This window comes from Diabrotica virgifera, chromosome 3 (assembly GCF_917563875.1).
Source record: "Diabrotica virgifera virgifera chromosome 3, PGI_DIABVI_V3a".
Classification (NCBI taxonomy): Eukaryota; Metazoa; Arthropoda; class Insecta; order Coleoptera; family Chrysomelidae; genus Diabrotica; species Diabrotica virgifera.
In genome coordinates, this window is record NC_065445.1 from 163,206,540 (window position 1) to 163,350,718 (window position 144,179).

General features: G+C 33.1%; 5 protein-coding genes and 5 long non-coding RNA genes across 14 annotated transcripts in view; 2 read left to right on the forward strand and 8 right to left on the reverse strand.

The window, feature by feature from the left end:
- Nucleotides 1-6,382: 6,382 nt before the first annotated feature.
- LOC126882209 (uncharacterized) lies at nucleotides 6,383-10,515 on the reverse strand. Its single transcript, XR_007697224.1, has 2 exons — nucleotides 7,720-10,515; nucleotides 6,383-7,659 (listed from the first exon to the last, which is right to left on the reverse strand). It is a non-coding gene; the product is annotated as an uncharacterized LOC126882209 (long non-coding RNA).
- A 915-nt stretch (nucleotides 10,516-11,430) lies between these two features.
- LOC126882196 (uncharacterized) lies at nucleotides 11,431-33,799 on the reverse strand. 2 transcript variants are annotated; one of them, XM_050647013.1, is made up of 5 exons: nucleotides 28,146-33,799; nucleotides 26,508-26,698; nucleotides 14,928-23,842; nucleotides 14,434-14,738; nucleotides 11,431-14,021 (listed from the first exon to the last, which is right to left on the reverse strand). In XM_050647013.1, the coding sequence occupies exon 3, from the start codon at nucleotides 23,330-23,332 to the stop codon at nucleotides 21,257-21,259; it is 2,076 nt and encodes a 691-aa protein (XP_050502970.1). In that variant the 5' UTR covers nucleotides 23,333-23,842; nucleotides 26,508-26,698; nucleotides 28,146-33,799; the 3' UTR covers nucleotides 11,431-14,021; nucleotides 14,434-14,738; nucleotides 14,928-21,256. The 2 variants fall into 2 exon arrangements, with proteins under 2 accessions (XP_050502970.1, XP_050502969.1); XM_050647012.1 differs by having other exon boundaries at nucleotides 14,928-26,698; nucleotides 28,146-33,788.
- A 384-nt stretch (nucleotides 33,800-34,183) lies between these two features.
- LOC126882198 (uncharacterized) lies at nucleotides 34,184-66,139 on the reverse strand. 2 transcript variants are annotated; one of them, XM_050647016.1, is made up of 3 exons: nucleotides 66,088-66,139; nucleotides 61,691-61,739; nucleotides 34,184-35,497 (listed from the first exon to the last, which is right to left on the reverse strand). In XM_050647016.1, exon 3 carries the CDS (start codon nucleotides 34,760-34,762, stop codon nucleotides 34,274-34,276), a length of 489 nt encoding a protein of 162 aa, XP_050502973.1. In that variant the 5' UTR covers nucleotides 34,763-35,497; nucleotides 61,691-61,739; nucleotides 66,088-66,139; the 3' UTR covers nucleotides 34,184-34,273. The 2 variants fall into 2 exon arrangements, with proteins under 2 accessions (XP_050502973.1, XP_050502974.1); XM_050647017.1 differs by having other exon boundaries at nucleotides 34,185-34,893.
- Nucleotides 47,490-50,735, reverse strand: LOC126882195 (uncharacterized). 2 transcript variants are annotated; one of them, XM_050647009.1, is made up of 6 exons: nucleotides 50,417-50,735; nucleotides 49,447-50,357; nucleotides 49,290-49,356; nucleotides 48,568-49,234; nucleotides 47,778-48,059; nucleotides 47,490-47,721 (listed from the first exon to the last, which is right to left on the reverse strand). In XM_050647009.1, exons 2-6 carry the CDS (start codon nucleotides 50,340-50,342, stop codon nucleotides 47,552-47,554), a joined length of 2,082 nt encoding a protein of 693 aa, XP_050502966.1. In that variant the 5' UTR covers nucleotides 50,343-50,357; nucleotides 50,417-50,735; the 3' UTR covers nucleotides 47,490-47,551. The 2 variants fall into 2 exon arrangements, with proteins under 2 accessions (XP_050502966.1, XP_050502968.1); XM_050647011.1 differs by having other exon boundaries at nucleotides 47,778-48,056; nucleotides 49,447-50,735.
- LOC126882199 (zinc finger protein 510-like) lies at nucleotides 51,430-52,821 on the reverse strand. Its single transcript, XM_050647018.1, has 3 exons — nucleotides 52,681-52,821; nucleotides 52,462-52,590; nucleotides 51,430-51,592 (listed from the first exon to the last, which is right to left on the reverse strand). Exons 1-3 carry the CDS (start codon nucleotides 52,757-52,759, stop codon nucleotides 51,474-51,476), a joined length of 327 nt encoding a protein of 108 aa, XP_050502975.1. The 5' UTR covers nucleotides 52,760-52,821; the 3' UTR covers nucleotides 51,430-51,473.
- Nucleotides 52,883-55,775, forward strand: LOC126882200 (uncharacterized). Its single transcript, XR_007697211.1, has 2 exons — nucleotides 52,883-53,262; nucleotides 53,416-55,775. It is a non-coding gene; the product is annotated as an uncharacterized LOC126882200 (long non-coding RNA).
- An 18,571-nt stretch (nucleotides 66,140-84,710) lies between the features above and the next one.
- LOC126882203 (uncharacterized) lies at nucleotides 84,711-86,905 on the reverse strand. Its single transcript, XR_007697218.1, has 3 exons — nucleotides 86,625-86,905; nucleotides 85,831-85,989; nucleotides 84,711-84,895 (listed from the first exon to the last, which is right to left on the reverse strand). It is a non-coding gene; the product is annotated as an uncharacterized LOC126882203 (long non-coding RNA).
- Nucleotides 86,906-89,932: 3,027 nt separating this feature from the next.
- Nucleotides 89,933-93,149, reverse strand: LOC126882205 (uncharacterized). Its single transcript, XR_007697220.1, has 3 exons — nucleotides 92,330-93,149; nucleotides 91,465-91,622; nucleotides 89,933-90,472 (listed from the first exon to the last, which is right to left on the reverse strand). It is a non-coding gene; the product is annotated as an uncharacterized LOC126882205 (long non-coding RNA).
- Nucleotides 93,150-94,303: 1,154 nt separating this feature from the next.
- The window catches only part of LOC126882197 (replication factor C subunit 2), a 238,026-nt gene continuing 188,150 nt past the window's right edge, over nucleotides 94,304-144,179 (reverse strand). For both annotated transcript variants that reach the window (XM_050647015.1, XM_050647014.1), the window contains 3 exons: nucleotides 102,404-102,599; nucleotides 94,643-94,966; nucleotides 94,304-94,477 (listed from right to left, as the gene is read on the reverse strand). In XM_050647015.1, coding sequence (XP_050502972.1) covers nucleotides 94,367-94,477; nucleotides 94,643-94,966; nucleotides 102,404-102,599 — 631 coding nt within the window. In that variant the 3' untranslated portion in view covers nucleotides 94,304-94,366. The remainder of the gene's footprint in view (nucleotides 94,478-94,642; nucleotides 94,967-102,403; nucleotides 102,600-144,179) is intronic.
- LOC126882208 (uncharacterized) lies at nucleotides 109,394-110,259 on the forward strand. The gene is made up of 2 exons (XR_007697223.1): nucleotides 109,394-109,761; nucleotides 109,818-110,259. It is a non-coding gene; the product is annotated as an uncharacterized LOC126882208 (long non-coding RNA).

A 144,179-nucleotide genomic window follows, 5' to 3' on the forward strand; every position in this document is an offset into this window, starting at 1 on the left:
ATAAACACAGAAAAAACTAAACTTCTAAAAAATAATAACCATCCAAATAATAAAATAATGATAAACGGTAAAGAAGTAGAAGAGGTAGACAAGCTCACATATCTGGGATCTGTCATGGAAAGGAGCGGGGGGTGTAAAAAGGATATACAGACGAGAATAACAAAGGCGCAACACGCATTCAACGCTTTAAATAAAATTTGGCAAACAAACGAAATATCGGAAACAACAAAAATTAAAATCTTTAACAGTTGCATTAAAAGTATACTGCTCTATGGAGCAGAAACATGGAAACAGGACGAAAATACAACTAAAAAACTACAAACATTTGTAAACAAATCTCTAAGAAAAATCCTAAAAATATACTGGCCAAATAAAATAACTAATACAGAACTATGGGAAAGGACAAAGCAAACTAACGTATCTACTACAGTCAAGGAAAAAAAATGGAAATGGATCGGCCACACTTTAAGGAAAGACCAAAGCAGCATAGCAAGACAAGCACTTGAATACCAACCAGAGGGAAAAAGAAAGAGGGGCAGACCAGACAACAGCTGGAAAAGAACAACAACGAGAGAACACGAAAAAATTGGACTAAGATGGGGCGAAGTCAAAAAGAGAGCAAAAGATAGAAGAGAATGGAGGGAATTAGTTCACAATTTATCCAGAGAATAAAAACAAAAGAAGATGCGCTGTCCCGGCCAGACAGCAATCTTACACTTTTGGCCAAGAAACGCATAAGCGCCCAATACTCCACAAGGAGGGATGGAACGAGAGAGAGAGAGAACATAGGAAGCCACAAGGAAATAAATCTGCACGTAGCTATAGCCCAAAGTAACTCCTGTTATTTATCCAAATCTTTACTAGTCAAACACATTTGTTTTGAAATTCCAGCAGTTTCTTCTTTTTATACCTTTTAAATATCTGGTGGTTGTTCCTAAAACAAAGATATAAATAAAAATTCTACATTGTGTACCATAAAAAAATCATAAAAATGTGGAAAGTATCACAAGAATAAAGAAAAGTCCCAGATATAAAATTCACTATTAAAATAAAAATAGTAAATAATTATTTATATCTGACACTTTTCTTATTGGAACTTCTTTCTGGTAACATCCTTAATCTCTGACTTACAATTTATAAGACAAGAGATGATGAATAAAGAAAGGGAAAAGGACTCTGCAGTATACAGTTACATTCTGCTTTCATTAATCTAGAAAAAAGATCAGAAAGATAATTCAAAGTCCGAAATTGTAAAAGTCAAAAAGAGATTAAGGATGTACCAGAAAGGGGTTCCAATAAGAAAAGTTTCAGATTTAAATAATTATTTACTATTTTAATAGTGAATTTTGTATCTGGGACTTTTCTGTTTTCTTTACGAGATATCGCTGAAGCATCCTAATAGTAGATAACTATTTTTGAAATTCCACTTAAATAGACATTTTGATTTCGTTTTGATTCAGAGGTGTGCAGGCAGCTCCACTGGGGACGCCGTAAGGCAGAAACAACTGTCTGGAGATTGTGTATCGCCTCTGGATCGAAAGGAAACATAAACTGTCTCTTCACTATCACAAGAGTATTTTAATATTTTTATTGAATAAAAGTAGTCAAAAAAAAAGGACTAGTTGGTGGAGCGAAGAGATAAAAATAGCTGTGAAAGAAAAGAAAGTACCATGGAGAGCTTATCTAGAAAATAACAGTTAATAAGCAAGGAAGCTTGTGAAAGAAAAAGTTAAAAAAGCTAAATTGGAACAGTGGGAGAGATTTGGAGAAAAGATGGAGCAAGACAGTAGTAGGACAAACCAAAAATTGTTCTATTAAGGTCTGAAAAAATGAGAGGTAAATCAGGTAGTACTGTCGTGCAAATAAAAAAAAAAAATAAAATGGAGAAACACTTACCCAACCACAAGATATAGTTAATAGATGGAGTAAATATTCCAAAGAGTTGAGTAATGAAATAACAATGGAAGAATTAACGGAAGCCATTGCAAAAATGAAAAATGGTAAAGTGGCAGGAATAGATAATATCAAAACACGATTGTTGAAATATATGGGGGAATCTGCATTACACTACTTACACAAATTACTGATAACAATTTGGAAACAGAAACGCATCCCAGAAGATTGGGCAACAGCAGTAATGGCTCTTCTGGTAAAGAAGGGAGGTAAAAAAGTAATGTTCAAATTATCGAGGTATTTTCATGCTAAGTGTACTGGCTAAGATTTATGAATGAACACTGGAGATGAGACTGAGAAAGAAAGTGGAACATCAACTAGACGATGCACAAAAAGGTTTCTGACCGGGCACAGTGTCCAAGATCATATCTTTACTATAAGACAATGGAAAAAGCCTTTGACAAGGTACCCGGACATCACATTTGGAAAGGGCTTGAACTGTTCGATGTTGGAGGAGAACTAATTGATGCAAGTAAAATTTATGTACTGGAAAATTGTGCGAGCATTAAACTGTGAATCAAACAAATTTGCTAATACACAAGGAGTAAGGCAAGGTGGAGTTTTAAGCTCACTGCTATTCATTATATTATATATATATGAATGAACCAATAAAAAAAATGCAGTAGAGTCCCGAAAATTAGATTTAGGTTACCATTGATTAAAAAGTATAACTCTGAGTAAATGTGTATCTGCAGATGACATTGCATTGATACCAAGTTCAGAGAAATCTTTACAAAGCAACCTAAATTTATAGACGAGAGAACTTGCAGACAAAGGAATGAAAATAAAATTAGCAAAGACTAAAACTTTACTTATTTCCAAGACACCGAGAGAAATCCATATAAACCTAGACGGAAATTTAGTAGAACATATGAATGATTTTGAATATTTATAAACTATAATAGACAAAAAATGCAAAAAAAATGAACAACAGAATTGCTAAAACATCATGATTATATCACTCCCTCACTACAGGTTTCATTAGCAAAAGAGAAATTAGTGAGAAGACAAAAGGGACAGTATATTATATACCTCCCTTCTCTGCTTCATAGAAGTGAAACATGGCTGGCTTTCCTAATAATTAAGCTTGAATTATCACATTTTTATTATTATTGTAGACATTTAAAATCCTTATTAATTGAATTACATTAAACTTACCACTTATAAAATGTTTACTTTTCATATTTTAATTTTAGTTCCCTTATATCTGTTCTTCTTGTGGCTTTTATCCATTGTCCCCGGCTTTGTTTGGATAATTCATTTAAATGTATTTCATGGGCAGCCTTGGGAACAGTACAAAATAAGACTTTTCCCTGTCTGCCCTACTCCCACAATTTACAACAATACAAGTTACATGTATAAGCTTCCCAAGAAAGAAAAACTGATAACTGCTATGGACTAATTCAGTTCTGTAGGCGATAAACTACTTTATATTTGATTTGCTATCACAAATCACAATTTCGCTGCACAATCGACAATAAAAACAAACAGAAACAGGATATAGGCCATTTCAAGACTTTGACGTTTATGACACTAATTGAAAGCTGGAAGGCAAACATTGAAATTATTTATATTTGTACCGCATTGAGTTTCTTAAGTTTTTTACGTTTAATAGTTTTTTTATAAAATAGTTATTGTTGTTATAAAATAGTGGTTTATATAATTGTTTTTATATAATAGTTTAATCGTTGTATAATAGTTTTTTATAGTTGTATTTTCCGAACATTTTGCTGTTGACTTCTGTAGCTTCTAGCTGTAGAAGTACTTTAACGACTGTATTTAGTTGTAAGCAGTGAATAAATAAACATAAGTAAATATTTTCAAAAGCTTTTGGTATATAGATCCATTTTCCCTCAAAGGGTATGAGTTAACCTACAGTAGAAAAAGTTTTTCAAGGGTGACAACATGGACAAATATAGTTACTTACATGGACATAGTTTTTTTTGTATTTGGAGCTTAGTAATAGTTTTTACACAGGTCAACAAATGAAGGCATTCAAGAGTTTAAATTCTTACAAATATTTTGAGGTAGGATTTGTATATAATTGTGGAGCTATAAAAATAAATAATTTCATCATAGTGGTTCACCCCAGATATCTTAAAAAATTGACCTTTTAAAGAATTTGTACAGTCGGAAAAATGAAAGAATACCCATGAACGGTCACGTCAAACAGGTACAATCACATATTTTGTATTTGCTGTTCTTTTTCTATAAATAACAAACGATAGAGATAGATTAATTATGTTAATAATATGTGATCGTTCATGGGTACTCTTTCATTTCTCCGACTGTACCTGCAGTGAAAAAATTTCAAGAGAAGAAACTGAGAATCTGCCGGAAGAGGTGAAATGTTTTTTGATTTTAGACAACGCTCCTGCTCATCCCTCTGAAAATATTCTATGATCAAAACATGGCAACTTTAGTTGTATGTTTTTGCCAAAAAATACATAGCTTATTCAACCCATGGATCAGGAAATAATTTTAGCAACAAAATGAATATATCGCAGAAAGTTTTTAGATGAAGTAATTGTATGATGAAGATAACACAGAAGATACAAGAGGGCAGCATACTTTGCAAAACTTAACTGTTACAATTTGAAATCAACAATTTGTTAAGTTTGCTACAGCATGGAAAGGCAGTTATTAAGGGGTTACATAGGTCTTGCGGGTAAAAAAAGTGACTTTTTAAAAAAATTATATCTTGGAAACTAAAAATTATTTTTATTTATAATTGGAACATGTAAAAGTATAGTACACTCAAAAAAATTTCAGCCATATATATTCATTTTTGTAGAGTTGACTGCAATTTTTCGACAACAGCCCTTTTTTGTGGTGAGCAGCATAACAAGTCCAGTCTCATCTGAAATTTCTTGTAGTTTATACCTCTGGTTAGTGAATGAACAAAGATTTTTTTATTAGATGAGGTCATTTTTGTTTTATCAAAAAAAAACTACTTTAAAAATGAGAAAAATTGGGGTCAAAAATGTGTTTAAACTTATGTAAAATCTTCAAATTTCATTTTTTTTAATTCCTTCGTTCATTTACTAGCCAGAGGTATAAACTACAAGAAACTTTTTGATTTCAAATGAGACTGGACTTAGTTTTGCTGTCCACCGCAAAAAAACTTAAACTCTACAAAAATGAATATTTTTGGCTGAAACTTTTTTTGAGACTACCTTAAGTACTATACTTTTACATGTTCCAATTATAAATAAAAATAAATTTTAGTTTTCGAGATATAATTTTTTTAAAGTCACTTTTTTTACCCCTAAGACCTATGTAACCCCTTAAAAAAATGTTTGATGGCCAAGATGCATACATATATTTAGAAGGAAAGTTCCTAATTTCTGTAGTATAATACATAATACCGAAGAGGAAGTAGCTCTAAGCGCCGGACTCCACTTGCAATTTGTAGTCGTGAAGATTGAACACATTCTTTCAAATAGAAGTAAATCCATGATTATTTAGTTACAAATGGATTGACTTGTATTTGAAACAATGTGTTCAATCTTCCTGATTACAAATCGCAAGTGGAGTGCGGTGCTAATAACACCAAAATATTCCATATGAAGGTACACAGACATTGAAAAATTCCTGGAATATCCCCGAAAACACGTTTCCTGAACATCCCAGGAAAATCCTGTGTCAGCATTTTAAACATTACTTGAATGTCTTATTGGAACATTCCATGAATGTCCACGAATGTTCTTTGGACATTCAAAATATATTTTGTAGACATTCCCTGGATATACCAGAAATACAGTGATGAGCGCTCTAATAACCTGCAAAATAGCACAAAAGATGGAAAACGTATTAAGTAGTGAGATAAAAAGAAATGAAACTAGTCGAGCTGGGAAATTTAGCGATATTAACTTATACATTTAGATTGTATTGATTGTGTACCACCTTCAGACGTATCAGACGAGTTTGGAAACTACCACTGTCACAGTGACAGTTTTAGTTGACATACTCCTCTGATATGTGTAAAGGTGGGAAACAATCAATATAAAATAAAATTTAAAGGTTAATTTCGCTAAATTTCCCAGCTCGACTAGTTTCATTTCTTTTTATCTCACAACTAAATATGTTGCCCGTCTTTTGTGCTATTTTGCCGGTTATTAGGGCACTCATCACTGTACATCCTTGCTGATGTGACAATACCTCCTATCTGTTTTTTCATGAGTTTTGTAGGAGAGATGGAAAAACATGTTTTAAGGTCACCTCCTGTGTTCATATGTAAGTTTTGACTTGTTTTGTAGTTCATAGATAGTTTAATTTACTACAAAACAAGTCAAAAAATATCATATGAAAACAGGAGGTGACCCTAAGACAAGTTTTTAGTCTCTCTTACGAAACTCATGAAAAAACAGATAGGATGTATTATTACATCACTGACGATATGTGGCCATACCAATTAATACATCCTTGATAAATATAAACATTTTTATTGAACAAAATCTTTTCATACATTTTTTTAATGCAATTTACTGATATTCCTACATATTTCAAAAAAATGTGTCACATTTGCTTTGTAAACCTTTCTTTTGCCTTTCGTAGCCACATATTCCGTTTCCTTCCTGGGTTTTTGTAGACCACTTCTCTCAGCTGATTCTAAAAAAAATAAAATAAATGGTAATTTTTCAATCCTTTACAATTAACAATCAGAAGAAATATTTACAGGTAATAATATGCATAAATAATAATATTTTGTATTTTGACAATGACGTCTGATTTGGAAGTCGAAAGATTAATAAAATTATTTTTTAAGTTAAATTGTGGCTTATTTCCCAATTAGAATAGTTAATTACAAAAATGCCTCAAATAACTAGCTTCAGAACAATAAATAATTCGTTTCATACAAACATTCGTCCAAAGTCAATTATACCTGTAGTATTTCCATGAAAAGATTCTTTAAGTGAATTTTGCATAGTTTTCTTTAAAATATCTCTATCAGGCCAGAACACAAATTTTTTAACCTAAGACACATTATATACAAAGTATTTTTGAAATAAGTTGATACCGGGTAGGGTGAAATACTAAACCTATATCCCAAATCTTTATAATCTAAGTTTAAGCTTAGTTTAGCTAAAGTAAGCAATACTTGATCACTTGGTGACAAAACAGTATTTTGATGGTATTTGATAAATGGTGTAATATACTTTAAAGCTATTTTAAAAACATTGTAATTTGCTAAACCAGTATAATTTTTAGTTTTGGCATCATCATTTTCTATACTTTCACAAGATAAAGCTAATTTCTTAAGCTGATATTTAAAATCCTGTGTTAATATTAATGACATAAAATGTATTTGTTAATTTTTCCATTGTAATATATGTTTGACTATTTGGCAAAATCTTGTCTTCTACTAAACTAGCTTTTATACCAAATAACTACTATCTACCACTAACTATCCACTGTTTCTAAATCTACTAAAGTAACAGTAATGTATCATTAATGAAAAATGTGTAAAATCATAGACCTACCTAGTATTTGTAGAATATAAGACAGTCCAGTGTCTTATAAATCATTTCAAGAGGAATAAAAAAGCAATTTTTTCTTGTAGGTACCCTTTTCTTTTAATTCTCCTTTGGTACCTTAATTCCCATTTTAGATTTTGGGGAACTCATTTCATTGTGTTTATATACCCCATATTTATTGAAGGAACCCAATCTGGATTGTTATTATCAGTTAAGTCGGCTGGTTTTCCTACAAGATTAGACTGTTAACATCTTCAAAAATCATTAATGTTCAAATGTTGTAACTTACCAGATATAAGATGATTACAGGGGAATTTCCATTTTGCTAGTAAAATCTTTATATTTTATTGCATTTTACCATTGTTGTTGTCTCTCAGATGATAACTATAACTTATTTAGTTAAATTGGTTCAGTTTTGTGCTTAGAATGTAGCACTGATGGTAAGTGGTAAAAGCTAACTTTATCACGATTACTTTGCATTTCACACTTCAAAACACAACACCAATGAGGCATATTATCTTTCTAAATTAATACTTCCAGAGAAAATGTTAAATTAATCTTTGTACAACAACGAAAATGATCTAAAACCATAAGAACCTGATAGAATAATATTCAATGTTTGCCTTCCAGTAGCCATATTGATTTAATTTTGACAGCATCTTGGAACGGCCTATTCTTTACAAATGTAAATATTAGGATTAGGTTATGTTATGTTATACTACATTCGCTCTCGCGAGATTTTTTTTGAGACATTCGGAATAGGAAACGTACAACACAAAAATTCCTACCTCACACTATTAACTGCTAAAATCAACTCAAAACAACTTAATCTTTCATTAAAAAAAGAAGAATTATTAGAAATAGTGGGAGTGTCTACTAATCTCATAAAATTTTGTGAAGTTTATTTCTAAAAAATATTTTTATTTTGTACAATAAATAATTTTCTCATTTGCTATCAATACATTATAATGGTTTAAATAAATAAATATTGATTGGCGTAAGGTTTATGTTATTTTTATGTCTGTTTACTATTAATAATATTGGATATGAGCAGGTGCGTTGGTTTTGTAGTAATTTCCAGTCACTTCTGACAACTGAATTTTTCAAAAAAGAAATTACTAACGTCAGTGTCAAAAAAAATCTCGCGAGAGCGAATGTAGATATGTGCCCCCAGTTAGGCCCTTAGACAATTGTCTAAGGTTAGGCCATATTCGGAAGTTCCTTGTCCCTTTGCTTGATTGGCACACCGATAATTTTCGTTTAATACTGTCCGCTGTCATGAGCCGCTGTCACATCCGCTGTCATTTTACACTCAAATGTCCATAGAATTTCGTACTTACACTCAAAAGTGTAACACTAAAAAACAAAGGAACAGACCTAATATGTGTGGATAACCACGAATTAGGCTAATAAACAACTCATATTTATCTGAAATATTGAAATGACTCTATGATATATTTTTATTAAATTAATAACTTAACATCCATTGTATTAACAAATTAACAAAATTCGAATATGTTGACAATCAACTTTTTACACAACACAAGGAATGAGGGGGCGGGGCGGGTCCACTTTGAGTGACAGAACAAAATTCTGCCTTATGATTGGCCAGACGGAAGAAACGCACTGTAAAAGATGAAAGTTGGTCATCTCTTATGTTAAGGCTGTATGACACTATGCATTTTCTTGTATCATTTCTAATATCGTTTCTGATATCGTTTCTTGTATACATTTTCTTGTATCATTTCTTGTACGTACATTTGTGCCCTGTATGACACTATGCAAGTTCTTGTATCGAAAATTGTATGAAATTCGGCACGGGATTGGTCGAAATTTGGGAGAGATTAAATGTCCAGCAAACGACGGCACTGTTGCCAGATTTACCTTTTTCCTTTTAGCGGGAATTTTAAAAATAGTCTAATGGGTGCGTTCAGCGGTGAGTGATCAATTTACGCTACTGATACATCGAATGAACTGCTCTTTATATTCCGCTACATTTTTGCTCCAGTTTGTTTGTCAAATATTTTATTTAGCTGTCAAGAACTTAACCAAACTTTATTTTGTAATTTTGTCTACTCTAAACTCTAAAGAAAAAATAATTAATTATCATTCTGAAAACGTTCTGAATGAACATATTTTATTCAATCAATTGGGATTTTTTAAGATTTTAGTAAATTATACATATTACATAGAGGTGGTTTTACTTCATGTTAGAATTTGTTGGGTATACAGCCAACCCAGGGAAATACCCCTTTTTAGTTTAATTAATTATCAGATATCATCTAGCTACTGTTTTATTTTCTACCAGGTAACATTATATTATACAATAGATACCTTTATAAATCTGGTTCACTCAAAATAGGAACCAAAACTGTGCCAAAAGTACCTGTTTATTGCTTTTACGCATGCGTCATTTTATGCTACACTCAAAATATTACACTCAAAATGTGCTCCAAAAGATGACGACCGCTCCGCTACATTTTCGAATCGAATGAATCGAATTTCGATGTAGCGCAGGGTTACCATGTCTAGGGATTTTCCCCGAATCTAGGGATTTTTTGAAGCTTTTGGAGCTCTGGAGGGATTTTTTTTGAAATCTAGGGATTTATTCAACTGTGCTAGCGCCATTTTTTGTTGTTATTAAATATCCTTTTGTTCAAATATTGTTATTATTGTCATTATTTATTGTTCCCTGACATAAATATTCCTAAGTAAACATTAAAACATTACCTAATCAATGATTAAAGTGGATTAAACATAGTGTTTAATAGGTTATAAATTAAATTGACAGCTGTCTTCTGTCAATTTCTTCTTTTTTAGGTCAAATTAATACGATTTAGGGATTTCTAGGGGAAATTGAAGCTCCCGTCTAGGGATATTCTGAAATTTCATCTGGCAACTCTGATGTAGCGCACAACGCAAAGGTCGTTCAGCGTGAAGGAGCGAGATGTGATCCTACCAGATCACTTTATGCTCATTCGCCGCTGAACGCCACCAATGTCACTTTACTTTTAAAAGAGAGTTCTGTTAAATTTATAACCTTACTTTTACAAGTAATTAGGATTATTTTGTTTACATGTAAATATTGAAACAAGTATTGTACTGTGTCATAATTTAAAACTCATGTTGCAGTATTTTGAAAAAAAATGAAGCTCAAAAGAAATATACTTATACAGTACAAATTATTTTTTAATGGGAATGGAAATTTACGATTTCAAAGGTGAAAATGTGTTGGGATAGTATAGATGGACACTTTTTTATTTTAGTATTAAGTGGTTACATAATTATTCAGAATATTAATAAAATTACTAGTAATTTGAATTAGTTTTAATATGTATTATAATAGTATTAATTCTCATCATGTATCTGGCTAAATAGCTAAGCGCTAAAGCCGCAAAATCAAAAAAATTGAAAAAAACATTCTTAGCGAGGGCAAGTTAATAAATTCTATTTTCTTATTGCAGTCATTTTGTGACGGCTTAAAAGTTACATAAATGATGTCTTTAGGCTGTGCAATTTTAACTGTAGAAAGACATCTTTATGACTTGTATTTACATGATATAGGGCTTTTCACTCATTTGTTTCGAGCTTCTGTCATGTGTTGTCTAATATTAATATATCTATGTCATATGTTATTGATATTGCCAATGATACAAACCAAAGAAGTATGACGTAGATATTTTAATATTATGTGACACTTGACCGAAGCTCGAATCAAATGACAATCGATGAAAAGCCCTATTCAATAGGGCATTTCATTCACAGTCATTTGTTTTGAGCTTCTGTCACATAATATTAATATATCTATGTCATACGTTATTGGTATATACCAATGATACAAACCAAAGATGTATGACGTAGATACATTAATATTATGTGACTCATGACAGAAGCTCGAAACAAATAACAATCGATGAAAAGCCCTATTGGCGTCTGCATATCAGGATCCGGGTAATACTATATTATTTATCTATGATCAGGATATTGCTGGGTGTACACAAGTAAACAACACTTTTTTGATTAAAAGGTTTATTTCATTAAATGAAAACTTACATGGATACAATTTAAATAAGATATTTTTTCTATTTAAGGCAATATAATATAAGATATATATTTTAGTATAACTCTCCTACATTAACAAGCTTTAACACATTCAGTGGCCATGACGTATGGGTAGCATCACGACTGTTTTACGGAAGATACTGACGACACATAAGTTATGTGAGTAGTACTGTGTAACTAAATAAATGATTTAAGTATGTGGTACCAGCCAAGTGGAGCTTGTTCGAGATGGGCACCAAACATGTTAATCTGGTCATGCACAGAGACTTATACTATAATATGTTATATCTCATATTGCTCACTATTGTAATGAGTGAGCCTGCATACACGAACTATAATATATTATTATGGTTCTGTGTATGCAGGATCACTCATTACTACTGTAGTGGACAATATGAGATGTAATAGTATGAGATATACCTATTATATATTATGGTATAGCTCTCCATGAGTGCCAAGTTTTAAACTTAACTTATAACAACTAATGGATACCCTTTTATCCAAAATTTTATGAAAATTTTGAATGGTCATATTGGTATTAATTCCACAACCCCTTCCTATAACAATAGGCCCATTGTTGGATGTTATTGCAGTAGTTCTACTGGAAATACTTACTAAAATTGTATGTATCTGCATCACTTGAAGTCTACCCAAAAAGCTATTAATACTCTCTAAACCATCATTAATACATCTTGTATACATAATAGGATTTTTTTCAGAATCAGATATTTTATTAAGATTTACTTACCATGCCCTATCTATGTGCCAGGCACTTAACAGTCTATTAGGAGTAATACCCATTACATTTGACGAGGCATTGTAAAAGGTGTCGCTTATGCCTGATATGAAAACATTTGACTATTGGCTCCGTGCGTCTCCCCTCTACGTACAGTCACGTGATACGCTGTCAGATTTTGTAAGGACGTTTTAACATTGAGTCTTATGGGATTATTTTGTTAAACTTGAATATTTTATTTTGTAGTGATAATAACCGAATACAATTGTTAGAATTCATTAGTTATTAATTTACACTGTAATTTATAGTGCAACAAAATATTTTCTTTTTCGTTAATAAATATTTATTGACATAAACTGCGATAGTGAGGTTATGCATACAAAATCAAACTGATAATCAATATTGGAAAGTGAAGAATTTATAGTGCGTTTTTATTTGCTGTTTATATTAATACATAATATCACTAGCGTGACACAACATTTTTTTAAATGTCTCATTTAAACATACACAAAGCGTCCTTATAAAATTTCAAAAAACCGCCACCATGAGCAGGTCGGTCGATTTTGCTTTGACACTTTGTTAACGCTCGGAGCGAATACAGTAATCCCTCTTCAACCGCGGGGGTTACGTTCCGAAGAGAAATGTGTGGTTGGTGAAACCGTGGTTGGCGAGGGATCCACGATCCAAAGCAGAATATTACATATAATCCCAATTTGGATACGTATATTAGTACATAGAAAGAAATATGATAAAATTGCATATCTGTGAAATGTATTATCATATCAACACTGATACGCATCGTCTACATTCGCCGGTATTTTATACGCCGTCTACACTCTCGCCGAAGTCGATCGAGGTTCAACAAGTACGAGAGTGTAGACGGCCACCTTGTGTAACTTTGCCTCACTTCGTTCTACTTCCATTCTCTGTCGGTCTGGCGCGTCCGAGTCAAAGGGATCTTTGTCGGTATCGCACCGCTCTTTGTCTGTATCGCACTTCCTCGCGAAGTAAAACGAATGTGTAGAGAGGTACTTCGGACTTCGGTCAACTTTGGCGAAGTAACTTCGCCAAGATTGTGATGCGCGCATTTAAACCTTCCGAACTACATGTAAACTAATTGCCATAGTATTACTACTAAGAACAAGCGCCAGTGGCATATCATGAGCAATTTAACGCGACTGGTCAAATTATAAAAAATATATAAAAATAATAAAATATTCTCATTAAAGATTCAACAGATATCGCAACCGCGGATAAGTGAAACCGCGGTTGATGAGTCCGCGGATAACGAGGGATTACTGTACATATAATACCAACACAGACGTGTATTTAAAAAAAAGTGGTGAATTAAAGTAGGTATCTTTTCTATTTGAAAATAAGAAAGCAGTACAAAATCCATTCCCAAATTCATCTTTTACTAATACTGTCATAAGTTCAAAATCATAGGAATTGAGCCCATGAGTTCCATCGATTGCGATAAAGGATTTACCAAACTTAATTAACATTTCCTTTTGGCACAGTATTAAGGAAAATAAGACAAAAATCATAAATGTTAAATTCAGAATGAATATCCATTAGTATGCCCTGTTGTTTGTAAAATAATATTGGACATGAGTCTGTAAGCATTCAACCCAAAAATAAACACTGGTTGCATCATCATTGTACATATACCCATCTTTCAAATCAATGCCATAATAGAGTTTAATGTTTGTGATATCTTTTCTTGTAAGTAAATCAATTCTTTTTATTTCGCCTCCTATGCTATTATGCTATCCTGAACAGTCTGAAGTTTACTAAAAAAAGTAAAATATAGGTATAGGAAAATCAAACACACTATTTGAAATTGTAAACTGTAGTAAATATTCATAAGTAATATTTAAAAATTGGTTTAGTGGTAACATTCTTGTTTTAAATTATATTGTGTATATCGACGGCGGAAAGGCAGGACCTCATAACTGAAAAATTTGTATAAAATGAGTTACGTCGGTTTTCGCTTTAGAATAAGTGTATCAGCACCTATTAAACAGCTTTTAGAGCTGGGAAAGCCTTCTGGAAGCCTTCCGGAAACTTTCCCAGCTGTAATCGCTGTTTAATAGCTGCCGATACACTTATTCTAAAGCGAAAACTGAAGTAACTCATGTTATAAAAATTTTTCCGTTACAAAGTCCTGCCTTTCCGCCGTCGATATGCAAATATTTTACTTACATTGTTGAAGAAAGTCTCAAAATAAACTTTGAAGAGATATTTATCTGATTTTGGTATTTATGTAAGTGCTCTATATCATCCTCATGCCCATAATGTGTTTTAAAATAGTTTGAATATTTTTAGATATTATTATTCAACTAGTACACCAAATAACCATTTTGCAGGATCCTTGGGATTTTAAAGCTCTTTCTCTATCTTGTTTTGTAAAATAATTTTTTGAGGATCACATACATATACATTCATAATAAGATGTTTCATGTTCTTGTACTCTTGTTCTCTTCCTGTGCCATCTTTACAGTGCAAATCTAAAAAAACATAACAGGTGATTACATGGGCAGTTATACTACTTACAGCTTACTTTGTATCTAATATATTATCTAGTATTACTCTATTAGTATCTACCTACATAAAACTATCTTTGAAATCTAAATTTTTGATATCAACATCAACCTTAATACTTAAAAAATAAATAATAATGTGGAAGTTACGGGTACCTGCCTAAAAGTTTTTGAATTGCAATTTTATCAACTGGAAAATACTGCAACATAATGAGTTTGAAATTATGACACAGCACAATATTTATTGTTTCAATTTACATGTAAATAAAATAATAATCCTAATCACTTGTAAAAGTAAGGTTAAGATTTTTGACTTGAGAAAACAGGACTGTCAAATTTAAAACCAAACTGCTATAAAATTTTAAAATTCCCGCTAAAAGGAATCTGGCAACATTGCCGTCGTTTGCTGGACATTTAATCTCTCCCTCGAAATTTTGTTTGTCTGTCACAATGGCTGCATTCAGCAGAAAACTGCGATGACTAATCGATTACTTAGCGATGTGTAATCGCTAACGATTCTTCTGAATGGTATACTTTCATGTACATACGAAAAAGGTTATGACAACTGTCACATTTTTCAAAATGATTTGCAAATACGTGAAAGACACCCCAAGAACAGAAATGAGAATTATTATGAAATGGTAATTTATAAATAACCCCATTGAATTCATACATAGTTTCAAATTCTTGAATTTCTTGCGACATAGGTAAACCTAATAGGTACATCCCAGGCAACCAAACGACGTTTTTATAACGTAGATAACACGTCATAAAAATGACCAATTGACGTGTTTCTATGACGTAGTACTGACGTTGAAAATCACGTGTATTTGTCTCATCGATTTGACGTCATAATTGTGACGATTTTAAAACGTAGTCGTATCTACGTTTTTTTCACGTCGGTAAAATCACGTCTTTAATACTTTCAAAAAGTGACCTCTTTCAGATGTTTCAAAATAGTATAAAAAATAGGTACATAACATGAAACATATAGGCCTACGTCCCATGTGTCGAAGATATAAGTACTACCACTTGTTTAAGATCGCTTGTGCGCTAGGCTAGAAGCATCATTGATTCTGCATGATTGTACCAGCCCTCACACTTTAGAATTTTCAATAGTTATATATACCTATTTACTGTGTCAAAACTGAAACAACATATATATGAAACTAATAAATAATTTATTAACAAGTTATCCAGCATACTAATATCTTAATTTAACGCTGTCTTAATATCTTCATTTAACGCTTAATTAAAAACAAATAAACATAACCTCAAATAGTTGTCAAGAAGAATTACTGCATTAAACTAACTCACTGAGCAAAAACACATAAAAATCGCTTAATTTACACGTTTCTTCAACTAAATATCTAAATGAAAATTCTTATTTTATCACACAAGGCACAAACCACGTAAACAATAAATGAGAAATTTCTTATGAACATTTAGCGTTATCTATACCTAAACGAAATTGTTTGGAGTCAATACAAACAAGCAAGCTCCTCCCAATTTTGTGACGTCAGACTTAGGCTGTCTGAAATTCAAACGTTTTTTAAACGTAATTTTAACGTCATTAATCTTACGTTTTTAAAATCACCTACAAAAGGCGTCTTTATGACGTAATGTACAAACACGTGTTATATTCAACCAAAAACTGACGTTTCCTCAACGTTATATGACGTCACTTGGTTGCCTGGGATACGAATAATCCAACAAAGCAGTTCAGATATTTATCAGTGTGATTTATATGCCTTTCAGCCTTCCTTGCCTTCAATTCATGTTTTTTTAAGATACATAACTTAAAATATACGTGTTAGACACACGTCATACGTCAATCTTATTTTGATTTGCTAAGTAATCATATTTCAAAACCGATGTTTAAAATGGCGACCGATAAGTCATCGAATGATAACTAATCGACAATTTATGTGGCATTCAGCAGAAAATCACTAAGCGATTAGTCATCGATTGAGTCTGCTGAATGCACCCGTGTCACGTTATGGTAGTACTGCATGCATATTCGCCGATCCCACTACGTATAGAATAGGCAAGTAAATACGGCTCTGCGATTGGTGATAAATATATCGTGGGAATATTATGATTTGGCGCTAAATACAATTTGGCTATGTCACATAACTTATTTTTGGATTTAAATGCATTCATTGTTTTTAATCCTGAGAAAACTAATAAGAATTTTTGAAAAATTTAAACGCAGAATGAAAGATTACATTAGTACCGAGGGCCGAAAGTCCCTTAAAACTTCTATAATATTTATTTTAATAAGTTACAGGGGTGAAAAAAAAGAGAAAATTTAGTGATTTTTAATTTCAAATATTTCATTAAAAAAACTTTTTGTTTATTCTAAGGGACTTTAGACCCTCGGTAATAATTTAATCTTTTATTCTGCGTTTAAATGTTTCAAGAATATTCATTAGTTTTCTCAGGATTCGAAAAAAAAAGACTGCATTTAAATAGCATTGGACCGAGATTTTGCGCCTATCCCTTTAAAAATATTTAGCTATACAGTTTTAAGTAGAATTCAGTGGTATGGGGTGGATTTTTTCCAAATATGTATTTTGATAAACGGAGCAATTTGAAGGGAATACCATGTTCATTTTTTAACAAACTGTCTGATACTAACTGAAGACGAAGACTAATCATGTGTAATGCTAGTTTTTTTAGTTTAGCCATTCTGTTATACTGAAAAATATCAAATTTGGAAAAATATAGGTATCTTAATTACTGGATTTTACGGGGAAACTATATAATTTGTTTTTGAGTGTTAGAAAATCAGTTAAACCTTTTGAGTGAAACGTGAAACTCTTGGTTACAAGAACAAAAAACATCAATTTCGCCTGAAGAGGACTATAATAGGAATTTTTTAGATCTTGGCATCTTATAGTTTACTAGTATTAAAGAAAAGGAGTATAGTCTCTTATGCCTACAGTAACTAACAGCGCTACACTACAAATACAAGGAACGTATCAGTGGCGAATCTATACATTTGCCTTAGGGGGAACTTCCAATCAGTGGCGTAACAAACTCCGTCGGGGCCCCCCCCGCAGAATTTGAAATGGGGCCCCTTTTAACCCGGGAGCAGTCGCGCCGTTAGAAAAAATCCAACTTTTTATCATTTTCCGTGATAACTTAATGAAAAATTTTGCAACATAACTTTCCACTTGTAAGTGCCTCGAAGAAGATTGTAGTAATGCGTAGGATTTTTTTTGAATTTTTTAATTTCATTTTTTTTTTTTTTTGTGGAATTTATGGCTTTGGTAGGAACCAATTAGTTTTAAAATTGTTAGAAATAGATATTTTTAACATAACAAGCAAACAAAAATATTATAAAATTGAACTTTGTTTTAAATTCGTATTGTTAGATTTTGTTCTACGCGCGACTGCTCCCGCGTTAAACAATTACTAAATACGACTTATTTAACAATAGTACATTGTTTACCGGGTAGGAAAAGCTTAACATTCCTGGACGACTGTGAAGATTGCTAAGTCGAGGCGCAAGCCGAGACTTAGCAACACAGAGTCCAGGAATGTGGCTTTTCCTACGAGGTAAACATACTATTTTTCCGCAAATCGTTTAAAATTCGACAGATATTGATTGATTTAAAAAAAACGCGATAATTTTATTCCCAAATAAATGGTGCTTTGAAATTCCTAATAAAATTACTTGGGTTACTATGGAAACGTATTGAGGTTGAATTGTCAAACTTGACGCTTATAAATTTAACACTAACAACTGTACGGAAATATCATTTCCTTACAGTAAGGAAATGACATTTCTTTACAGTAAGGAAGTCCTGACTTTTTCTTCAAGAAATTTTGACAGGAATGTCAAAATTTCCTGGCGATTTGCGGAAAAAACTTTTTTGTGTTAGCGTTATCATTCACTGTTCATAACAACTTACATTTCTCATCTTTATTGGTATACAGACCCATTCCAAATAAACAACTTCTTTTGTTGTTTTCTGTACAACTTACCTACAATACATTTAATAACCAGCTTTAAAAATAGTAAATGTTAAAACAATTCTTTCTTGATTTCTTATACAGTGTGTTTGCGTAGCGTGGAACCTATGGGAAACTTTTTTATTACATATCTATATTACGAAAAAAAAGTTATTCTTCATAAAATGCTCTGCATGGTATAAAACTTAAGTTGCAATAATCAGATATTAAATTTTATTGATTTTATACAAGGTGTATCAAAAAATATTAATTTCGCTCAATAGTACCTGTACCACCTTTATATTTTACAATATTGAAAAATTTTATTATAAAAAGTTGTTCGCAATTAAAAACTATGTTTAAATATGTTTAAATAACTATAAAGGTACTTAACTCTTAGAGAGAAATTCATATTTTTCGACATACCTCGTACAAAGTTGGTAAAATGTGATATATTACGATTGAATCTTCGTTTTGAGATAATGCAGAGCTTTTTACGATCTGATTTTTAGAATCTAATAAGAATTTAATAAAGAATTTTTTCGTAAAATTAAAAAATTAATAATAAAGTAGTTATTATAATTGTAATAAAATGATGTTGGTTATCGGTAATTTGAGAAATATTTGGAAAAATTAATTTCTTATTTACAAGGATGTAATTGCATATTAAAATTAAAATCGTATATTGTTAAATATAACAGTATTTTATCCTTGAGTTAAATTCCTATTGTTTGACTTACCTCGTATAAAATTGATAAGCTTTGATATCTGATGGTTTATCAGGCTTATTTTGTATCTCAGATTTAAGACCATTCAGAGCATTTCATGAAGAATAACTTTTTTCGTAAAATTGATAATAAAAATGTTTCCCATATGGTTCGAAGCCACGCATACATACTGTATAAGTGCTCAAAAAAATTTATTTTGAATTTTCAAATTGTAATGTTTGACAGGGCCGTAACTACCATTGGGGCAACCGGGGCAGTGCCTCGGGGCCCGCGGCGAAGGGGGCCCGCGATTGTAATCGCGTTATACTGCCTATAGGCAATATCACGCGATTAAAAACGTACATTATAGCCGAAGAATGTAAGTAACATTATATGTAGTATATTTTTTATGAAAACAGAAAAGATGTTATATTGATGGTAAATATTTAGCTTAAAATAATGTGATTTCAAATTTTTTTTTGTGTTGGTCAACTAAAATAGCAATATGTAGTAGGTACAGGAAACTTCAGTCATGGAGTACATTAAAATGCGTTTTCAAGTGGTTAAATATCATTTTTCCTGGACTCCTTATGCTGGGTGATTAACCCCAGACCTCCCGGTAGGGGGGGGGGGCAACTTCGTACTTATGGCCCTAATTTAATGACATATTCGAATTCAGCATAATCAAAAAGCAAATAGAAACATTTTTGAACAAAGTAAAATGATGAATTCACCGATATCTTTTAAAATTATTTAATATAAAACAGTTTTATTGTTTAAATAATTAATAAACAATTAGAGGCATCTGTGAGTAGAACTTTTCACTTTAAGATAAGATATATAAACTAACAAAAATGTTTTAGAAAAATATAAGCTTGTTTGATTTTTTCCGAAACCGAAACAATGCAAGTTTTTCTACATTGACTTCCCTAAAGCGTAAGTGTTATAATTTCCTTATCTTACCGTTTATCTGTTGAGAGATTGTCCAATGATTACACAAGAAAAGTCGTCAATAATTGTTAAATAAATGCGTACCAAACTGATGCAACTATAACCGTAAAACAACATAAACATCAATAACATTCAATGCAAACAGCTAATATGAAATTACTGGCGATATTGCATCGAAAACTAAAAGTAGGTAAAGAACAGAGAGAAAGAAAACCCATTTTTAGATTTAAAAATATTGTTCTTAAATTCGGCAAATTGCAATTCTAATATCTTTCAATAGTCACGTACAAAGCATTATATAGTTTATTGTCGCTGCCATAAAATTTCGGTAGGCCGGAAGGGATTAAGTTTCTAGATATTTATTGATGAGATGATTCAGTTGGCAAATACGTCTAAATAGTTAAACATTTTTACGTTTTTAAATTTAAACAGACAACGTAAAAATAATATAACAATAACAGATTTTTACATAATATCAGATGACAAGATGGGGCCCTTAAGCGATTGGGGCCCCCCGCAAGCTTCATGCTGCGGGGCCCTCTGTTACGCCCCTGCTTCCAATGAAACACCAACCAAAAGACATAAAAAAGATTAACCAAAACTACATAAAAGACATAAATAATAACTTATGCATTAAATTCTCTTAATTTTCCTTACTAGCGTGTTTATTGGGTTGAATCTGTTTGTCTGTGGTGTAAGTTTCATGTCAGTTACTATATATATATTTGTTTCAACATTTTTTCATTTAATTTTAATCTTGGACCTTGTTAGGGGGGTATAAAAAGGATAAATAATTTTTGTTGCTACTATCTATATAGCGAAAAAATAAAATTCAATTTAAGGGTATAGTCAAAATTTATATTTATATTACATTTTGGCTTGTTTTGTCATACCCAATGATTTATTGTCATATACACAACTTTCCAAATTATGAGGAGCCTTTCTTTTCCTAGAAGGTAAATGGCCAAAAGCGGTATAGTTGTGTGGCTGTAAAGCTTCTATGGTAAGTCGAGATCCTGCTGGCCGACCAGCACTTACTTTTCGTTTTCCTGGCAAACAATACTTTCGACGTCCAATAGCAGTTGGTTGTACTCCAATTTTTATTCGATGAGACCTGCGAGATTTTGTAGATTTCAAAGTTCTCTTATTTTTTTGTTCTACTCCACTGTAACTTCCAAAAGTGTAGAGAGCAGAAACCAAACCTGTCTCTGTGTTTGCAAAACTGGTGGCATTGAATAACATTTTCTGGATCGCAGGTACGAATATAGTGGGATTAGATTTAGCTCCATTTTTTATTCGGTCAAAAAGAGTTTCTAATTGGGCTAATTCTTGGTCAGAAAGTGTTTGAGATTCTCCAGAATCAGCATCATTTCCATGGTCTTCTGCAAGTAATTCAGTATATTTTTGTGTCCCAGATGTTTCTGGAAGTGTTTGAATACTGCTGTCTAAACTCTTTTGCAATGGGGAAAACCATTCTGGTGGTGGCCGAATACCATTAGCTATATATAGCATATCCCTCTTGGTACTTGTACACACCAAATTGTATGCAGTTTTTATGTCATTCTCAAGTGAGAATATTACTGCAGATGAATGTTTACACATTTTTCCTGAAGTGCCTAGGCTACAGGTACATATTCCTCTAATGATGTCTACTGTTTGCTCTTCCTGTAAACATTTAACTTTATAGATGTCTGGTGTATCAAATTGCTTCTCTACAGAAAAGTCATTGCTACTTTTGAATGGCAGCATTTTTTTAAGGAGAGAACTAGAGTATCTTCCATTGCCAAAATCAGTTAGTCTCTGTTTCAAGTACAGTTCATAACGAGTTAGGATAAAGTCCACTAATTGTGTAAGATTAAAAGCCATTGTTCTATTTAGTATACAGTCTTTTAAAATCCTAAATACTATTTCAATATAATTTGTGGTATTGTTCCCACGAAGCGGCAATGCATTTCTATAATATGAGATCCATGTCTCTTTTTTTCTCCATAAATTGTTTAAATATTGATTCAATTTTCGATAACCTTTACTGATGGTAAAGAAAATAAGTTTGCTAAAGGCTTCATTCACACAATTCAAACTTGCTGAATACAATAAATTTTTGAACATAAAATAGATTTCTTGCCTATCTTCCTTCATTACATCATGCTTTTGATTACATAACCAGGACCATACTGATTTTAACATGTGAAATTGGCAAAGAAGAGTTTTTGATTCAGGAAAGACTTTTTTTATAGCATTAATTTCCTTTAAATCATTATCAGTAATAAATACTTTTGGATGTCTTTTAAAATTAAAAGCACAAGTTCCAACTAAATTTCTCAAGTATGTAAGAGCTTCCAGAAAAACACTTTCCTTTTCAGAATCTGATATAATGACTCCTAAAGGCAATCCTCCTGCAGCTGTTGGAGTAACAAGAAAATATATTCTATGCCTTTGTTTGTCTACTCCACCAGAAGCATCAACCATAACTACTTCACTCGTCTGAACAACTGTTTTATGGATTCTTAACATTATTGGAGTACACAAAACAACAAAATAATGTTCCTTGTCTGTGGTGTAACTAAATCCAGCTCTTGCACTATGTACCTTTACATATTCATTAAGTAAATTTTCTAAATGATCAAAATTTTCTTTATCAGTTAGGTTGCCATATTTACTATTAAATTCTTTTTCAAACAGTTTAGTTACTATTGAGATGCTGGGCAAGAATTTTCCATCTGCAGCTATTCGATAATAATCATTATCCTCATATTCCATCATTAAATCTAATTTATGGGAATTTAGAGCTGATGATGGGTTGTGTCCTTGTCGGAATAAATCAATGAGTTTTTCTTTCACTTCATTGGAGACATCTCTGTACTTCAAAACTGCAGCAGTATTCAATTCATGGTTGTGTTTGTTTTTTATAGTTATAAGTGTCGGAAATTCCTTAATAATCATAGGATCTTCTTTTTTGGATTTCGAATTTTTGATGAACCTAAAATAGAAAAATACTCTTGTCGCGACCAGCTACCACAGCTAGTTGAAATACTATTCAAAAATAATATTTCAATCAACTATGTTAGTTATGATATGATAGCTCAGATTCTCAAGGTGTGTGTTTGTCTTGTTCTAATCAAAAATATGAACAATGCAGATCTGGATTGGAAACAAACAAAATAATATTCTAACTACTCATGTTTATTTAACAACAAAGATATAATAAAATATAACTTCAAAAATTCAATAACATATATATTCAAAATCTTGCCGAAAGCTAACAATTCTGAGTTATACTTATGTATGGCTTGTGGTATTTGACGGTAAGCAGATCTTCTTGATGGCGGATGGTACAGCTGTTGACTTGTTGTAGATGTTGAGATGCATCCATCATCTCCTTCCTGCCTTGTCATCACCGATGATGAAGGCTTAGGCTCCCGAAGAGGGAAAGGTTCGATTTATTTCCAAAAACTAGAACTCAAACTGTGTATTAGATTGACATCAAGAAGAAAAAGTACCTTGCCAAAAAAGTATTCAAAAAACTAGCAGATGGCAAGGGGTAAAATAAGTGGGTCGCCCATGTTTCCTCAACTGTCATCAATACGACTAACTTCACGTGTAACTTCAATACGAGATTTATAAAAAAAATATGCATTGAAATCCAGATCCCGTAATTTTTTAAGCGTTATAAAGTGAGTACAAAGACATACATATTTCTTTTTTGTAATTACAGGTTCAATTTACTGTACACTTCTCGAAGAGTCTGCTGATAAGGTAGATTCGTGTTGAGGAAACCTGGCGTGCCCAAATTAAATGAAATTATTATTAATTGAATCGGTCATTGCGAAAACAATATATGTTACAATGTGTAAATTTTTCAGGAAACGTAAAAATCTTTCCATTAATAGTTGGATATTCCGAGGTAATACTATATTTTCTATAAGTATTCTGGGTTATAAATGCATCTTTCTGAATGACAAAAAAAGTTTAAATGTTGCATATTTTTTTTGATATTTAGATTTTAAGTTTGTGGGTTCATGTTGTTTTCGAAATAATCCATAATTTTTAATGGTTTTTCTTTATTTTCAGCAAGAAACAGTCAAAATACATAGAAATTTAGATATATTATGTATGTATATACAAGAAAAAGTCTAAATGTGACTTAATTTGTTTAATATTAAGTTTTTAATTTTTTGGACTTATGTTGTTTTCGAAATGAACCATGATGTTTAATGTTGGTACTAAAACCTTTTTTTTATTGTCAGCAAGAGACAGTCATAATACGCAAGTAAAGGACATGTGTTGTTTTCGAACTGACCGAAAAACATACCGACCTACCATACAATATTTAAACATACAATATAAACAGTAACTGGCATTGTTTTTATGCGGAATGGTTGATTCAAATTTTAAAAACATCATGGCGTCGAAATGTCATTTTTACCAAAAATATGGACTTAGATTGTTTTCGCAATGACCGATTCAATTATTATTATTAGTTGAATTATTCGACTTCTACATGCATATTAATAAAGAGAATACAAAATACCCAACAAATACGTGTGAACAGTTGAGGTTAGATACAGAAAAAAAAGGTTATAAAAACTGTGAATGTAGGCTAACTATGAATACAATAAGATATAATGAATTTCTTACCCCAGGATATGATTCCGTTGAAATAAATGAAGGTATTATTAGCTCATCTCTTTAAATAAATTAATTTTACCACCTCCATTGTGAGAAATATGGAGGTAGCTGTCACTGTCGTCAAAATGACAGCTTAAAGTATAGAAAGATGGATAAGCGTGTTATGTATTATGACTGAATGGTTAGATGAAAAGAGAGATAGGAAACAGAGGACGCCAAACAAGTTTTTAATGGGAAAACAGGTAAAACAAATAGAGAAGATTATTATTAATGAAATATTAAAGAAAATACAATAATAAAAATTATAATATTTATAAAACAAATACCTAATAAATAAAATAATTTATTTAATAATTATTTGAAAATAAAATTATAAAGATGTCATGTTTATAACATTACACTCTTATCCAAGGGTAAACAACATAATAGATAATATAATATTATAGCAAATATTTATTTTTTTTAACCAACTTGAGGACTTGGAATTTGCAGATATATGCCTTTTAACAGAAAAAATACAACACATGCAACGCAAAACTGAAAAAGTAGCAGAGGCAGGGAAGAAGGTCAGACTTAACATAAACGTCAGAAAAACTAAGATAATGAAAATAAATACACCAAGAAAAGTGGAAATATCACTGGGAGGCACGGAATTAGAAACAATAGAGAAATTTAACTACTTGGGCAGTATTTTGAACAACAAAGGAGGGATAAAGGAGAACGTAGAACAGAGAATAGAATAGCTCAAAACGCATTCAATGTGCTAAGGAAAATGTGGTCGTCACATCAGATGACAAGAAAAAGCAAGATAGATTATTCAACAACAATGTGAAGACTGTGTTACTATATGGAGCAGAAACTTGGAAAGTATCAAGAACATGTATCAGACAGATGTAGGTGTTCATAAATAAAAGGAAGATTCTTAACATTTTACTGGCCAAACTGCATATCGACCTAAGAGCTATGGACAAGAACTAACGAGGAACCTATATATTACACAATATGCAAAAGGAAATGGAGTTGGATGGGGCACACACTAAGGAGACCTGACACAAATATAGAGAGGCAAGCCCTAGAATACACACCACATGGAAACACAAGACCAGGTAGACCCGTAGAAACATGGAAAAGAAGTGTTGCGGCAGACAGTTGACGCCCTATGCTCCGCATGTAGAGTAAAAAGGAATAAGTAAGTTATGGTAGCTCATTTCACTGAGCTAATGTGCATTATTTATTTATTAATTATTTCTGGAAAAAAATAGTTCTGCGAGATAATACTTGAAGTCAAAAGTTTACAGTGTTAATAATAGGGTAATTCCAACACACATGAAAACTGTATATTATTGTATGGTTATTAAACCACTCTGTAGATGAAAGGCCAGAACATTTTATTTATCAAGTGGTTTCTTGATAGTACAATGAAGGGTCTCTGTGTGTGTTGGAAAGAACCTAATAGAGCACTTGTTCACTAATGCAGTAATTTTATTACCTTCTTACAACAATTGATAATGTAACTGGACAGTTTGTATTTTTGGTAGATCTTATACCTTGAGTTCTTTTGTCAGTGTTATGCTGACACCTCAAGTCCACCTTGTAAACATTAATTTTGCCAGAGTTAGGATATGTTCGCATAACTCTCCAGGTCATCAGAGTTGCTTCAGACCACTTTTGTATCCACTCCTACAAACAAAAAAAAGACAATTTAAATTTATATTCAAATTATTTTTTCATTTGAAATTAAACCCTTGATTTATAATATATCTATATGCTTCAGTTGAGGAGATAGATAAAAAAGTTGAAAACTGAACTTTCAAAGTCGAATTGTCAGAATTTCATACAGTAAAACCTCCGTTAACTGAAACCTTTTTAACTGAAACATCGTTTAACCGAAACGGCTGACAGTTTCAATGATTTCTTCAATAAAAAGTAAATTTTTAAATTCGATGTTAATTTGTCAACATCGTCAACATTACCTTCATACAACTATGAAAGAACGCAATTAAATAGATATACAACACATATTTTTTATTACTGTACCTAGTTATTTAATTATTATGTTTGTACTAAAACATCATTGTCAAAGAAAAACACAATAGAAAATAGCTTTATTTAAATAACAATTTAAACATGTTCATTCTCCTTCATTTTGTTGCTTTATTCAGCATTTACATATTAAAGAAAACATTACAAAATCACCTCATAGTATTTTTTAATACCAACTTTGACCAAGAATACTGCGTAAATTGGTACAAGAAGAATACAACCAACAATGTCATGTTTAACCGAAATTCTTGTTATCCGAAACGGCCTCCCCCCAATTATATCGGTTAATGGAGGTTTTACTGTATCAGCAAAAATAAAAAAGCATCAGGTTTTTTCGAATAAAGTTGCATTTTTTGAAATGGAACACCCTGTATATTATTCCATAAATAGGAAGACCATTTTTGCTGATTTCTCTAATTATTTATACAAAACTTTTGAATATGCCCACTATCAAAGTACGACCTTTGACAAAAATTACCTACTACAGCTATGAGGACTAGAGCCTGAAAACAAGATCTGTTAAATTAAATATCATGCCTGCTTGCCCAAAGATTTTAAGTCTAAATATTTGGAAATGGCTGAAGATAATTATATATAACTATAAATTTTTGAAACTTATAAGTCAAATTATATATTTTTGAAATCAGCATGAAATAATCTTCCTATTTATGAAATAATTTACAGGATGTTCTATTTAAAAAACTAACTTCTGAAGCTTTTTTTTGGTGTTATGAAATTCTAATGATGCATGTGAAACTATGAAACTTCTTTATTCTATCTCCTCAAATAAGGGAGGTAGAGTAGAGGGGTTGCGAATTATAAGGAAAGGTCCTGTACATATAGTCTTTATGCAAAAAAAGAAACCTAAACCCAAGACTATTCCAACAAAAAAAATTTTAAATCTATATTGATTTAACTGCAGGTGTATGAAGTTGATATAATAATATGATATACTCAAAACTCAATCCCTACCCCATCATATTTTTGCAGTCCTTTTGTTTAACAATTGGAGGAAAACCAAGAGAAAAAACATATATTTTAAAATTTCATTGTAAAACAACAAAATCAACATAATGCAACTTACCTTAGCAGTTATCTCATCACTAATCTCCTTTACTTTTACTGTTATTATTTCATCACTGGTAGTATCACTCCATGCATATGTATAGTCTTTTGGAAAATTTGGGGAGGATGCCATAACGCCAAACTCTGATTTTATTTTTTATGTAAAATAACAAAAGTACACCCACAAGTAGAAACCTTGTAAAAACAATCCACTACAAAAAGCTTCAACGCAAAGAAAATTAAACCAAACGGTCAGTCAAAGGAAAATAAACAAAAGTTAAACCAACTGAAACACATAAAAATTTGAGGTTACGTTGACTCTGACTCGTAAATGACGTTTATATTAGGACCAATCCGAGGTTCGTATTTATTTTCCTATGCCGTACGTTGTGGGATCGGCGAATATGCGTACTGCATCTACAGACACAGCTGATTTTAAATATTTTATAAAATTTATAAACTTTTATATAATTAACATTTTAATGTTAACCAGAATTTTACGTTGACTGAGGTTGATTATTTGTGTTTTTATTTTGTTTTGATATTTGTGCTAAAATATTTGCATTAGAATTATCTTTAGTTTGATCCAAATTAGGAACTATTGTATTTTCGTCTATTAAAAAATTATGCACCGAAACCTAAATTTATAGTTTGAACTTTACTAGGAGCTAAATATATGGTTATTAGTAGAACAGTAGTCCATACCAAACGGTATATTAAGTATCAATAAAAGATTTATAAATAATACCTACAAAAACACAAATAAATTCATCAATACATTATCCCATTTTCATTTCAGCCGCCATTATGAGTAAGTAATTTTGACATTTTAGATGTTTTACCAGCAGGTTTTACGTTTTTGCTCTTTGCGCAGAAATTGGCGCAGTTCTTGTACAATAATCTGTGCCTGATACAAATTCTTGTATCGTTTCTGATATCGTTTCTTGTATCTGTGTATGACACTATGCATTTTTTTGACATATCAGAAACGATATTAGAAATGATACAAGAAAATGTATTGGCTCCGTGCGTCTCCCCTCTATTCACAGTCACGTGACACGCTGTCAGATTTTGTAAGGACGTTTTAACATTGAGTCTTATGGGATTATTTTGTTAAACTTGAATATTTTATTTTATAGTGATAATAACTGAATACCATTGTTAGAATTCATTAGTTATTAATTTATTCTGTAATTTATAGTGCAACAAAAATATTTTCTTTTTCGTTAATAAAGATTTATTGACATAAACTGCGATAGTGAGGTTATGTATACAAAATCAAACTGATGATCAATATTGGAAAGTGAAGAATTTATATCAGATTAAGTGCGTTTTTATTTGCTGTTTATATTAATACATAATATCACTAGCGTGATACGGCATTTTTTTTAAATGTTTCATTTAAACATACACAAAGCGTCCTTATAAAATTTCAAAAAACCGCCACCATGAGCAGGTCGGTTGATTTTGCTTTGACACTTTGTTAACGCTCGGAGCGAATAGTGTCATACAGCCTTCACGTTACGTTTCTCTTACGTTCCGTCAGGCGCTTGCGTTCATCTATAAACACGAGTACACAAAATTCGGTGTTGATCTTTTCCAGTGCGTCTCCGTTGCGTCTACGTCTACGCTACGTCAAACTATAAATCCAACTTTATATCTGTTACACGTATTTATTACTTGGCAACTTAAAATATAGGAACATTGGTAGTATGTTCACAGAATGTCTTATGGTAACATTCCAGGAATAATTTAATCAGATGTTCACCGAATGTTCCCTAAATGTCCAGGACATTCAAATATTGATAGAACTTTGGTAGTACATTCCTGGAATGTTGTGTGTTGTTAGGGAACCCCATTTAATTCATACATAGTTTCAAATTCTTGAATTTCTTGCGACATAGGTAAACCTAATAGGTACATAGGAATAATCCAACACAGAAACTCAGATATTTATCAGCGTGATTTATATGCCTTCCACTTCCAGCCTTCAATTCATGTTTTTTTAAGATACATAACTTAATTAAAATATACGTGGTAGACACACGTCATACGTCAATCTTATTTCAATTTGCTAAGTAAAATTTGTTTTTTTATTTGAAATGGACCTAGTCTTACTTCATCAAGTTTTTTTCTATTTAGTTTGGATTTATTTTCTACATATGCCCAATCTCCTTCTTTAAATTCATGGAATTTTCTATTTTTGTCATACAGCTTTTTATTATATTCATGATGTCGTACTGAATTTTTATAAGCTATTTGCTTATCTTTTGATACATTTCTTGTTTCACAAAGTTCCTCGGGAACAAACGGATCCGCTTTTCCAAAAAGCAAATATTCTGGGCTGTATCCGGTTACGGAATGATCTGTTCTATTATATTCATCTATACATTCTTCAGCTATTTTTGTCCATGCTCTACTTCTAGTTTCATTTAGTTTACATCTTATCCTATTAACTAATGTTTGATTAAGTCTTTCATTTAAACCATTCGAAAATGGGCAGTCTACTGCTGTAAAAACCAGTTGAATATTTAACTGTTTCATATTATTTCTAAATGTCTTGGAATTAATTCCCGGATACTGATCTGTTAATAATGTTTTTATGGGGTGTTTATCTTGAATTTTAGAGATTAGTTTAATAAAATCACCTGTCATCTGATTTTTGGAAGTAACTGCAAATGCATATCTGGTAAAATGATCTACAAGTAAGTGGAGGTATTTTTTTTGTTGAACGATTGCCAGCAAATCCTCCTATTGTATCTAGGGACATTATCTCGAAGGGTTCTTTTGCCGGACCTAATTGTGACAAGAGACCATATTTTGGACCTACTCTTGTTTTATTTTTACAGCAGATCTCGCATTTCTGGCAGATATCTTTTGCCAGTAAATCCAAATTATTAATGTAGTAAAAATTCCTAATTTTGTTAATTACTTTACCAGCACAAATATGACCATAAAATTTGTGAATTTTTGTTATTAACTTCACTCCAAAATCTTTGGATAAAATTATTTTTTTCTGGTTCTTCCTTAATTTATAGAATACATCTTGGTTAAAAATTGTTCCTATCATTTTATCTATAGCTTGTCGATTATTATTCTGGTCTTGTTTTATCCCAGTTAATGTCACTAGGTTCACTGTTTTTATAAATGTTTCTGCATTTTCTATATTTTCCAAAACTGGGTTTCTAGAAAGGCAGTCTGCTTCTACATTTTCTTTTCCAGGTTCATATTTAATGTCGAAATCAAATTGTGAAAGAAAATGAGTCATATCTCCTAATTCTTCATCTGGCCTTGTACGAAGTTCTCTTCCCTCAAGGGGCTTATGATCAGTAATAACGACAAATTTCTTTCCCATTAGCCAGTATTGCCAAAATTTTAATGCTTCTTTAATTGCCAGGCATTCTAAAAAAATTGCTTTTTTGTTTTTCTGATATTTGTTCAATTTTTTTGAAAAGTAAGCCACAGGTTTCATTTCTCCATTTTCTTGTTTTTGTTTGAGAACTGCACCAACTCCTAAAATACTAGCATCGGTATATATAATTGTAGGAGCATTTGGGTCAAAAATAGCGAGAATAGGTTCAGAGCACAGGATACTCTTTACCATATCAAAGGCTGTTTGGCAGCTTAAAGACCAGTGAAATTTAATATCTTTTCTAAGTAAATTATGTAATGGCTCTAATAACCTAGCCGAGTCTTTTATATATTTGTGGTAAAAATTTACTTTTCCCAAAAACTGTCGTATTTTTTTTCTGGTATCTGGTGCTGGAAAATTTCTGATCGATATTAAATTATCATGTAAAGGATGAACTGAATTGTTTCCCACAATGTGCCCCAAATATTTTACCTCTTCTCTTGCAAAATTACATTTTAGAAGTTTGAGCCTAAATCCCTCTTCAAGAATGGCTTCCATGAGTCTTTCGATGTGCTCTAAGTGTTCTTCAAATGATACTGAAAATATTAAAATATCATCTATGTAATTTATACAAAATGGATTTAAATTATGTTTTCTGATAATATTACTTAAAATCCTTTGAAATATTGCTGGTGATGTTTTAAGCCCAAAAGGTAAGCATTTCCATTGCCAATGACCATCTTGTGTAACAAAAGCTGTCTTATATTTATCTTTATTCCGAACTGGAATACACCAAAAAGCAGAATTTATATCTAAAGTAGTAAAGAATTTAGCATTCCTTGTTTTGGTCAAAATCTCGTCAATTAATGGAAAAGGTTGTGGTTCGGGAACAATTAATTTGTTTAATTCACGAAAATCAATGCATAATCTTGTTTTAGATCCTTCATCTTTTTTAAGAGCCAATGTAACAGGTGCTGCAAAGGGCGAAGATGATTCTTCTATTAAATTTGCTTTTAACAATTGTCCAATTTATTTAGTAATATTTCTATTTTACTTTTCTGCTCTGGCTGTAAATGTTCTAATTTTGCTTCAAAAAGCTCTGTGGGAATTCCTTCATTAAAGTTTATTGAATATTCTGTCAAATTAACATTGTGATTAAACTTTTCAATCTTCTCTTCAATATCTAGATCTAATCTTTGATAAATTTCTAAATCAAAATCTTGTTTCATTTGAAAATTCAAAATAGAATCCAATCCAAGTAGAATATCATACTCGAAATATTCATCATTAATTACAAAAAGATTAACATTTTTCTCAATTTTATTAATTTTCATTTTTGCAATTAGTTTTCCTGTAAAATTTGTTCTGCCATTTATCGTTTTAAACATATTCCTATCTTCATGAATAACTAATCCCAACTTACCTGCTACCTTCGAATTCAGAAGAGTAACATTTGAACCTGGGTCATAGATTCCACATAATTCTCTATTATTTAGGAATACTTTTAATTTGATCAATGGCAGCAAATTCAGTTTTTTTGGTCGGTTACCGTTTCATTTAATGTCTCCTGTATAGCAATATTATTAACATATTGAATATCATTTGATTTGTTTTCTTGTATTGTCCTTCTATGTTTTTGCTTTAAACGACACATTGCCTCTGGATGAAACCTCCCAGGGAATCCTTTTTTATCACAATATTGACAACTATTTTTTTCTTTTGGTATTATTGTATTTAATTTGGTAGGTATTTGTACAAAATTTGGGTTTGTCTCCGATTTTTTTTTGCTTATAACTGAACTCTCCAACTTTCGTAACTCACCTATCAATTTTTCCATTGTTGTAACCTCAGCTCTATTAATATTATTTTGTATATGAATTGGCAAATTTGTCACAATTAAATCGATTAATATATCAATAGGAAAATCATTTTTGATATTTAGCAATAAATTTTCTTTGCGAAATGCATAATCAACAAGACTACCACCTACATACTTAAAAGAATAAGCTTTTCTATGATTATCCCAACCTGTTTGACAAAAACTATCTAAAAAATTAACTTTCCATACCTCAAAACTGTTATCTAAGCCTAATGTTATTATTTTTGATTCAAACCATTCCTTTGCTATTCCATCAAGAAACAGACGTAGAATCAAAATCTTGTCTTTATCAGCATCCACCTCACATCGCGAACATTCTGATTCGAAGGTCTTGAGCCATGATAGGTCTGGATCCCGCGTATGAAAAAAAAGTTGATTAATAGCAAGCTGAAAATTTGTTAATAGCTTAAGGGTGTCTAGTCGAATAAACTTTGATATGTGTGAACACTGGAACAGGGGTAGTTTTAATTGTGGAACAGGTTAAAAATTTGGAACGGTCACAGCACGAAAACGGCACATTTATTTTGTCCGACAGAACAGACTTAAACTCTCCGAATAGAGATTAAACTCTCATGAAAAAATCAGACTGCTATTTATTACCTGTCATAATTCCTGTCATTTCACATATTCTACATGTTCCACTCGTTAAAACGCCCATTTGGTGATAAATAGCAGTCTGATTTTTGCATGAGAGATTAATCTCTGTTCGAAGAGTTTAAGTCTGTTCTGTTGGACAAAATAAATGTACCGTTTTCGTGCTGTGACCGTTCCAAATTTTTAACCTGTTCCACAATTAAAACTACCCCTGTTCCAGTGTTCACACATATCAAAGTTTATTCGACTAGACACCCTTAAGCTATTAACAAATTTTCAGCTTGCTATTAATCAACTTTTTTTTCATACGCCGGATCCAGACCTATGAATTCATTGGAACATTTTTACCATCAAAATTTCGAAGTACGAAATCATCTTTTATTTTTTTGTAATTTTTCTTTTCAACTTTAGGTATACTAGTATCACCAAGTTTCTGGAGCAACTCGACTAATGGTGGAGATTGTTCAATCGCTTCTTTCTTCTCATACACTGGTAATAAGGTCTGTTGTAGGTACTCATTTTGATAAACCACATCACCATCTGAATCAAAATAAATCACTTTCAAATTATCATCTAATGAAATGGTACATGTTCTAAAGCATCCTCTTGATTTCATGGATGCTAAAACATTTTTTACTTTTTTCAGACGAAATAGTTCAGAATGATAATCTTGAAGTTGCTTTTCAGCAGGCATTTCATAATAGAAAGGTGACTGTGTTGGCTGCAACCACTTAAATTTACATACATTCTTCTTACTATCAGTACTGCTTGCTTCTATAGCAATACAAATTTTCATTGATGTAATATTCATCCTTAATTTGTACAAATAACGGTTTGAAAATCTATTTTTATCACTATTTTGGCTTGGTCAGCTTAAGTTCTTGATTTATAAGTGTAGTTTCATACTTCTTATTCGTGTAAGAGATAGCCGTATGAATTCATCTAAAAAAGAGTTTATTTACAATATGTACAATAAAGATGATAAACATTAATACAACAATACTAAAATAACTTAAAAATACAAACCTAAAAAAGAGAATCAAGAACATGCTATTTCTTACTCTGAGTTTTTTGACAACTGTCAAATAATTATTTACAAATGTCATTCAAACTAAAATTACACAGTCATGCCACCTAAAACTATAAATAACTTAAAATAACTAAATGTGGTTTTATTGAAAATAAACATAGTTTTATTTTTACAACTGTATATAAGGAATGGTTTTTAAGGGTGGTTTCATATAAAAATATCGAACTATTAGTTACATTGTAAAAAACAACAAAAATTTAACGTGTTTAAACATATTGATGTCTATAACTGCTTAGTCTATATAACTAGTCTATAAATTTTTTAATTTTCAATTTTTTCCTAAGTTTCATTCTTAGGGGTGGTTTTTGGTGGTTGCATTATTAAAAAAATTAAGTGTCAGATTTCTTGTACTTGAAGGATTTTCCTATTACGATCCAAAATAAAAAAATGTCATGTTTCTTGACCATATTTTTGAAAAAATCTTTGTATGAGGGGTTGTTTTTAAGGGTTGGTGCGCTGTAAAATATCAAAATATTAAAGTCATGATTCATAACAATCAACATTTAACATAATTGAACATAATTATAGCCCATTACCGCTTTAATCCATTAGTTTTCAACTTCTTGGAGTAAGGGGTAGTTTTCACCCCTTAAAAATAAAAAGCATACTTTGCGAGCAAGTCAGGTTTGAAGAGGAGAGTAAAATGAACTTACTTTCAAATTTTCAAGAAGATCGATTTTGGATCCATTTTAAGCTTGAACAATTGTACTATATCATATAAAAAGAGGAATAATCGGGTAAGATAAAAAACAAAAGTCGAGGAAATCACAACAAAAATTGCCAAACTCAAATGGAGCTTCGCAGGCCACACAGCAGACAAAAAGACCAACGTTGGAATGCCACAATACAATATTAGAGACCTTACGAAGGTAGACGACAAAGAGGAAGACCACATATGAGATGGATAGATGACATAAAAACATAGCCGGAACAAATTGTAAGTATGTTGCTCAGGATAGAAATCGATGGAAGGAGTTGGGAGACGCTTATAAATGGGCGATAGAAGGCTAAGAGGAGAAGAAAACCTTTAAACACCAATCCATTCATATTTTAAATTGACCTCAACAAACAAAATATATTCATTATTTCCATTGCTTTTGAAAAAAAGAAATGAATTCTGGGAGTGCGGGAGGGTACCTTTTAATTTATTTATCCCGTCCATAAGTGGAAAGTTTGATGCGTCACTGTCGACGCATGTGCCACTAAAAAGTGACGGCACAGAGTTCATAAGTTTTCTTTTAGGTTCTACTATTTAAGGGGTCTACCCCAAAATCCCGACAGACAAAATCCAGACAGCCACAATCCCGACGGCCAAAATCCCGACACGCCAGAATCCCGACAGGTTTGATAAGTTTCTTTTTAACATATTTTACATTTATTTCTTGTTTTTTGTTTATGGCCATCCGTTTTTATTTTTTGTTACTAAACAAAAGTATTTACCATTTAATCAGAGCCGGATTTAAGGCAGTGGGGGCCCCTGGGCAGAATTGGTGTGGGGCCCTACCTCCTACCATTAAACAAATTTTTGTTATGACTATGGTATGGTTAAAGTCCGGGTACTTTTCGAGATTTTTTAACTGAAAATTCCTTGATTATGTCGGACATGTCTAGTTGCTTTAAGGCATTGTGTTCAATGCTCATTATAAAGAGATGGTTCAAACGCTCTTGGCCTATCATAGACCGAAGTCGATTTTTATTTAACTTAAATTTTTAGAATAATCTCTCTCCACTGCAGTTAGTTACCATCAGAACTAAATATAAACGAAGTGTCACTACAACGTTTGGAACCGCATCATTCACATTTTTCTCTTTTAACCGTCGGTACATTTGAAGTTCTTTATTTACAGTTGAGTCCGCGAGTCTTTACCCGTGCGTCATCATTTAAAGCATACGAAATAAGTCGGAAATCTATTTCACGCAACAACAACTGACAGAAAGTGGCTACTCTTCCGATTACGGGTTTTATTATAAAATTTGACGTTATCAAATATATAGAATGTCAAATGTAAGTTTTGCTTCAAAATTTTTGTGCAGACTTACAGTTACATTTGAAGTAGCTTAATAAATTTTTTATTATTATTGATTAATAAATAAATAAACAATTTATAAAAAAATTCAATAACATATTTTATTTTTGTTATTTTATTCACTTTGACGGAGATCTAAACACAATCATTTCTTTACTGTGTAAATGACGTTAGCTTTGTATGTTTTAAATATTAATTGCCAAAATATAATTATTTACCTTAAAATTTCAAAGCCCAATATAAAATTAGTTGTGAAAACAACTGTTTGTGTAATATAAAGAAACTTCAAAACGCAAAAATTCGACAAAAACCTCAAAAAATTCAACTGACTGACAGCCACAAAAGTAAATAAAGCAGAAACGTCAAACAAATTTTGCTTAAAATATGAAAACATACCGAATCGTCTTTTTTTGTACCTATCTCTTTTCAATGCACTGAGTCTAGATGGTTCATAAAAATAACATGTTTTTAATTAATAACAAACGGCAGCTGGTTTGTCATGAGTTTCATGCGTGGAAGAGAATGATGCTAGATTATAAGTAGATATGTGTTTTATCTCGCCAGGTATTAATGACGCACGGGTAAAGACTCGCGGACTCAACTGTATATTTGATGAGCCGATTTCCTCTTTAAATGAATTGAAAAATTCTACAAATTGTACTAGTTCGACACCTAGTTTTTTATCTAATTCATTGCTATAATTATTGTCGGTAAGCTTCAGTGAGTGAGCTTCAATTTCATTGGGAGTTTAATTTTCCAAATAATGTAAAAATCCCAAATTGGAATGAATGGATTCATATGCCGAAAGCCTATGAGTTGAAGAGGAAATGAAGTGATTTATAATAGCTATAAAATTTTGAGTCCTATGTTGTCCATTTCTCTGATGTTGTCATTTCAGTCTCTGACATATTCCTTAAAAGAATATAAATTTTTTAATTGATTTAAGTGCCGCCACTCCTGAATTAAGGTCAATATTTGGATCTTGAAGAATACGACTTGTGCTGTTTATCCTCTCTAAGCCCGGCCGCACATCAAAGAAACATGAAACGTAAATTACGTTTCATAGAAATAAACCACTGCTAAACAAATATATATCCGGCCATTTATGAGACTCTCCGAAAATAAAAATGTGTCATGAGCATGAATCACACTCGTTTCATTAGTAGGCGGACTTTGAGATTTTTTTAGCAGTGTTTTCTTTTCATGAAACATGTTTTTCGTTTCATGTTTCATGTTTTTCGTTTTATGTTTCTTTGGTGTGCGGCTTGGCTTAGATTTCATTCCAAAATATTGCAAATATCCCTGTTTTCAGTAAACACACTCGATTATACAAACCATTTGTATCGCTACGAGTTTCAAATTGTTGCCCATCGTCTTTTGAAATTTTGGATAATACTCCTTTCATCATCATCATCATCATCAACCCGTACGTGTCCACTGCTGGACATAGGTCTCCCTCAGCTCTTTCCATCTTTCTCTGTTTTGTGCGGCTTGCATCCAGTTGCCGACAATACGTTTCAGATCGTCAGCCCATCTGGTTGGTGGTCGTCCTCTGCTCCGTAGTGCTTCTTCTCGTGGCCTCCACTCGACAATACGTTTTGTCCATCGGTTGTCTGACAATCTGGCGACGTGTCCTGCCCAATTCCACTTGAGCGACGCGATTCTTTCGACGGCGTCCGCTGTTTTTGTTCTACGACGTATTTCTTCGTTTGGGATTCGATCCCTAAAGGGTCGTTTAAACACAGCGATAAATCAAACAACTTATCAAGGTCTATCGAGTTGTTGCAACTTATCATTGTGTGTAAACGGTGCATCGCACAACTTATCAAAGTTGGAGTTGGGTTGAAGGTGGTATCGCATTGAATCGCAGCGTCTAAACAGCGTTTCAACTTGTCATCACAACTAGTTGCTGTGACTTATCGTTGTGTTTAAACGATGCTTTAGGGAGACACCCAACATCTGGCGCTCCATAGCCTTTAATCCTTCTATATTCCTTTAATCTGATTATAACCTTTAACTAGTTCTTTTGCGGCATCATTTCTAGACGACCATCTAGTAGTATTTACTCTTTTTTAGGAACAATAATATTTCTGCCATGGTCAGCGTGTCTCTCGCTTAAAGACGTTTTTAAACATTCGATTAACAAGTTGTATCTATATGTAGAGGAAGTGAAAAATACATAGGGTCATTGATTATTAACCTACCCAGTTAGTTGTAGTAGTTATTAATCAATGATAGGGTTCATACATACCTGTGTAGTTATTAATCAATGATAGGGTTCATACAGTCCTTAAAAAAATCGAAGAATTCTATGGCAGCAGAACAACACTTAGCTGCAGCTTTAGCAACTAAATTTAGAGAGTGGGCGACACATGGAATCTACAACGCCAAGATATTGTGTTATCTAAATTTTAGCTGAACACCATTGTATTTTCCACTAATAACTGACGCATTGTCGTAGGACTATCCCCTGCAGCTTTTCAAATCGATATCATCTTCTTGCAAGAATGTCTTAAATATATCTTCTGCTTTATGACCGTAATTTGCCAAAAATACATTTATCTACTCTGTCATATTATGTATCAGTTTTTAGTTTGTGAAAACTGTCACTATAGATGGCAGTGCGTGAAGTAACAATGTATTTTAAATGGGATTTACTTTTTCGCACACTTTCAATGGGTTTTTTGGCACACTTTCATATAATCAAATATCCTTAACTTTCGCGTTGTCATGGTGATGACAATATGAGCAATGACTTACAACAAAATTTTTGACAGTTTTGTGGTATGAAAGTAGTTATAGGATTTTTAAATGTCAAAGTTCTAAAAATTGTAGAATAGAAATGAATTCCAGTGACGAAGAGTTATAGTTTTTTAATTTGTTTATCGAAGAATAGATAAAATATTGTATGAAACTGTGCGTGAAGTACTTTTTGCGAACTTACGCGATGTATAGCACTCGCTCCGTTGTCGCTCGTGCTCTAAATACCGCGTGCGTTCGCAAAAAGCATACTTCACGAACTGTTTCATAAATAACTATTTTAATAGGAGAGAAACCTTCCATATAACGAAATATTACAGTTAATTGATTGACAAAATTTATTCTATGTGAATATTGTGCTGATTTTTTTAAGTTTGGGGCTTTGTGGGGGCCCCCAAAAAGTGGGGGCCCCGGGCAGCTGCCCAGCCTACCCCCTTAAATCCGGCCCTGCATTTAATATGAACTAATTTTCTAAATAAAATTTCTAACACGGGTATATGAATTAAATTATTTTTTTTTGCCAATATATAGTCCAATAATATATGTATAATCAAATCCTGAATTCAAGTTTACTTTCATATAATAGATATTATCATGTCACTTACAAGCAGAGGTTGGGGCATCTTGGCCTGGGAAAATTTCGTATCTCAATAGCACCGTAAGCTCCGCCTACCACAAAGCCACGCCCACCGACCAATGGGGACAAAGCCACGCCCACCGTCAAATGGGAACATAGCCACGCCCACCGACCAATGAGAACTTAGTCCCGCCCACCGACAAATGAGAACTTAGTCCCGCCCGCAGCATCGCCCAAGGACCAATGAGATCAAAGTCCAGCCTACCGACCAATGAGAACGAAGCTACGTCACAAAGGTCCGCTCACCAAGATGGCCGACTCTTCATCTAGCCTGTCTCTTCTTATAATACACAGGATGTAGTCAGAAAGTCAAACAAAGTGTCCTCTCATTCTCATCAACCTATCCAAGCCATCTAGCACCTATCTGATATCTTCGTTGTTATTGGTCCGATTACTACATGTAAGACATTAAACGAAAGGGGGATATGATAGCATAAAAAAACAAACGCAAAGACGTTTCCACAAAGGCGTTACAGTATATCTCGTTGTTATTGGTTCGATTACTACACCTATCTGTCATCGTAGAAAGACACTCTCTCTCTCTCTCTCTCGTTCTCTCTCTCACACACACGAAACAATTTATGAAAGATACAGGCGAGGTGTCGCTGAAAACGATATACGGTACAGCAGTGTATTACTAGAAATAGAATATGATTAATCAAAGAACGTATACCGTTCTTACAGTATGACCAAACCAACAAACATCCTCGATATAATCGTCTCTGATTGAGTACTACTTTACATGGATCTCCCTCCAATCATACACCTGTTGATCATGACAATGAACATATACTTACCATTCTTATGGTGTGGCTAAACCAGCAAACATTCCATATACAAGTCTTTTCTGATAGATTACTACTATACATAGGCCTCCACTGAACGTACATTATTATAAACCGGTATTATTCTGTATATACGTATCATTTTTACGAAAATGACTGATGTATTGTGAGGTGTATACAATATCATTTCTACGGCAAGTCGGGTAATATTATGTTTTGTAGGTTGGTATTTTACTTATCTATAAGTACCATCTTCTTAATGGTGTCAAAATGAACTAATTTAGATGCCTCATAATTTAGACAAATACCTTTAAGCTTACAACAAATTTTTTCTTCGCCGTTAGGCAAAGTGTATTTATATGCGTAATTTTTAGGCCCTCCAGAAACAAACTCTGAAATATACCCCCCACCCAACTTATCAGTTAAGTCACCTATACACTCACCTGTTGCGAGATCAGGTAAACCAGCCTTGGAAAGGTAAATACACGAATCTGTGTCGTAATATTTTGCCCGAGACCCAATAATCTCCAGATAAGAGTACAATGTGAGACGAGCCAGAGCCGTAACGTATGATGCCAGAACAACATTAACCCTAATAGCACACGACGTCCTTTGGACGTCCAAAATAGGTCCATTTTTGGTCCTTACGTCCATGGACTATAAACGGACGTCCCATTTTGGACGTCCTTCGGAAGGAATAAATATGGACGTCCTTTGGACGTCCGACGTTGGACGTCCTTCGGACGGAATAAATATGGACGTCCTTTGGACGTCCGACGTTGAACGTCCTTTGGACGTCCATACTGGACGAAATACGGACGTTTTATGAACGCGTATATATTATATTGGACACATTATACCAATTACGGGATCAAATAGCAAAATAATTCAATAAAATATTAACTTACGCGTTAACTTTACGTTAATGAAATACAGTCAAACCTGTCAGTAACGGCCACTAAAATGAAAGAACTATTGGCCGATATAGAAAGGTGGCCGTTATTGCCAGTTTTTGTAGTCTAGATATACAGTAAAACTTGTGTTACTGGCCACCTGATAAAATCGGCCACCTGTACTAACGGCCAGTTTAAATATTCCCCAAACCAATTATATCTAGACTACAAAAACTGGCAATACCGGTCACCTTTCTATATCGGCCAATAGCTTTTTCATTTTTAGTGGCCGTTACTGACAGGTTTTACTGTAATTGGTTTGGGGAATTTTTAAACTGACCGTTAGTACAGGTGGCCGGTGTTTGCAGGGGGCCGGTAACACAGGTTTTACTGTAGTTTAAATCGAAAAGATTAAATCTTAATTCAAAATTGTATATACAATTATTACAATTATAAACAAACTATATAGTTTAATATCCAAAAAATGTTTTTGATTTTATGTAATGTAATGAAAATCTTATTTGTAAATTATTGGTTACAATGTTTAACAATAGGAAATATTCAAGAATAAATAAAATAAAAGTTTAATCCTAACAACACAAAACATTCCAGGAATGTAGGTACTACCGTTCTATTCCGTGAACATCTATCTGATTAAATTATGGGTGGAAAGTTACCACAAGATATTCTATGAACATAGTACAATGTCTTCCTGGAGGGGTAAAATTTTCCATTACAAGATTTTAAGAGAGGCCATTTATTGTACTGTTCAATTTGCGTTCATTTTCAAATTTGCCGCGCGAGTATCTATGTAGCGTCTCGTGGTCATTGGTCATCAATCACATTTCATTTTCATAACATAACCGATAACTTGGATCTAGGGATCCCAGGTAGAGCTAAAGTTCTTATGGAAATCCAACGTTGCCAGTTGATCTTGAGAAAACTGTCATCTGTCATTAGTGTCATTTATGAAAAGTGATTTATTTTTTATTTTTTGCTTGCCTTGTTTTCTGTTTTGTTGCCCTTGCCAGTGTATTTTATTTTAGTCGCTTTTGAGTTTTTTTATTAAGGGTTTAGGCGCAAATTTTCGGCTCCAATGCTTTTTAAATGCGTTAATTTTTTGCGAATACTGAGAAAGCTAATAAATATTTTTGAAAAATTTAAACACAGAATGAAAGATTACATTATTACCGAGGGCTGAAAGTCCCTTAGAATAAACAAATTTTTTTAATGAGGTACGTATTTAAAATTTAAAATCACACATTTTCTGTTTTTTTTTTTCACAACTGTAACTTATTAAAATAAACATTATGGAAGTTTTCAGGGACTTTCGGCCCTCGGTAATAACGTAATCTTTCATTCTGCCCTTAAATTTTTCAAAAATACTTATTAGTTTTCTCAGAATTAAAAACAATGAATTCATTTAAAAAGCATTAGAGCCGAAATTTTGCGCCTACGCCCTTAATGGCATAGACATTAGTCATTCAGTCAGTTGTAATAACAAATATACAATCCTATCCTTAATACAATACAATAATAATAATCCCATACAATACTGGTACAATAAAGGACAATAAAATGGATATCGGATAAGATGTACATTTAGGATAAAAAAAGGATTCAAATCTAAACTGAAATCATAAAAAATTTCATGCTCGCATACAAATCTTATGGAAATGTGCATGTGTCTGACAAGAAATCTATAATTTATATTTTTGTTGTGAGCCCGTAGCCAGCAGACTGGATATTGAATGGTGCATGTATATTAAGTTTGATTAAATTTTTATAGAGGCAGTTTAAATGCTGTTAAAACTTAGTGCCTACATTCAAAAAAGATATGATCAAGATCACCCTGTTTCCTGCAATGTTTGCAATTATCGTCTTCAATTACATTTATTTTAAATAAATGAGTTACCTATATTGCTTTTTGAGTTATATTTCAGTTATTAAGAGTAACTAGTTTTTTATATAAAAAAATTTAGATGAAGTCTAAGACGAAGACGAAGTTTAGGATGAAGTCTCTGACAATATTAGAATAGCTCGCTTTGGAAAGATAAAAATGGGCACCATCCATTTAAAGTGTTCTTATCTTCAACTGAAAATGTTCAGACAGCAGACATGCAGTTCTTAAACAGAAACACATTGACCATGCTAAAACCATCTTTATCAGCATTGATCAGACCCCTAATAAAGGGAAGGTACTTGAATCTGTATATAAAATTTGAGCTTTTGTCTCTTCAGGAAGCAGGGGACAGAACCTGTCGATATGGTATTATAATATCCCAAAGGTAATTCAAAAAACCTCTAAGCCACAATGACTTGGGCAAGCTCTCCATTTTTATTGAAAATGGTAGAGGACTTCGGACTAAATTGACAACTCTGACTCTAAATGTTTCTAACAGCTACTTTAATGTGATCATATTTACTGAAACATGGTTAACACCTGATACAAGTGATGCTGAAATTGGTTTATTTAATTACGATATCTACACACAAGACCTGACACAAGAATCCATTAATTTCGACAGTGGAGGTGGTGTGTTAATAGCTGTTAAACAAGTTTTATCCCATCAGATGTTTCTGCTGGACAGGTGTTTGTTCAAATGAACAACAAAAATCATATTGACACCAAATGAGGATGCTATAATGGTAGATAGACTTTTTTATAAAAAATTAATGCATTGAGAAGAAAATTGAATTAATAAGACTTGCTTCAGCAAGTGTAAATGTAAACATTGAAAGAACTATACAATGGCTAAAATCTTTAAAAATCAAAGTACAAGTTACTTTATTCCTATTAAATAGTTTCCTTATATGAACTGATATAAATATTATTTGAGGTATTGTTAACCTTTTTACAACATACTTAGTAATGATAAAAATTAATTTATGTGTACAGTAGAACCCTGATTGTCCGTGCTCCTCGGGGTCAGACATGGCATGGATAATTAAAATTTATTTCTTATATAATATAATACATATATACGTATATACATACATATGTACCTACCATAAAAAGATAATAGAAAAAATGAATCTTTCATTACGAGTCCTCTTCTTGGCTTACAGAGTTTCCGTCGAGTGAATTAAGGTGATGCTATTTTAATAAAACCTCAAAAATGCAACTTCAGTATTAGAAAACCATAGCACGGATAATCAGGGTTCTACTGTATATATTATCTGCATTCACAGATAATATGAGTGTAGTCAAGTGTGAATATTCTTTTCAAGTAAAAGTACCTATAAGAAATAAAACAATCTTTTAAAACAAGTTTTTTACTTATATAATTGGAATAAAACTGATAATACATACATACATACTTAGACTTATTTTTTCATACATATTTAAAGCAACTGATTCATCATTTTTTCCCACGGAAGGGTACAGTATTTTATTTAAAATTGGAATTATACAATTGGTTGACTTTAAGTGGCCAACTTGGGCTTTTATTTTTATGATAAGTAAATAAATGGCAATAAATTGTCCCAGTTACTTGCAGTCACGTCAGCTTTTTCCATGCTTCTCCAGTTTGGTTTAGCATAGCTAAAGATATTTCAACAGAGTTACTGTAGCTTACTTCAACATTATTTGAGTAAAATAGAGCTAAATCATAATTTAGTACAATATCAGTAGCCCATTTATCAGCAGACTGGTAGGACTTTATTGTTGACTATGTTGTATTATTGTTTTTTAAATTATCCCCACTGTTGTTTGATGTCTGTGGTGCTTAATTTTTTCAAATTTTCCATGGTATGCCTGTAAGCAATAAAAAAGAATTATAAACAAAGTTGCAGTGAAATGGTTCTTTTATCAAACCATTATGTAATCACTTATCGAAAAATATATACCTAGTAATGTGCCAATTATATGTTTGCATTTACCTGAATTTCCAGCTTTACATGTACAATTACATAGGTACAAACATTTGTAATATCAATCATTTCAATTTACAATTATAATGGTTTTTGGTGGGGTTGTCCTTTCAAATTGCCCGTTTGAAGGCACAATCACTGCGGTTTTCCCACTAGATGATAATATTTCACAAGTAATAATACGGTTGGAATCTAAAATTGCTTTCCTTTCTACTAACTACTAAGGTTCTTTTTCTTTTAGAATGTGTTTAAAATATCCTTATCCTATCAAAAGTTGTCAACAACATAACCAAACATAACAAAGATCATCAGACAATGACAATTGACAGTAATTGATAGACGTCTCTTCTCATATTTGAAGATGTGGCAACAATGGATTTCCATAAGAACTTTAATAGCTCTTCCTGGGATCCCACCTTAAATTTTTTACCTTTACCATGCGAGATGCGCTATGTATTACGCAGATGATTTTATTTGACATTTTGTTTCTCCTAACCTAACCTGTATCTTTTACAGATTAAAAAAGAAGATCAATATATAACCATTAAAAATAACCACAAAATAACTTATCGTTTTCTTAGGTTGTTCAAAATTTCAAAATATTTTGAGAACGATTTCAAAACGTCAAACTTTGGTTAGTTAAAAAATGTGATTTTCATTACAACCAATAAATTGTGGCTTAATCCCATATAAACATAATATTTAAATTAAAAAAGAAGTTTAAAAAAGTTTCATTGTAAAAGATTTTGCTATTTAGTTGCAGTAGTGGGAATAAAATGTAAAGAAACACACAAAAAACCAGTAGAAGTACTCAATGTTTGTCAAAGAAAACAAGAAATAAACTTTTTGGAAGAGGAAATGAGGAATAGACTTTTTGGAAATTAAAATAATATGAAGGATATTTCCTTTTAAATTAAGAATTAGTTGTAAGTTTTTTATTTATGAGAATTGCTAGTCACCATTTTAATCACTTATTTTAATGATAATTTCGATAAGACTACATAAATGAAAGATTATAATTGGTTAATTAAATATCTAGCTTAAATCTAATAGTTGTCAATTTATTATTTCTTGAAATCAGCAAACAATTATCCATTTAATTTAATAATTTTAATATATTTTTTTGGAGTTCTCCTAACCTGCGTTTTAATACAATCCTTCCTCAAATTTATGTTAATCAGGGCCTCGATTTTTGACCCTTCGCTTCGTTATCAAATGTATTTGCTTCGCATCTTTTAGTATACGAAGCGAATACATTCATTAACGAAGCAAAGGGTCAAAAATTGAGGCCCATTTTTATTATTCTTAGTTGTAATTGCATTAGTAAAACTTGGTTATTGTTGTGAATAATCATCAATAATGATTTACACCTTGTTTTTATTGTTGTTTCAATCAATAGTATATATATGCACATTAACTAATCTACTTATCAGAGTTCAAAATTATCGCAGTTTTAAATAAAAATAAAACCAATCTGATTATAACGTTTATTATAAATTTAAAAAAAACCAAAACCAGTTGTTGCTGAAAGGATTTTATTCTAACTTGCTCTTTAGCAATAATTGAGCTGCTAACAAATCTGCTTCTTGAGCTGAGGGTTTGTTCAGTGTTAATTTCTTCCCTTTTGGTTGTTTTTTTGTCCTATATAATCTCCTCTGAGGCTCTATTTTTTTGTTAGGTGGTATGTTTTTGATAGAAGCTGATACTAAAATAATACAAATTAGAACATACAATAATTTTCAAATATAGCCCTAATTATACCTTCTGGTAAACCAACATGTGATTTGCCGTGGTCTCTTACAGCAGCAAGGCATGGCCAAATTGGTGCCATATTTCTTTCAAATACCTCAATTTCTTCAATAGAATTGACCAATTTAATTTCGTTTTGTAGCCGAGCCATTTCATCCATAATTTTTTGTTTCCTTTCACAAACTTGATCATAATAATTTTTTTGTTGCATTAGCTTATTAGAGGTAATTGTTTCAATTAAGCTTGAGATTTCTTGATCTTTTTTGTTAACATCCATGATAAGATTATTTTCTGCTAAAAAGAAATATTTTTTAATAGAATTGTTTGTGCTTAATTACGTTTTTAAAAATATGATATTTAAGCATATTCATAACACCGTGACCCCTACAGTTATAACAGAAACTACCAAAACTTTAAGAAGCTATTATAAAACTTTGCATTAGTTCTTTCAAACTTTTGCCAATTTTGTTATGATTTTTTTATCCTATATATCAAGATGAAAAATACGAAACAAAAAGTTAATTTCTTTGATCTTCTGATCAATCAATTACAAAATAATTCTCACAATTTTGACTTCTGTTAAATGTCCATATGTAATTAAAACCGTAACTCATTCCAACCACAACAACTGCAATCAAGCCCACAAATGTACTCACTGTAGGAATACATAAAGTATTTTGACAAACTCATCTTATTTATTTATATATTTCCAGAGCTTCTGTGGAAATTAACAAATAATTAATTTGATACACTGATTTTTACACCAAATATTTGAACACGAAATTAATATGCAAGAACTTACCAAGAAATGATTCTTCTTCAATGATCTCAACAGCCTTTGGTAACTGGTTTATATATCTGCAAACCAAATGGATATGTTTGCACATGTTCCATTTAATGGAGTTATCGAGACACGAGCAGCTAAAATGATGTATGCAAGTGTTACATTCATCACAAATTAACTTGCATGTGCAATCCAACTTAACTTCCTCAACTGTATACATCTCATTAGTTGAAGATGATGCCACAGTATAAGTTAAATTATTATAAATAACTTTTTTAATGTCCATTGTTTCGCTTAATTTATGTCGGTGTCTTAAATCACTTAACTTGGTGGAAACTTTACCTTTGTACAATATTATTACTCTTTCGAACAGCTTGTCTCTAACAAATTTCATTATTCCATCAATAGCTTTGTCAAGTCTTTTCACAAATTTACCATGTAGGTAAATGTGCTTGATAGTGCGATGCATACGCTCAATATGCATGTTGGTGTTTATACCACTATTGAGTCGAAAACAATATGCCCAAAACTCCGGTTTTGACATATAGTTATCCTTATAATATTGAGCAAACTCTAATGTCTCCACACTCTCGTTTAAAAATAATAAAAATTTCTCCTGTATGTTGAAAAAAGTATTTATCTCTCTTTCTTGCATTAGTAATCTTAAAATTTTGTAAACCTGTACCTACAAAATATAATATCTGTAAACGTAAAAATAAAACAAAAATATGACTAGTAACCTTTTTTTCTGTCAATTTGTTTAAGTTTTTTCTCCATGCACGGTCTACATGCCAAGCACAAAATAATCTGTAACAAACAACAATAATTATAATACTAATAATAAGAGAAAATGTTTGATAAAATATATTATTGAAAAATAGTAACTTATATATTTACCTAAAGTTAGGAGGGTACATTACTTCCAACCAAGCCTTATAATAAGCCTCAGCCATATCTGACATAAACACTTTTGCTAGGATTTTATATCCTAATTTTTCTTCAATACATTTAAAAAAAATTTTGAATACAGCAACATCTGACCGATTGGAAATGAGAAATGCACATGGATATCCTTCACGTATATCATCCAATACAAGAAGGGTATGTAACTCGAAACCATATCCATTCAACCCATGGGTGCCATCTATGCATATACAGTCATTTCCAAACTTTGCAAGTAATTCTTTTTGACCATCTGTCATTATAATTAAAGCGAAGTCTTCTTTTTTCAGTTCTGGATATTCCTCAGAAAGACTATCTTGCCGTTTATAAAACGAAACACAGTTATTTAAGCGTAACTCGTTAACCCATGCTTCCACACTAATGGCATCATTTTCATGCCTTACCGAAGACGCATTAAGATTATATGACCTTTCAATGTTAAAAAGATCTTTTTTCGTTAGAAGGTGCATTCTTTGGAGTTGGCATTGGGAGACTGAATCTCTAACGTCATTTAAAATAACTTGCATTGGCACTTTTGAAGCTATTTTTGCTGCAATTTGATGTCGTTCTTCTTTTGTTAGAAAAAGGTGCCCTAAGTCCTCTACTTGTTTATGTCCCACATGCGTTCCACAGTAATTAACAGAATATTTTCCATTTTTTATGGTAACTTTAAGGTTAGCTGGACAATATCCATTAATCTTATTTGTCCCTTGTCTCTTTAAATGACGAATGTTTTCTCCTCTAGCTTTATAATACCCTGATCGGTGACAATAGTACTCAAGTTTTGTAGTAGTTTCATTTATGTTTTTATTTCTTTTATTTATAAACATTGAAAAAGTTTTTTTTTCCATCTCCAATTTCCATGTCTAAAAATAAAATATACATTCCTGCAGTTCATTTTAAAAGCACAATGATTGATACTAACCTGAAAAGTCTCCAATGATTCAAATTTGTAAGTTTCATGTTCAATATTAATACCATGGGTATTATTGTAGTGTGCAATTAAAATATCCCTACCACTTCCCAAATAATTACAAATATTGCACTTGATTTGTATTATTTTTTTATCCCTGTGGCATTCTGCATGCTTTTTTAAAAGTGCTAACAAAGGAAACTGACTGCCACATTTATCACACAAATATTGTCCATTGTTTTGCCTTGCCAGTAATTCTTCAGATTTATCTGAAAATTGGACACCATTTTATTTTGTTCACAAGAAACTATTTATTCTTTATAAAATATACAAAGTCTTAATCTCAGGAATAACTTTTAAGAAAACACAGTAGTTAGTAAGTACACAGTAACTTAGTACATAACACTAATCACGAACAAATGAACAACAAACTTAGTACATAACACTAATCACGAACAAATCAACAACCTTTTATTAAGAACTAGTGTACTCCCAGTAACTGCACAAGTACGTACATAAGACAAAAGTACGTACTGATGGGACATGAAGTATGTACAATGTACATACTTTGCTGTACGAAGTACGTACTTAATACGTACATTTTCCAAATTATGGTACATACCTAGTACGTCTGAAGGTACGTACGGAAGGTACATACCTAGTACGTACTGAAGGTACGTACCTAGTACATATTGAAGGTATGTACCTAGTATATACTATATGACATATGAGGCTATGAGAGCCAGAGTGGCCTAACTGATTTTAACATTACATAATCAAAGAAAATGATCAGAAGCTAATAATGTCGGATTGTTTTAGTAGTTTTATGTTGACCAAGAATCATTATTGATCAAAATACAATTACTAAAACAATCGGACATTGATTGCTTCTGATCATTTTCTTTGATTATATAAAGTAATGTTAAAATCAGTTAGGCCACTCTGGCTCTCATAGCCTCATATATACATAATATTATGTACATACTATACACACTTATGATAATTTATGTAAATAAAAGTAAATATAGGCGAATATATCTTTATTATTTAAAAAAAATAAATTCAATTTTTATTCTGATTCCTTTTCCTTGAAAGTTTTTAAGCATTCCCCGGCTCTCCTCAACCATCGTCCAATTTCTTGCTCCGCCACCTTCTTATCACTACATTTTTGACTTTTTATTGCAGCTTCTATAAAGAAAGAATATCAAATTATAAAACTGGATACTTTTAATAAAGAATATTTTATCACAACCATTATCAACTGAAGCATTAGGTAATTAACCCATGGAAATACACCCATATAAATAAATAATACATACTGCTAAATGTATGTCTGCCTTGTGTTTTTCCGAAAATCAATTCATTTTTTGAAGTGCTTAACTGCTCTAAATATTTAGAGATTTAGAAGTGGGTTGTTTTTTATAATTTAAAAAAATCTGTTTTAAGACTGATGTCCCTCTAGTACCCTTAAATGGTTTATTTTAAGCCCAATAATTTATAGTTAAATGTATAGTAGGTACATAATATCTTCGTTACATAATGCATTTAATTACAGTCTTAAAAATCAAAATATCTTACCCACTATAACTGCAGCAATGCTGAATTTGCAAATGCCTGTTTATTTCGTCTTCCAAGCCTAGTGCCTAGTCTTCAGTATGACTATATAAGTTAAAAAACACTCGGCTGAATAAGATAACAGAAAACCACACTATATAAGCACCAACACCAAAAGTAAGTAAAAAAAATCTAAATGAAACTGTCTTGCAATGAATTATCACATCAAAACTGTACTCGAGGTGGAAAATTCCTAGCCAAATAAATTAGGTTTAACCTAACATAATAAATATGCTTTAGCTCTTCTTTCTCATGGTACATACTTAAGACGTAATAGTACATACTCTTCTGTACATACTAGTATGTACCCCAGTGTACGTACTTAAAACGTACAATTTACATCATGTACGTACAGTACCAAAATTGTACGTTCTCAAAACGTACTGTGCTGTTAACTTGTGCTTGTACTTAGTTAACATTAAACATAATAAAAACAAACTCACCTGAATGTTTATGTTTAATGTGGGATCTCAAATTATCAAGTCGGGTAAAATTTATGCCACACTCTTTGCATTCATTAACACCTGACCCAGAGGGTTTTCTTTTTCTTGGACATAGAATGTCTAATTTATCTAAAAACAAATATAGGTCCATAGATAAGAGGGTGGTAAATATAGGTCTATCAAAATTATCAATACATAAATATCTAATCAATCATTCACCTGCATGTTTTCTTTTTACATGAACTCTCAAATTATAATCATTGGAAAAGTTTTTCTTGCACTCACTGCACTGAGCCATTTAAATAATTTAGCAGCAGATCTTAATCCACAACAAATAAATCAACAATATCAACAAACCAAATCAAATAGATCAACAATAAATATATTTTATATTTAATGTATTATATGTATATTGAAGTATGTTATTATGTATATTAATATATGTATATTAATGTATTATATGTATATTGAAGTATGTATATTGAAGTTGTCAAGTTGACATAAGATATAGGTTAGGTTAGGAGGAGCCGGAAGGCGGGAACAAAAATGCCAAAATTTTAAAATCATAATATGCGTAATGGAGCATCGCGCAGCTCGCATGGTAAAGGTAAAAATTTAAGGTGGGATCCCTAGATCCAAGTTAACCGATAACCTAAAAATTTAGTAAAAAAGTAAAAATTTTGATTGGAAAAAAATGCATCGATAAGGGGGTGTGGGAAATGGAAATTAGTGGCTTTTTTGCTGTACTGTCTGCTAGTTTTTGCTCTGGGCACTGGCTAGATCTCTTGTTTAAACAATTTTGTAAGTATTATAAAATCCGTTTTCAATTTTCTTTATTCTTTATGAAACGAATCATTTATACATGCATATTATTACCTGTAAATAGGTACCTATTTCTTTTGATTTTTAATTGTAAAGAATAGAAAAATTACCGTTCATTTTAATTTTTTTTAGAATCAGCTGAAAGTGGCCTACAAAAAAAAACCAAGAAGGAAATGTATAGCCTTGTGGCTATGAAAGACAAAAGAGAGATATAAAAAGTGTATTGGCTAGTTGGAAGAAAGTCCACATTGTCCATGCATAATAAGTTATTACATTATCAACAAATATCAAGAAGATAGCAGGGTCACGAGCATCAACTTCATGAGTTCAAGAATATCGAGGAAATCCAGCTCCTCGATACTACTGGGCAAACTAGAAGATTGAAGAGGACAAATCCTTTTGAACTAGTTTGAGTGATAGGTGATAGTGAAAAACAGAGCATAGTGCTTGTGTGCTGTGCCTGTGTATGTTAGAATAGTGCACGATCTTGTTAGATTAGATAAGAGACGCTATGGGGTAAGCTCTTCATTTTAAGAAACAGTAGTAATTTAGGTTAAATTAAAATTGCTCATTGGTCAGTTATGACCAGATTGTTTTTTTATGTTTGGCAAAAAGGACTTAAGTCAGAATTGCACATTGATAATGTTTTGATGATTTCTGGACCAGAAAAAAACTGTTGTAGATGTAAACTGTATGTACAGTAGAATCTACTACAGTACTGTAGAAATCATCAAAATATTATCGATGTGCAATTCTGACTTAAGCCCTTTTTCCCAAACATCAGAGAATTGTAATGTACAATAATTCTCCTATCTGCTTTTTCATGAATTTTGTAGGAGACGAAAAACCATTTTTAGGATCATCTGCTTTCACATGTTTTGTAGTAAATAGATAGTTGAATTTACTACAAAACATGTCAAAAAATATATGAAAACAGGAGGTGACTATAAAAAAAGTTTTTAGTCTCTCTTACAAAACTCATGAAAAAACAAATCGGAGGTATGTCACATCAGTGACTAAGAATGTCTAAAAAATATACTTTGATGTCCCAAGAACCAAATATAACCTACAGTCCATCTAATTTACTTACTGTTGCACGTCATTATCTACGCCAGAGATCTAGTTGACATAGTTGCCAAAGTATAAAAAGATCCTGAATCCATTTTAAATCAAATATGTCACATAATTATTGTAAACGTGGATTATACAACAAAACAAATTAATATTCAATGTAAATAAGTAAAAACTTAAGAAATAGAGAACAAGAATTAAGTTATAATCTTTTAAGATTTGCAGTGCAAGAGTTTTTGCACTGCATTGTTAATAATTAAAAAACGGCTCCGAACTCTTGGCAAAAAGCCGGTAGGTTTCTTTGTATAAGTATGTCTACAATAACAACTAAAAAAGTTGTCAGATACCTCGATTATTCCAAGTCGTTATAAAATTAGGTGAAATTTATATTTTTATAGTAGAGGATCTTTTTATAGTAAAGTAAATAATAAAAACAGTAAATATAATAAATAAAACAGATACTTATAGTAAAGAATATAAACAAATATGAAGTGTCATCACCGTAACTGTCAAATAAATGTTACCAATTTATTCTAAAATGTCACCTTCGTTCGATTACAGTTACAGTGTGATCCGAACAAATCTGCTTCATAAAAACGCTTTATAATCCATTTATACAAATTAAATGAAACATATTATTGTGTATTTCTGTAGGTTAACATTAATAGAAATCTTCAAATATTATTTCTACGCATATATAATAAAATATGTCTAGTGGCTGTAATTCCAGTGTACTCGGCAAAGTGATTCTAAAAAAGAACACACCTACCGCCTAAATATTTCGTGTTGGTATCATGCAACCTCACAGGCTACGACGCGGATGACGCGCAACAGTTAGTAAATTAGACGAAGTATGTAGATATATACAGGGTGTAACAAAAATACAGGTCATAAATTTAATCACATATTCTGGGACCAAAAATAGTTTGATTGGACCTAACTTACCTTAGTACAAATGTGCACACAAGAAAAGTTACAGCCCTTTGAAGTTATATATATATATATAATAGCACCAAGGGTCTTAGAGGCCCATGGCTTGAAAAGTTTGTTTTTTTTCTTCATTTTCACGTTTCTTTATGTACTGAGATCTTCTCTGGCTTGATATGTGATTTTTCTCCATTCCTTCCTGTTATTCATTTTTCTTTTCTGACCCTGTAGCACCATTCTTTCCAAATCTTTTTCGACCTCTTGCTTCCATCTATTTTTCGGCCTTCCTCTTCTCTTTCTTGAAGCTGTAGTGTAGTTTAGTACCATTTTTGGAGTCCTCGTGTTTGGCATCCTTTCAATGTGACCTCGCCATCTAAGTCTCTGTGCCTTTATCATTCATTTGAAGTTACAAGATGAAGTGATTTTTTCCAATATATCGAAAACTATTAGAGATTTTTTATTGAAAATGGACATGTGGCATTATTATGGCAGCAGTATCTTACGAAAAAACTATAGTAAAATTTGGACACCCCATAAAAATTTTATGGGGGTTTTGTTCCTTTAAACCCCCCCAAACTTTTGTGCACGTTTCAATTTAATTATTATTGTAGTACCATTTAAACACAACGTTTTAAAAACTTTTTTGCCTCTTATTGCTTTTTCGAAAAGTCAATTTTTATCGAAATATTTTGAATATTTGTCAAATCCACCACATATTTGTATATGGTTAAGTACGATTATGAAGACTTGGTAATAATATGCAGACTTATTTATGCTTTACATTTTTAGGGATATTTTGAACCATATTAAAAAAGAAGCCAGATCTCGATAAAATGTGCCTTATCGAAAAAATACAAAGAGGCAAAAAAGTTTTAAAAACATTCTGTTTAACTAATGGTACCTCAGTAATAGTTTAATTGGAACGTACACAAACATTTGGGGGGTTTAAAGGAACAAAACCCCCATAAAATTTTTATGTAGACATGTTAAAAAAGAAGTCGCAACTCGATAAAAACTGCCTTATCTGAAAAATACTAAGAAACAAAAATATTGAATTTAACTAATGGTACCACAATAATAAAATTGAATTGGAACATACACAAAAGTTTGGGAGGATCTAAGGGATCAAAACCCCCATCAAATTTTTATGGGGTGCACAAATTTCACCATAATTTTTCTTTAAGATATTCCTGCCATAATACTGCCACATGTCCATTTTCAATAAAAAATCGCTAATAGTTTTCGATATAATCGAAAAAATCGATTTTCATTTTGTAATTTCAAAGGGCTGTAACTTTTTTTATGTGCATATTTGTACTAAGGTAAGTTAGGTTCATTCAAACTATTTTTGGTCCCAGAATATGTGATTTAATTTATGACGTGTATTTTTGTTACACCCTGTATATACAGCCGATTACGCACCACCTTAAAAATTGGGCATTTTTGATGTCTCGAATTTCCTAAACCTGTTGTTGCATCTAAGTGATTTTTTTATAATATTCTAGCCTAGGCCCTAGGCTATAGGTTAAGTACCTCCTTATGCTTGTCATGCACGGGGAGCTATACTGTAATATATATTATATCACATCGCACTCTATAGTAATGAGTGAGCCTGCACATATGGAACCATTTGTTTTCTGTCTGCAGGCTCACTCATTACTATAGAGAGCGATATGATATAATGTACATATATTACAGCATAGCTCCCTGTGCATGACAAGCTTAAGGAGGTAACCTATAGCCTAGGCTATAATATTATAAAAAAATCACTTAGATGAAACAACAGGTTTAGGAAATACGAGACATAAAAAATACCCCATATTTAAGGTGGTGCGTTAATTTCTTGGAGAAGTGTATTGTAATTTAATGTAAATAGTGTAATATCCAATAATTGTAATTTAATATAAGATGTAATATAAGTTCCTTAAAAAATATATTTTTTATTTCCCACGACATTAGATGGATGTTCGGCAGCAAGACATTGGACCAAACTGGGACGTCCTATGAAGGCCCAATTGACGTCCACCGAACGTCCCTTCGGATGTTAAGTGGACCTCCATTGGGCGTTTGGTAACGTGGCATTTGGACCAAAATTGGACGTCCTGTTAAGGTCCAATTCACGTCCCCTAGAACGTCCGGTTAAGGTCCAATTTACTTCCGATTAAGGTCCAATTTACGTCCGATTAAGGTCCCATTTACGTCCGATTAAGGTCCAATTTACGTCCTATTAAGGTCCAATTTACGTCCGATTAAGGTCCAATTTACGTCCGATTAAGGTCCAATTTACGTCCGATTAAGGTCCAATTTACGTCCGATTAAGGTCCCATTTACGTCCGATTAAGGTCCAATTTACGTCCTATTAAAGTCCAATTTACGTCCGGTTAAGGTCCAATTTACGCCCGATTAAGGTCCCATTTACGTCCCATTAAGGTCCAATTTACGTCCTATTAAGGTCCAATTTACGTCCGATTAAGGTCCAATTTACGTCCGATTAAGGTCCAATTTATGTCCGATTAAGGTCCAATTTACGTCCGATTAAGGTCCAATTTATGTCCGATTAAGGTCCAATTTACGTCCGATTAAGGTCCAATTTACGTCCCCTAGGACGTCCGATCAAGGTCCAAATTACGTCCGATTAAGGTCCAATATACGTCCCCTCGGACCTTAGATGGACGTCCAATGGACGTTCGGTAGCGCGACATTTGGACCAAAATAGGACGTATAAAGGACGTTCCTCGGACGAAAACGGACGTCCAATGGACGTCCCTAAAGTCCGTGAAGGACGTCCATTGGACGTCCTTGTGCTATTAGGGAACTGTTGACGACATTGATCCACATACTCCCACGTAACAACCACTGTGTCCTCATTTACAGGAATCACCGTATTAACATGAATGGAAGGATTAATCAACATAGCAAAAAATTCTCCAGGCTTGTTAACAATGGACGTTCTAGGAAGATTCTCTCGCTGAGCAAACTTACCCCAGAACGAGTTAAGCATTAGCTTAGCCAACAACCTCAGGCCAGGGTTCTCCGTTATTTCGGAAAACTCCAGCCTGACATCCTCTCTCTGGAGAAACTCCTCGATGTATCGGTTCTTTTCCTCATCCGATACACATCCTCGCGGCCACCCTGAAGCCTGTTGTTTGACCTTGATAAACTTATTCATCATATCGGAAAACAGGCCTTTTTGAAATGTTGACAAAAGGATTGTATCATAATTCCATACCTCGTACATTTCCAGCATCTTATATCCTTTCGATAACGCTTTTATCACCTCTTCCGCAACCCATGTTCCTGTGAGAGCCCTCTCTTCAGCGGAGTGCTCACATTCTCCTTGAATAAAATCTTCGCCACACTTTCGGCAGAGGACAAACATACATTTACTATTCATTTTGGCAGGAAGAACAGGATGATAGAGGTTGTTAGGTGGTAATATCTTACACCTGATTAAACCTGACACAGAGGAAATATCAACATCGTTACATTCTTCTCCGACATACACTTTAGGGTGGCCTACCGGAAATTTCCCGTACTTACATACCCACGGATAAAGCGAACAAACATCCACGTATTTAATTTTCTCACCCTCTTTACACTTGTAATACTCTACAGTATTGCCTGTATGACCACCGTATAAAGCATCTCTAGGATTCAAAGGTAAACTAGCCATAAGAGGATGTCCCTCGGTATACGACTTTATCTCGGCCGTCAGCATTTTACGGAATTGACATTCCCACATTTCAACCACCTCATATCCCAAAGATTTGATGTGTTGAATCTTGGCAACAGTTTTATCATGACGATTCTCCATACAATCGGAAGGATCATCATAAAGATGAGCGGTTCTATTTTCGGGGTAACAATGAGGACAACCGTGATAATAACAGCCCTGAAACTCGTAAACTGTCCTCTCACAAAGTCCATCCACTTTGCAATTACCAACAAGACCTTCATGGCCTCTTGCAGCGTGCTGAATTTCAATACCGCGCTGTTTTTCTTCCCACAATAACCACTGCAAAGCTATTTTCGACTGATTATCTTTGAATCGATAACCACCTCTGGGAATAAGGCCTATTGTGTTTGGTTGTAAGAAATTACGCCTAAATACTTTGTTACACGTCGATGCAACAGTTGTTGCCTCGAAAAACGGACAGACACTTGAAGTATCCATCAACTGTTTTCTGAAAGTGAGACAAGCCTGAGTCAAAATCTCTACATCGGTAACACAATATTCAACAATTTCCTTTTGAAAATCAAAGACATACTCCTCAGCAACTCTATCAGCGTGCCACGCCATTAACTTGTCACGTGCATCATCCTTTAAATTATCGGGGTCGTAAAATTTAAGATCAGGCATAGGTCCAACATAAGATTGATTTTCCTCCCTGTTAAACAGATGTGGAAGATATCCCTTTTTCAACTCTGTCAACCCAAAAGCTTTAGGTAGAGCAGACAACGCCATTGGAAAGTAATTAAGACTATCGAGAAAACGAACGTTACCACAAACCATAGACACCAGTTTCGTACCACGCATAATGAGATCGGGGGTTAAATCGGTTTTGGTAAGAATATGATTCAACACAAATTGATGATCGAAACCTCCTCCATTGTGAGCTAACACGACAACATTCTTGAATTTTTTTCTAATTTGCAGAATATGATTCATAAAAAGACTTATTACGTCAAGGCCTATCAAAATCTTTTGGCGAAATCCGCAAGTCTGACAGAAAGCTAATTAGACGGCGTTATGCATAACTCGACCAAGCGCCATTTCTTTAATATCGAGATAACAGCGGATTCTGGTGACACATAGCTAAATCTATCTTAAAAAAAATCCCTGTTATTGTCACGTTAACGGTTACTAAGAAAAACAAAATTAAACCAAGCGACATTAATCCACTTACCATTAAGCGACCATTAAGCAACCAAGAAACGAAAAACTTTGAAGCCATTTATCTCAAAACTATGTTTTGGCGCTTGGTGGAGTTATGCATAACGCCGTCCAATTTGAACTCAGGGAGACATTTGTAACAGCGTTGATTAAACACACAGAGATTCGGCTCCTGAAGAAGCGAGCCATCGGGAAAAACTTTCTCTTGACGAGTTTCCAGATCATAGAAAATAAAAAGAAAATCCTTAGATAGAGGAGTACCGGAATTGGGCTGCATATAGCAGAGATGATTGTTGGGGCATTTCTTTTTACAAGTTTTACAGAAGACCTCACCACAGATATGGTTTTTTGTGTAGATCTTGTAACACTCCGTACATCTTTTAATTATATCGCATACAGACCCTACGTGAGCATTGAAACACGTCTTATCGTAAAAGTTTCGACCACATTTCTCACACGGAATTTTAACAACATCCTTGGAACAAGCTGGTGAACGACGACAAGCACAGGTACCACCACAACTGTGTTCGTTTTTATTGTTAAACGGTTGATGGCACTCCTCACAATAATAATCACAACAAAAAGCAGCTGTCAAAGAGGTGATTACGTTGAAGTGTCCCTCTTGATAAAGTAAATTCAACGAAGGTCCAACATCATTACCTTCAAACATGGTATCATGACCTTTGCTACCATAACTATAGACCACGATTTTGTTATCTTTGAGATATTCCTGAAATTTCTCCTGATAGTTACACATGCACTTTCCAATAATTTTAACGTCCTTTCTCGTTGTATTTTTCCAATATCCCGCCGTATTTTTTTCCATTCTACATCCTTGTTTACGTGGGCTTTAGCTATAACCAGAGCTCGAGGAAGGCAAAGGTTATCATTGTTTTTGATTACAACAATACCTTTCCTACGGGCACACTCTTCGGTGAAAGAGTTATAATTGTAACCACGACCTTTACCTGTAGGCAAACGCACCGTCGTAATACCATGACAAAATGTTTCAGTATTGAGGCCTGCAGAATTTGACTGATAAATGGAACTAATCTTATTCCATATATCATCAACGGTCACTTCAGAGGCAGGTTTAAACCTCATCCAACCCTGACCTCTGGCAAAGTCTTTCGAGCAAAATGTAAACCCTACCTGGTCATGAGGCTGAGTATTTTCTGTGCCCTTATACACAATATCCTCAATCGACCCCTTTACCCATCCAATAGGTTCTACACCGTGAGGTATATCCCTTATCTTGAACTCCAGAGTTCGTCCCTGGACGCCAAACTTCCTGATTTTCTTAACATTAACTTTAAGTATCAGAAACTTTTCCATTATGGCCTTATAAAAAATATAGACCAAATCTGACAATGGTAAGTAGGTAAGAAAATAGATTAATTTTCAAAAACTCAAAATTTAGAACCCAAACTCAAAATATTTATAAATTTTTCAAAAACAATTTCGAAAATCAAAAAATTTTCGAAAAGTCAAAAATTATCAAAATTTAACACTCACCAGACCATAGATTTAAACTCACCAGAGCACATCTGAACGCTAGGAATATCTGAAACAGAATGAAGAAAATGTGATAATGTAGGGGTATTAAATATACTTTTAGTCGGGCGGAAGACTGAATGGTAGCTCAAAAGGCCCCTGAAATGTGTAGATTTGTTCTTGTCCTTCCATAAGGATCAATGTAAAAGTGCTGCATTTAAGACATTTATTGAACTTGGATACATTTTTCCCTACTCATGCTACGAGAGATACATGAGAGAATCAGTACTATTAACATATTACAGATACAAGTACTATAAACACTGTATACCAACTTATATTAAATTTTATATGGAAACACCTAAAATTCTTGATTACCCCCCACCACTTTCATCACTAACACACTCGATAACACAACAAGTTTTCATTCTTTGAATAACAGTCAAAGCAAACACTTCAGTTGCTCCAGTATGAAACAGCACATTCAGTTAAACTTGATTAAGACATGTATCGAGCAAGAATTTATTCGAGCCAGCTACGCAGGCGTGTGTTTACCGGCTAGTTTAATATTTCATGAAGTTGCCAGGCAGCATGGGATAACGACAAACGTGGTAGTAGGTGCAAAGTTCTACTCAAATGGAATTGTAATTATGCCCCATTTCTGGAATGAACATAATGAAATAGTATACGACCCAACAGATGCAATTACAAAACATCATCTACCTCATCAAATAGAATTTACGATGAAAAAAGGAATGTTTATGTGTAAAAGTGGTGAAGACATAAAAATGTGGAATATTTATCATGATTTTAAGAAAAGCAAATCGACGACTGCATATTAAAGAAGCTCCGGCAGGTCTGCTGGAAAAACGAAAAAATATTTTTATTACTGTAGCAAAGATACTTAAAAAATAAATCAATTTTTGAAATAATTGTTTTTTTTATATACAACTCAGTTATTGACAATGATCTACTTATCTATAAAAAATTAGGTTATATTGTTAATCTCCGAGATCTCAAACAAGATATCGCTAGTCGACGCTGTATCATCCATGCCTTTAGAAAAGAAGGTTGTGAAGCGTGTGTGATAACGGAGAAAGAGAGAGATTACTAAATAGAAGAATAACGCAGACATACAATAAATGTCACATCCAGAATCCTCAAGATTTTACGACAAAGGACAGCCTCAACTATAAAAAAATATTAGAAGTCACTGGTGTTCATAGAGATTCCTGAGGATATTTGAGACATCAAGTATTCCCGGATAAATTTAATAATAAAATCATCAAACCATTGTTTAATCAAGCTAGTAACAACATCTGAAGCCGATAGGGAAAACAATAAGTGAGTTTTTATTTTTTCCAATTATTATGAGTGGCATAGGGGCCATCATCCCTCACCACTTTCTTTACTAACTACCGTACCTGAGACGTACATACATCATCAGAGATCTGCTAACAGAATTCACAGACGACCACTGAGGGGTACCTGAAAGGTAAAGACGTCATCAGAGACACGCTGACAGAAGGCACAGGCGACCACAAAGGAGTACCTGAGACATAAAGACGTCTACAGAGACATGTTAACAGAAGGCACAGACGACCACAAAAGAGTACCTGAGACGTAGAGACGTCTACAGAGATATGTTAACAGAAGACAGACGATCACACAAGGGTACCAGAGACGTTGAGACGTCATCAGAGACACATATGACCATACAGGGGTACCTGAGACGTATAGACGTCATCAGAGACACGCTAACAGAAGGGTACAGAGGTATAAATACAAGCATTTAAAGTTGAGACTTCAGTTACCATCATGTCTTCAAGTAGTGCAGTTCAAGTAAAAAAACTCGCAGCAATTGTGAGAGAAAAGTACAAAGCTCGTAGAAGAATGCAAGCAGATGAAAAAGAACTTCTACAGACAACGTTTAAGCCAATAACTACACCTCTTAAAGAAATAGCCAGTTATGTGAATGACAATGTTCCTAAGCCTGGTGTCAGCGAAGATGACTCACAACTTAAACAATCATCACAGACAAGTGGGGTCGACCCTCTACATACGCTAACATCGTACAACCCTTATTTAGAAACATATACGCAAGATTTAGGGAATATTGACCCGATATTTGGTCCCAAATATAAGTGGAAGATGGGAGAATGGACGATTGGTAATAAAAGAATTGAGTTCGGTAAAGATAACATTCAAATGGATTTCTCACATTTTTAAAGCTACACCTGGCCTGTACGAACTGATCTTCGCGAAAGAACCTACACAATATACTCTAGACGATCAAAAAATTTACAAAACTCTTCTGGACGAATCGGGAGTACATAAGGATGGACGAGGGCGTCTACGTCACCAATCTCACACAGCAAAATACGAAAAAATTATTAAGCCAATGTATCTAGGAAAACGAAGAAGAAGAACACATGGTACTGCAAGACATGTCGATCCAGACGCAGAAGATACATCTGACATACAAAAACAGTGTAACAGGAAACATATATCACAGAAGAACCAGGAAACAAAATACATGCAGATGCAAGGTTCAAAGAAAAACCGTGGTGATGTTCCCACAAGATCTGTTGAAACAAGGGATCTTGATATAGCAAAAAAGCAGATACTTGATGAACTGGATGAATGGTGACCCGAACATTCTTGTGAAAGGCCTTATAATTCTTGCAGAAGCAGAAGCTTTAACCGGAAAAGAAGCAGCGACAATTATAGAAGAACTAAGGTACTTAGATATTATTGACTAATAACAAACACGTACTTTAAAAACAAGAAATTTTAGAACAACCGAGAAATTTCAGAATTTAAGTTCATTTTTTCAAATAGCAGATAAGCCGTATGATAAGCGGACAGATATAGAATACCAGACACCATCGTTTAACCGCTATGCCGTTAGATCCATGGATGAAAATTTTAAAATAAATTGGCTAGGGCATATAGTTTTGTTAATTACTAACTTTACCAGTGTACTAGTATGAAATAATTGAAATAAAAATAATAAAAATAACGCGTAGTGTTTTCATTTACTGGCCCAATGCAGCACTATGATTGCCAATTCATTTTTATAAAATAAAAAAATACGCTAGGATGTATATAAAATGCAACACGATTACTGTCATACTGTATAAAAATAAGTATCAGCTATGTTTAGTCGTATATTGTTGAAAAGCAGAAATACGGTAGAATGTGGCATAAAAAGCTAATATTTTTTAAATAAAACATAAAATTATTCAGAAATATACGGACAGGTGTTGCATCATACATGCTAGAAAAAAACATGAAATAAAAACATATTTATAAATCAAATTAGAAAATAAGAACTAAACGGTAAAATAAAATACTATTATCCTAATGCAGATAACAAGAAAAATGATAAAAGAAGACGGAGTACTGTGCTAAATGTATCATAAAAAGCTACTATTCTTGAAAACGAAAGTGTCCGGCAGTCGGCATACCACCGATTCTGGGCCACGTGCCGATTATAGACCACGAAAGTATTAGAAAATAAGAACTAAATGGTAAAATAAAATACTATTATCCTAATGCAGATAGCAAAAAACCTTTCTCAGTTCTCTCGCATAACAAGAAAATGATAAAAGAAGACGGAGTACTGTGCTAAATGTATCATAAAAAGCTACTATTTTTGAAAATAAAACATTCATCATCATCAATGGTGCTACAGCCCTATGAAAGAGCCTCGACCTTCCCAAGTCTATTACGCCAGTCAGTCCTATCCATTGCCAACCGTTGCCAGTTTGCTGCGCCTATTTTTCTTCCATCCTCATCTACACCATCTTTACATCTAAGTTTTGGCCTACCCCTATTTCTACTTCCCACAGGTTGTGACATAAGGATTCTTCTAGGAGGGTTGTTATGCTGTGATCTGCTAGATGTCCTGCATATCTTAGTCGTCCTATTCTTATAAGAGATACTACGTCTTTTCCACCAAATATATGTTTATATCTGTGGTATACCTCGTAGTTGTACCTCCTCCTCCAAATACCATTTTCACAGATGCCACCGAATATGCCTCTCAGGATCCTTCGTTCAAATATAAGCAGAAGGTTTTCATCTGCCTTGGAGATGGTATAAATGCAAGCATTTAAGTTGAGAATCCACTTGTTATAAGTGGTTAATATTTCATAAAAAGCTACTATTTTTGAAAATAAAACATTAAATCAATTAAAAAATATGAGGACAGGTACATAATACATTTTTGGAAAACACAAGAAACACAAATTACTTGTAAATCAACTTAAAAATAAGAAATAACCCGTAAAAGCACATACTTCGTGTATGTTAAATAGAAATGTTAAAAGAAATAAAAATTTTCACTATTCACCAAAAAGAATTGTAGAAAACAAAAAATTCCTACTATACATGTACTAAATAAACAGACTTACCTTATAAGTACATGCACTTCACTGATTTCACTCACTACTAGCTTCGATCGTCACTGCTATGAATAATGTTTGCCCGATTTGATCATTTTATACTATCCCTTATCACAGCTTAAAATTCTAGAACAAAATAATAGATATTTATTGTTTTTATTAGTAGAAACCGCGTGATAAAACATTTCCTGGCAAAACATCATTTTTGTGGTTAACGAATACTGATAACAGTTAATAAAGTTACATCGTACGGTTAGGTGTTTCCGGCAGTTATTGACTTGCGGCTAGGTGCTTATCATGTTTACTACACAACACATAGAGTCTTATCAGCTTACTATATCCGGTACTGGTACAAACACTTTGTTTAAACATATTTTTATTTAAAATATTTAAATAAAAATATTTGCAAGTCTTTGATTATTAGTTTTGTACAAATATGATATTTTTTAAGAACATTCATTTTATGTCTTCGATTTTGGCAATTGTATACATGAATGGACAGTATACACTAGAATTTGTTATTGGTTTCGTATATCTGCTTCAAGTCCATTGTGAACGTTAGCTATTAACATGGCAATGCTGATCTTGCTTATGGCGCTTCAGAATAGTTCGACTGATGTGCATCCAATCCAATTCCACAGATTTTGGCTACCTTCTCCTGCCTCACCCTCTCTTACTGTCTATTTTATCCCAGATAGTTTTGTTAACGATTTGTTTGCCCAAGTAGCAATTTTTCGACGCATTGGTTGTCAGTACAAACAAATGCAGTGTATACAACGTTGGCCGAGAGCATTTTCAGTTGTTTCGGCCAACGTCCCCTACGCCAACTGACATTACGATGTTATAACCTTTAGTTATACGGCAACTAATTTATTACCATTGTGACAACTACATATCACAGTTCAGTTTTTTCAACAATCGCAACGACTTAAAAATAAATGTTATAATGCTAAACTAATTTACGCCCTGGCCGACTCTGTAGTTGAGTAGAGTTGTCTGTCACGTCACGACCCTGTGTTGTTCTGGAGGTGTGATACGTTTGCGGCAATTTCCAGAGGAGAAAAAGAATTTACTTTATAACCTTATTTTTTTCTTATTATTATATATTTTATTTTGATGGAAATTTTCGATTTATTTAACAACCTGTTTATTTGTTTTTTTAATAGCTGGTTTCCATTCCATTGTTTTATCAGTAGATTTGAAATTTGATAATCGTTGTATCAGTTTTCGTAGACAGGGTTGCCAGGTCAGTTTTTACTCTTTCAGTAGTTTTGTTTTCACAAAATCAGTAGATTCTTTTTAGGCCATGTAAATATACAGTAATACAGTGATATGCACATCCGTCCTAAATGTCCCAAGAGAAATTCCACAAAATTGGAAACCTAATTATTCCAAACCATCAACTGGTAATTACCATTTTTTAGCTAAAATCTACTAAATCAAAAACTAAAATATACTTAAGGATTTTTGGGATATATTTATGATTTTTTATAATAAAAACAACAGCTAACTTAAGGGGATAGGCGCAAATCGTCTGTTAAAATGTTCAATGTATTTTAAATGTTTTCATTTTTTGCGAATCCTTAGAAAACTAATAAGTATTTTTAAAAAATTTAAACGCACAAAGATTACGTTATTACCGAGGACCGAAAGTCCCTGAAAACTTCTATAATGTTTATTTTAATAAGTTACAGGGGCGAAAAAAAGAAAAAAATTAGTGTGACTTTTAATTCCAAATATCTCGTTCAAAAGAAACGTTTTTAGTCCAGAAAGCCACTGCGCATCCGCTAGGAAAAATATTCTAATTAAGATTTTTTGCACAATCTTACTCAAAAAGGACTCCTTTTAACAAATTTCCATGTTGCCGTGACCAAAAGGTGGTCAAAAATTTTTTAAACGTTTTTTTTTTGTTTTTTTCCTAAAATTATTTTTATTGCATGGAAAAAAGTTTTTTTAGGTTTTTTGGATCATTCCAAACAGAAAAGGTCTTTAGTGACTTTTTTCTAAAAATGATAGTTTTTGACATATAAGCGATTAAAAATTAAAAAATTGCGAAATCGGCCATTTTTAACCCTCAAAGACTATGTGAAAAACTGAAAATTTGAATGTTGGCAAGGTAGGTAGATATTCTTTAAACATCGATTGATGAAATCCCGAAGAGTTTTTTGCAATACAATATTCAAAACTCCTTTGTTTTTTAATTGCGAATCAAGCGTGCGCGACACTATTTTCCACCGACAGTATGGTGCAAATGAAAGGAATAAATTCGTTATTTCGAAAATCGGCGACTTTAAGGAAAAATCCCGAAACAGGTCGATTTTTATTTTTAAGTTATGATATTGTGGCATATATGGTATACTAGTGACGTCATCCGTCTGGGCGTGATGACGTAATCGATGATTTTTTTAAATGAGAATAGGGGTCGTGTGGTTCCTCGTTTGAAAGGTTCTTAAATTCTCCATCAAGTAATGTAAACATTTACATAATTTTTTATACAGGGTGTCCTTCTACTTCTTTTTTTGTCAAATAATTTAATTTAATAAAAATTTTTTGGACACACTGTATAAATAATTTTGTAAATGTTTATATTACTGAATAGAGAATTGAAGAACCTTTCAAATGAGCTAACACACGACCCCTATTCTCATTTAAAAAATCATCGATTACGTCATCACGTCCAGATGGATGACGTCACTAGTATATCATATATGCCACAATCTCATATTTTAAAATTAAAAATCGACCTGTTTCGGGATTTTTCCCTAAAGTGGCCGGTTTACGAAATAACGAATTTATTCCTTTCATTTGCAGCATACTGTCGGTGGAAAATAGTGTCGTGCACGCTTGATTAGCAATTAAAAAACAAATGAGTTTTAAATACTATATTGCAAAAAACTCTTCGGGATTTCATCAATCGATGTTTAAAGAATATCTACCTACCTTGGCAACATTCAAATTTTCAGCTTTTCACATAGTTTTTGAGGGTTAAAAATGGCCGATTTCGCAATTTTTCAATTTTTAATCGCTTATATGTCAAAAACTTTCATTTTTAGAGAAAAGTCACTAAAGACCTTTTCTCTTTGGAATGATCCAAAAAACCTAAAAAAACTTTTTTCCATGCAAAAAAAATAATTTTAGGAAAAAAACAAAAAAAAAACGTTTAAAAAATGTTTGACCACTTTTTGGTCCTGGCAACATGCAAATTTGTTAAAAGGAGTCCTTTTTGAGTAAGATTGTGCAAAGAATCCGAATTAGAATATTTTTCCTAGCGGATGCGCAGTGGCTTTCTGGACTATTTGGTTTTTCTAAATAATGCAGTCTTTCATTCTGCGTTTAAATTTTTCAAAAATACTTATTATAGTTTCCTCATGATTCGAAAAAAATGGATCAAATTCTGTTAAAATATACCAAAAATCTACTAAAAAATATTGCCTACTAATGGTTTGTTTTTAACCAAGAGGAGTGATTCAAATTTACCGCGCTGTAATGCTTGTTTGTAATTGGTCCAACTGCAGGTAAGTTTACTCCACTCTTATAAAATTTTGACACTAATGACATTTATCAAATTTTGACACTAGTGGAATTTCATAGGTTAGTTAAGTTATACCGGCGATTTTTTGTGTTAACTGTGTTATTCCTTTAATGATTGTTAGTCTGCTTTTATATAAAAAGCAGTCGTTTTTAGAACTCTTTAGCGACGTATTAATATAAGATAATATTTATGGATTACCGTTGAGGGCCGACATGGTCAACCAAAAAAGAAGATGTATTTGGTTATTATTCTAGTGACTTTCTTAGGCGTGAATCTGCCTTTTAAGTTTACTCCTCCTGGTTAAAAACTAAACTATATAATTTTTTAAAAAATATCAAAAATCTACCAAAAAAGTAGAAATCTACTAAATGTGGCAACGCTGTTAATGAGAATGATACACTTTTGACACTGGTCACATGACTTCTGTCGCCCAATAAGAGGGTGCGTTCTAAAATGGTTTTGATAGTCGGCGCGGTCGGGTTTGGTTGGCGATTGGACTTCCAAGTTGTTTTATCCGTCTAAGTGAAATAGGTATAAATATAACAAAACTAATAAATTGAGGTAAAAATAAAATAAAAATCTGTGGCTAACGGACCCGCATCCAAGCCATTTTTTCTCTCACACACACACAATAACTTTTTTGCAAAAACTTATAGTTTTTGAGTTATTTATGAAAAATTGGTTAAAAACATACATTTTTCTCACGAAAAATTAAAATCTGTGATCTTTAATAACTCAAAAAGTTTTGATTTATTTTAATAGAGGGCCTAGCCGGGTAAGATGATGAAAAGTGCCCCCAACTCGATTCGAATTCCATATAGGTCGCCGTTTAGCATATATAGTGAAACTCACTTTTTGAAATTTTTAGCCCCCTAGGTGGTCATGTGACTCACCTAGAGCCTAATTAGGGTTTTTATGTTTTTATTTTTTATCTCAGCGGCATCGAGAACTAGCGAAAAACTATAAATAAAAAAGTTGTAAGCTTTAAAAAGTTCTGTCCGAAAAAAATGTTTTTTTAATTTTTGGCGGGAAATTTAAATTTTAGAACGATTTTAAAATTTTAAATGAGTATAAAAAAATAACTAGACATTCGTTTTCACGCAAAAAATATATAACGTGTATTTTTGCATAATATTTCACCCTGAATTTTTAAAAAATTTTAAAATTGGTGAAACAGACCTTTAAAAATAAAAAACCGCATTTTTTCGGATTTTTTTTTCGTTTTTTGATGTAATTTTATACATATTTTTCAAAAAAGGTAACACCGTCACTAGAATACGTAAAAAACTGAAAAATAATTGGGGTTTGCTTAATAAAAACTTTTTGTAACCCCATCCATTTTCAAGATACAGGGCGTTGAAGAAAACAAAATTTTACACATTTTTTACGATTTTGCCGAAACTACTGGCAACATTGTAATAAAATTTGACGAGTTTAAAGAGGTAGTTGTTGTGCATTTTTTGACATACAATTAAGAATTTTATATTTATCATTGGCTCGCATAGGGGTAATGGTCTGAACTTTTTAAAGAAAAAAGATAGTACGTCACGGACATATTTCAAATTAACAATCATTTTTGAATTCCTCGTTCAATTTGCGATAAAAAAACTATCTTCTCATTTTTTCATACGACGCGCCGTTTTTCTGCAAAAAATAAAATATCTTAACGCTTCCAAAGTATTAGAATTAGTTTTTATAATGGATGTACGAGTTTATGTATGTAAGATGTAGAAACTACTAGAAGTTCGAATACTTTGTAAGGGTTAAGATGTTTTATTTTTTGAATAAAAATGGCGCGTCGTATAAAAAAATAGAAAGATAGATTTTTTGTCTCAAATTGAACAAGGAATTCAAAAATGATTGTTAATTTGAAATATGTCCGTGGCGTACTATCTTTTTTCTTTAAAAAGTTCAGACCATTACCCCTATGCGAGCCAATGATAAATATAAAATTCTTAATTGTATGTCAAAAACTGCACAACTACCTCTTAAAACTCGTCAAATTGTATTACAATGTTGCCAGTAGTTTCGAAAAAATCGTAAAATCGTTCAACGCCCTGTATCTTGAAAATGGATGGCGTTACAAAAAATTTTTATTAAGCAAACCTCAACTATTTTTCAGTTTTTTACCTACTCTAGTGACGGTTTACCTTTTTTGAAAAAGATGTATAAAATTGTATCAAAAAACCAAAAAAAATTCGAAAAAACGCGGTTTTTTATTTTTAAAGGTGCGTTTCACCAATTTTAAAAATTTAAAAAAATTCAGGGTGAAATATTATGCAAAAATACACGTTATATATTTTTTTCGTGAAAACGAATGTCTTAGTTATTTTTTTATACTCATTTAAAATTTTAAAATCGTTCTAAAATTTAAATTTCCCACCAAAAATTAAAAAAAAATTTTTTTTCGGACAGAACTTTTTAAAGCTAACAACTTTTTTATTTATAGTTTTTCACTAGTTCTCGATGCCGCTGAGATAAAAAATAAAAACATAAAAACCCTAATTAGGTGGGTCACATGACCACCTAGGGGGCTAAAAATTTCAGAAAGTGAGTTAAAAAAGATGCCAAACGGCGACCTATATGGAATTCGAATCGAGTTGGGGGCACTTTTCATCATCTTCAGATTCAGATTCAGATTCGCTTATTCATGTCAATAACACAAGTGTTTAACACATGTCAAATAAAATTACACAAAGATTTGGACGCAATACAAATTAAAAAGATGCACAATACGACTAAGAGTATTAATAACATTAAATACTAACATTAAAATCACATTAAATTTGATTACATTAACAATGGACATTGCTTAAAGTCATAAAATCCTAAAATTTAAATGCAAGAAATTCCTCATTACATTAAAAAACATTTTCTAACAAAATATCTTTAATTGTACTCTTAAATTGATTTAATGGAAGACACTTTAAACTATCTGGAAGTTTGTTGAAAAATTTAATAGCCCAGTATCCTGGCCCAGTTTGACACCTCCTCAATCTCCAGTAGGCTGGCACGAGATGGTGTTTATATCGGGTGTCATGTTGGTGTATGTTCTCATGGGTTTCAAAGTGCGCCCCTCCCCTCTTGATAAACATTAGGTTCTCAAGTATATATAGAGATGGAACAGTGAGAATTCTTAGGGACCTATATGCTTGCCTACAATCATCCCTATACCAAAGACCAGCAAGAACTCTAACTGCCTTACGCTGCCAACCAAAGACTGTCAACATTTCTGCTGAATGACCCCAGACTAAAATGGCATAGGCTAGATGAGACTGAAAAATTGCATGGTACACTGTTATTAAGACTTTATGTGAAACATTAGATGCCAGATTCCTGAGTACAAACAGATTTTTTGCTAGCTTTTTACTTAGACTGTTTGATATGTTCACCCCATTGAAGCTTGGGATCTAATAATACACCCAGAAATCTGACACTGCTCATACCATCATTTACATTCTGTGTGTCTCTGAGAGAAAAAACAACTCTGTTGGTTTTTGCTGCATTGAGCAGTAATCGGTTTACGCAAAACCATTCATTGGTCACTGACTGTGCAGACATAGAACCCTCAAGCGACTCGCCAAGTGTATCAGTTGTAAAAGACACTGTGGTGTCATCAGCAAAGAGTGTGTACTTTGCATTTGTGTTAATGCTCGTAAGGTCATTAATATAAATTAGAAAGAGAATGGGTCCCAGAACAGAGCCCTGGGGAACCCCAATATTAACAACACTCTTTCCCGATAACACCCCAGAGACCCTCACAACCTGTGTTCTGTTTTCTAAGTAAGATTGAACTAGTTTTACACTGTAAGGACAGAAGTTGTATTTTTTGAGTTTTTGCAAGAGCATTCCATGATCTACACAGTCAAATGCCTTGCTCAAGTCACAAAACAGAACAGTATTAAACTGCAACCTATGAAAGGAGTCTACAATATGTGAGACCAAGTCCAGTATGCCAAGTACTGTGGATTTGTCCTTTCTAAAACCGAACTGAGAGTCTGAGAAATAGTTATTATTTTCAAAAAATGTGGTTATTTGTACTGCCATAGGTTTTTCAACAATTTTAGAGATTATTGGAAGCAGCGAAACAGGTCTATAGTTTTCTGGATTCTTAACGTCCCCTTTTTTATAAATTGGTGTAACAATTGCTTTTTTAAGGACTGATGGAAATTTATTTTCTTTAAAGCATAGATTTATTAGTTTAGTGAGTGGGCTTATAATAATATTTTTAATCATTTTAATAAGGTTAACATTAAATCCATATATATCATGGCTATTTTTATTCTTTAAGCTGTTTATTATATCCCTCGCGTTTGATTAAAGGTAATTTCAAGAAATGAAAAGGTGTTTGTATGATTGACATAATTAATTTTATTAATAAAGTCAATATTTAATTTTGGAATGTCTTTAACTATATTAGTGGCAATTTGGGAAAAATAATCATTGAACTGGTTTGGCATGATCTTGTGATCTTCTAATGAAGACCCTGATTTTCCTCGATATTTGTTTATCATGTTCCACATGGTTTTCTGTGGATTTTTTGAATTTAATATTATTTGGTCATTTGACCTCACTTTGGCTTTCTTAATTTCATTTTTATATTGATTTCTGAATTGTTTAAGTATATGATGGTTATTATCATTTTTATGTTGCCTATAAAATTCTTCTAAAAATTTTAGATGTTCCCGCATTGCCTGTAGGTCATTTGTAAACCATGTGATTTTTTCAGATTGGTCTGATCTTACTCTATATTTTTTTTTGTGAAAACGATTCTAAAAACAACTTTCAAGAATATTCATAAAGTGACAGAATTTTAATTCAACATCAGTGTTATCTTCATAGATAAAATCCCAGTTTACTTCCGATACAGTGGAACCCCGATAAGTCGGCCCCCGATAACCCGGAACTCCGGCTAACCCGGACTGATTTTTATCAGACAAACATTTCAACAATAAAAATGTATTGCTGTTACAGAATCTCGTGAACCTAATTCATTCATTTGGTGACGTCAATATACGAACGAAACGATTGAATCCGACATTACTGAAAATATCAGGGTGCAGATGGGACCCTGTCGCGCAATTCGCAGCAAATAAAATATAGTCGTATGTTTTTGCTTCATTTTATTTCGGTTATACATACGCATTTTCAAGGTTCACGAGGTTTTGTAGCAACTCTATGTAATATAATATTTGAGAGATAATGGAACCGGATTGAACTACATAGGTATACCATAGTAAAAATGACTCATCATGGCACACCACATTCATTGTGGTGTTATCGAAAACAGGCACCTGTATTATCCTTTATTTATTTGAAACTTTCTTAGCATTGTTTAGAAAAGACTATTAAAATTCTTTTTTTAACAATGGTCTTAGTTATCATTGTTATTAAATAACATAACATCAGAGACGGTATTGTGTTTAGTAAAGTCGTATTGTTCGCTTCGGTTTTGTAATCGTTCGTAAATTTATTCAGATTTTGTGTTTGCGTGTCTTTTGTCTATAAGGGCAACAAAACTTAAAAATGTTGTAGTGACAATGGAAAAGAAACTAGAAGCATTAAGTAGAATTGATAAAGGTGAATCTTGAAGCATTAAATTATGGTGTCGGTACATCTACAGTATCGGATTGGAAGAAAAATAGAACTAAAATCGAAGAATTTTTTTTCAAATTGAGAACAAAAGACAGTTTGGACAATCGGTGCAAAGCTAATAAAGCTAAGAATGAGACATTTGACGACGCTTTGTATGTGTGGTTTTGTGTGGAATGCGAACGTGGTTTACCAGTGTCTGTGTGACAATTATAACGGAGTTTATCTGTAAGCATACCATATTTTGTTAATTTTTACCATTTTCTCCGGCTAACCCGGATTTTCGATAACCCGGATCGGCCGCGGTCCCAATTAATCCGAGTTAACGGGGTTCCACTGTACTTTTTTGAAAAATATGTTCTTACCTTTTTCAGTTATAGGCCTAATAAGCATAGTTGTCTCAGTAAAACCTGTAACCTTTTTTTGAATCTCAAATTTGACAATCTGGCCTTTGTGATCTGAAAAACCAGTCTCAAAAACCTCAGCAGAGTACAGGGGCAATCCAGGATCCATGAAAATGTTATCAAGACACTTATTACCCCTTGTCGATTCATTTATAGTCTTGACTAGGTGAAAACCTTCAAGAACGCCTTGAAGTTTACGGGCACTTGCATTGTCAACAAGAAAGTCCACATTGAAGTCCCCAGCAACAAGGACTTGTTTATTTGGGCTTAATGTGCCTAGAACTCCTTCAAGAGAGTCCAAAAAGATGTCAAACGGGCCAGAGGGGCTATGGTATACTGCTAAAACTAACAAGTTAAAATCTTTTAGACATATACAACAATATTCTATACAAAAATCAATTATAAAAGTGTCATTATTAACAACATTAAAACATATAGTATTTTTGACGAAGATCGCAGAACCCCCTCCTCTATTTTGTGACCTTGCCGTGTAGTTGGCCAATCTGTAGCCCTCAATATGGACTGTTTGGATTTCCTCGTCTGCCAGCCAGTGTTCTGTAAGGCATAGAATGTCAACATTCTTGTCCTTGATGCATGCCTCCAAGAGACCAATCTTATTTCTCAGTGACTGCATATTGAGATGAAAAACACTAACACTGTTACTAATAAAACACTCGTATTCTAAGGTTATACCGTATTTATATCTAGAATAGTTATTCTAAGTATAAGGTAGATATAGTACGAAAATAATTTGTTACTAATAAACTCGGTATAAGTTAGATATAAGTATTCCAACTTTATTCCGAAATAATAGTTTGGCAACGTCGCAATCTTCTGCACAAATACATAGAACAATGAGATATTGTGTCAAATATGTCAATTCTGATTTTTCTCTGTAACTGACAAACCAAATTAACCTAGGCACAAAGTTTTTTTTTTAAATTCGTGTAAAAATACCAGCTTTTTAAATCCCAAAGTAGATTTAGTCCATAGTCAATATTAACAGAGTTATTCAAATTGTTTAAAAGCCAAAATTGGCTCTACTTTTGTAAAATGTTTTTGGAATGATAAAAATGAGTTTTTGTTGATTTTTTTAAATACGTTTAAAATAACAGTATTCTTATGGCATATGGTTTCCACAGAATTGCTGTAATCATTATTATTTTCTGAACAATAACATTGCAAAAAAGCACTTTGGGATAAAAAAAAATTGAATAAAACTTAAACTGACGAATCATTTTGAAATTTTTTGTGCATTATATGGACTGTTTGACTCAACTTTTCATGCAATAACAAATTCAAATAAGTGAATCACCTATTAAATTTTCTAAAAACATTACACCATCTTTAGAAAAACTGATATTACTTAATTCTGAATTCCTTATCGGTGTATTGTGAAAGGGGATTTATTCTATCTTTGAAAAGTTTCCTTTTCGGGGATTTTCTATCATGTTAATTAAATCATCAACTTCTTTGACAGCCGCAACACCTCTTAAACACATTTTTTTACTCACAAAACAAATCAAAATATAATATATTTTTGCCTCTGATGACATTGACATTCATATCTTCTTCATCTTTTGTCCCTGGTGGCTCTGGATATTCATAAAATGGTTGACTGAGATCCCAATTGGCCAAAGGGACGTATCAACAATTTCATTTGCCTGATCTGTGGGAACTCCTAGCTTGAAGGAACTTCTTTGATCATCCTTTTTAGTGTACATTTTCTGGCAAATAAACCCTGCTTTCATTCCATTCTCCATTAAATGAGCCTTAAGCCGAGTCCACTGAGGGGTGGAAGCCGGTTACCAGTACCGGCGCTAGGATATAAGGCGCCCGCCTGCAAAACTAGCATAGGCGCCCTTCGGTTTCTTTTAAATTAGTATTTTGTACAGCGCCAGCAGAAAAAAGCCCAATTTGGCGCCCCCCAAACAAGGGCGCCCGCCTGCAGTGCATCCCTTGCAGGCTCGTTATCGCCGGCCCTGCCGGTTACAAAGAACCAAGTTTTGGGGGATGGTGATTCAGCTACCTTGAGTGTTGTGACACTTGCAGCTGTGCCTCTGATTGGTGCCGGTCTACGATTTTTAGGGGCTGCTCTCTTTCTGTTTTGGACAATGGTCCAACCTTCAGTAGTTTCACTCTCATTGGTATTTGTTAACTGATGTTTTTGAAGTTGAGATATTTTGGACTCAGAATTATTAGAGAGTTATTGCCAACGTCTTTTAAGTCGACCTGTAATAAAAGATCCTTTATTTTGACATATAAGCATGCGCAGTATTGCGTCTTTTATTTTTGTCTTTTAATAAAATACAGGCCGCCTGTATTTAAGGAAAATTAGAGGACACCTTTATTTTAATAAAAGTTCCTTTATTTTGACATAACGTGTCAAAAATGTGAAGAAAGGTGTAACTTCACTTGTATTTTGAATTTATCTTGTCGCTTCTTTGGATTGATAATTTATGTATTGTGGGATTGATATTTGATTAAACTTTCATCATTAAAGTTGTATGTTGGGTTTTATTTATTAAAAACAACTCTAAGTAATATTCTGAGATATAGATTATTGATGTTTTGACCCAAACGAATATAGAAAAGAACATTTTATTGAAGCTTGAGTTATTACAAGAAGTTGTAAAAAGGAATATTACGTAAATAATTTTAAATTGTTACTAATTACAATGATCAGACTTAAAATATCAGTAACTCATTTATTAAACTCAATATATCTTACATTTTTCTATAGAAATAAATATTTATTGAAGATATAAGAGATTGAAGATATAAGATCAATAAATTTTAATGAAAGTTAGGATTTGTTAAAATTCTAGATTCAAAATAGAATTCTATTCAACAGATATATAACAACAGGTTAACAAAATAAAACAAAGGTTCAAGTATTTATTTTTGAAAATTTAATCTTTTATAGATTAGAATCTATAAAGTTTTTAATCAAAAGTATTAATACACTTTCATTTTCATGCCATCTTCTTCTTTTGGTTCTTATCCGTTTCGAATGTTGGAAATCATATAGCAATCGTAACCTTGCTAGCTGCGATTCGAAACAGTTCCATTGATATTCTCCCTCTACCAGGTCTTCGCTTACCTTTGACTGTACCTTGCAATATGTACTGCAGCAGGGAGTAACGGTGCTGATTTATCATATGTGTCCCAGATACTGCAGTTTTATGCGTTTAATGGTAAACACAATCTCCAATTCCTTCTTCATTCCTCCTTGTTCGTGATCCATTTCATGCCATCAGTATTTGTTTATTTAAACATTGCCAAAAAAATTAATAAAAACCAGCATAAAGCTTAATTCTTCTATTATCTTTTTGTATATCGGGAAGTTTATCTGACAGATTAGAGGTCTTTTCATTTTCAGATAACTAATTATTGGGAAGTTTATATAACAGTATCCTTAGTATCTGTCTTTTCAGCTCCGGATAACTAGTTAACGGGAAGTTTCTCTCTGTCAGATATCTATTAGTATCTAATCTGTCAGATAAACTTCCTGATAACTAGTTATCCAGAGGTGAAAAGAAAGAAAGAGAGGGCCATAATGGATAAAAGATCAAACGCCAATAGCATGTATGTACATATTTATAAATTTATTATTTAAAACCTGCTAATGATCATAAAATACTTAAAATCAGTCACCAATATAATATTTATATTTATTTATAAATTTATTAACAAACTGCAGTCCAATAAAAATAAAATTAGTTTAAGCGCTAGCTTTAAATGTCGAACAATAATTTTAAACAAACACACACACACACAATTTAGTCGCATTAGATTAGCTCCTGGTTGAAAATGTACTGCCACAGCTTCTATATCAATATCAACAGCACACTCATTTGCCAGTATTTCAACGTTTTCTCTATTATGTACTACTGCAATATGTAAAACTGAACAAGCTGATATTATTCTTTATCTTTGAATAAAAGGTAACTTGCATCTCATTACATATGGTAAAATGGGAAATCTCTTCACAATACCAAATGTTCTTTCAATAACAATTCTTGAAGGGATTTGTGATGGATTATAAAAACACAACTTCTGTGTGAAAATTCTGGAATGGTGTCATTCGGTAGTTGTAGTTGAGGAATGGATATCCACTATTCCCTAATAATATATTCTCCAGAAATTCCCCATTACATATACCCATAATGCAAAAGTATTTAAAAACTCCTAAAATAGTATTTCCAATTTATTGCACTTCCATATTATTGAACGATGAGTATTATGGGATATATTATGTTGTTCTCTAAACATCTTTAAATGACAAAATAATTAAATTTAACGTTTTACTCTTCAATTATCTTATTTTAATTTATATCGACAAATGGAATTTTATAGGTTATTTTTATAGTTACAAAAATATTTCATGTCATTTGTCAAAATAAAAGATTCTTTAACTGCGTTTGCAATACCACTCTTTTAGACCCGTCCTGTATTTTTGTCCTTTATTAAGGCTATGGGTACATAATTCGCAAATATTTTACGTGTATCCCTACTTTTTCTGTCTTTACACGGCAAATTACGTGTAGTAAAATTCACACTGGTATGGATATGTAAACATTACTAGAATGTCATTCTACTTGAAAATGTCATCATTAATTTAAAGAGATGGGTTTTGCATGTTCTTGGATAACTGTTATTTCTATAATTGCAAATTATTAATTCAGTTAATAAATGTGATAATTTTTTCACTAACTATGTATTCAGTGATTGTAATAATTTATTTGTACAACAAAGACTAATACTCAATCGAGAAAAGAGAAAAAGTGTTAAAGTGATTTTTTAATAGTATTTTGTTATGGAACGCTTACAATTTTGAACATCTTTAACAACAAAATACTTGGATCACAGAATATATTATCCTGATGTATTTTCTGCCTGGATCTTCCACAAATAATACACAATAAATAACTTTTTATTAAGTTCACGTCTTAAATCAATTATTTATCAAATACACTATATATCAATAATATTTAATCAATAACTCAACATATTCCCGATGCAATGTCAAATATTTAAAATTGTCACTGATTGTCAGTGTCTGACTGACAATATATGCTGACAATATTATATTCGGCTGAGTGCGTTGTAAGACAAAGATAGATTTGGAAAATATTACCACGGCATTGTGTTCATTTTTTTCGAATCCTGAAAAACCCAATAAATATTTTTGAAAAATTTAAACGCAGAATGAAAGACTAAATTATTACCGAGGGCCGAAAGTCCCTTAGAATAAATAAAAAGTTTATTTTGAATGATATATTTGACATTAAAAATCACAGTAAATTTTCTCTTAGTTTTTCACCCCTGTAACTTATTAAAATAAACATTATAGAAGTTCTCAGGGACTTTCGGCCCTCGCTAATAACGTAATCTTTCATTGTGCGTTTAAATTTTTCAAAAATACTTATTAGTTTTCTCAGGAATCCCCATTTGAATAGCATTGCAGCCGAAAATACGTACCGATCCTCTTAAAGTATCCTGTTTATAAAGGATCCTTTATTTGCCGGTGGCAATAACTCTCTATTGATTTCCGAATCCGAAATCTGTTTTGTTTTTGTTTTATTTGTCATGTCGTTGACATTATGTGACATTATTGACTGACTTTTGGCGAATCCATTTCTACCAACTGTTGTTCGTTGCGTTCGATTTTCGTTTCCATCTGCTCCGGTTTCAATGCGCCGGTGCCTGAGACGTCATCGTCAGCGTGAGAGGATATGATGATGGCAGGCGAAAGGTGCGGGGAAGAGGACGAAGGATGTTTACCTTTCTTTGAGCGTGAAGTCTCCGGTTTTTTTATGGCATTCTCATACTTTTCCTTCCACAGATTGGCATTTTCCTGTAGAATCTTGTTTTTGTCAGCTAATTCATCCACTAACCTCAAATCTTTTATGTTCTCTGGTGTTACATTTTGGCTATCTTTGTCTTCTTTAACCTCGGTCTTCTGAGCTTCCGCATCACAACAGTAAATACGACTTTTGTCGACGAAAACTACTTTTCCGGCCCAATCTCTGTTCACACAGGAATTGTGGAAAAGGCTACCGCACTTAACACAGATTACCACAGTAGAACTTTTCGTTTTGCAGCATTTAAATGCCGTTTTATCGGGAGCGTCGTCTTTCGCATGTTTCACAGCTGACGCCATCTTTTGGATCTATGACCGGCTATGATCTATCTTACCCGGCAGGTCCTTTATATAACAAATTTTGGCTTATAATTTGTCCCTCTATCGAATTGTGGGGTTATTTTTAATAAAATAACTTTCACCCCCAGGGTAAAAGCACAAGTTGGCACCATGTCACCTTTGATCCTCGAGATATCCTCTAACCACTCACCAATTTTCATGCAAATCGATGGAGGTTCAACGAAATCGGAGGTAATAGCTCATATCCACTTTCAGTGACTGCACTAATAGAAATTGTCGACTTTTTTTCGTCCCACCAATTCAATTGCGAATTCTTAGAATAATAACGTATTCAAAATTGCAAAATAGAATTTTACCAAAACGTTGAAAATCGGATGGCCCGGAAGCCTTGTCCGGGACGCTTCATAATTCGGGCCATGTCTCGGATTTTTCAGACTAGTTGGTCACACTAAATGGGCAAGAATTGTGAGTTCATATTTTGTCCGGGCCCATTTCCGGTTGGAAACATTGTACTCATTTAATTTATTTACATCCAATTTAGATTTACTGTATAAACGTAGTCTAAACCAAACCTCACATCATTAATTTATAATAAGTAACTAATGAAACTCCTTTGGACTCTATTGGATAGTCCTATCAGGGAAAGTGAATCAATCCCTGCCCCCCGCAGATTCCAGGAGCTTCTTGACCCAGGAAGCTAGTACCTGCTAAGGCTCCCTTGTCCAGGGTCACGGATGAAGTCCAGAACGGCATCCAAGAATACTTCCGGTACGGCGAAGATGGCAACCCTCGATTTTAGGGGTAGTATAAGATCACAAACCTAGAAGCGTCTGACCCGGAGCGGGCGGCTTCAGTGTCGGTACTCACAATGAGCGGCTGAATTAAAAACTCACCAACCCGCCTTGCCAGCGTGGTGTTTCAAGGCAAATACCTCCCAACAAAATGTCAGATTTTAAAACAAAAGCGGATGTACCCCAGGTGAGTATAGCGAGAAATCGAAACACTCACACTGATTTATCAGTCTGTCCCAAGGATTCTGGGAGGGACAAAAACTGACGACGCGAAAGACGAAAAAACCTCTAACACTCTTTATCTGTACCTACAATGCCAGAACATTATTATCTGAAGAAAAAAGTCACTGAAATGGCAATCGAGATGTCAAAAGTAAAATGGGATATCATTGGAGTCAGTGAAGTAAGACGACATGGAGAAAACCTGACAACACTAAAATCAGGGCATATATTTTATAGTATAGGTAGTGAAACCGAATCAATCGGGGGAGTCGGATTCTTTATACACAAAAGACGTGCAGATGACATAGTGATTGCAAGAAGTATATCCACAAGAGTAGCCTATTTAATCGTAAAGCTAAACCGAAGGTATAAAATAAAGATTATTCAGGTATACGCACCAACAACGGACCATCCAGATTAGGAGATTGAAGACTTCTATGATGACATCTCAAAGGGACTGAAAGAAACACCAACACATTATACGATTATATGCGGCGACTTTAACGCAAATATCGGTCTAAAGCAGGATGAACAGGAAACAGCACTAGGTAAATTTGGATCCAAAGGCAGAAACGAGCGTGGCCAAACACTACTAGAATTTCTATTACAACAAAATCTATACCAGATGAATAGTTTCTTCTCTAAAAAAAGATCACAGCAGATGGACGTGGAAAAACCCAGACGGTAAGACCAGAAACGAGATAGACTACATAGTCAGTGACAAAAAATATATATATTCAACGATGTCACAGTCCTTAATAGCTTTATCAAAGGCAGCGATCATAGAATGGTGAGAGCCAAACTAAAATTAGACTAAAAACAGAAAGATCCAAAATGATTAGGAAGAAAGCCAACCCAATATGGAACGGCCCAACGAATTTAAATGAATACCAAGGCAATATCAATAAAATCCTACAACAAAATGAATACATGAATAATGTAAATGCCCTAAACGAAAATATCGTAGAAGCTATTCGAGAGGCTCCAGTAAAATGCGGCCCTAAAAGACGCCAAGACGAGAAAATAACCATTGAAACAAAGCAACTAATGGAAACTAGAAGAAAAATCAAAGGAAACGAAAGCATTGACGAAGAAGAACTGCGAAAAATAAACAAAGAAGTATCAAAAACTAGAAGGACAGATTTAAGGAAATTTAAAAATGAAAAAGTCCAGCGAACTGTAGAAGAGAATAAAAGTTTAAAAGTCCTGAGAAGACGGCTAAACAATGGAAAATGCGAAATACATAAACTAAAGAACAAAGAAGGAGTCCCCACATAAAATAGAGAACCCTAATAACACAAAACATTCCATGAATGTTCCTAGAATGTACACACAGGACATTGAAAACATTCCTGGAATGTCCCCAAATGCACACGAATGTCCCTGGAAAGTACCAGGAAAGTGCTGTGTCAGCATTTTAAATATTCTTAGAATGTTCTGTTGGAACATTCCATGAATGTCTACGAATGTTCTTTGGACATTCACAGTCTATTTTTTAGACTGAATGTCTTGTTGGAACATTCCATGAATGTTCTTTGGACATTCACAGTATATTTTTAGACTGAATGTCTTGTTAGAACATTCCATGAATGTCTACGAACGTTCTTTGAACATTCACAGTATATTTTTTAGACATTCACTGAAATATATCGTCAGTAATGTGACAATACCTCCTATATGTTTTTTCATGAGGTTTGCAGGAGACGAAAAACATTTTTTAAGGTCACTTTCTGGTTTCGTACGTATTCTGACTTTTTTTGTAGTAAATAGATAGTTGAATGTACTGCAAAACAAGTCAAAAAATATATGAAAACAGGAGGTGGCCGAAACAAGTTTTTAGTCTATCTTACAAATCTCTTGAAAAAAACAGATAGGAGGTACTGTCACATCACTGACGATATATGGCCATACCAAATAATACATCCTTGATAAATATAAACATTTTTATTGCAAAAAATCTTTACATACATTTTTTAATGTAATTTGCTGACATTCCTAAATATTATAAAAAAATGTGTCACATTTGCTTTGTAAACCTTTCTTTTGCTTTTCGTAGCCACATATTCCGTTTCCTTTCTGGTTTTTTGTAGACCACTTCTCTCAGCTGATTCTAAAAGAAAATAAAATAAAAGGTAATTTTTCTATCCTTTACAATTAACAATCAGAAGAAATATTATTTACAGGTAATAATATGCATAAATAATAATAATAAAAAAATAAATACTAAATAATATTTAAATAAATAATATTTAATAAATAAAATAATAATAATGAACATTTTGTATTTTGACAACGACATCCGATGTGGAAGTAGAAACTTTAATAAAATTATTTTTTCAAGTAAATTGTGGCTTATTTCCCCATTAGAATAATTAATTACAAAAAAGCCACAAAGAAATAGATTTTTCACAAACAAATAAGTATTTAGTATTCATTATATTTATTGTTTTTATTATTTACTTTAATGTCCTACTGGTACATTATTTGACAAATAATGACATTTCGAAGTCTGTTAAGTACGATATAACGCCCTTGGGCATTAAATTTAAATAACGACTTAGATACTGTCAAGTTGACAAATATCAACCTAACTAAAACTATGGTTACCACAATTACGTTACTACTGTTACTGGTAAATGTACTTATTTAAAAACTAATCAATTCAAAATTCATTCAAATTTTTCGCATATAAAGAATAATTTAGTTGGACATTAAACGTTGAAGGCACCACAGGTATTATAATAATAACGCTTTCGGTCAACGTATATCCCTATAATACCCTTGGTACCTTAATAACTGTAACATAAGATTATACCTTAATTCTTGTTTTCGATTTCTGATGTTTTTATTTATTTACATTGAATATTAATCTGTTTTGTTGTATAATCTACTTCGCAATAATTATGTGATATATTTGACTTAAAATGAATTCAAAAATTTTTTGTAGTTGGGCAACAATGTCAACTTAGATCTCCGATGTAGATAATGAATTACAACAGTATCTATATTGTACGGACTGTATTATTAATTAGGTTATGCATATACCTGTGTGACATAAGCTATTGGAACAGCACAGTCTCTCAAACGAACAGATGAAAGTGAAGTTCTGTCAATATCTTTTTCTAAAAAGTGTTTTGAACATACTCCTCTATTAACAAATCTAATCTATACTTTCTTGTCTTCTTCGCAGGATCTTCTGGAAAGCTAAAAATACAAAATATATGCATTACTAAGCATTATTAACAAATTTTAGTTTTAAATAAAAAATATGATTAATGAACTCACAAAATTATTATAAAACAGCTTAGAAATTGTTTATTAGTATAGTCGGTTCCCCAAACTCAGACACAACTGGCTAGTGATTTTAGTAGGTAATTTTTTTTGTTTTTGGCCAATTTTGCCAAAATTACAGTAATTAGTACTGAGACTGAGTTTAGCAAATCGACTATAATATTCTGTGTATTCATTAGTTGGTACTGCATATTATAGTGTGTGGTCTACCATCCTATTTATAAACGCATACACTAGCAAAAACGCAAAAAGAATTATTTTAGTTTTACAAATCCTTTTGTTATTACCTATCTCTATTTACTATTTTAGTTAGGAATAAGCGAAGTTTGTGGCTTATTCACAATTATTATTAAAATAATAAATGGATATGACCAATTATTAACTTATAAAATAAAATAATAATTCTTCTGATTTATGCCTTTTATTCACTTTGTTATATCTACGTTACTTAAAAGATTTTTTATGAATAGTATTATTAGGGTATTAATAGTATTAATTTATTTTCTGAAATACAGGGCATGCTTTCGTTTACATATTTGCATACTAACCTTTTAATAGGGCTTTTCATTCAGTCATTTGTTTTGAGCTTCTGTCATAATTGAAACGTTATTCCTGCAGATTTTTTTATCTACATTTGTTTCTGCTACTCCAACTGCGTTAAAAACAGGACACCATTTTATGCACTATGTTAATAATACTATTAAAGCTATTATAAAAGTATCCGAATTAAAAAAATATTCTTAAAAAGCACAAATAATACAAAATACAAACAACAATCCACGGCAAGGCAAGGCCGGGCAACGGCAAGGTCGCCAGATGAAGATGCCAAGATGGCCGAAGCGAGGTCGTTGGTTGGTCGTTTTTAGTCACGTGATGCCCTCTCAAGGGTCATGCACAAAAATATATGCACGGCGAAGTTGAAAATGAACGCAAAAGAAATAAATATAAATGCCTCGCTTGGGTTTTGCATAAGTTATAAGTATTTTTTTTATTAACAAAATCGGATTCCAAATTGAATATTCGCGAACAATAATTTTTATTACATTTGTATGTTTATAATATTGTATTCATTGAACTTGGGAAACTCTTTAAATTTGACATATTATTGCACTGTAGGCCTAAAATGTCACTTAGTTTGTCTGGTATGTTATAAGTAATGTTGTATCTCTTACACGTATGTATTATTTCGCAACTTAAAATATAGGAACATTGGTAGTATGTTCACAGAATGTCTTATGGTAACATTCCAGGAATAATTTAATCAGATGTTCACCGAATGTTCCCTAAATGTCCAGGACATTCAAATATTGATAGAACTTTGGTAGTACATTCCTGGAATGTTGTGTGTTGTTAGGGAAGAACTACTACACATAGTTGAAGACTTCTATCAAGAACTATACACAAGCCGAAGAGAAGACCAAAAGAATTTGGAAGCCGCTGCATCACGTAAAGTTATCAACCAGGGTTCAGAACTCATGCCAGAGATCACACTAAACGAAATCCAGGACGCAATGAAAAAGATGAAAAACAACTAAGCGCCAGGAGAAGATGGAGTCGTAATAGAAGCTATAAAGATGGGTGGACGTGCCCTTCTCAACCAAATAAAAATTTTGTTTAACCTTTGTCTAACAGATTGTTGCATACCGGAAACATGGAACAATGCAGTAACAATTTTACTACACAAGAAAGGAGACAAGGCGCACCTAGAAAACTATAGACCAATCAGCTTATTGAACCACATCTATAAAATGTTTATCCGAATAATTACGACAAGACTAGAAAAAAAGTTAGATTTCTACCAACCCCGAGAACAAGCTGGATTCCGCTCAAAATTCGGAACAAACGATCACCTACAAACAATAAAAATCTTAATAGAAAAGTCGATAGAATATAACAGACCACTGGTACTTATCTTCATAGACTTTCACAAAGCCTTCGACACTGTGGAATTAGATAGCATTATAACTGCTCTGAACAATAGTAGAATAGATTACCGGTTTACAAAGTTAGTGCAAACTTTATACCAAAACGCCACAATGCGTGTAAAACTACATGATACTACCAGAGAAACTCATATCAAGCGAGGTGTGAGACAGGGCCACACTCTCTCACCTAAATTATTTATAGCGGTCCTCGAATACGCCTTTAAAATATTAAAGTGAGAAAATAGAGGAATAAAAATAGATGGAGAAATGCCCAATCATCTGCGTTTTGCCGACGATATAGTACTTAGTACCGAAGATCTGGGCGAAGCACAACAAATGCTACTAGAATTAGAAAACGTATCTTCAACAATGGGTCTAAAAATGAACCTCAGTAAGACAAAATTTATGACAAATTTAGTTCCCAGCGAACACCTAACCATCCAAAATCAAGTGGTAGAATTGACAGAAAAGTACATAAACTTACGTGCATAGAAATCGGCCCACCTAAAAATTTGGTCATTTTTGAAGTCTCGTATTTCCTAAACTTGTTGGCCGATTTAAGTGATTTTTTTAATATGTTATAGCCTTATTCTTCAAAAATATCGCTGTAATAATATTATCGCTACAGGTAAGTGTTGTTTTATAGCGGGTGTAACAATGATAGTGTGTTTTTTCCTCAAAGTTCGGAACACCCTGTGGAATATTCTAGCGTATATAAAATACTAAAATTAAAACTCAACTGTAGCCTTAGGCTTTCTTAACATTTTGCTTTTTGATTCATTCGCTTATGTTGGATAATAAAAAAGTTAGGTATTTTAACAACTAGCAACGTTCTTCATCAATACAGGGTGTTTCAAAATAAGTGCGACAAACTTTACGGGGAAATTTTGCATGAAAAATAATGACCGTTTCATTTATAAACATATGTCCGCAAATGCTTCGTTTTCGAGATACGGGATGTTGAATTTTTTTTTACAAACTGACGATTTATTTACTGCTCTAAAACCGGTTGAGATATGCAAATAAAATTTGGTGGGTTTTAAGAGGTAGTTATTGCGCATATTTGACATACAATTAAAAATTTGATATTCACCATTGGCGTGCATACGGGTCATATTACCCGTATGCACGCCAATGGTAAATATAAAAATCTTAACTGTATGCCAAAAAATGCACAATAATTACCTCTTAAAACCTACCCAATTTCATTTGTATATCTCATGCGGTTTCAGAGCAATAAATAAATCGTCAGATTGTACGAACAAATTCAACATCCCGTATTTCTGAAACGAAGCATATGCGAACATATGATTATAAACCTAACGGTCATTATTTTTTCATGCAGAATTACCCCTTAAAGTTTGTCGCACTTATTTAGAAACACCCTGTATTGATGAAGAACGTTGCTAGTTGTTAAAATACCTAACTTTTTTATTATCCAACATAAGCGAACGAATCAAAAATCAAAATGTTAAGAAAGCCTAAGGCTACAGTTGAGTTTTAATTTCAATATTTTATATATGCTAGAATATTCCACAGGGTGTTCCGAACTTTAAGGAAAAAACACACTATCATTTTTACACCCGGTATAAAATAACACTTAACTGTTTAACAATAATATTATTACAGCGATATTGTTGAAGAATAACCCTAATAACACAAAACATTCCATGAATGTTCCTAGAATGTACACACAGGACATTGAAAACATTCCTGGAATGTCCCCAAATGCACACGAATGTCCCTGGAAAGTCCCAGGAAAGTGCTGTGTCAGCATTTTAAATATTCTTAGAATGTTCTGTTGGAACATTCCATGAATGTCTACGAATGTTCTTTGGACATTCACAGTCTATTTTTTAGACTGAATGTCTTGTTGGAACATTCCATGAATGTTCTTTGGACATTCACAGTATATTTTTAGACTGAATGTCTTGTTAGAACATTCCATGAATGTCTACGAACGTTCTTTGAACATTCACAGTATATTTTTTAGACATTCACTGAAATATATCGTCAGTAATGTGACAATACCTCCTATATGTTTTTTCATGAGGTTTGCAGGAGACGAAAAACATTTTTTAAGGTCACTTTCTGTTTTCGTACGTATTCTGACTTTTTTTGTAGTAAATAGATAGTTGAATTTACTGCAAAACAAGTCAAAAAATATATGAAAACAGGAGGTGGCCGAAACAAGTTTTTAGTCTATCTTACAAATCTCTTGAAAAAAACAGATAGGAGGTATTGTCACATCACTGACGATATGTGGCCATACCAAATAATACATCCTTGATAAATATAAACATTTTTATTGCAAAAAATCTTTACATACATTTTTTAATGTAATTTACTGACATTCCTAAATATTATAAAAAAATGTGTCACATTTGCTTTGTAAACCTTTCTTTTGCTTTTCGTAGCCACATATTCCGTTTCCTTTCTGGTTTTTTGTAGACCACTTCTCTCAGCTGATTCTAAAAGAAAATAAATTAAAAGGTAATTTTTCTATCCTTTACAATTAACAATCAGAAGAAATATTATTTACAGGTAATAATACGCATAAATAATAATAATAAAAAAATAAATATTAAATAATATTTAAATAAATAATAAATATTTAATAAATAAAATAATAATAATGAACATTTTGTATTTTGACAACGACATCCGATGTGGAAGTAGAAACCTTAATAAAATTATTTTTTCAAGTAAATTGTGGCTTATTTCCCCATTAGAATAGTTAATTACAAAAAAGCCACAAAGAAATAGATTTTTCACAAACAAATAAGTATTTAGTATTCATTATATTTATTGTTTTTATTATTTACTTTAATGTCCTACTGGTACATTATTTGACAAATAATGACATTTCGAAGTCTGTTAAGTACGATATAACGCCCTTGGGCATTAAATTTAAATAACGACTTAGATACTGTCAAGTTGACAAATATCAACCTAAGTAAAACTATGGTTACCACAATTACGTTACTACTGTTACTGGTAAATGTACTTATTTAAAAACTAATCAATTCAAAATTCATTCAAATTTTTCGCATATAAAGAATAATTTAGTCGGACATTAAACGTTGAAGGCACCACAGGTATTATAATAATAACGCTTTCGGTCAACGTATATCCCTCAGGACGAAGGCCCTTGTTAAAAACACCATTGACCTCAAGCGTTATTATCCTTATAATACCCTTGGTACCTTAATAACTGTAACATAAGATTATACCTTAATTCTTGTTTTCTATTTCTGATGTTTTTATTTATTTACATTGAATATTAATATGTTTTGTTGTATAATCTACTTCACAATAATTATGTGATATATTTGACTTAAAATGAATTCAAAAATTTTTTGTAGTTGGGCAACAATATCAACTTAGATCTCCGATGTAGATAATGAATTACAACAGTATCTATATTGTACGGACTATATTATTAATTAGGTTATGCATATACCTGTGTGACATAAGCTATTGGAACAGCACAGTCTCTCAAACGAACAGATGAAAGTGAAGTTCTGTCAATATCTTTTTCTAAAAAGTGTTTTGAACATACTCCTCTATTAACAAATCTGATCTATACTTCATGTCTTCTTCGCAGGATCTTCTGGAAAGCTAAAAATACAAAATATATGCATTACTAAGCATTAACAAATTTTAGTTTTAAATAAAAAATATGATTAATGAACTCACAAAATATTATAAAACAGCTTAGAAATTGTTTATTAGTATAGTCGGTTCCCCAAACTCAGACACAACTGGCTAGTGATTTTAGTAGGTAATTTTTTTTGTTTTTGGCCAATTTTGCCAAAATTACAGTAATTATTAACTATTTAGTTATTATTTTTTTTTATTTACTAAATTATTTACTAAAATCACTAGCCAGTTGTGTTGTGTCTGAGACTCGGTAGTACTGAGACTGAGTTTAGCAGATCGACTATAATATTCTGTGTATTCATTAGTTGGTACTGCATATTATAGTGTGTGGTCTACCATCCTATTTATAAACGCATACATTAGCAAAAACGCAAAAAGAATTATTTTAGTTTTACAAATCCTTTTGTTATTATCTCTATTTACTATTTTAGTTAGGAATAAGCGAAGTTTGTGGCTTATTCACAATTATTATTAAAATAATAAATGGATATGACCAATTATTAACTTATAAAATAAAAATTCTTCTGATTTATGCCTTTTATTCACTTTGTTATATCTACGTTACTTAAAAGATTTTTTATGAATAGTATTATTAGGGTATTAATAGTATTAATTTATTTTCTGAAATACAGGGCATGCCTTCGTTTACATATTTGCATACTAACCTTTTAATAGGGCTTTTCATTCACACTAATTCACAGTCATTTGTTTCAGCTTCTGTCATAATTGAAACGTTATTCCTGCAGATTTTTTTATCTACATTTGTTTCTGCTACTCCAACTGCGTCAAAAACAGGACACCATTTTATGCACTATGTTAATAATACTATTAAAGCTATTATAAAAGTATCCGAATTAAAAAAATATTCTTAAAAAGCACAAATAATACAACTATCCACGGCAAGGCAAGGCCGGGCAAGGTGGACAAGATGAAATGAAAATGAAGATGCCAAGATGGCCGAAGCGAGGTCGTTGGTTGGTCGTTTTTAGTCACGTGATGCCCTCTCAAGCGCCATGCACAAAAATATATGCACGGCGAATTTGAAAATGAACGCAAAAGAAATAAATATAAATAATGCCTCTCTTGGGTTTTGCATAAGTTATAAGTATTTTTTTATTAACAAAATCGCATTCCAAATTGAATATTCGCGAACAATAATTTTTATTACATTTGTATGTTTATAATATTGTATTAATTGAACTTGGGAAACTCTTTAAATTTGACACTGTAGGCCTAAAATGTCACTTAGTTTGTCTGGTATGTTATAAGTAATGTTGTATCTGAATCTGTTACACGTATGTATTATTTCGCAACTTAAAATATAGGAACATTGGTAGTATGTTCACAGAATGTCTTATGGTAACATTCCAGGAATAATTTAAACAGATGTTCACCGAATGTTCCCTAAATGTCCAGGACATTCAAATATTGATAGAACTTTGGTAGTACATTCCTGGAATGTTGTGTGTTGTTAGGGAAGGCTATAACATATTAAAAAAATCACTTAAATCGGCCAACAGGTTTAGGAAATACGAGACTTCAAAAATGACCAAATTTTGAGGTGGGCTGATTTCTATGCACGTAAGTTTATATCTCGGTCATGAAATCAGAATAGGCAAGGACAATCAGACTTGCGAATTTCAAGGACGAATAACACTTGCTTGGGCGGCGTATGGTTCACTAAGAGACATCTTCAAGAGCTATGAAACGGAAGACATTTGACCAATGCGTTCTTCCTATTATGACATACGGAGCAGAAACTCTCACGCTCACAAAAACAACAGCACTAAAAATGCGAGTGGCACAAAGGCGCATGGAAAGATCGATTCTCGGCGTAACAAAAAAAGACAAAATAAGGAACCAAGACTTGAGGAAAAGAACAGGTATCACTGATGTCGTTAAACGTATAGCCAAGCTGAAATGGAATTGGGCAGGTCACATAGCGCGACTGAAAGACTCAAGATGGACCAGAAAACTAATTGACTGGCGCCCAAGAGAAGACAAACGCAGCAGAGGGCGACCACCAACACGCTGGATGGACGAACATTAACCGAATATCCAAGAAATGGCAACAAGAAGCACAGAACCGTGAAGAGTGGCGAAGAATGGGAGAGACCTATGTCCAGCAGTGGACAGAAGAGGTTGCATGATGAACTAATAAAAACAAAAAAAAACGCTAATGATAATATAAACAAAAACACTGGAGATAAGAGAGCTATTTTTACGAACCTCTCTCGTTGGATATTCAAATGATACTAATAATGACATACGCGGTAGAAATAGAACCTAACAGACAGGATAAAAAGAATGCTAGAAATAGCAGAGATGAAAAGCCTTTGAAAAATTGATGGCAAGACACTATGGTACATGCTTATAAGAACAGATATACAATGGAGATGCAAGGTAGAGAACATTAGAAACGGGGTAAGCAACAAGAGTAGAATGGAACAACTACGTAAGCTGAATGATAACAAATCGAGCAGTAAAGGCGGCAAGAGACTGTTGCCTATAGGAAGAAGATCAGTAGGAAGACCATAAAAACGACAGAACAACTTACTGATTTTTAAATTTTTTTAGTTTTATAGAATTTTAATGTACTATTTTGTACTTCTGGTCATCCAGTAATAAAACTTCAAACGCAATATGAAAATATTTATTAGAAAATACTTAACAGCTGTTGGGTGAGAAAATGGGTAAAATGGCTACATTCTGGTGTCGCCTTTGGCAGCTTTACACAACCTTGCCAATAATCTAGACATTTGCATCAGTGAACACAGACCATCCACTATTCTTTGATGAGTGACGCCAATCTCCTATAAAAAATATTTATTGTATTAATTATTTGTGTATTTAGAGTCTTTATAGTGCTTAATAATAATTTACAGTAATTTTTATTTATAAAGTTAGTTTTAACCAGGCATCAGTTAACTTCCATTAAAATACAGCATATGTAGCACAGAAAAGATATGTTTTCTCACCTTTATAAATTCTAATTTTAACCCCTCTTCCATATCCATATTTTTGCAGACCTTGAAGATATTCTTTATTATATCCTCTGCAGCATATCCCAAATTCCATAAGTGCTCTATTACTTTATAGGCCTTTCTGATGTCACCTGTTGTACAATTTTTCAACATGTCTTTTATCAACATAGGGTGCGGCTCATCACATACTTTAAACACTGATTGAGAATTTACTTCACCAAAACCATTGTGAGTGGATTGCAGATTGTTCAAGGCCTGTCTCATGTCACCTTGAGCTGTGAAAACTATAGCTTCAAGACCATCTTCAGTATATTTTACCTAAGACAAAAAAATGTATTATAACGGTAGCAATACTCCTCTTCCGAAACAATATTAAGACAAAATAGTAAAATACCCGTAAGACAAGACTTTAGACTTTAAAGTAATTTATATTTTTTGGATCATTCTGAACAAAAATGGTTTCTTGCAATTTTTTTCTAAAGTTGAAATTTGAACAGTTGAAAAAAACTTATAAATCTGGAAAAGTGCATTCTTCTTTATTTAAATTTGTTGCTGTATAGTCTATTGATGTTATAAAGTACAAGGCACAAACCTTATGGAAATTAGGTCCCAGTGGATTTAGTTCATACTTTGTGAAAATATTCTTTGAAGCATTGTGATGAAAAGTTCTCATGGGCACAACTCGATCGTATGGAGGACTTTCAAGATATAAAGGCACAAACTCGGAAAATTATAAGATTTACTGGGTATTCCAATTCCCTGAGTTACTGGTTATCTGGCAACATGTAGAAGTTTGGATCAAAGAAAAGTACTAGTAGTTTAGGATTTTTTCCTGGCTATTCAATAGCGACCTTTACTTTGACCTTGACCTTTAACGGACGTCATCTTCTAGAGTTTCGAGGGTTTTCGGCATTAAATTAATATAATGGGTTTTTGAGATCACTAAACACGAATATTATTATTACATAGAAATAAGGGCTGGGGTCATGGAGACCCATAAGCCCATTTACAAGAAAAATGAAACAGTACCTACATTACAATAATTAGTTTCGCAAATAAACTATAGACTTGTAGATTGTGCACAACACTGATCAGTTTATAAACAAATAACTGTCTAGTTGGTTTTTGAAAACATTTATAGATGGGGAATTTATAACTTCCGTTGGGAGACTGTTCCATATACAAAAAATACGATTACACAGAAAATAATGGCGCCTTATCGATGAAAAGGGTTCCTTCTTCACTTTCAAACTGTGTCCACGTAGTCTGCTGTGATCATCTAAAATAAACAAGTGCTAAAGAAACTCTTTGTTGGTACTATCTGGCCTTCTTTGTTTGAAAGATAGTCTGGTGGCCTTCTTTTGGATATTTTCGAGAAGAGTTCTATCGCTCCCTAATTCTGGGCACCAAACCGTTCCACAGTACTCCAGTAGGGGTCGGACATAAGTTTTATACAATCGAATAGAACCCGAATTCGCTTTTCTAGTAACGTTTGAAATATGCTCCGACCAAATTTTGAGTAATTGTTACACCAAGGTCACTATATGATTCCACAGTATCCAGTAAATACCCGTCTATCGAGTAAGACAAACGCGGGTTATTTTTTCCCAAATGTAAAACCACACACTTATCTCTATTTAGAGGTAACATCCAATCCGAACACCACTTAAAGATCGAATCTAAGTCACTTTGTAAGTCTTGCCCATTCAAGAGTGGGTCAGGAAATATTTTTGTATCGTCTGCGTAGAAAGTCTTACTAGATTTGATATGAGATTCAAGATCACTAGCATACAACACAAATAGTAGTGGACCCAAAACAGATCCTTGTGGAACACCACTTAAAACCAGTTTTTTAGATGACAGCGGCTTGCCAACTCTAACACAAAACTCCCGATTTGTTAAAAAATCTTTAATCCACTCAAGAAGTTGTCCGCGAATGCCAAAATGTTCTAGTTTATACATCAATTTTCTTCTTAGTACTCGATCAAACACTTTTGCAAAGTCTAAATATATTACATCCACAGGTCGTTTTTTATCTAACGCTGCTGTCCATTCATTAACTCACCACAGTAAATTAGTCATGGTTGATCGACTTTTCACAAAGCCATGTTGTTGTAGAGGAATAATTTTTTCTCGAAGTAAAAATTCTCAAAGACACTCTGTGATAATTGATTCCATAAGTTTACAAATAACAGGTGTAAGGCTTATTGGTCTATAATTATTAGGATCTAACTTATTTCCTTTTTTTAAATATAGGTGTCACCGAAGCACTCTTCCAAATTAAAGGCAAAGAAGTGCATTAAAAGATGAACGCATTATTAGTGATAGTGGAACAGAGAGGATATATGAACATTTTTTCAACAATAATGCAGAAATTTTATCGGGCCCTGGAGATGAGTTGTTTTTTAATTTGTCAATATGGCGCTGAATGATTTCAGGTGGAAAAATCGGTATAATCAAGTTTCGGAATAACTCGTGGATTACTGATTATAGGAAACTGATTTTGAGATGGTTCAATAGCAAAAACTTTAGAAAAAGTATCTGCGAGAATGTTAGCGACCTCATACGTGTTCTGACAAATCGTTTCACCATTCTTTCTAACAGTGGAATGGACACTTTAGAAGACATAGCAGACCTAACATATTTATACAGTTTTTTAGAGTCGTTGCAGCTTACAATAGATTCTTCATATGCCATTCTGGCTTCGTTGATATAGTTTTTTAGTATTCCTGTGTAGTTTTTGTGAGTTTGTAAGTCACGTGTATCACCTGTACGTTTGTATTTTCGCCATAATTTTCTTTTGTGTCTTATAAGTGATATCAATTCATCGTTAATCCACGGCTTAAGTTTGTTGCTATAATATGTTTTTTTGTAGTGTTGAGTCTTTTGTAGTTGTCAATGATGTTCATCAATGTTGTGATGTTGTGTCAATGAAATTATTCCAAACTTCTTCCGGATGTTCTAGACTTCCTAGTAGTAACGGCCAATCAACATCACGCAATTGAAGAGAGATTTTCAAAATTTGTTATTTCATGCATAACTGTATTTTCACTAAGATGGTTATATTCCGTAATAAGCTGTATGTTTGTCGTGATAACTATATGGTCAGAATTGCCCACTGGAATGCGAATCACCGGTTCTGTAAGCAATTGGTCATCATTTGTAAAAATCAAATCTAACGCTGATGGCTGTTTATTCTAAAACGAGTTGGATTGGTAATCAATTGGTGTAGATTAGAACTTTGAACAAAGTTTGCAAAAATGTTTCTCGCATATGTTAGTTCATTGCTTACAATAGTCAAAGGCCAAGAGATATCAGCAAAAGTGAAATCACCAAATAAAACAAGGTTTTCCAGGTTTGAAAGGAGTTCCATTTTTTCAATCAAGATTAGGTCATCTTCTAGGACAGTACTACCTGGACGATATAGGCACGCCAAGAGAATAACAAGTGAATTAAGAGAAATTTTTAAACAAGAGTTCAATGTTAGGTACAACAACATCCAGATGAGCAACAGAAAAAGTTTCAGAAATTTCTAATGACAGGTATATGCACACTCCTCCCCCACTTCGATTGCTGCGATCAAATCTGTAAAGAGAGTATCCATATATAGTATATAAATTGTCAGAATCTTTTTGTGTTAGCCATGTCTCGGTGATTAGTATTGTTTTAGGTGTTAAATCCTGAATATAACGTAAAAGTTCATTAAATTTAGAATGTAAAGTCACTAAATTGGTATAAAAGCAGAGCCAGTCGCAAAAACAAGTTTTTTTAATATTATTGTCGAAAATTAGTAATTTTTGGTATACTACGTATGTATTTTATTGTTAAATTTTGCTCTCCGTTTTCTTTTCTAGTCTCTAACTCAGATCGTAACTATTTTAAAAAGTTAACTTGCATAGCTGTCTTATCATCAACAATGGATACATTTTTGGTTTTTGCTTTTTCTAAGAGTTTCCTTTTATTTCGTAGAATTTGCTTAGCTTCATACTCATTATTCATTACCATTTTGATCATTCTAGGAAATCTATCACCAACTTTGCCTACTCTAAAGAAAGTAACCGGGGTAGCATTACATTCTACAGTCGACAAAATTTCCTCCAAAAATTTTTTGTCTTCATCTTTTTTAGTTTGAATATCACCTGTAGATTCTGGTACGCCTCTGACAATAACATTTTTGGCACGATTAATATGATCGATGGCTTCATTGGCGATATTTTCAGCAAATTGTGGTGACGAATGTTGGTCAGTAGATGATAATTTAATTTCTAGATCATTGAATTTCGTTGTAATTTCAGCGACCTTTTCATATATTTGACTAATTGTTAATTGTAAATCACCATTATATTCCTTAAGAATGGATTTTAAATTAGAAAACGCTTCAATATTGCTTGAAGAGCCGTTACAAATAATTTTAATTCCCCGCACTTTACATCTGGTTATGCGATCATCTAGGAATCTAGGCGAAGCTCGGTACATGCCAGGTGAATTCCTCTTTTGCAGGCATCACATTGTAGGGCCGAATGTTCACGGTCGTCGATCGCTTTCAAACAATTAGCGCAGGTTTGACTAGTTGGCATGGTGGAAGAGATAGATAATAATTAATGTAAATAATGTAAATATATAGTCCGTCCGCTATAACTTTTCCCATGCGGTACGATTCAGTTTCAATCAAATTAAGTCAAAACAGAAAGTGAAACGTACGCCGATGTGTGTAGTATATAGTATACAGTATACAAAATGTATATACACATCGACGTTCGTTTCAATTTATGTTTTGACTTAATTTGATTGAAAATGAATCGTACCGCATGGGAAAAGTTATAGCGGACGGACTATATCTGACCTTGCAATACGATGAATTTATTAACACACAGGCCTGGATGCAATTTTCTGGAGCCAAATTCACCAAACAGACTGGATAGCACTTTAACTTATGTGCACTACTTTTAAAAATTTAATTTCAGATAGTTTACTAGTGCTAATTCCAAAACTAAACAGACTATCAAAATAACTGTGTACCTTTCAACAGCTCGCTACGATATGAATTGACCACCCGAGCACGTGGTGGCCAGGGCCACTGCAAGGGACGTCATCTTCTAGAGTTTCGATGGTTTTCGGTATTTAATTCATGCAAATGAATTACTGGAAGGTTTTTTGAGGTCGCTAGGTCAATGAAAGGGATCCTGGAGTTTCGAGGGTCTTCGGTACTACATTAATGCAAACGGATTAGTTATAGGTTTTTGGGGCTGCTAAACACGAATATGTTTTCAGCATAGATACAGGAGCACCTGGTACCTGAGACAGGTTATCTTCTGGAGTGTCGGAGGAATCAAATGGATTACTCTTAGGTTTTTGGGATTGCTGAACATACATACAGTATCAGATCCGACCCACGCATCACATTGTGCCTACGGCACGTCATCTTCTGGAGTTTCGAGGCTTATCGGCATTAAATTGATAAAAACGGATTACTAATGGCTTTTGGGGTCGCTGAACGCTAATACGCCATCAGATCCGACCCACGGAGCACCTGGTGCCTAAGGTTATTCATCTTCTCGAGTTTCAAAAGTTTTCGGAATTAAATTGATACGAATGGATTACTCATGGCTTTTTGGAGTTGCTGAACACGAATACGTTATCAGAACAGACACCGGAGCACCTATCGCCTAAGGCACGTCATCTTTTGGAGTTTCGAGAGTTTTAGGTACTAAATTGATGCAAACGGATTGGTACACACCGAGTATTCAGAGGTTTTCTGAGTTGCTGTTCAAAGAAAGCGTACAAATTAGTGAAAAGATTTTTTTCAATGTGCTATTCAATTGTTTTAATTCTTTATAAATTTAACTCAATTTATATCCGACAATGTTTTTCTTTCATTTATTTTAACCCCTTCGGTACGGTGATGCATCCGTGTCCATCATACTTAACTGTCCGCTCAGTACGGTGATGCATACGGGTGCATCATGAGTTTTCGTTCGCCGTATACGGCGGTGTCACCATCCGCATCATATTTCAGGTATTTTTGTTCCGTCCGAATTACCTTATTCAAACCTAAAAGTGGGGAAACCACGCCCAAAAGTGGGTGATGTCCAGAAAGAGATTAGATTTAGCTAATTTGATGGTGATATGGTTGTTTGGATGTTTGACTGATGGGATTGTGTGGGAGGTGAAGTTACTGTGCTGCTGTTTACAACTTACATTCTGATGGAATTTTCCAGATTAGGAGACTGGGACGATATCACTATCAAGCACAAAATAATCTGGGGAATTTCATCCGAATGATCTTGTTTATCTTTTTTAATAATTTTTGTTTAAAATGGTATTTTATAGATAAAATATAATTTAACTCACATACTACGTAGAATAATAAATTTAATAAAAATAGTTGTATTTCTAAAATTAGTGTTATTATTACATTAACTTTAATTAGTTGTATTTTAATGTGATACTGTATTTTAACAGACCGCGCGAAGCCGCTTGGTAAGCGCTCGAATCCGTATATAGGAGCCGACTTGCTGAATGACGGTCCGGCACGAAGGGGTTAAGGTCGATTTACTATTTGATAGTGTTATTCATCGTGGTCACTAGATACTCCAGAGTCTTTTATCTATGTCATATTCGTCTTCAGCAACCCCAAAAACACAAGAGTAATCCGCTTTCATCAATTTAGTACCAAAAACTCTCGAAACCCCAGAAGATGACGTGCCTTAGGCACCAGGTACCCCGGTGTCTGTTCTGATGGCGTATTTGTGTTTAGCAGCCCCAAAAACCCATGAGTAGTACCCATCTGCATCAATTTAATGCCGAAACCTGTCGAAACTCTAGAAGAAGACCTGCCTTGGGCACCAGGTGCTCCGTGGGTCAGATCTGATGGGGTATTCACGTTCTGCAGCCCCAAAAACCTGTGAGTAATCAGTTTACATTAATTTAATACCGAAAGCTCTCGAATCTCTCAAGCATGACGTGCCTTAGGCACCAGGTACTCCGATGGCTGTTTTAATGGGGTATTCGTGTTCAGCAACTCCAAAAACCTATGAGTAATCCTCAATGTAGTACATAAGACCCTTGAAACTGCAGGAGTTCCCTTCATTGACCTTGGAAACCAGGTGCTCCGGGAGTCGGTTCTGGTGGCATATTCGTGTTTAGCGACCTCAAAAAACCCTCCAGTAATTCATTTGCATCAATTAAATGCCGAAAACCATCGAAACTTTAGAAGATGACGTACCTTGCAGTGTCCCTGGCCACCACATCCTCCGGAGGTCAATTCTGATGGCATATTCGTGTTTAGCGATCCCAAAAACCCATGAGTAATCTGTTTATATCAATTTAATCCTGAAAACCCTCGAAACTATAGAAGATGACATCCGTTAAAGGTCAAAGTAAAGGTCGCCATTGGATAGTCAGGAAACAATCCTAGACCACTAGTACTTTTATTTAATCCAAACTTCTACATGTTGCCAGATAACCAGTAACTCAGGGAATTGGAATAACCGGTAAATCTTATAATTTTCCGAGTTCGTGCCTCTATATCTTGAAAATCCTCCATACGATCGAGATGTGCCCATGACAACTTTTTATCAGGATGCTTCAAAGAATATTTTCCCAAAGTATGAACTAAATTCACTGGGACCTAATTTCCATAAGGTTTGTGCGGGGTACTTTATACAAAAATCCAAAAAATATAATATGTAGCACAAGAAAATTCAATTAAATAAGAATTTCTTACACTACAAAGCATACGTTTTGAATTCTTACATTTTCTTTTTCGCATATCTGTAAAGTTCTTGCCAAAACTTGTGCATCAGAAAGCCTAGAATACCTAAGGATGGCACAACGAGACTGTATAGCTTCTATCACTTTCTCACTATAATTACAAGCAAGAGCAAATCTGGTTGTGTTGGTGTACAATTCCATGGTTCTCCTCAGAGCTTGTTGTGCGCCATCTGTCATACTAAAAAATAAAAAAAAAATTTAAGATGTAGTTTTTCATGCAGTGGCAGAGAAGTTAGGTTAAACAATCTGAAATTTCACATAGTTTCGTATTAAACTTCATTTTTGAAACTTACTCCCTTTAAAGGGTCAAAGTATTCAGGGTACACAAAGAAAAGCAAACAGATCTGACAAATAGAAAAATACTGTATGACTTGTACACACTTCTATATAAGTCAAAACGGCAACAGGTGTATGTTTTCAAAAAACTGATAGTGTGTAAAACATTTATTAAATCAGCTAAGTACTTTCAGCATATCAAAATACCATCATCAGAGCTTCGTCTTATAGATATAAACACCTCAACAGAAAAGTGATTGTTGACCAACATATTACATTTAAAATTGATCCAGGGCTAAGCCTCTGATCATGGGTAAAAACCATTAAATATATAACCCTTATATATACATACAAAGGAACATTAATCTTTACAGATAAGTTAAACAGTAAAGTTTTAAATATTGGGGAAATCTGCAAAACAAAACTCAATGTGTATCAATTGTACGGCCTAACGTTTACGTGAATGTTTATTCACTTCTTCAGGGCTGAAATAAAGAAAATGTTAATTAGCCACATATATTCCATGTAAAATGTTTCATTACCAATACGTAGAATGAGACCAAGTAACTCTACCAACGTAGAGTTACGTTGTTCAGCATTAAAAAAGACGATATGGATAAAAACATATATCTTTTTGTTTGAAGTAAAAAACGAAAACACAACACCTCACTTAGGAAAACTATGGCTGTATGGTTATAATCAATGAAGTATTTACTCAAGGAACCAATTACACTAGCAAATAACTACATTTTATGTTGGAAGTAAACTTTTCATGTAAATGAGAACAATGAATGTTTAAATATGTCCTTCTTTTTTTTAACTTTCCCGTTCGGTGTTACCTATATTGAGCGCATGCTCATGAATAGACATGTAGGTTCATTTGACCTACAGTGGCGTGCTGGAACTTTTCAAGCGGCCCGGTGATTTTATAGAAAAGCGGCCCCACATCCTAATTTTACCTTCTATTATCAGGATGTTTTATTCGTTATTTATAAAATAAAAAAAAAACAAAAATATATATTATTTTTAACTCAAACATAAAACTTTGAATTCAATGTTTTTTTTAATTTGCTATATTTTTTTTATTTAAGAATTAAGCAGTCTCACAAAATAATGTATGACATGTATGACAATATTGTATGTAGTAAGGCAGAAACCATAACTTCCTGAATAAATATAATATGAATTTGATGTAATTAAGATAAAAGTAAAATAAAATTTTGAGAATTTTTCAATTATGTAATAAGTTGAATTTTAGTAAATAAATTATCAAGAGAGTAGAAATATCAGTACAGTGCAAATACTTTAATTTAACAATATTTAAAATGTTAATACAACGCAATAATCTAAACATTCTTTTGCAATTATTTTATAAAATAATTATTTAACTCTCGATCAATAAATTCCGCATTAAACTAACTTTTTGAGCAAATTCGTCAATTTCATCATTTTTAAGCTCATACAAAACTTCCTTTTCTATAGCCATTAGCATAAATGTTTCCAAGTGATCTTGTGTTAAAGTACTTATTAACCGATTTTTTATGTATTTCAACGTTGAAAAGCTTCTATCGCAAGAAACTTGTGTCACTGAAAGAGTTAATAAATGCTTATATACTATTTGGATAAGCACACAGATATAAGTTGTACGTATGCAAAAAGGCATCACAGCAAGCTATACAATCTTTACATTTTTTAGTACCACATGGAAGTGAAGTTTTCACGATATCAACAACATTGTCATTTGTTACATCATGTTCATTCACTTAGATTAATAATATCATCCTTCATACTTTCTGTAGACTGAACATACTCATCATTAACTCGATCTTCTATAATTGCAGTATTTTGCAAAATCCTACTTTTTAACACACATTTATAAGCAAAATCCACTAGTTCTTCTCTAACTGCAGTTAAGGCGCGTTTATACGTATCCAGTAACTAGCGCCAGTCGCACTGACACGACAGCGCTGGCATGGAAATGGCATCATGTAAACACTTTTTTGTGCCAGTCCAGCGCTGTCTGCCAGCGCTGTCTCGAATAGAAAGGTGGTCTATTTTTCATGCCACTGGCATTCCAGTGAGACTGGCGCCAGTTACTGTATACGTGTAAACGTTACTTTAGGGTATCAATAATGGTATCGGTTATGGCAATCGCAGATATGGTCGGATAAAAATTTCTTAATTTTTCAGTAAATGATTTAAATGCCGTTAAAGGTACACCAGCCTTACACCTAAAACACCTAAAGGTAGAAAGGCTTAGGACTAAATAAGTAAGTAAGTAAGTAAAGGTATACCATTTTTTATTGTATCAAAATTTCTAGGATGCAGAGTGCTTAAATCATCATAAAACGATTTCTATTGATCAAATCGTTTTTCGATACTTCCAATAATTCGGTCAAAATTATGCAAGACGTTTTTCCATTTTTTATTCTGCAGAGTATATACATGTTTGAAGGAAATTGGAAAGCCATAAATATACTTGTATGTATTAAAATAAATATTATCTGTCGCAATATATTATTTATGTATTATATAGTCTTATTCATTTAAAAAAAACCAATACAGAAGTAAAAACTTCGAGATGTATTCTGGTATAAAATCGTTTATTTAAAACTATAAAATGTCATGGATTGCAAAACGTTTTCGTTCTATACAGAACATCTTCAGTGCCTAGAATGAAGTATTTCCACGTTAGTTTAAAGCAAAAGGTTAAAATTGTGACTGTTAAAATGAAAAATGTGGGTTGAAAAAGTGAAACGCCGGGTTGGTTAGTTTTGTCTTTAAAAAAATAAAAAGTAAGATATCGTGGAACGAGTGATAGGCCGAGTCGAGATAGTATATAACTCCTTGAGTCTAGAGTATCCCGGTTTGTTGAAGTGTTTAAAAAAGGTGGAACACGGCATCAGGAGAAGGCAGGAACGAGTGCTGTACGAGGCGTAGTTTTCAAAGGAGCAGAGGCATTACTGGAAGACTTGGACGAGTCGTTGGATCGCAACCCAAGCCAATAGGAAACGTGTTTTGTGTGAAGACATTGTCAAATCATCAGTAAAGGTCAGTCTATTTTATTATGACATGAATATATGGTTTGTGTATTAAATACCACATTGAAAATTGAGCTTGACAATCACTACAAAAAAATTGTCATCAAACCTCAATCAATTTGTTACTGATAAATCATAAGAGTTCAGTATTAATAAAATAAATTTGGAGACAAAAAGAAATACGATTCCTATTTTGTAGTTGTTGTATTGAATAAAGATAGAAAGATAAGATAGTAGAAATATTAAGCAGTTATTGCCATTTAGATAAAATAAACGATTTTTATAATTTCTAATTGAAATCCGTATGTGTATTATTTTACTCTCTTTTATCTATCCCGATTAGGAACCCACTGAGAAATACTTTGAAGCCACGAAAGTAAGTAATTGATATTATGATTTAGCCCTGAGATTGACACTATATTGGTATTTGATCTGTTTGATTAATGAGATAATTATTGATTAATTAATTAAGATAAATTACATCTGAGAACATCATTAGATTTCAAAAGATCACAACAATATATATATATATATATATATATATATATATATATATATATATATATATATATATATATATATATATATATATATGTGTGTTACACTTGAAGTTTCCGCGGGAGCTATATGTGCTTTCTGTTGTTTCGGCAAGATCTCACTTGCCATTGTCAAGTCTGTCGATAGATATCTAAATGCTGCTTCCCACCACCATCCTGCACAATTACATTCAGTCATCAAAACCTTGATTACAAGATCTGAAAGACTGACAGACCAAGAACATCAAAATGAAGAAATGCATAATGTGAAAACAGCGTTAAGAGAAACCGGCTTCTCAACATACACCGTCAAAAAAGCTCAAAATGCTTGAAGAAGAGTTGAGGACCCTACAGGAGACGATAAACCGATCGGCAAAACCATTCTACCATATGTAAAGGGTACGACAGAGAAAATAGGGAGAGTGCTGAGAAAACACAACATAGAAACGATATTTAATACGGACAGAAAGATCTCAACTATTTTACCAACACCAAAAACCAAAATATCGTTAGAAGGTCAAGGTGTATACGAGATTCCGTGTGGGGATTGTGGAAAGTCGTAAATTGGACAGACCAACCGAAGAATCCATGTAAGACGAGAAGAACACCGAAATGCTATCGAAATGGGAGAAACCACGTCATCCCTAGCTCAACATGTCGCAAATACAGGACACACAATAAACCTGAACCGAACAACGATGTTAGCTAACATCGAAGTAAAAAGAAAACGGGAAATCAGAGAATCGATAGAAATTGAAAGAAATCCCAACGGCTTAAACCAAAGAGATGATGCGCAACGGCTTCCTATAACATGGAAAACGGTACTGAAGAAAAAGACCAAAATAAATCAGGCCGCAACATCCACGCGTAACATCCCTCCGACGACTGCAACCTACACCGGACCAATAACAAGAGCCAGGGTTCGCGCAGGGCAAGTAGCAGCGGCATCAGGATCAACTACATAAGTGACGGTATCGTGAGTAAGAATTCAGTTTACTTCAAGCAGCAGCGAGAAGCGGAACTACCTGACTTGACAATGGCAAGTGAGATCTTGCCGAAACGTCGTCAAAATAATGGTTTTTCTCAAAACCAAAATTATTCAACGCGGAGTCAAACCCGGAAAACAACAGAAAGCATATATATATATATATATATATATATATATATATATATATATATATATATATATATAATATTATACGGGAAATAAATATTCTACCTTCGTCTGTGCTGCCATCTTGGGAACGTTTTCGCTGTCTGCAGCTCATCAGCCAAGCTCTCAGAACAGACGAAGATGTAGAATATTTCCTCCGTATACCCGAGGCCGTAAGACAGCCATGCAGTCCTTATGGGACTAGCGCAATCTGAGTTAGTTAGAAGCAACCTACCTTGCTCGTTTCGGTACGAAACCGATCTGTGCCTCTACTTTGAGGCCACGAGATGTCACCTGGTATTTATTGAAAATACCTACGGCGTCAAACAAGCAGGAAATAATCGCAACTTTCTCGCAACGTGGCCTCAAAGTAGAGGCACAGATCGGTTTCGTACCGAAACGAGCAAGGTAGGTTGCTTCTAACTAACTCAGATTGCGCTAGTCCCATAAGGACTGCATGGCTGTCTTACGGCCTCGGGTATACGGAGGAAATATTCTACATCTTCGTCTGTTCTGAGAGCTTGGCTGATGAGCTGTAGACAGCGAAAACGTTCCCAAGATGGCAGCACAGACGAAGGTAGAATATTTATTTCCCGTATAATATTTTACATATTATTTTCATACTTTTTAAAAAGTAGAAAGTTGCGATTATTTCCTGCTTGTTTGACGCCGTAGGTATTTTCAATAAATACCAGGTGACATCTCGTGGCCTCAAAGTAGAGGCACAGATCGGTTTCGTACCGAAACGAGCAAGGTAGGTTGCTTCTAACTAACTCATATATATATATATATATATATATATATATATATATATATATATATATATATATATATATATATATATAAGAAATACTGGATATTAGTGACTGTCAATATCAACAAACAAGTGGTTTATTAGGGTTGCAGTCAGAAGTTTGGCCAGGATATCAAAGAAACACTCTTTTGACTTTTTGTCTAGCTTTCGGGGTTGTTTGACCCCTTTATCAAGACTCTGTAATATAAAACAAAAATGTAAGTATTTTAAAATATTACATTGTTTTAGTAAACCTACTAGTCGTTGAGATTATTAAAGAGAAGCTTGATGATGCTCAACATTTCAAATTAACACAAATATTGAAAACAGAAAACAAAGGACACAATACATTTTAAAATGTATTGTGTCCTTTGTTTTCTGTTTTCAATATTTGTGTTAATTTGAAATGTTGAGCATCATCAAGCTTCTCTTTAATAATCTCAACGACTAGTAGGTTTACTAAAACAATGTAATATTTTAAAATACTTACATTTTTGTTTTATATTACAGAGTCTTGATAAAGGGGTCAAACAACCCCGAAAGCTAGACAAAAAGTCAAAAGAGTGTTTCTTTGATATCCTGGCCAAACTTCTGACTGCAACCCTAATAAACCACTTGTTTGTATATATATATATATATATATATATATATATATATATATATATATATATATATATATATATATATATATATATATATATATATATATATATATTTGTACAAATATTATCGACCGTACTGTGTTAAATAGTAATATTTATAATAATATATAATATATTAATTTATAATAATATATTAATAACATTTAAATAAACAAATTACCCAATTTATCTTCTAATAGTTAATCTACCTCAATTTTATTTAAATTTCTAAATACCAGTCTTACACTAACTCATGAAGTACCATGAATTACATTTTATAAATCAATTTAACTTACTCTAGGTCCTTTCTTAGTTTTCTACTATTACCTTTCCACCTTAAAATTTCGTAAATGTATAATTTCCTTTTTTACTTTGACCTATTCACTAAAAATTGGATATATCAGATAACATTCTATTAATATAATATATATTGCAGTTACCATAACTCCCCAATAAGTCAAAATAAAATCTGTCATTTTCTAAATCAATTTTCAAAATAATGGTCGCGTTCACCAGAATAATGAGAATAATCCGAGTGCAATCCGATTAATTTGCGCTGAAACGCTGACAGTTTTTTTACTAGTGAACGACTGACGTTTGACATTCGATTGAGAGTGTTCTGTGTTCCATTTGTTTATGTTTTTATTCTTTGTTTATATAATTTATAACCTAGACAGTTTTGTTTTTATTTTAAATAAAACTGAAACTGTCTAAACTAAAATGGATAATATTCTTGAAGAACTTTCGTTTGAGGACGAAATTAGCAAATGCCGTTATACATTTAGCAGATGTACCTACCTCAAATTATTCCAGAAGGATGAGATGAAATTAAATATATATAAACCATAATTCAATATCCAATTTAGAGAACATTTTCGTATGTCCAGAACTACTTTCCAGGTAAAATTGTATAACAAATTAATAACATCATGTATATTATATTGTTATATTTCCAGGAACTATTTAATTGTATTGGTCATATCCACCAATTTGAAAACAATAATTCTATTGGAAAAAATTAATGTTTATGATGTGGATGCTAAGTAAACCAGATAATTTGTTGCTGGGGATACGTTTGGTTTGCCAAAGAGCTCTGGACATAAGATTTTCACCCAAATAATATAGAATTACAAAAAATTGGAAATAACTAATCTTGAATATCAATGTGTATATTGAGTTTAATTTTATTGTAAATATTCTATAATATAATTTTATTGTAAATATTATATTAACACATTTGTGGACACATTTTCATATGCAGACAGTAATTTCCCTTTGTAAGTACATGCATATATAGTCGTATCTGCGAATGGGTTAATTGTAAATCGTAATCAATAAAAATTTTTTGTGAATCAATAAAAAACTGGTTTGTTTGAAAATAAATGTAGTACAAATGTGGTTATGATATTTATTTTCATGCTTAGATAAAAACTAAATGTATTGTAACACAACCTTTCATATATCTTCCTCCTCCATTGTTAAGCAGAATTTGTTAACAAGAATTGTCCCTCCATTCTTTTTTTAATAAGAGGAATTTCTTCCTTAGTGTTCCTAGTATTTGGTTGTGGCTCTAAAATTGCATTTGTTTCACTGAGGGCATCTAAAAGGTCTCTCAATCCTTATTTCGTTTGACATAGCCATACTCGTAGAAATAATTCTATCTGTATTGATAGTATTATCAGAGAACAACGAACACATGGTGGTCTTCAGAGTGCTCCCAACCAACAGTACCTTATGCTGCTGCGTTTTCTTTTACTGTTTTAACCCTTATCCGGGCAAGTGGGGCTCAATAGGCCCGAAACGCCATGTCTTTTATATGGAAGTAAAATGTCTTGCCCGGATAAATATTAAAGTGAGCTTTCTCGTTTCAGAATTTTTTATCGAATGCAGCTTCAAGATAACGTAAATATGCAAAATAATTATTTTTTCCCTTTATAGGATGCCAGCAACAACTTTGTAATGTAAGATTGCTTGGAAATGTGCTTCTGTATGAGCATCATAAAGGGATGTCTACTGCATTCCCAGTTTATCTCAAGAGTTAGTTGGTTGTGATCAAAGAATCTTATTAAAAAATAGATTATATCTCCCTCTAGTTCTTTTTTCATAGTACTTATATTAAATTTGGAGTATGCCTAATTCCATGAAATGACAACAAATAATATGATTGTAAATAGTTTTGTAAAAGCTGTTTAAACTGTATAATTAAATTTTTTTTAAAACGTCTACTTTTAAAAATTTTGTACCTAGGCCTGGATCCCGCATACCAAAAAAAAGTTGATTAATAGCAAGCTCAAATTTGTTAATAGCTTAACAGTGTCTAGTTGGACACACTTTGATGTATAGAAACACTGAAACAGGGGAAGCCTTAATTGTGGAATGTGCCATCCTGACAAGTTTATGATTGTGAAAACTAGCAGATTGTTTTTAAGTTTATTCAATAGCAAACTTTGTATATTATAATATATGAAAAAATTTTTGTCCGAAAAATATGTTGGGCAGTTGGCTGAAAGACTTTGGTCGATGGCCTTTTAGTACATTGTATCAATAAAGTATGTCTCTCTCTATGTTGGGCATTTTAATAATTCCGACACGTAGAACATGTCAGAGGATAGGAATTATATTGGTGATAAATAGCAGTCTGATTTTGCATGCTAATGAAAGAGTAGCAAATCAATTGGAAGTTCTGTCCGACACAATACATGAGACGTTTTTGTAGTCTGACGTTCGAAACCTGTAACCTGTTCAACAATTAAAACTTCCCGTTCCAGTGTTTGTTTTAAATTAAAACATCAAAGTTTGTCCGACTAGACACCGGTAAGCTAATAATAAATTTTCAGCTTGCTATTAATAAACTTTCTTTTGGTATGCAGGATCCAGGCCTATTAACTATTTAACTCGAGCAGATTCCATTTTACCAGCTAATATAAATCTCATTCAAAATTCGGCATATCTAGATACTTAACTTAATGAAATCTTACCAGAATAATAAACGTTTACTACAAGAACAAGAAAATTTTGATAATAAATTAAAGATTCGGTCAGCTGTAGAAAGGTTTGAACTAATAAAATGCAAATTTAGAGGATTAAAATTTGATACAGAAAATATTCGATTAACGAACATTGTGCTTTACACAATTTTATAATATAGAAGGCAATAATGTTCTGGATAAATGCAATATTGAGTAGGTATGCTAAATAAAGAAATTAATAATACAACGGTGGGTGAAGAAGAATAAAAAATTGGAAATATTATTGAAAATAACTAATATGGAGTATTATTGTATAGGTACCTACCTACCTATATTAAATTTAATTTTATTGTAGGTAAATATTAATTACAAATAGTTGGTATGCAATCAATACCAATTTTTATAAGATTTGTGAATCAATCAAAAACTGGATTGTTGGAAAATAAATGAGGTAGGTACCTACTATAGGGGAGACTGGGTAACAGTGAGACACTTTTTTTTCATTTAACCATAAGTCCACTACTGTGACATGTATAAACAAAATTTCTTCAGGATTGTACTCTCACATGTGTTCATTACACAAGAAAAAGTCAAATTTGAATATAGCTCGGTTTGTTTAGTTTGTATTCGACGCATAAGGTTAAGTTGTCATTTGTCTCAGTGTTACCCATGCATGGGTAACAGTGAGACAGTATAATATTTATAGGAAAGAAAACATAAAAAAACATTTAAATTACAAAGTATTTATTTACATGAAAAATAAAACAAATAAAAAACAAATTCAAGTTACAAAGTACTTATTTATTAAAAAAATAGGGATCGGAAATAACGTACATTTATTAAATTGAAATTTATCTCTAATGAAAAAAAAATTGCTGTTTAGTATGACGTTAACAAACTGGCCTTGGCAATATCATCTTAATGCCTTTTACTACAAATTTTAGAAAAAAAAATACAAAATGTAATTTTTTATAACATCTGCGTAACAGTGAGACATGTCTCAATGTACCCCGTCTCATTGTTACCCATTTGCCATAAAATTTAAAAAATATTATTTTTGTTATTATAAAACTTAGTTTGCATTGCTAAACTGTGGTATCATGTTTACTAATCTATACACAATGTCATAGTAATACTAGAAAAATCTTAATAATTAACATGCTTTTATAAAAAATTCTCAAAATCCCTGTATTATTTTACTTAGTGCCCACCAAACACACTTTATCACGATAAATCCTAAACTGACACTGCACGGCCGCCGAACATATTAGTAATCAGTAACCAGTAAATACAGCAATCATGCGTAAGTAATAATATCTCCACGTGGCGAAAAGGAGGGAAGATATTTCAAGTGTCTCACTGTTACCCATGTCTCACTGTTACCCAGTCTCCCCTACACATATTGTGTTAATATTTCTAGTAACTATATAAATAAAAAAACACAAATATTTCTAACTTAATTTAGATAATAACTATAATAGGATACATATAAATATGAACTACAAATATTTACAATAAATTACATACAATAATTATTGTATTTATATTCAATTTTAATTAAATTGTCCATTTTACTTTGAACTTAATTTTAAAGTTGGCGGGATTCAGCTATCACAGCACAATAACAAATTTAAGGCTGAATAAAATGGCGAGCGCTTCCAATCCGATTAATTCAGCGCACCGTTCACTAGTAAAAGAGCTTCCAATCCGATTGCAATCCGATTCCAAGCTCTCTGTTTGATGAACGCAACCAATGTTAAAGAAATTTAAATTTTTACTCTTATAGTTGTAAGTATCGAAATATTTAAGTTTGTCCATGTCTAATATTAATAAATTTGCAGTTTTCTCCTGAAGAAGTCACCAAATAGTGACGAAATATTGAGACTTAAAACAAATAGAGTTTTCTTTCAACTGACCGAATTGCCGTTATTCAAACATTACTATATATATATATATATATATATATATATATATATATATATATATATATATATATTGATACATGTATCCATGTAACTTCCAAAGTAGATACTCGTAATACGTTGTCACTTCATATATACCGTTATGACTTCCGATTTCGGAAGTCACAACGTTTTGCCTAAATTTTTACGAATTTAGCTACTAGATGGTATTAGAAGGCTTATATAAAAAATTTCACTAGAAGTCACATCGTATCTAATATACTCATAAGATCAAATTTTAGTACGACGGTATATCATCAGCGCTAGTGTCGCTCCCGTACGAGAATACACGTGATATACACAACGCGTAGGGACTTCCGTATACCACACCGCTCGTTGTGACTTCCGTTATTTGGCAACGCTGTGTAAACGTTCCCAGACGCCAGACATTTCATTGTTATAGATTTGCGGTCGTAGTATTTTGTGCAGCTGTTATTTAAATATGAGTAATAGCAGATCTGCTTTACTTTCATAGTTAGCGTTAAATTAAATATATTATCTCTATAATTAGTATATTATACATGTACAAAATTCAAAGTGTCCATTAAATAATATAAATTATTTTTTAATAACCTTATTAAAAAATAAATTTAGGTAAATATTTTCATTTCACGAAATTGCCGAAAATCGCGTATAGGTATTTTGGACCTAGGCTGAAAAGTCAATTTTAGTGATTGTTACTTCGGAAGTAAGTAAAAGTATAAAAACACACAAAAAAAGAGTGTGTGTACTTGTGTACGCACGTAAGAAGTTATACTTCTTTGTCGTCATAAAAAACAGTTTTTTTATATACCTCATACAAAATCGGTAATATTTGCTATAAGATGGTTATATTTTAGGGTTTAGATCATTCAGAACTTTCTATAACTTTTCTTTCGTAAAATTAATAACAAAAGTTATCATAATTGAAATAACAGAAAATAATGTTGATTATATATGTTGAGAAAAATTTTTAATTTCTTTTTCAATTAGAAGGATGTAATTCCATATTAGAATATAGTTCTATTTCCAATTAACTGTTCATAATAACAATGTTCAATATTGTAAAAATAAAGCTACTTTTCTCTTGAGTGACATTCATATTTTTTTGACATACCCTGTGTAATACCCATAAAAATTTACTATCTGATGGTTGAATCAGAGATTCTAGATATTGCAGAACCTTTTATGTAGAACAACTATTTTTCGTAAAATGAATAATAAAAAAGTTTTCCATATTATGGTTCCAACTTACAGGGACATACTGTATATTATGACAAAAATATTTTTAAATCTGTAGGCAAGTCAAAAGTGTAAACTCAACCTTAATTTAACAAGAGTTATAGTCGGTTCGCTAAACTCATGACACAACTGGCTAGTGTTTTTAGTAGATATTTTTTTTGTTTTTGGCCAATTTTGTGAAAATTGGCAAAATTACTAACTATTTAGTAATTATTTTCTTGTCAATTTTACAAAATTGGCAAAATTACTTACTAAATTCACTAGACATTTGTAGTAACACTGGTGGTACTCATTATTTTCTTTTAAAATATCATACAATATACAGGGTGTAACAAAAATACAGGTCATAAATTAAATCACATATTCTGCGACCAAAAATAGTTCGACTAAACCTAACTTACCTTAGTACAAATGTTCACATAAAAATAGTTACAGCCCTTTGAAGTTACAAAATAAAAATGGATTTTTTCCAATATATCGAAAACTGTTTGTGGTTTCTTATTGAAAACGGATATGTGGCATCCTTATGACAGGAATATCTTAAAATAAAATTATAGTGAAATTTGTGCACACCATAAAAATTTTATGGGGGTTTTGTTCCCTTAAACCCCCCCAAACTTTTGTGTATGTTCCAATTAAATTATCATTGTGGCACCATTAGTTAATAACAATATTTCTAAAACTTTTTTGCCTCTTAGTACTTTTTCGAAAAGCTAGTTTTTGTCGAGATATTTTGAATATTTGTCAAATCCACCATATATTTGTATACTGTTACGTACTGGTAATAATACGAAAAATTATTTATAAATAATTACAGTTTGAGGTATATTTTGAACCGTATTAGAAAAGAAGCCACATCTCGATAAAAGATGCCTTATCGGAAAAATACTAAGAGGCAAAAAGTTTCAAAAACACTCTGTTTAATTAATGTAACCGCAATAATAGTTTAGTTGTAACGTACACAAACATTTGGGAGGTTTAAAGGCACAAAACCCCCATAAAATTTTTACGTAAACATATTAAAAAAGAAGCCGCATCTCGATTGAAAATGATTTATCGAAAAATTACTAAGAGGCAAAAAACTTTTAAAAACATTGTGTTTAACTAATGGCACCACAATAAGAATTTAATTGGAACGTACATAAAAGTTTGGGGGGTTTAAGGGAACAAAACCCCCATAATATTTTTATGGGGTGCACAAATTTCAGTATAATTTCTTTTAAAGATGTACCTACCATAACAATGCCACATGTCACTTTTCATTAAAAAATCTCTAATAGTTTTCGATATATCGGAAAAAATCGATTTTCATTTTGTAACTTCAAAGGGCTGTAACTTTTTTTGTGTGCCTATTTGTACTAAGGTAAGTTAGGTTCAATCGAATTATTTTTGTCCCAGAATATGTGGTTTAATTTATGACCTGTATTTTTGTTACAGCCTGTATTATTTACAAAAGTATATACAAATCCGGTATAATATCCCTACTTTATAGCATTTTCAATATAAGTTCGTAAGTCCAAACGGTGAGCTTAAATTTTTTTTTCAATGCATCCAACTTTCTTTGAAGCGAAGCTGAATTGTTCAAATATAAAAAAACTCTCCTGCGGTGTTGTCCGTATGAGATGATATGCCAGTCTCTAATGCATCATTGTCCTCTATGTTTACTTCTAGATTTATCTGTATAGCCTACAAAAAAAATTAATCCAATTTAAATTTTAGATCACAACTACAACTGATATGAATAACATTGTAACTCCACTTATAATGTTTTTCAACTATTGCTTAAATGATATCTACAAAGGACAACTTTCATTTTGATCTAAAAACTTTTATCCTATCTTATGTACCTTAATATAAAGTTTTTTAATAAAATAACCTCATTGTAAGTGCAAATTTTGAATCACTCAGTGGAAAAACTTTGTAACCAATGTTACAATACTATAAATTTCTATTATTGATGAATATTTTTATAAACACATTGTAACATCTATATAATTTACGAGTGAACTAACTTCCACTGTTATATCTGATGTTCACAGTGGATTACATGTTCAAGAAGCATCAACAGCGAAAACCCCTTCCTGCATCAAAGGCATTAGTTTATCATTAGATACGTCTGCTAAGTAAAAATTCCCAAAGAAGAAAAATCTTGGAAAGGAGAGACAAAGAGATCCAAGTGTTTTCAAAATTAATATTTTGAAGAAACTGAGGAACTCTGACCAAGACTACACTAGAAAAACTGTAAAATTAACGTAAATGAGAGAATCGGAACATCGATGTAACGATAAATGTAACATTAAATGTAAATCGAAATTATATAAAAAAAGAATGACTCAATTCATTTAATAATTTTTGGGCAATAGCTGATCATTATAAACAGAGTGATTTATGTAGAGTTTGTAGAGCATACTTATGCAGATATAGTCCGTCCGCTATAACTTTTCCCATACGGTACGAATCATTTTCAATCAAACTAAATCAAAACATAAATTGAAACGAACGTCGATGTGTATATACATTTTGTATACTGTATACTATATACTACACACATCGGCATACGTTTCACTTTCTGTTTTGACTTAATTTGATTGAAAATGAATCGCACCGCATGGGAAAAGTTATAGCGGACGGACTATTCTCAACCAATAGTGAAAAGTTAAATGAGTCCACGTAAAACTGGTAAATATGAATATAATTTGCAGTTAGCAGAACACTGACACCAAGTTTGTAAGAAACATTTTTGATACTTTACCAGATAATATATGGTTAACTACGCTATTCAAAAAAAGTGGTATTGCAGCTCGACTTAAATCAGAACCATCAATGCTAACAACAATGTGATACATGAAAGCGAAAAGCTGAGGAAAAGTTATAAAATATGGATTAAGCAAATTGTAGCTGGAGCATCACATGAGCTAATGGTTTATTGCATATAAGGAGACAGTCTGTTACCAACGCACTGTACTTAGCTGAGAATATTTTTTAACAAAAAATCAAAATATTCAATTATTCTTCATTATTTATTTTTTAGTTGTTATATCCACTTTGAAAAAGCATAAGATAAATGTGTTTATTGGTTTTACTCACTCTCAATTTACTTCTTTCTTTTACAATCTCCTCGTTCTTTCAACATCATGTTACCTACGCACTTTTTTGAGGCTTGCGTACCATTTCCTGTGATGGAACTTGATCAGGATGATTTTCGTCCTCTAAATAAGCTGGTTCGTCTAAAATTAATAGATGTATGTAAAATATTGTTATGTGAATGTATGAGATAGCCACTTTACACGATGCAAGTAATTGCGCAATTTCTTGCAGCAATTGAAATTGCATCGTGTCACACGAGAATTGCACAGAAAAGGTGCAATTACTTGCAGCAACTTCTTGCTGCAAGAAGTTGCAGCTAAATAGAACATGTTCATGCAATTCTTTCTGCAATTGTTATATATAACACATATTATAATTTTCTCAATAATCTAACATTTTTAATCTAATATCTGATAACTCTACTCAAAAAATCACATTTAATTTATAAAAACAACATAACCTAAAATTTATGATTAGGTCAAAGTTTCTGTCTATTTCATATCAGCTTCTGTAATTACTTGTACCCTGTAATCATTTTATTGCAGAAATCTAGTTGCAAGTTGCAACTGATTGCAGAAGTTTTTGCTGCAAGAACTTGTGCTATAAATTTCGCAATTACTTGCAATGTGTAAAGTGGCTCAAATGTAGGAACAAAATTTGTTTTAACTTATTTTCAAAACACTTACCTGTAATCATTGAGAGTAATAAAAGACTCCAAGTACTGGATCCTCCGAGTCTTTAGTTTTGAATAAGTGAGATCGTAAAATCGTCCCGGTTGATTGATGTTTATCCACAGTTCTCTAGTGTAGAGAATCTCTACACTACCTCTACGAGCCAATAGGTTTTTATCAGTAATTTTGCGATTGAAAATCGCACTCACACAGTTTGGGCTTCCACAATGACATGCAACAAGCATGTTAATAAGTCCAAAAATATAATATGAAAACTATTTAAAAAGGCAGTATAACAATCACTCTATATTTATCAATCAACGACATAACCAAACCGTCCAAACCACAGCCCACAGCTGCGCTACAGCTGCCATATTGGATAATTTTTGACATGTCATTTGAACATCCAATCAGAACAAAGTTATAATGCGCGTATGCGCCTGGCCGATGCGTATGAGCCTGGTTTCAACATTTAAAAATTCACCCTCAACGCGCGTAAAGAAGTATAACTTCAAAAAAATTAAAACAATGAATTAAAAGTGATAAATAACTCTAATAAAGTAATAAATTCTAGTAATAATATGAAATACAGTAAACTCTCTCTTAACAGACACCTCCCTTTGCCGGGCAGCATATTTACAGATGCTTGCGTGTGTAGACACCAGGGTGTTGAAATCAGTTAGGGTTTGGAAAAACAGTACATTTACACATGCTAGCGCGTGTTGACACCACGGTGTTGAAATCAGTTAGGGTTTGGACAAACAGTACGTTTACAGACGCTAGCGTGTGTTGACACTAGGGTGTTGAAATCAGTTAGGGTTTGGAAAAACAGTACAGTTACAAATACTAGCAGATTTGGACACCAGAGTGTTGAATCCAGCTAGCTTTTTTAGTAATTAATATACATGCATAAATGCTAACGGCTATTGACTTTGATTTTATATACCTACTGCTGTGGAAAAATATTTAAGTGATTTAGGTATTAGTAAATAATTAAACGTTGTTGGGATATAAACAATAATATATTAACACAAAAGAACAACATAAAATATAATGTTGCTCTCAAGCTATTTGCTTGTGCAATTTTTATAATTAACTATTTAGATGCGAAATAAGCCACAATTAAATTGAAAAAAAAAAAAAATAATTTTATTAACGTTTCGATGCCCAAATCGGGTGTCGTTGTCAAAATAAAAAATACTACTACAGGGTGTTTGGTAAAGAATGGGCCATAGCTTAACCTCAGGTTCCTGAGGTTAAAATAGGCCGATTTAAGCTAACTTACTTTAGTACAAAGTTTATAATAACCGAGATACAGGGTGTCAAAGTTAAACTTTTTTTTTTATTTATTATTGAATATTTCCTGACAGGCATGAGATATCAACACGAAATTTGGTATGTGGGGGTTTTTCGGGACGAGAAAACTAAATTCCCTACCAAAAGTTATATGTTGCCCAGAGGGCGCCACATACGCCTTTCAGCACTAATTTAATACGTTCAATTTTTTTTATCCGTCACTCCGTATAATTTTGACATTAAAATTTGTATTCCCCTATTAGTTTTACTTAAAAAAGGTATACCTCTATCATCTCCCTAAACTCAACCGTTTACGAGATAAAGCATTTTAAATCTGCGGTGCAATATAATTTTTAGCATATCATTGTAGTTACATCAGAAAAATAACTTAAAACCATAAAATTATCCAAAAATGTATCGCAAATTTCTTCAAATGGAATTTGCGATGCAATGCCATAAATTTGAGAACTGGCACAATTATTATGGTTTTAAGTTATTTTTCGGGTGTAACTACAATGATATACTAAAAATGATGGTGTATCGCAGATTTAAAATGTGTTTATCTCGAAAACGGTTGAGTTTAGAGATATGAAAGAAGTATAGCTTTTTTAAGTAAAACTAATAAGGGAATACAAATTTTAATGTCAAAATTATACGGAGTGACGGATAAAAAAAATTTAACGTAATAAATAAGTGCTGAAAGGCGTATGTGGCGCCCTCTGGGCAATTCATAATTTTTGGTAGGGAATTTAGTTTTCTCGACCCAAAAAACCCCACATACCAAATTTCATGTTGTTATCTCATATCTGTCAGGAAATATTCAATAATAAAAAAAAAGTTTAATTTTGACACCTTGTATCTCGGTTATTATAAACTTTGTACTAAGGTAAGTTAGCTTAAATCGGCCTATTTTAACCTCAGGAACCTGAGGTTAAGCTATGGCCCATTCTTTACCAAACACCCTGTATATTAAACAAAAATGTTGTTGCTTAGTAAAAAATTCTACTAATAATTTTTTTAATCTGACTCATTTATATTGGCAATTCATACATGTATTATACATTTTAAAGTATTTTTTACTAAACAACAACATTTTTGTTTAATTTAGTAGTACGTATTTTGTATTTTGACAATGACACCCGATTTGGGCGTCGAACCGTTAATAAAATTATTTTTTTTAAATTTAATTGTGGCTTATTTCCCATCTAAATAGTTAATTATAAAAATGCCACAAGCACATAGCTTCAGAACAACATTATTTTTTATGTTAATATTGTGACGAATTTCTAACTGAGGCCGGACCTGCCCCTAGTAGTCAACAAACAACAGCGACACGTCATCGACGAGTAATGTCTCCGCTAATCCAGAAGTTTCCCCGATGATAGACAGAGACATGTCTCAGGCATTCGAAATGTTCTCGAAGCAGAGCCGTATCTATATAAGAGGAGGATTTTTAAGCAGAGGGCAGTCAGTTAATATTTTACCATCGCGTGAATTATTGTAACGTGGCGATCGGGTTATTGAAATGTATATATTTTTTAAAGTAGATAAATAATATTTGTAAATGAATTAAATAAGTTAGAAAGTGTAACATAAATTAGATATTGTTGTAAACTTAAGTGTTAAATTGTAAGTGTTATAAATTAAACAATTTCAAGTAAGTCTTTTATTTATTTAATAATAATTAAAAGTCAATTCGCGTAACAATGGTGTCAGAAGTGGGATACTTGAAATAAATATCAACGTAAATTTTCGGTTTAAATACAGTGTGGAACCTTTAAAAATAAATAAAATATAAATCGTAATAAATAAAGTGTGTGATCATGTCTACCTTGTGTAAGCTAAAAATTGCAGACCTGAGACTTGAATTGGAAGAAAGGGATCTGAGTTCTACTGGAAAAAAGGCTGATCTAGTCGAACGTCTAAAGAACGCTCTTCAGAAAGAGGGTCAAGATCCAGAAACCTATTTGTTTGAAGACAAGCATGCTGCTGTGATCTCGTCGATTTCGAAAGTTTCCTCCGATGTTTCAAAAGTTTCGACAGACATTACGTCGTTAGAGACCAAAGTCTCTAGTGAAATCTCCCAAGTTTCCTCGGATGTTTTGAAAGTTTCTACAGACATTACATCGTTAGAGAACAAAGTATCGACAGACATTACATCGTTAGAGAGCAAAGTTTCTAGTGAAATCTCTCAAGTTTCCTCGGATGTTTTGAAAGTTTCGACAGACATTGCATCGTTAGAGAAGAAAGTTTCGGGTGATATTTCATCCCTTGAAAGCAAAATGACTAACGAGATCTCTGCTAACATCTCTAAGGTCACTTCGGATTTTGACGACAAGATATCGTCCATAAAATCTACTTTTGAAGAAAAGATCAAGGAAATAGAAAAGAAAATGGAGGAAACGGAAAAAGTAGACAAAGGTATGGAACCCATCTTAACAGACATTAAAAATGATGAAACCAAATACAAATTGGAGCCACAGTCGATAGTTGAAGGGAGTGTGAGTCTTGCTCGTGTTAAGGTGCCAAATTTCGACGGAAAGTCATCATGGAACAACTACATGAAACAGTTCGAATCGGCGGCCAGAGCGAACGGATGGTCCGAAAAAGAAAAAGCTGTAAACCTCACTATTGCTCTTCGAGGCGACGCTTTGGATGTCCTCCAGACCATAGCCGTAGAGGAGACAGATGACTTCGAGCAGCTTAAAAAGAGACTGAATATGCGATACGGACACGAACATTTAGAGCATGTCTATCAGTCGCAGTTTAAAAATCGAAGACAAAAGAAAGATGAAGCTCTTCAAGAATACGAGGTCGATATTGCCAGGTTGGTACGATATGCATACCCAACAGCTCCCGAAGACATGATGGAAAAGTTGGCTGTTCAAACATTCATTGATGGCCTTCGTGATCATGAAATGCAAAGAACACTGCGATTAGCTCGTCACAAGACGCTGGTTGATGTCTTGTCTGCCGCTCTCGAATACGAATCAGCTACCCAGGCCTCTGGCGGGTACAGTAAAGTTAGGACTGTGAAAGAGGAAGAGGATGAAGACAAACTGGACCAGATTGTCAATATGATAAAGGGCATTTCATACAAGAAAACGAAGACCATGAATTGCTGCAATTGTGGTGAAAAGGGGTACGCACGGAGTTTAAGGAAGAACGCAAATCAAGAAACTCACCAGCAGGAAATAAGAGAACGCACAGACCCTAGGGGGGCAGCCTCGACTCAGAACTCCTCTAAAGACCATCTAATACTAATAGCTTCTTTGAAATGTCGTGAAGATAATGTATATGTAGATGGAGAAATAAATGGTAAAAAGTATACATTGTTGGTGGATACCGGAGCGACCAGGACCATTATACGACCGTCAGTTATAAACAGTCGTAAGAAACTCTTACCAACGAGGTTGCGACTGCGGACTGCCACAGGTGAAAATGCCAACATCCACGGAGAAATCCAGATACAATTGGGGATTGGAGCAGAAAAGTTCGTCCATACTGTCATAGTTGCAGACATCGAAGAAGATGTTATATTAGGAATGGACGTAATGAATTTGCGTGGATTTCAATTGGATTTTAAGAACAGGGTAATCAAAGTTGGCAACGAGGAGGTATTTCTTCATCCACATGATGACAGCACTATGCTAGCAGCTATTAGAGAAGATACAGTTGTGCCTGCGAGGAGTGAAACGATCATCGTAGCGCGGCTACAGGGAATTGTAGAAGAAGGAACACCTGTTATGATGGAGCCATGGAACCACGACGAGGAGGTTGGCCGAGGGATCATAATTGGAAAGGAATTGGTTACTTCTGCTAAAGAAATTCCCGTGAGATTGATTAATGTCAATGACTACCCGGTGACCATCAAGAAGGAGACAAAAGTAGGAACTTGTGTACCCGTGACGTCCATAATCCGTCAGACGACAACATCAGATAATTCCAACGACAAGTTCGACCAAATGGTTGCAGTTGCAGGCCAATCTCTAAATCAAATGGAAAAAAGGAAATTAAGGGAATTTCTTAGGCAATATCGTGACATATTCGTACCGAAAGGAGGAAAGACAGGAAGAACGACAGTTGTCAAACATAAAATTGACACTGGTACCGCTAGGCCAATTCGTCAATCAGCTCGACGATTACCACAGGCAAAGAGAGAGGAAGCTGAAAGGATTGTTCAAGAAATGAAGAAAGACGGGGTGATAGAAAGTTCTACGAGCCCATGGGTCTCTCCGGTGGTCCTGGTCAAGAAGAAAGATGGAACTACGAGGTTCTGTGTGGACTACCGTTTGTTGAACAATGTTACCAAGAAAGATAGTTATCCTCTGCCTCGGATCCACGACACGTTGGACACATTAGCTGGAAGTAAATTGTTTTCTACGTTGGACTTGAAGTCTGGATATTGGCAGGTAGAAATTGATCCAGTGGACAAAGAGAAGACGGCCTTTACGGCAGGATCTGGATTATGGGAATTCAACGTTATGCCGTTTGGACTCTGTAATGCTCCTGCGACATTTGAGAGGCTGATGGAAAATGTGTTGAGAGGGTTATCTTGGAAAACGTGCCTGGTGTATTTAGACGACATAATCGTTTTGGGAGAGACGTTTGAAGACCACCTGAAGAATTTAGAAGACGTTTTTAATCGACTTAAAGCTGCCCAGTTAATGTTAAATCCCAAGAAATGCCAGTTATTTCAAAGTAAAGTCAATTATTTAGGTCATATAGTCAGCAAAGAAGGAGTAGCCGTGGATAAAGGAAAAATCGATTCCATTAAGGAATGGCCTGAACCAACTGATAAACATCAAGTGAGAAGTTTTCTGGGACTATGTACTTACTACCGGAGGTTCATTAAGAAGTTTGCAGATATCGCTAAGCCATTAACGCGACTTACAGAGGAAGCAAGGGATTATTGCTGGGATGGAGACTGCCAAACGGCCTTTGAAACTTTGAAGAGGCATTTAATTACAGCGCCAATGTTAGGGTATCCACTGCCAGAAGGAGAGTTCATCTTAGATACGGATGCAAGTAATGTGGGAATTGGAGGAGTGCTGTCGCAGATCCAAGGAGGACAGGAACGAGTCCTTGGATATTTTAGTAAAGTGCTTTCAAAACCTGAACGAAATTATTGCGTCACGAGAAGAGAACTTCTAGCAGTAGTAAAATCAGTGGAACACTTCTATCAATACCTCTACGGAAGGAAGTTTCTAATCCGAACCGACCATGCCGCCCTTAAATGGTTAATGCAGTTTAAGAATCCAGAGGGTCAGATAGCCAGATGGATTGAACGACTTCAAGAATATGACTTCAAGATCGAGCATCGGGCCGGAGTTAGCCACAGGAACGCTGATTCTCTATCTAGAAGACCGTGTCCAGCAGAATGTTCCCATTGCAACAAAACAGAGTCAAAGGAAGCAGCAGTACTAAGAACAACAGTGGTCAACGACGAGTGGACGCCTACCAAGATCAAGGAAGAACAAGAAAAAGATCCAGTTTTACAGAAGATTCGAAAATGGAAAGAAGAAAATCGTCGACCATCTTGGCAAGAAATATCAAGCCTAAGCTCAGTAGTTAAGACGTATTGGGCCCAGTGGGACTCATTTATCTTGGAAGACAGCTTGCTTAAACGAGTAATAGAAAATGATGATGGTTCAGTGAGGAGAACACAGATGGTGATTCCAAAGAGCAGAGTAGCCGAAGTACTCCGTCAGTTACACGACAGTCCATCAGGAGGGCATTTTGGTGTAAAGAAGACCCTTCAGAGAATTCGGGAACGATTTTATTGGATGAATAGTTCTGACGATGTGAAGGACTGGTGTAAGAAATGTACTACCTGTGCTACAAGTAACGGACCCTACCGGAAAAGAAAGGCTCCTATGAGACAGTACAATGTTGGAAGTCCGTTTGAAAGAATAGCTTTGGATATTGCCGGGCCATTTCCAGAAAGTGACAATGGATGCAAATACATGTTGGTGATAATGGATTACTTCACGAAGTGGGTGGAGATCTACGCAATTCCAGACCAGAAGGCCGCCACTATTGCAGATGTGTTAATCAAAGACTGCATCAGCCGATTTGGAGTACCTCTGGAGATCCATAGTGACCAAGGAAGGAACTTTGAGAGCGATCTATTTCAAGGAATCTGTGATAAACTAGGCATGAAGAAGACAAGGACCACGGCCTATCACCCGCAATCGGATGGAATGGTGGAGCGTATGAATAGGACAGTCGGCAAGTATTTGACAAAGATGGTGTCCAATCATCAACGAGACTGGGACCAGTACCTTCCGTTCTTCGCAATGGCCTATAGATCTGCTGTTAATGAATCAACTGGCCAAACACCAGCAAAAGTCCTATTTGGACGTGAGATGCGTCTACCCTGTGATCTAGAGTTTGGATGTCGACCTGGAGAAGATGTTGCTGGTGAGGATTACGTGAATGAATTACGAAGAAGAATGGACGATATACATGAGTTGGTCCGGTCTAACCTTCAGATCGCTAGCGACCGCATGAAGAAACGATACGATACCCAAGCCGAGAGGGGATGTTTTAAGGAGAACGACAAAGTCTGGCTTTATAATCCAAAGAAGCGAACAGGTTGTTCTCCCAAGTTGCAGCAGTCCTGGGAGGGTCCGTACCTCATTGTCAAGAAAATCAATGACGTTATCTACCGAATAAGCAAGATTCCTAGGGGAAAGCCGATGATAGTCCACCATAACCGGTTGGCGCCGTACGAGGGAGACCACGACGTAGATGAAGAAGTGGAAGTCAACCAAATTCGAGGAATACCTGACCTTACCTTTGAAGAGTTCATGGGTGCCTACGGAGATACCGGTAAAGCAAGACATGGTGTTACCACTGAAGAAAAGCGAGATCTTCTCGCACTTCCCGATGACTATTCGCTGGCCCATACCATCCCGGCCAGTATCAAAGACGCACGAGGGTTGGCATCCGCCTTCCGAAGGAAGTTTGGTCGAGTTGCAGAACTTCAATGCCAACTGCCAGCTCCTGGCAAAGCATTGAAACTCCAAGATGCATCACGTTACCTATTCTATCTGGTAACAAAAGACACTGTCCGTGACCAACCTACCTACCAAGATGTATGGGATGCATTAATTCAATTGAGAGAGCACGTGTTGGAGTCCGACGTGCAAAAGTTAGCCATGCCAAAGTTAGAATGCAGCCAATTAGACTGGAGAGTTATCCGAAATATGGTAGAAGAAATTTTCCAAGACACCGAGGTCCAGGTGTTAGTCTGTTGCAATCCGCATAGTTACTGGTGCGGAGAGAAGACCGTCCCCTGTCACTTTTATACAACTGGGAGTTGTAAAAGAGGGTCCAGTTGCCGATACCAGCATCCAGTTCCAGTCCTGACAAGGTTCCAGGAGGAACCATCTTTTAAGGAGGGGGCAATGTGACGAATTTCTAACTGAGGCCGGACCTGCCCCTAGTAGTCAACAAACAACAGCGACACGTCATCGACGAGTAATGTCTCCGCTAATCCAGAAGTTTCCCCGATGATAGGCAGAGACATGTCTCAGGCATTCGAAATGTTCTCGAAGCAGAGCCGTATCTATATAAGAGGAGGATTTTTAAGCAGAGGGCAGTCAGTTAATATTTTACCATCGCGTGAATTATTGTAACGTGGCGATCGGGTTATTGAAATGTATATATTTTTTAAAGTAGATAAATAATATTTGTAAATGAATTAAATAAGTTAGAAAGTGTAACATAAATTAGATATTGTTGTAAACTTAAGTGTTAAATTGTAAGTGTTATAAATTAAACAATTTCAAGTAAGTCTTTTATTTATTTAATAATAATTAAAAGTCAATTCGCGTAACAATATGTTTTTTGTGTTAATATATTATTGTTTATATCCCAACAACGTTTAATTATTTATTAATACCTAAATCACTTAAATATTTTTCCACAACAGTAGGTATATAAAATCAAAGTCAATAGCCGTTAGCATCTATGCATGTATAACCACTAAAAAAGCTAGCTGGTTTCAACACTCTGGTGTCCAAATCTGTTAGTATTTGTAAATGTACTGTTTTTACAAGCCCTAACTGATTTCAACACCCTAGTGTCAACACACGCTAGCGTCTGTAAACGTACTGTTTTTCCAAACCCTAACTGGTTTCAACACCGTGGTGTCATCACGCGCTAGCATCTGTAAATGTACCGTTTCTCCAAACCCTAACTGATTTCAACACCCTGGTGTCTACACACGCAAGCATCTGTAAATATGCTGCCGGGCACCTCCTCTATATGGACGGTTTTTCAAACAAAAATAATTCGGCGATATATGAACCTGTACCCTTCAACTGACAACTGACACTCAACACCGGACGTTGACAGTAAAAATGATGTGCAAATTCGGATCTTCTTCTTCTTCTTCACCTCTTTAAACGCTTCTCTGTCTTTTGCAAAGTGAAATATCTGTTCAACACTGAGGTTAGTCCAATCTCTAATATTCCTCAGCCAAGATTTCTTCTTTCTTTCCAAACCTTTTTCCCCGCTACTCTTCCTTGCATGATGACGTGTAGCAGAGAGTATTTATAGTTACGAAGTATGTGGCCCAGATACGATGTTTTTCTTATTTTAATTGTGTTCATAAACTTCCTGCCATGTCCAATTCTTCTTAACACTTCTTCGTTTGAGACTTTTGCAGTCCAAGGAATTTTCAGAATACGCCTATACAGCCACATCTCGAATGCCTCCAATTTTTTTACGGATTGTGCTTTTAGAGTCCAAGCTTCTACCCCATATAGTAGTTGCGACCAAACATAACATTCGACGAACCTCAATCTAATGTCCATACTCAATTTCTTATTTGTAAACATTAACTTGAATTTTATAAATCCTTTTTGAGCTATTTCTATTCTCACCTTTATTTCCTCATCTTGATCTAATTGTGAGTTTATAATTGCTCCTAGGTATTTATACCTCTCGATTCTTTCTATCGGTTTACCTCCAATGTCAGATGTATGTTGTCAACAGGGTTTTTTGAGATCACCATTAATGTGGTTTTATTTATATTCATTGTTAGTCCCATCTTTTTGCTTTCTCTGTTAATGATATATAGGAGAATTTGTAAATTGTCTATATTCTCTGCCATGATTGCGGTATCGTCTGCAAATCTTATGTTATTAATGATGCTCCCTCCAATCCTTACACCTTCATTTCTTTCCCATAGTGCCTCCTGAAATATTAGTTGGGAGTACACATTGAATAATTGTGGCGACAGCACCCATCCGTGCACGACAGCACGTATCCGCAAATGTGGATAGTAAATATAAAATGAAGAACTTTTTCCAAATATTTTACGATATAAAACTACATTTTTTATTATTTATTAAGCTCAATATTCCTTGTTGGCCTAGGAATAAAACGTTTACATTTCTGATTACATTTTATTTTAGTCTTATAAATTTTATATAATTACAATTCAGTCCATTTATACAATCTTTCACCACCTACTTCCCTCTCCTTCAGTTCAATGCTAGTTGTTTCCATCTCTCAATGTTACTTTTCTTCAGGTCTTCGTACACACTGTCCTCCCATCTTTCTCTTGGCCTGCCTTTCCTTCTCTTTTGTTATGGTTGTTATGGTATTTGTAAGAGTAAGACGCGGTCCAGAGATAGGTAGTGATCATTATTTACTCGTGGCAACAATAAAAGACGAAGTAACAGAGGATCACAACGAAAGAGCAATAACAAAAGAATTTAGAACAATCAAATCATACAGATTAAGACACAAAACTTTAGCGAACAAATGTGTAAATGTTTTGAACGAAGAATTAGGAGGGAAAAATTGGGAAAACCTACAAGTGGAACAAATGTGGCAAACATTCAAAGACACAATTATAAAAACAGCAGAGAGAGTTTGTGGAATACACAAAAGCAACAGTAAACAGAAACTAACAGCATGGTGGACAGAGGAAATCAGAAGACACACGCGCAAGAAAAAGGAGATGTGGAGAAAATATCTTGGTAACCGAACAGAAGAAAATTATAAACAATATAGAGAGCAGCGGAAAAGAGTTAAAAATATAGTAGTAGCAGCAAAACAAAAGTCCTGGAAAGATTTTGGAGACAAATTAGAACACGATAGCAGTAGCAATCAGAAATTATTTTATAAGGTCATAAAAGGAATAAGAGGTAATAAACATAAATAAGTAACATCACTAAAAGATCAGAACGGAGATCTACTGACTGATGAAGTGAGCGTTATGAAAAGATGGAAAGAATATTTCCAGAAACTACTACAACACGAACCACACAGCACAAGTGAAGAAGATGAAGAAAGAACTGGCGAACAAGAAGTTGAATTTATACCAAACATTACAATGGATGAACTAACTGACGCGATTAGGAAGCTAAAAAATGGAAAGGCACCAGGTCATGATCAAATTACGGCGGAAATGATCAAAAACATGGGTGATATGGGACTACAAAAGTTAGTAGAACTATTTCAAATGATTTGGAGAGACGAACAAATACCTACAGACTGGGAGATTGGTCTGATTGTACCTATACATAAAAAGGGTGACAACAAGAATTGCAATAACTATAGAGGAATAACTCTGTTAAGTACAGTGATGAAAGTTTATGAGCTAATAGTAGAGAGTAGACTGAGAAAAATAATAGAACTAACTTTAGAAGAATCGCAAAGTGGTTTTAGACCTGGTAGATGTACACAAGATCACATTTTTACGTTAAACGATATAATAAATAAAAGATTATCTAGGAAGAAAAAAACGTACCTCAGTTTCCTTGATATGGAAAAAGCATTCGACAAAGTCCCTAGATCAAAAGTATGGAAAAGTCTGAAGAACAGAAACATACCAGGGAAGCTTATACAGGTAACTAAATCAATATACAGAGACACTAGAAACCGTGTGATAAGTAAAAATATGATATCTGACCAGTTCAGAACAACTGAAGGTGTAAGACAAGGGGGAAGCTTGAGCCCGTTACTATTTATTACTTTTATGGACGAAATAATAAAAGAAACAAAAACAAAAGTCAGACCATTACATATAGGGTATAGAAATCTGAAAAGCACGGAGATAGCAGATTGTACATTTGCCGACGATGTAGTAATTTTAGCAGCGACTGAAGACGAGCTACAAAGAAGCGTAAAAACATGGAACACAGTTTTAAAAAAGTATGGTATGACTATGAACAAAGAGAAATCGAAGGTAATGGTAATAGCTAAAGAAAGAGAGGATGTGCATGTCCAGGTGGATGATACAGAGATTAGACAGGTACAATCATTCGAGTACTTAGGAGTAACCATTGAAGAAACAGGCAGACAGGGAGCTGAGATCTTCAAAAGAATTGATAAAGTGAATAGACTGTACCGCGCAATAGGAAAAACAATTATTAACAAGAAAGAAGTATCGAAACATACGAAAATCAAGGTATTTAAGGCTATATACAGACCAGTACTTACATACGGATGTGAATCCTGGGTACTAAATAGACAACAGAAAAGTAAGATACAGGCAGCAGAAATGAGGTATCTACGCAGAGTTCAAGGAGTCACTAGAAGGGATAGGGTAAGAAATAACTACATAAGAGAAGAACTGAAAATCGAGACAATCATGGAGTATGTTGAAAAAAGACAATTAAGTTGGTGGGGTCATCTACAACGACTACAGAAAGAAGTACCAGTTAAAAAGATATGGGAAACGAAGGTGCAGGGAAAAAGAAGTAGAGGAAGACCGAGAGAGACATGGAACGAAGTGATCGCAAGGATTCTGGACAAAAAAGGAATAGCATGGAACGAAGCAAAGGCGATGGCACAGGACAGGAAACAATGGAAGAGATTTGTGCACTGTTAACAGAGCACATGTTAATACCTACACCCGAGAGGGTAGAAGGTTTAAAGATTATATATATATATATATATATATATATATATATATATATATATATATATATATATATATATATATATATATATATATATATGTCTTCATATCAAGGCGAGATCCGTTTGTATCATAAGCTATAAAAGATGAGATCCGTTTTGCAAGGCGAGATCCGATTTTGGATCTCACCTTGTATTCACGTGTATATAGTGACATCTCGATGTAACAATGGTTGGGGTACAAGGAAATCGATTTTTGTCTGGACCTCATTTTGCACCCCTTTTGGTGAATTTTATATTGCAGTGGTTCCACTAAATCCGCTGTAGAGGGCAGCGCGCGCGATCCGTTGTGTATATGCTAAATATATATTTTGCAGACAATCCGAGATCCGGTAAATTTGGAAACATCGCAAATGAATTTCACGGTCAGCTCTCTCACTCGGCTTATGTCTAGCTTGAATAAGAATAAAGAATATTTACATTATTTAAGGGCTCTGTCCAGAAAGGCGATTGTCAAATATCTCGAGACTAGACGGCATATCGAAAAAACTTTGGAATACTTTTTTAATGGTTTTTCAAAATCTATATACTTATGCAATAGCAGGGTTCTTATTCTGCCTGGGAAAGCGGTGGGTGTAGCAACTTTGAATTATCAACTGAAACCCTTTATTTTTAATTAAATAGTTGAAATTTAGAATTAAAAATACACAACCTTTGTTTGAATCGATAATAGCTTCTTTAATCCAGTCGGAAGAGCTTCAAAATCGTCGTTTTGATGACATTTTTAGGGTTTAGGGGTACCTCAGGTAGCTTAAAACGTAAGAAATAAATTTGAATAGTAACGGATTAAGCCAACACAGAGCCTATCGCAAATGTATACTTTTCATTAATGTTTATTGATAAACAAAGCTCCAATTCTATTTTACTTCAACTCATTTTAAGGCTATTTCAATAAACTAACCGGTTCTTTTTTCAGTTTTTTGGTAAAATATTGTAACTTATAGACGAAAATTCTTAAAATCGGCTATTTTTCATTTAAATTGTCAATAAATAATTAAATTGAAAAAAAATTGGTCAGATTTACATAAATTTTGTTATTCCGGCCATATAGAAACTAAAACAATTGTTACGTAGTTACACTGAGTGTCATAAAAACCGTGTATTTTTACTCATTGCTTTGAGCTATTTCACGCAAAATCGAGATATAAGTTGTATTTTTACATAAGTTATATTAACAGGATCGGTACGTATTTTCGGCTGCAATGCAATTCAAATGGGGATTCATTTTTTTTCGAATCCTGAGAAAACTAATAAGTATTTTTGAAAAATTTAAACGCAGAATGAAAGATCACGTTATTAGCGAGGGCCGAAAGTCCCTGAGAACTTCTATAATGTTTATTTTAATAAGTTACAGGGGTGAAAAACTAAGAGAAAATTTAGTGTGATTTTTAATTTCAAATATATCATTCAAAATAAACTTTTTATTTATTCTAAGGGACTTTCGGCCCTCGGTAATAATTTAGTCTTTCATTCTGCGTTTAAATTTTTCAAAAATATTTATTGGTTTTTTCAGGATTCGAAAAAAATAAACACAATGCCGTGGTAATATTTTCCAAATCTATCTTTGTCTTACAACGCACTCAGCCGAATATAATATTGTCAGCATATATTGTCCGTCAGACACTGACAATCAGTGACAATTTTAAATATTTGACATTGCATCGGGAATATGTTGAGTTATTGATTAAATATTATTGAAATATAGTGTATTTGATAAATAATTGATTTAAGACGTGAACTTAATAAAAAGTTATTTATTTTGTATTATTTGTGGAAGATCCAAGCAGAGAATACATCAGGATAATATATTCTGTGATCCAAGTATTTTGTTGTTAAAGATGTTCAAAATTGTAAGCGTTCCATAACAATATATTATTAAAAAATCACTTTAACACTTTTCCTCTTTTCTCGATTGAGTATTAGTCTTTGTTGTACAAATAAATTATTACAATCACTGAATACATAGTTAGTGAAAAAATTATCAAATTTATTGACTGAATTAATAATTTCCAATTATCAAAATAACAGTTATCCAAGAACATTCAAAACCCATCTCTTGAAATTAATAATGACATTTTCAAGTAGAATGACATTCTAGTAATGTTTACATATCCATACCAGTGTGAATTTTACTACGCGTAATTTGCCGTGTAAAGACAGAAAAAGTAGGGATACACGTAAAATATTTGCGAATTATGTACCCATAACCTTAACGTTAAACTGACTTAATTTATAGTTTTATAAGCAACAATTAAGTATAGCGAAATTTATAAAACCTTGTTTAAATTGTTTTACATGCTCTATAATGCGGTTATCTTAAATTTTGTTTTGAATGTTTTTCTTCTTACTGGTAGACAAAAAATGGCAAAATGTGCATTTTTGACATCAAATTGTTGATAACCAACATAGTTACTACTCAAAATATTTAAAAAAACTAACCGTCGGTATAACAGGTTGCCTGGCAACCAGATGCAGAAAAGTACCATAAATGTTTTCCACTTTTTAGCACTTTCTTTAAGTGAAATTTAAAATCATTTACCACCAATAACTTACACCCATGTTCACTCATTACGAAATCTGTTACAAGAATTTCAGCGATTTCAGCCATTTTTTCAAAATTTATTTGGATTTTCTCTAATAATCCTTCCAAAAGACAATACATAAATGATGAATACCTTTTACACCAACTTCAAGAAGGGTAATTTATACAGGTACATACCTGGAATTATTATATGGACCGTTCACTCTTGTTAGAGTATAGTTCGCTCAAATATCCTTTAAATATCTCTTTTAATCCATTTCACGCGATAAATTAGTCCGCTTTTCCTTTAGGTCGTAGTTCATAGGTTGTGATGTTTTTTTGCCTTCTCTACTATCTTCTTCCACTCCCTCCGGTCCTGAATCTTTTCTCTCCAGTTTGCAATTTCCATGTTTGATATATCGTCTAGCAGTTGATATTTTTGGTCTTCCTCTTGGTCTATTTTTTACTGGTTTCCAGTTCATTATCTTCCTGATCAGTTCTTCTACCCCTCTTCTTTGTGTGTGCCCAAACTATCTGAGCCTTTGTGCTTTAATGAATTTTACTATATCTTCTCCTTTATTTATATTTATTATTTCATGGTTCATCAGCTTTCTATATTCCCCTGTTTCTGTCTTTACTGGGCCATGTATTCTTCTCATAATTTTTCTCTCAATTATTCTTAACTTTTCTTCGACTTTTTTCGTAAGGCACATTACTTCTGCTCCATAGGCTATCACTGATCTGATTGCTGCTGTGTATATTTTTGATTTTGTTTTTTGCTCAGGTTTTTGTCCTTGAGTAATTGGTGATATTTCCAATATACTCTATTACCTGCTTTAATTCTTTCGTTTATCTCTATATTCCTTCCGTTTTTGCCGTCCACCATCATCCCCAGGTATTTGAAGCAATCTACTCTCTGGAATGTATTTTCACCTATCTTTATTTCTGTTATTCTGTTTACATTGTCTCGTTTGCTTATAAGATACTCGTATTTTGTTTTATTCTGATTGATTATTAATCCTCTCGTCTTTGCTTCTCTTACCAGGGTTAAAAGTGCCTCTTCTGGTCTTTTCTTATCTCGTGCTACCAGTCCCAGGTCATCTGCATATCCTATGATCTGTGTTGAGCTTTGAATGATTGTCTTTTTCAGCACTCTGTCACTAATTACTCCTTCTAGAGCGATATTAAATAGTGTCGTTTGTCGTTGACAGACTGTCTCCTTGTCTTACTTCAAGTTCTATTTTGATGTCATTTGTATCGCCCTCATTTGTTTTAACTTTTGCTGTTAAGTCTTTTATTGTCATTCTAGATAGTCTTATTAATTTTGCCGTTATCTCCATTTTTTTCATTTATTTTAATAATTGTTGTCTGTATATGCTGTCGAAGGCCTGATAGAAGTCGATGAATAGTATGTGTAATTCTATGTCATGTTCATAGCTTTTTTCAATTGTTTGTGTAAGTACGTGTATTGCATCTATTGTTGATCTTCCTTTTCTAAAACCCTGTTGGTATGGTCCTATAATTTTTTCTGTGTATTGAATTATGATATTTCTAGTCGGTTTCTTATAATTGTGGTCAATATCTTATACGTTGTATTTAGTAGCATAATTGGTCTGTAGTTGCAGCACTTAGTTGGATCTCCTTTCTTAAAGATTGGTGCGATGTGTCCGTTTTTCCATTCTATGGGCATGCTTTCGTCCTTCCAAATTGTAACCATTAACTTGTGCATTCGCTTCGTGAGCTCCTCTCCTCCGTTGATGATCAGTTCGTTGTTGATTTCATCTGGCCCTGGCGTTTTGTTTACTTTTAGTTGTTTTAATACCTCCATGAGTTCCTGATAAGTAGGTGCGCCTTCCTCTTCATCTCTGTTATCTCTTATATCCTCATCCTCTGAATATGCCTTATTGTCGTTTTTGTATAGGTCCGTGAAATGTTTTTCCCAATCTTTTTTGTTTATTTTTGTGACAGATTTTTTGGTACTGTATTGTTGTTTTATCTATTCGAACAATTTCTTGTTGTCTTTATTATTCGTTTCTAATTCTTGCATTTGTTCAAAGATCCATGTGTTGTTCTTTCTTCTATAGAGTTTCAATGCTTCTTGTTTTTCTTTTCTATATTGGTCCAGTTGTTCCTGTTCGGCACTTTGTAGCCATTTGTTTCTTGCGAGGTGCTTCAGTTGACTTTTTTGGTGACATTCTTCATCAAACCATTCTTTCGATTCTTTGTTTTTTGGAATCCTATTATTTTTTCTGCTGTCTCTGTTATGCTGTTCTTTATGTTTTTCCATTCTCCTTCTATTTCTCTATGCTCTTACTGACCCAATTTCTGTTCCAGTTGTTCTGTATATTGTTGCTTTGTTTCTTGCGTTTTCAGATTGGCTATATTCCATTTCCTCCTTTTTCCTTCCTTATGATTATTTGCTTTGATTATTTTCATCTTAAGTTTTGCTATCAACAATATGTGGTCAGTGCCTCCATTTGCCCCTCTATATGACCTTACGTCTTGTACTATTTGTGTCCACTTTTTCGAAATTAGAGTATGATTTATTTGGTTTCCATCCATTCTTCCTGGTATCATCCATGTTATTTTGTGTTCTTTTTTATGTTTATGCCCAGTACTAACTATATATGTGTTTGTTGCTACTGCTAGGTTGCAGATTTCTCCTCCATTATCATTCGTAGTTTCATGAATGGTTTCTTTGCCAGCTACATTACGATTATAGTCCTCCTTTCCGATCTTTGCATTAAAATCACCCAATATTATTAATATGTCATTCCTCGGAATATTTTCACAGGTTTCTTCCAGGATGTCGTATAATTCTGCTTTATCTTCTTGGTTTGCTTCTTCGGTGGGTGCATAGCAATTGACTATCGAGATGTTGGCTTGTTTATTTTCTTATGTAAGATATCCTTTCATTAACTGCTTTGAATTGTATCACTTTTTCCCTCATTTTTTTGTTCACCATAAATGCCGTACCATTCGTTCCCTGTTTGTTTTCTCCCGAATAATACATGCTAAAGTTTTTCTTCTCAATTTTTCCTTCTTTCTTCCGTCGTATTTCCTGTAGGGCTAGGATTTCTAGTTGGTATTTTTTCATTTCAAGAGCTATTTCTTGCATCTTACCTACTGCCAGCATGGTTCTAATATTCCAAGATCCCATTCTAATGGGTTTTGTTCTTTTCTTCTTATTGAGATTATTTCTTTATTTTGTGTGCGTTATTTTGTTTTCGTTAACCGTTTGCATTTCCGAGTTTTTTTTTGCCATGTCAATATCATATTTCAGTCGCTGTTCTTCGTTTATTAGTTTTTTGAATTTTCTATCAGCTGTTCTCTCTCTTCGTCCCATATCTAGATTTTGCCATTCACTATTAATTTTTTGTAGCCGATTTTCGTTTGCTTACCTTTGCTTCTTTCGTCCTTTGCTATTTTAGTTATTTCCTTTTGTATTTCTTTTTCTTTGGATGTCCAATCGTTGTTTATATAGATACGATCTTTATGCTGTTTTAGTTTACGTTTCTTGTTTAGGATTTCCATTTTATCCGTGAGGGCTTCTGTTTCTATTGCGCATACTGTTTCTCCTATTTTTTTTGCACTTCTTAGTTTTATTTGTATTTGCAACTCTTGGGCTATGAAATTTTCCATTTCTTCTTTTAATTTCTTATAATCATTTGTTTCTACTTTCAACCCAGTTACGATCAAGCTTTTCTTTTTGCTAAATTTCTCCAGTTGCTCCATTCTTTCATGTAGCTGTTTTACTTATTTTTTTAGTTTTTGATTCTCTGCTTTTACATCCATTAACTCTTTATTGGTTTGTTGTTATTCTTTCCTTATTTGTTTTATTTCCTGAAGCATTTCATCGTTTTTATTCATTAGCTCTTTCATTATTGTAATCATAACATTTTCCATGTCTTCCTTGTTTTCGTTGCCTGCTTTGCTTGGTGACCGTTTTTTAATTTCACTTCTATTAAAACAATCATCCAAGTTTTCTCTTTTGCGATTCGTTTCATCATCGGTTTCACTTTCTGTGCCATTTTTTCCATTTTCTAGGAGTGCAGCGCTAAATACCTGGAAAACCGATGTTAGATTATCAACAATACTTAAAAAATTAAAGTTACCAATTCACCGGTAGTTAATGGGTTATCTAAAAATTACCTGCGCACCAGAGTTGCCAGTTGGCCTGTAATTAGGATGGGGGATTAAAATAGATACGAATTCACCGGGACCTGGAAATATGCACACCCTGATATTCTAGTTACCTAAGCTCGTCCGATTGGCGCATGACGTCAGCAACAGAGTAAAGCATAGTCCCGTGTATGCGTTCGTAATACGAACGCGAATGAAATTTGAGAATAGTACAAATGAATGAATTATGACTAAAAGAAACTAAGTGATTTTTATAGTTTAGAGGAAAATTATTAAACTATTTACTTTTATTTAAATTGATTTTCAGTTATTTGTAAAGTTCCCAGTTTCTTGATTATATTGGTATCCGGAAAATAAAAATATTCATATAATCGATATCTAATAAAATTATTATATTTCGTTAGTTGGCAAAAATTGATTAGTGGCCTACACATTAGTAAATATAATTTTTACCAAGGGGAAGAAAAGCCCCAAAATAAAACCATAAATTTAATGGATTGATAAAAAAACAAAATTTTTTACTTTTTAAATAATGTATTTCATCAGATTTAAGTAAGAGGCTTGGAAAAGACAAAAATAAGTTTTACAGTTTTCATGCCATGCACTTTATTTAAATTTTGTGCATGTGAAATGGATGTACATACAGCAACTATGTAGCAGTTTTCATAATTTTTCTTTTACGCAATGTCAGGTTGTTAAGAGACTTGTTTAATTCTTTAATTCGGAAGTACATCCGTGACCTAAAAAATAACTTGTTCGCTTTGTTAGAACAGTCTACAGTTACACTTTTGGACATAAGGTTTTCTAAATAATTTTTAGTTACCAAAATGGAATCACCATTCATGTGGAAGGAAAAATTGTCTCCAGTTACTTAATATATGACAAGAAAGTGTCTGATGGTTTACATAAACCACACTTACTCAGATGATCAACCCACGTGTACGTTGAAACATCTTCGGATTGAATACTGGAGTCCTTCAATTTATGGCAGATATAACCAGCCAAATTCTCCAAACCATCATACTCGAGGTCACTAATGTTTTTTCATTCTGACTCTCATTGAGAACTTAAAAATCCACAACTGTTTCGTTGTTAGAATCCAGCCTTTGGATCAATTGTCCAGAAATTGGTAAATCTGGGATGTCGTCTGTTTAAACGTTCGAAAATTCGTTCCGTTGTCTTTCCTACCCGTATATAACTTTTATAAAATATAATAAACCGTTTTGTAAACACTTTAAAAAAATTTTAATGGGTTTTCCCCGAAAAGAGCTTCATTTTTTGGTACTATGTATCACGTTAAAATATTTGATTTGGAATTTGAAGGATAAGATCTTCTTTTTTATGAGCTACAAATTTACTTTTACTGGTTCTATAGACTAAGAATATACCATCATTTTTTCGTTTTTTTTTATATGCTACATTTTTTCCAAGAACATTTTTTCGATAAAATACTTACTTTTTGAGTATTTGCGAAAAACGTGTTTTTTTTTTTGTTGAAAAGTAAACATTTTTAGTCGCAAGTGACTCTAGTACCTACCACTGAATTAACCTAGTACCTAAGTTTAAAAAACTCTATAGAGCAAAAGTTGCTTAAAGTTAGTCAGATCTGTTTCCGGACTTATTTTAAACGTATATTTTTTCACCCTCCAAGTAAAAGCAATCAACGGCACAAATTCAACTTTGAAGTGGGGGATGGGTAGAATCTAAATCCAAATTTTCATGCAATTAGGAGTTGACCCTGAAAATGATGTGTGTTTCTTTTTATCTTTCAAATCATTTCACTTAAAATCATTTTTTAACTACCAAATAATAATTACATATTGAGTTATTTTATTTTTTAAACTTTAATAATAATTATAAAAATTTTTACTTTCTTGTAATGTATTTTTAAAACAAGCAATCATTTAAATAATTATTTTGTAACAATTTGTATTATTTAAGAATATCATAATTACATTCTGGTTTCGTAGTAAGTGTTTTTTTAAGAATATTAATGTATAGTTTTAAAATATTGTATTGCAAATAATTATCATTATTAAATGGTTATTATTTGTGAAGTATTATTTTTCTTTTTTCACACCCTTATGTATGTAACAAAACTAAGGGACTTTCTGAAAGGTAAATCGTAGACGTTAAAGACACAAAAGAAGCGATACTTAAAAGTTACATAAAGAAATCGAGACAACGCTGTTGGTGCCGTCATTGACTCCGCCCGCTATATATCTGTATATCGTGGGAAATATACAATACAACACGAGCTCCAATCGCTCGACTAATACTCTTTAGAGCTGGCATCAGTGTGTGATCTCGCGTTGATCGGTAAATATCTAAAATTTCGTATATAAGTCCTCCCCTTTACTTTTCAGCTACGGATCTCGTTTCGCTGTAAATTTATCAGAAAAATTTAAGTACAAAAATCTTTTCCCCTCTAAGTGTGCCATGATTAATATGTTAATTATAAAGATAGTTATGAACAATATACTCCAATAATTAATTTCCTATTGGTGGATCTCGGGTTGTCCTCGATTTAGTCGGATCTCGCCTTGATATGAAGACGTATATATATATATATATATATATATATATATATATATATATATATATATATATATATATATATATATATTGTTATGGTCTACGTAAGAGTACCATTTTGGCATTCTTTTACTTCTCATTATTTCGATTTGCCAAAAATATTATTCTCTGTGCTTTGATCGTCATCGTTATCGTTGGCTCTTTATACAGTTCTTCCAGTTCTTTATTGGTTCTTCTTCTCCACTGATCTATTTTCGCACCTCCATATTATATTGCTCTTAGCATTTTTCTCTGCAATCTTTCTAAAAGGTCTGTTTCTGACTTTTCAGCACCCATGTTTCGCATGCTTTGCGTATGATACTGTAGGTCATTTTTTATCGTTTCAAATTGATACATAGCCCGATCAAAGAACAATCTGACCCAAAAAAAATAAAGGAAGGATGAAAATTTGGGAATAGGTAGTTGAAATTGTCTATTATTATATAAGAAAAAGTTAACTACTCTACACACCCTCCATTTTACAAAAATGGAGGGGAGTACCCCTTCTCGGAGGTGAACAATATAGAGATATTTGCGAGTGAATATATTCATTTTTAACAACAAAAAACATGTTTTAGACGGTTTTTCGCAAATAACTCAAAAAGTAAGTATTTTATCGAAGAAGATATTCTTAGTAAAAATATAGCTTATAATAGTGAAAAGAATGGAGTACGCATGAAATCTGTATACCCAGTAGAAGCGGAGTTGTAACTAATGAAAAGTAAGTCCTTATTCGTCCAATTCCAAATCGAATATTTTAAAGTGAAATAACCAAAAAACGGAGAACTTTTAGGGGAAAACTTATTAAAAATTTTTTTAAAGTGTTTAAAAACAGGTTTATTTTTGTTTTTTTTTTAACTTCTAACATTAAAAGTAAGTGAGTTACGCTCAAAATATTTTTGCTCCCTTTTATATTTTGGTAAAAACAATCGCGAAAATCACCCCCTAATTAGCATCCCAAATAAAATGAATCGTTACTGCTTCACAAGGTATTTTGTTTATGTATTCTTTATAATGATCTATAAGTTTTATTGGTTCAAACTGTTCAATTTTGAAAAAAATTGGTTTTAAAATAAAAAATTTTTTCTGATTTTGAAAAAATCCTTTTTTTTTCAAAATAACTGAAAAATTATTAGTAATACCAAAAACCTCAAACAGTAATAAAATGTACGTTTTGAGTTCTGATTATTTTGGATTTTTTGTTTTCCTGGTAGACAAAAATTGGTTATGCTAAGACTGTTCAAAATTTGCATACACTCGTGATTAGTGACTTGTTCAAGCCATTTTAACTAAAGCCATTTCAAAAAGAAGCACTTTGAACCGATGAAACTTACAGATCATATAAAGAATACATAAGAAAAGTAAAGTGTGAAGCGGTAACGATTAAATTTATTTGAGATGCTAATTAGGGGGTGATTTTCGCGATTTTTATACCAAAAAATAAAAAGAGTTGAGCCCTTTTATTTGCGTAACAATATTTTGAGCGTAACTCACTTATTTTTAACGTTGAAAGTTCTTTTAAAAAACAAAAATAAACCTTTTTTTAAACACTTTAAAAAAGTTGTAATTAATTTTCCCTGAAAAGTGCTCCGTTTTTTGGTTTTTTGGTTATTTCACGTCGAAACATTTGATTTGAAATTTGACGAAGAAGGACCTACTCCTCATTAGCTACAACTCTGCTTCTACTGGTTCAACAGACTTCATATGTACACCATTTGTTTCACTTTTTTATAAGCTATATTTTCGCTAAGAATACATTTTCGATAAAATACTTACTTTTTGAGTTACTTGCGAAAAACCGTTCATAAGCATAAAAATGAACATATTCACTTGCAAATAACTCGAAAAGTATAGACTTAGTGAAAAAACTCTATAGAACAAAAGTTGCTTAAAATTAGTTATTTTATCCAATTCCGGACTTATTTTGAATGTATATTTTCAACCCCAAGAAGGGTGTATTCCCCTCCATTTTTGTAAAATGGAGGAGATGTAGAATTGTAAACATTTTCTTATATAATAATAGACAATTTCAACTACCTATTCCCAAATTTTCATCCTTAATTTATTTTTTGGAGGTTTTCGATAAGTTTTGTATTCCTTGATCGGGCTAACAGATCTTTACACGAGCGATATTTGATATTAGGTATGAATACTGTTTACGCTATATTAATTATGTAATACAAATCTGTTCACATCTTTTAACTGTTAGCAACGCAAGCAAAATTTTAATGTGTATGTCGATCCATGAAAGAATTGCTGACCCCATTATTACTCTGATAATAAATACCTCGATAAATTTTTGTGTTTTGACTGAAATATATTTGGGTTCAATAGACGTCATTGTATTAATTTGTAGGTCTTAGCGTTTTGGTTAAAATTTCGTAAATTATTTTCGGATTAAATTTCACAATAAATTTTGTGCATGATCTGAGCCATCAACCTACATGTACATATAATTAAAGTAACTGAAATAATTTTAGTTATTAAAGTTATTAAAAATTGTAAATTAACATATTCATTGTTGTTCTGAAGCTATTTCCTTGTGGCATTTTTATATTTGTCGTTGTCAAAATACAAAATATTACTCTAGTAATACATTGTTACTCTAGTAATATTTATTTTGATGATACCCGACTTGGGCGTCGAAACGTTAATGAAATAATTTTTTTTAGTAAAATTGTGGCTTATTTCTCATTAAAAATAATTAATTATATCATATTTATTTTTCCCTTAAACGGACACCTGCCTTAAACGGACAGTTTCGTTCCATGTCTCTCTCGGTCTTCCTCTACTTCTTTTTCCCTGCACCTTCGTTTCCCATATCTTTTTAACTGGTACCCTAACAACACACAACATTCCAGGAATGTACTACCAAAGTTCTATCAATATTTGAATGTCCTGGACATTTAGGGAACATTCGGTGAACATCTGT

Coding starts and splice junctions, on each gene's coding strand:
- LOC126882196 (XM_050647013.1), bottom strand. CDS start 23,332: ATGATTATTAAGGAATTTCCGACACTTATAACTATAAAAAACAAACAC.
- LOC126882198 (XM_050647016.1), bottom strand. CDS start 34,762: ATGAATATTACATCAATGAAAATTTGTATTGCTATAGAAGCAAGCAGT.
- LOC126882195 (XM_050647009.1), bottom strand. CDS start 50,342: ATGGAAAAAAAAACTTTTTCAATGTTTATAAATAAAAGAAATAAAAAC. Junction 49,357..49,446: donor ATGTACCCTCCTAACTTTAG/GTAAATATATAA, acceptor TGTTTGTTACAG/ATTATTTTGTGCTTGGCATG. Junction 48,060..48,567: donor TGAAGAAGAATCATTTCTTG/GTAAGTTCTTGC, acceptor ATTTCTTTTTAG/CAGAAAATAATCTTATCATG.
- LOC126882199 (XM_050647018.1), bottom strand. CDS start 52,759: ATGGCTCAGTGCAGTGAGTGCAAGAAAAACTTTTCCAATGATTATAAT. Junction 52,591..52,680: donor TGTAAAAAGAAAACATGCAG/GTGAATGATTGA, acceptor ATTTGTTTTTAG/ATAAATTAGACATTCTATGT. Junction 51,593..52,461: donor CATTAAACATAAACATTCAG/GTGAGTTTGTTT, acceptor CTTTCTTTATAG/AAGCTGCAATAAAAAGTCAA.